The 114170-nt window shown below is 55.4% G+C and overlaps 4 protein-coding genes across 6 annotated transcripts; 3 read left to right on the forward strand and 1 right to left on the reverse strand.

The window, feature by feature from the left end:
• Positions 1–2736: 2736 nt before the first annotated feature.
• On the reverse strand, positions 2737–8328 carry ZNF574 (zinc finger protein 574). The gene is made up of 2 exons (XM_082370096.1): positions 8155–8328; positions 2737–5709 (listed from the first exon to the last, which is right to left on the reverse strand). Exon 2 carries the CDS (start codon positions 5687–5689, stop codon positions 3002–3004), a length of 2688 nt encoding a protein of 895 aa, XP_082226222.1. The 5' UTR covers positions 5690–5709; positions 8155–8328; the 3' UTR covers positions 2737–3001.
• A 6623-nt stretch (positions 8329–14951) lies between these two features.
• On the forward strand, positions 14952–64796 carry GRIK5 (glutamate ionotropic receptor kainate type subunit 5). 2 transcript variants are annotated; one of them, XM_082369672.1, is made up of 20 exons: positions 14952–15079; positions 18585–18713; positions 19020–19184; positions 21514–21611; positions 21710–21875; positions 24588–24766; positions 26561–26614; positions 26714–26875; positions 28468–28620; positions 28985–29089; positions 29217–29324; positions 38693–38896; positions 51387–51503; positions 51682–51791; positions 52199–52372; positions 56812–56977; positions 57527–57752; positions 59577–59705; positions 59800–59921; positions 63793–64796. In XM_082369672.1, exons 2-20 carry the CDS (start codon positions 18635–18637, stop codon positions 64219–64221), a joined length of 2946 nt encoding a protein of 981 aa, XP_082225798.1. In that variant the 5' UTR covers positions 14952–15079; positions 18585–18634; the 3' UTR covers positions 64222–64796. The 2 variants fall into 2 exon arrangements, with proteins under 2 accessions (XP_082225798.1, XP_082225799.1); XM_082369673.1 differs by having other exon boundaries at positions 51390–51503.
• A 4231-nt stretch (positions 64797–69027) lies between these two features.
• On the forward strand, positions 69028–89735 carry ATP1A3 (ATPase Na+/K+ transporting subunit alpha 3). Of its 2 annotated transcripts, none has more exons than XM_082369667.1 (23): positions 69028–69190; positions 73478–73606; positions 73702–73761; positions 73904–74107; positions 75563–75676; positions 75791–75925; positions 76301–76418; positions 76552–76820; positions 78099–78297; positions 78375–78484; positions 78567–78701; positions 81325–81517; positions 81810–81985; positions 82071–82207; positions 82861–83011; positions 83132–83300; positions 86055–86209; positions 86287–86410; positions 87188–87333; positions 87894–88024; positions 88550–88651; positions 88934–89025; positions 89347–89735. In XM_082369667.1, the coding sequence occupies exons 1-23, from the start codon at positions 69185–69187 to the stop codon at positions 89373–89375; spliced, it is 3084 nt and encodes a 1027-aa protein (XP_082225793.1). In that variant the 5' UTR covers positions 69028–69184; the 3' UTR covers positions 89376–89735. The 2 variants fall into 2 exon arrangements, with proteins under 2 accessions (XP_082225793.1, XP_082225794.1); XM_082369668.1 differs by having other exon boundaries at positions 73517–73606.
• Positions 89736–94178: 4443 nt separating this feature from the next.
• Positions 94179–97129, forward strand: RABAC1 (Rab acceptor 1). The gene is made up of 5 exons (XM_082369701.1): positions 94179–94345; positions 94638–94850; positions 95165–95262; positions 96695–96796; positions 96879–97129. Exons 1-5 carry the CDS (start codon positions 94290–94292, stop codon positions 96965–96967), a joined length of 558 nt encoding a protein of 185 aa, XP_082225827.1. The 5' UTR covers positions 94179–94289; the 3' UTR covers positions 96968–97129.
• Positions 97130–114170: the final 17041 nt, after the last annotated feature.

Consider the following 114170-nt stretch of genomic DNA (forward strand, 5'->3'; position numbering starts at 1 on the left):
CTTTAAAAACAGAGTTCACTTTGAAGTCGTCTGGTGGTACAAGATACACACCTGACTTCTTTTTCAGAACATTAGGTCTCTCATTCACTCAAATTTTTGTGCTCATCTTGACTAAGTCATTTGGCAGGAACAACCGTTTCACAGGCCAGACCACGGGCTGATCCCCAGGACCCCACTGCTGAAGATCTGAAATGGTGTCAATAACTGTGTTTTCTCACTGCCGTCAGGTCTTCTTTTCACTGTTCCATCCTCTAACGTATGCCTGGCACACAGGTGCTGGGATTCTGCAAATTCAATAGTGAGGGATAGGGGAACAGGAGAAAGGGAACGAGTAGGAGAGGGTTTGATCATTTCGAAAGAGAAAATGTATTAGTACTGCACCGTTTTGGCAAGGGAGAAAAAAAGTACTTCTCCAACTCTCAAGCCAAGTCAGTAGGGATGGGGCAGTGGGATGTTGGGCTGGAGGTTCAGAATAGTACCCCGAGAAAGGTCATTTGTTCCAGCCCCCTGACTGTAGGGGGTGCAGTCAGAACCATATAGACCCAAAAGGTCTTTGTCACCCAGGCCAGCCTGTGACAACCACAGATGCCACACCTGAGAGCCCTCTGGAGCTGAACTAGGCATCCACCTGTAGCCTCATAAATGTGCTCAACTGCTCCACATCGTCTCCCCTGTACAGTCATACTTGGGCCTCATATCGTCAAGAACGTGTTGTCACTAGAGGACCACTGTTCTGTCCCCTTGACAGTTCTGCTTAAGCAGCTTCCATATCCAACTAAAACCAAGCAATGCAAGGTTCTTTTTAGTGGGGTCTGCAAGTCACCTGCATCAGAATTGGTGTGTTCAAAACAGATTCCTAGGTCTCACCAAGACATGCTTGCTGGATCCAAATCTCTGGGGAAATTGCCTAACACACATTAAAGTTCAAGAACATTTGCCTGTCCAACTCAAAGCCCAGCATTCAAGAAGGGTTTGATTAGTGCGATCTTTTTTAGGAGAGGGGTCCAACTGAGGACCACAGAAGTTTCAGTAGGGTGATGGTGAACAATGACTCTTGTTCATAAACATGTTTGCACACATAAACTTTTCTCAGGGTGGGAGTCTAAAGTTTTCACTAGAGGCTCTAAAAAGGAACCACAATAGAGGAAGGGTGATCCCCTCCACTGTCACCCAGCTGCTTCTCTGCTGAAAGCATCTTTATCTTGGGGTCAACCAGAACCCTCAGGGTTTTTTCCTCCATTCCTGTCCCTTGATTCAGCCTGATTTTTATCTGGTTTTGCAAAGATAAATCCTCCAATTGTTCTAAGCATTTATTTGATACGACTTTCTGGATGTTACAGCTCTTCCTGAAAGGAGGCAGTTTGAGAATGAGTCTTTACCTGTGGATTTAGGGGCTCTGGCATGCTGGGCTAAGATGGCTCAAGTCCTTTCTGCAGGGTGAGGTTACTGAAAGATTGTGCCCATGATCAACACACTCTGGTCAAAAACAACTGCTTAACAGATTAAGTGCTCTACTTCATTAGGAGCTGTCGAGATATCAAAAGGCTGAGTGCTTTACCTTTTTAAAAAGGGAGAAGCATAAGCTCCAGTGCCCACAGAGGGCTACAGGATTGCTGAAGGGAGTCGAGAGTAATGGAGAGGCTGAGTGGGCAGTTCTCAGGCCTCCCTTTCCCCTCGTTTCAATGCAAACAGCTTCCCTTTACCTCTCATTTACTAGGGTTCCAATAAGGATTCTAACAAAAAGACTACAGTAACCTTCGGTGGGGGGGGGGTGTGCTTATTTTTCTTGGAGTGTGGCTCTTAGAGACAAGACTAGCATAGGAGCCGAGCATTTCCACCAGTCACACACTCACCATCTCCTCTCTCCACCGCCCTCCCCCAAGTATGGAGAAGGCAGAAGAGTGTAGAGGAATGCGTATAGGTGATTAAACCAAATCAAACTACACTGAAATTCAAGCTCTGCCCTATCTGGTTTGAATGACCTTGGGCAAGTCACTTCACCGCTTTTGACTTCAGATTCCTCTCCTACAAAACGTTCTCTTCACGGGATCAGCGTGAAGATCATTCCCCCAAATGCAGGAAAATGCTTGAGACAAATTAGGCATTCAAACAGCAGTCAGCCACCCCAACCACCCCTCTCCCCACAACAAACATCTGTGGGCTGAGCCGGAGTCCAACCCCAGGTGGGTGTCAGAGCACCTCCCCTTGTGAGGCTTCCTACCCCCAGAGGCTGTTACTCAGAATCTTCTCCAATCCCACAGCTGGATCTTGTCTCAGAAGCCACCTCCTCTACTGCCCTGGAGATCGTGCCTTTCCGAGACCAGCGTTTGCCTTCAGGGATGCAAGGTGAGAAAATCAGATGGCCTTGGAGGAGACGGCTCACGTCAGGCCAGAGAGAAGGGGACAGGGGTGGTGAGAACAACCTGAAGATTTTCCTAAATGTTTCTGCCACCAGCAGAAACAGCTTCAGGCTCTTCTATGGGGCTGTGGGGACCTCTAGTGGCATGAGAACCGTGCTGCCCCCATCTACTACCAGAGTGAAGTCCCTGCTCCCTGAAAGCCATGCCCAGGGACTCTAGGTCCTCCTCTTTAGTTTCCCTTTACTGAGCTCCACTACTTGCCAGGCCCTGTTCTAGGCACTGGGAATGCAGCCATGAAAAGTCAGACCCAAGAACCTGGGGCTCACAGCTCCCAAATTCCACCACCCCACACGGCTGGGCCAGACAAAAGCACATAAATGTCCCAACTCAGTCTTTATTGACCATTTCACCTTGGGGCCACCAGAGCTAACAGGTGTGTGTGTAGGGGGGGGGACCTTTATGCACGTCAAGGACCCCAGAGCACCCCCCCTCAGAAGAGAGAATAAATCCAGTTACAGAACTTACATGGCAGTTGAAAGGGGTAGAAAAGGGGCACAGTATGTACAGAGACTTAAGGGGATGGTAGAGAAAGTTCTTCAGCAAGAGGGCATGGTGGTGCTGAAGAGGGACATGAGGCAGGGTCAGCCACTGATCTGGACCCCCTCAGCCTCAGCCAGAGGGTAGATCTCAATGGCCTCCACCAGGGGCAGAGCCTCCACTGCAGTCTCCATCACAGCCAGGCCGACGGCAGCCTCTGCCTCTGCCAGCTGCTGCCGCACAGCTGCCTGATGCTGCTGCTGGTGGGTCTTGCGGTGCTTCCACAGGTTGGAGAAGGAGCGGTAGCTCTTGCCACAATCGGGGCAGGAGTAGGGCCGCTCGCCCGTGTGAATGCGGCGATGTTCTGCCAGGCGCATCGAGATGGCAAAGGCTTTACCACACACTTCACAGGCGAACGGCCGCTCACCGGTGTGCAGGCGGCGGTGGTCCTTCAGGTGGGTACTCTGACGGAAGGCCTTGCCACAGTCCGGACACGGGTATGGCCGCTCGCCTGTGTGGATGCGCCGGTGTACCTGCAGTGACGTTTCCGTGCTGAACAGCTTCTTGCACTCGCTGCACTCCAGGCCACGGCGCCGGGCAGGGGCCGCAGGGGCCGCAGGGGCCATGCCTCCAAGGGTCGTTGGGGAGGGCACTGGTGTGCGAGCAGCCCGTGGGGCCCGAGGGGCCGGAGGCTCCTTAGCCAGGACCTCCCCAGGCCCAGCGGCTGCATGGGCTGCCTCGTGGGCCTGCAGCCGAGCAGCTGAGCCCACTTTCTTGCCGCAGGTGCCACACTCGAAGCGCCGCGGGGCCTGGGCAGCGGCAGCTGCACAGCGGTGCTCATGCAGCCGCAGCGAGGAAGGGAAGGCAGCACCACAGGACGAGCAGCGGTGGGGCTGGCGCCCGGCATGGGCCACGAGCTGGTGAACCTCCAGCAGCCGGCGCAGCAAGAAGGAGCGGGGGCACTCGCGACACTTGTAGGGGTACTCGCCCGTGTGGTGGTAGCGGTGCATGAGCAGGCGGTAGGGGCGGTGAAAGCGCACTCCGCACTCCTGGCAGCGGTAGGGGAAGTGCTGGGCATGCACCAGGCGGTGCTGCCTCAGGGTGGAGCTCTGTGTGAAGGCCTTGCCGCAGTCCCCACACCGGTAGGGCCGCTCCCCTGTGTGCGTGAGCCGGTGGCGGGCCAGGTTGGCGGGCGAGTTGAAGGGCTTGGAGCAGTCTGGGCAGGGGAAGGGCCGTTCACCTGTGTGTGTGCGCAGGTGGTTACGCACATGAGACTTCTTCTTGAACATCTTGCCACAGATGCTACACTTATGGCGCCGTTCCAGCCGGTGCACAAAACGCTGGTGCCGTGTCAGTTGCAACGCCTTGCCAAATTCGCGGCTGCACAGGAGGCAGCGGTAGGTGCCTGGGGCAGCGGGCCCTGCTGGGGTCTCCTCAGCAGCGGGGGGCTCCGGGGCCTCTGGCTCTCCAGTCTCTGCTGGGGCCGGCTCAGGGAAGCCAATGACAGGCTCCTCTGGTGGGACTGGTGTTGTGGGCAGAGGGACACCCCCAACCCCATGGGTACGCCGGTGATAAAGGAACTTGGTGAGGTTGACAAAGGTCTTTCCACATGGACACGAATGCAGAGGATTTGGGGTGTGGGCTCGCCGGTGGGCCAGGAGGAGGGCCTCTGTGCCAAAGGCCAGGCCACAGTCCACGCACAGGAAATGAGACTCGCTGCTGTGGTCTCCGAGGTGCTGGTCCAGACTGGAAGGGCTGGGGAAGACACGACTGCACAGGGGGCACTTAAAGACACCCTCCCGGTGACTCCGCAGGTGCTGCTGTAGCTGGTGAGGTGAGAGAAAGAGCTGGTCACAGGCTGAGCAGAAGAGCTCCTGGGTGGCTGCCCCGCCTGGCTCTCCACTGTTGTTCCTCCGTGCCCTGCGCCCCCGGCGATCGCGTCCAATGGCTTCACCGTTGCGCAGCTCGTAACTGTGGTCAGAGGATGGCAGGGGGTCAGGCTGAGACACAGGCACCTCTGCAGGTGATGGGGTCAGAGTCTCCTGCTGCAAGGCAGGCTCCTCAGACTCTGGGGTGGGAGCCGGGAAGTGGGTGGCCTGATGCTCCAGAAAGTCGCCTGGCAGCTGGAAGAGCTGCGAGCACTCAGAACACTTGTAGAGGAGCAGCTCCACCTCAGTCACCACCTCGGTGGTGGCCGCGGCAGAGGGGACAGCTGCCCCTTCCCCACCCTCTTCCGCCTTGCGGTATGAGTGCTCCACAGCCACGCGGGCCTGGCCCACGGGGGACCCCAAGACAACTGGGGATCCCAGGACAACTGGAGCTGGAGGCTTGGTGGGAGTGGCCCTGAGGTGCGTCTGCCGGTGGTTCAGCCAGAGCTCCTGGCTGGCGAAGAGAGCCTTGCAATCCACACACTCATAGTGGATGGTACTGGCGCTCAGGGGGGGCGCCTTGGGTGTTGGCTCAGCTGGCGCTGCCTCCTGGGGCGCCATCATCTTCAGGTGCAGCTCCTGGTGTTCCAAGAGCTGGCTGGGTGACATCAGCAGCTGTCCACACTCCAGGCACTGGTACTGGCTCTCCTGCACTAGGGTCTGATAGAGGCCTGTGCCAGAAGCTGCCTCTGTGGCCACAGTGACTCCAGGGTCGGCCACACCCACCAGCTCAAAGTGCTGCTGGGGCACGTGGGAGTTCTGATGCATGAGCACCTCCTCCAGGGATCCATACAGCTGGTTGCACTCAGAGCAGACATAGCGGTGCTCAATGTATAGGACTGTTTCCTCTGACTCCTCAGTCATGACGGCGGCAAGACCCTGGGCTGGGAGAGGTGGGGACAAATTGTATCTAAGCCACTGCTTCCTCAGTCCTTCCTAGGGAAAATTCTTTCCCTTTATCATTCCCCTACCAAAATCCTAGATCAATTTCCCCATCTAACTTCTTGCTTCCATATTTCCACTCCTTAACAATCTTTCCTCTCCTGAACACACAAGAGCACCAAGCACAAAACCTTCCCCGCAGTCCGTTCCCAGTGAATCTGCCCAAATCTCACCTCTGAATCAGCTAGCATTAAACTCCACCTACCAGATCCTTGCAACCTGTCCAATCTCTCATTCTCATGCCTCACAGCTGGCCCAAAGCCCCAACCCATCACACAGGACCCTCTCCAGTCAGATTTCCTTCCACTGACTCTTCTTACCAACACACTACCCCATCCCTACCCCCAGCTGCCGGGGAGAGTCCTCACACAGGCCCAAACCACCCACTATTCACAGCTTCACTCCTCCTCTGCTTCCACCCCCAGCTTCTCGATCTCTTTTTACACCCCGGCCACTCAAACTGCCCCAGGGCCCTGCCACTTTCGGCACCCTCTCATGGTGCAACCCTCCTCCTTTGTACACAACCTGTCACCCACTAACTTTCTCCCTTTGGTGCCCAGGTTCCTCACATCAATAAACTTTTCTCACATTGGCCTAACCCGCCTCCACACGCAGACCTTTTCCAAACCTTAACCACTTCCCCGTGATCCCCAGATCCCCCTCTTCAAATGATTTAACTCCCTCTACAAATCAAGGCCCTCTCCCACAACCCTAAGGGCCTATCCAGAACACCCAGACCCATCTTCACAAAAGCCTAATCCTTTCTTCACATTCAGACCCTTCCCACCACCCTAACTCATGTTTCCAGGGCACCCAGACACCCTTCACATTAATCACCTACCTCTTCTGTGCACTGAGACCTCATCTACAATTCTAATTCTCTCTGGGGTACCCAGACCCCCTCTTCATACTGATTTAAACCCTCCTTCTTTATAGACAACCACCCTAGACCATTCACGGATTCCCAGAACCTCTCTTCACGTACTCTTCTTTGCAAAAAAGACCCCTCCCACCCTAACCCATTCTTGGGATACCCAGACCCCTCTTCTTTACAAAAAGACCCACCCTCACCCTAACCCATTCCAGGGACAGACCCCCCCCCCCTCACATTATTAGCCTAACCTTTTCTTCTTTGCAAAAAGACCCCTTTCCTCCCCACCCCAACCCATTCTAGGGATGCCCAGACACCATTCTTCGCATCAACCTAAGCCCCTCTTATTTGCAAAAAGACCCAACCCCCCCCCCCTAACGCATTCCAGGGATGCTCAGACCCCCCTCTTCATATCAAAATTTCTCTTTTCCACAAAAAGATCCCACATATACTCTATTCCCATCCAAGGATATACAGACTACACTTCATAATGGCTTAAACTCCTTTCCCACATACCCCTCCCACTGTCCAAATCTCATTAAGAATACCCTGAAACCCCCTCTTCGGCAGAACCCCTCCTACCACCACCCTAACCCTGACAGATAGCTAGACCCCTCTTCCTCACACCCAGGCCCCTCTGACCAGCCTACTACCCTGCGGCTACCCAGACCTCCCCGCCTTAACACACAGATCTCTCTCACCACCCTAACCCCCTCCAGGGACCCCCAATTCCTACTCTTCACCTTGACCTAATTCCTAGTACTTTTCAGAAAGACCATTTCTCCTCAAGTTATTCTAGGGACACCCAGACGCCAGTTTCACATAACATAACATAAAACATAACCCTTCTTTGCACAGAGACCCCTCTCAACCCATGCCAAGGGTACCCAACGCGCCCTCTCAACACTGTGGTTTAACTCTTCACATTAATGTAACCCCATTCTTCACACCGGGACCTCTCCCTCTCCCTCAGCTCTAAATCTCCCCTCTAGGCACATCCATTTCCTGATATCTTTTCACACCATAGACCCCTCTCATTGGCCTAACTCTCCAGGAATAACTAGACTTTCTCTTTACGTTAACCACTTCTGTTCTCACGGCCTAAACCCCTCCCTGGGCACCCTACTGCCGTCTAATCGTCCACCCTCCTTCGGTCCTGGACTGTCCCAGCGCCCAGCCCTTTGCCGCGTACTCCCAGGAGGCTTGGAGACCCTCCCGGGCGCAGCTCTAACGCCTCCCTTCCCACCCAGGTCCCTGCCAGCCCCCAGCCCGAGCCCCGTCCCACCTCACTCGCCCTTCCCAGGACTCTGGCCCCTTTCCCACCCGCCACCCCGGCCCGGCCCCCGCCCAGCCTCCCGCGCGTCCCGCGGGCCGTTGGTACCGCTCCGCCCTCACCTCCCGGCGCGCACCCCCCTCCGGCCCTCAGTGCGCAGGCGAGGTGACGAGAGGAGGCCGCGGGGGGAGGGTGGGGAGCCGGGCCGGCCGGCCGGCCCTTCACACGCCCGCCCGCACTTACCCGCCTCAGCCGTCTCGCACGCCCCGGGCTCGGGCCCGGGCCGCACCTCCCCTCGTGCGGCCACCCTAGCGCTGCGCCCCCTCTAGCTCCCGCCGTCTCCTCTCGCCAGCTCCGCAACCTCGCTCTCGCCCCCAATCACCCTCAGGAACGCCCCTCCCACCTTCCTCGTCGGCCGCCGCGCCGATGGCGAATGAGCCCAATCATCGCCCGTCTGGCCCCTGCCGTTCTGCCAATCGACGCTCACGTCTCCGAGCCCTGGGCCAATAGTGTGTGACGTTGGGATCCCCCACAGCGCCCAACCAATCCTCCAGCGACGTTCTCTCACCGGCCGGCCCCCGGGTTGATAGTGCCCGCCCCCTTACGCCCCCTGAAGGATGTTCCTCCTCCACCTCCTCAGCGATTCCGTTTGAAGGCTCTAGAGGGGCGGACAGCGCGGTGACGTCAGACGGCGGAGCGCTGCTTCGGGCGCCATGTTGGGGGTGCCGGTCGGGAGGTGCCTCGGGGTCGAGGGGGAAAGTGGGGGAAATTGAGGCATCCGACACTCGAAGGGCGGAGGCGGCGGACTCGAGGTGCAGGAGTCCCAGAGGAAAGAAAGGAGAGAGTGAAGCACAGTCAGCGCGAAGGGGAGACGGGAAACTATAGCACTAATTGCAGGGAGAGAGAAAAAGGGGAAATCAAGGCTCCAGACTCACTTTATTAGAAAGAAAGGAGTAGGGACTTCCCTGGTGGCGCAGTGGTTAAGAATCTGCCGGCCAATACAGGGGACACAGGTTCGAGCCCTGGACGGGGAAGGTTCCACATTGCCGCCGAGCAACTAAACCCATGCGCCACAACTACCGAGCCTGCGCTCTAGAGCCCGTGAGCCACAACTGCTGAAGCCCGGGCGCCTAGAACCTGTGCTCTACAACAAGGGAAGCCACTGCAATGAGAAGCCCGCGCACCGCCACGAAGAGTAGCCCCCGCTCTCTGCAACTAGAGAAAGCCCGGGAGCGGCAACAACAACAAAAAAACCAACACAGCCAAAAATAAATAAATTAAATAATTAAAAAAAAATTGGAATAAAGGCAGCAAGAAGGAAGGGAAGAAAAACCGAGGGACTCTTGAGGGAGGGGGAGAAGAAATGTCGGAGGAAAAGCAAGGAGAGAAGGAATCTGAGGGAACAAGGAAAACCTGAAGGATAAGGGAGGAAATGGGAAATGGAGGGGAAAACATAAAATCGGGGACGGGCAGTTTCATTTGTTTTGTTTTCTATTCATGATTATTTAATAACTGGCTACGATATGCCAGGTCAAGGTTAATCTTCTTTGTAGGGATAGAGAAGGAACAAGAAAAGTCTGTGCCCTCGTGGAGTTTACATTTTAGTGAGGAGTGAGGGTAGACAATATCAGGTACAAAAATAAATGTAGGGGCTTCCCTGGTGGTGCAGTGGTTGAGAATCCGCCTACCTAATGCAGGGGACACGGGTTCGAGCCCTGGTCTGGGAAGATCCCACATGCCGCGGAGCAACTGGGCCCGTGAGCCACAACTACTGAGCCTGCGTGTCTGGAGCCTGTGCTCCGCAACAAGAGAGGCCGCGACAGTGAGAGGCCCGCGCACCGCGATGAAGAGTGGCCCCCGTTCGCCGCAACTGGAGAAGGCCCTCACAGAGAAACGAAAACCCAACACAGCCATAAATAAATAAATAAAATTTAAAAATAAATAAATAAATAAACAAATAAATAAATGTAGGCAGCCAGTGACTGTTGTAAAGAAAATACAGCAGGTGGGCAGAGGGCGTGGAATGAACTTGGTGGCAGGGAGGGCCTCTCTCTGAGGTCACTGAAAAATGGCAGGAAGGAGCTAGCCAGTAAACTACTATCCAGATGGATCATCATTTTTCCCCAAGCTCCCCTCAACCCAGGCCCTGGTCCAAGAGAATCTCAAAGGAAACCAAGTCCAGGACAGTGTCTCTCCCGCCTTTATTATCAAGGCTTTCAGAGCCAGGACAGACAGGACAGAGGAAGTTGCAATGGGGATCTCGAGGGCCCCTTCTCTCCCTGCCATGGTACCCACAGGCTTCCTCTAGCCAAGGGCAGAGGTCTGAATCCCTGCCTTTTGGGAAACCTGGCCCCTGTCCCACCTCCCTTACTCAAGTGTCACTAAGGTCTCAGGCCAGTCCCGACCCCAGGGCTGAGCCAGTGGGTGTGACAGTGCCCAGTCCTGACAGCTCAGGCAGTTTCACTTGAAGAAACAGGAAATGTAGGGGGTAGATGACCTGAAGGACAACCAGGGTGAGAACCTGAAGAAAGTGACCCTGTAATGTCTGGACTATATTCTCCTTTCTTCTAGGGTGCCCTCCTTCCAGGCTGATGCCCCCAAAGCTCAGGGAAGCTGGAGTACCTATATGTTCAAGGAGCTCTGGCCATTCCTACTCAACGTCCCCTTCTGGCCCTCAGAGCCTTGCGAGCAAGTTGCCCCAGCACTGTTATGTTTCCAGTGCTACTTCCCAAGGACAGGAGCTGCAGGAGATTCACTTGTTCTAACCACCCCCCCATTTCTCAGATGAGTAAACTGAGTCTAGAGGAATTGGTCATTTACTTTCCTAAGGCCAAAAGCTACTAGGGGACCCCAAACACTGAGTCAGACCTAGGTCTGACTCTTCAGCCACTCTTCTTGCTATGTCCTTCGATTGGATTCTAACTGGGTGTCCTAACTTTCTACTAGATTAAACTCTAACTCCAGACCCATGTAATTAAACCAGGCTGCCTGGATTGGAATCCTGGCCCTGCCACTTCTTAGCTGTTGCCTTGGGCAAGTCAACTCCTCTGTGCCTCAGTTTCCTCACTTGCAGGATAATAGCCCCTGTCTTGTGTGGTTGTGAGGCACAGAGTAAAAGCTATGTAAGAGTTAAATGCTGGAGGGGGTGTGGAGAAAAGGGAAACCTCCTACACTGTTGGTGGGAATGTAAATTGGTGTAGCCACTATGGAAAACAGTATGGAGGTTCCTCAAAAAACAAAATAGAGTTGCTTTATGATCCAGCAATCCCACTCCTGGGCATATATCCAGACAAAACTATAATTTGGAAATATACACGCACCCCTATGTTCATAGCAACACTATGTACAGTAGCCAAGACATGGGAGCAACCTAAATGTCCATCCATAGACGAATGGATAAAGAAGATGTGGTATATATATACAATGGAATAGTACTCAGCCATAAAGAAGAATGAAATAATGCCATTTGCAGCAACACGGATGGACCTTGAGATTATCATACTAAGTGAAGTAAGTCAGAAAGAGAAAGCCAAATACCATATAATATCGCTTATATGTGGAATCTAAAAAACGACACAAATGAAGATACCTACGAAACAGACTCACTGCTATAGACAACAGACTTGTTGTTGCCAAGGAGGTGAGGTGGGGGAGGGAAGGATTGAGAGTTTGGGATTAGCAGATGAAAACTATTATATGTATGATGGATTAAACAAAGTGCTACTATATAGCACAGGGAACTATATTCAATATCCCGTGATAAACCATAATGAAAAAGAATATATATGTATAACTGAATCACTTTGCTGTACAGCAGAAATGAACACATTGTAAATCAACTATACTTCAGTAAGATTTTTTTAATTAAAGAAATTTTTTTAAAATCTATGTAAGAGTTATTTTTATTAGGATCTCAAGGAGCCTAGTAATAATAGCTAATGTGTCTTGAGTGTGTTATGACTTCCTAAGTATTATGCTCAGTGCTTTCCATGCATCATCCAGTTTAATCCTCTCAATAACCCTGGGAGGGAGGAACTATTGCTCTCACTTTGCAAAGAAACTGAGGCTCAGAGAAATTAAATAACTTGTCCATCATTAGGAAGAGACAGAGCCAGGATTGTAACCCAGGAGTTGACTCCAAGGTCTATACTCTTGGCTCCCAGGCTCTACTGCCTGGCAGGTGGGACGTCCAGAGTGGCATGCTAAATGGATGAATGCAAGAAGTAAAGGAAAGAAGTTGGTGGTAACCAGTGAGCTCTAAAGCTAGTAATCTGGATTTGCCCTCAGGATGAAATCACCAGGGGCAGGAACCAGAGAACCTGGAAGCTAGACTCAGCCTTTGACAGGCTCCATGCCCTGGGGCAGAGTCTCACTCCTGCCCACTGGAAAATGGAAGGGTCAGGCTTGATTTATCAGGCCCCTTTCTGCTGCGACCTTCTGCTTGTATTTCCCAATTTATCTGGATTGACTAGGTCCCTTCACTTCAGATGATACAGGAGTAAGCTGAGGCCTGCGTCAGTTTTTCTGGAGGAGGTGGCACAGGACTAGGACTTCTGGGACAGGTTCAATCTAGGATAGGCATTCTACGCTGGGGTCCCTGCATAAGCAAAGGCCTAGAGGCCAGGGCGAGTCTGGGCTTTCAGAGCGAGCTGGAGCTGAGGGTGGGTGTTGGGGGCCCCTTAAGTAGGGCAAGGAGGTGTATGTAAAGTCGGTGGTCCTTCAGGGTCAGATGTATGTATCAGAAGCATGTGGGGGATGCAGGGGGCCTCCCATGCCAGGCCGATGTGAGAGTTGCCACGTGCAGAGTGTATGCGCGCGAGGCATGCGGTCACGTGTGCTGGGGGCTGCACGTGAGTGTCTCAGTGTCTCCTCCCCATCACGAGCATTGGGGGTGGTGGTGAGTCATGGACTCAGCCTTCAGCACCAACTGTCATGTTCCTTCCCCCAAAATTTCACCCCCCACCCAGCCGTGCACCACCCACCCCCACTCCAAGATCTGTGTCTCTGCTTCTCTCTTCCATCTCCCTGCCCCGCTCAGCTCTCTCCAAGAGGGAGGGAGTCTTCCACTTCTGCTGACTCTGCCCTCCAGCTCCCTGCCCTTTCCCACTGCCTCTATGCTTGGGTGAATCTTCTCCCCACCCACTCAGGTCCCCAGGATTTCTTTCTGCATGATGGAGAATTCCCATACTCACCACCCATCCCTTCACCTCCATGGGGGCTATTTCTATTTCTGGGGGCTTCTCCCTTTTCTCCATGGGCCGGCTGCTCCTGCCTCAGTGGGCCTTTTGTGTCCACATTCTGCCTTTGTGGGTTTTCTGGTGTCTGTGGGCCTCCCTCCATTTCCGTGACCCTCCCCCACTTTTCTTGGCCCTCCTCCTTGTCTCTGTAATATGCGTCCTTGTTCCAGTTTCTGTGGTCCTTTCCTCCTGTCCATGGTCTTCTCCTGTCACCATGGACCACTCCCCATGCCTGAGGAGTGCTTTCTGCTCCTGTGGGCCTCTCTCCATCTTCCTGGGGGCTCTCTGAGTCCATGAGCTGCCCCCTGCCCCCATCTTCATGGGGGGCTCTCTGAGTCCATGAGCTGCCCCCTGCCCCCATCTTCATGGGGGGCTCTCTGAGTCCATGAGCTGCCCTTGTCTCCGAGGTCCTTAGCTTGTCTCTGTGGTCTGCTCCCTGGTCTAGATGGCCCTTTCTTTGCTCTGGGCTTTTCCCTGTCCTTGTCCTTGTGGGGTTTGTGGACCTTGGTCCACCTCTGTGGCTCTTGATGGCTGTCTTGCTGTTTCTCTGCATTTTTCTTCATCTCTGTAGCCCTCTCCCCCAGCTCCATGGCCTTCTCCCCAGGTCTCCCTGCCTCTCGGCTGTGTCTCCGTGGACTCCCGTGCCCAAGGGCTGCCTGGGCAGGGCGGTGGCATGGTGTGGTGGAGGAGGTGGCCGGGGGTGGGCCCTCTGTCCAATGCAGCGCCTTCCCCTCATCAGCATTCTCCTCGCGGGGGGCCCCCCAGCTCGGACCAATACGGTCTCCCCCTCCCCCGACTCCCCTCCCTCGATCTCTCTCTCTCTCTCTCTCTCTCTCTCTCTGCCTGCCTGCCTCCCTTCCTCCTGCCCGCCCTCCTCCCCGTCTCCCTCCCTCCCTCCCTTCTTTCCTCCCTCCCTCATCTCTCTCCCCCCCGCCCCCCTGCGCTCCAGGACCCAGCGCGGGCGGCAGGCGGGCAGGCAGGCGGCGGCCTCGGAGGGGAGAAGGAGAAGTGGTGGTGGTGGCGGCGGCGGTGGTGGCAGCCAGCAGCTGGAAGGCAGGCCCAGCTGGGGACCCGGAGCCAGCGGCTGCTCCTCACAGGGAACCAGGGGTCCATGGCCAGGCCCTCCTGCTGAGGCCCTGCGCTGGGTGCCCCCGGGACACCCCACCCTCCTCCGCCTCCCTCTTCCACCTGCTTCTCTCCATCCTCCCCTCCCTCCTCCTCTCCCTCCTCCCTATCTCTCCACCTCTCCGGCCCTCTCATCGCTCTCTGGGTCTCCCGGCACTCCGTCCTCCCCAGCCCCTCCACTCCTCCACCTCTCCCCGCCCCCAGCATGCTTTCCCGCGGGGGCTGAGGGCTTGAGGTCCCCAGGCCCTAGCCTCTTCCAGGGCAGGGCCGGGGCTCCAGGGGGGAGGGGGGAAGGGGTGGCCCCCTCCCCCCCACCAAGCCCTCCCCTCCCCCACTTCTCCCGATGGCCGGCTTCCTTGTCTCCACCCAGTCCTCGCCCCCCGTGGCCCCCCCAGGCCGGCCCGGCTAGGGGAGGGGGCGGGGGCCCTTGCCTGGGCCGGCTTCCCCCTCCCCCGGCTCTGCCTGTGCCCCCTCCCTTGCGTTTTCACCTTCCTCCCTCCTTTCCTCCCTCCTTCCCCTCCATTTGCTCCTTCCCCCTCTCCTCTCTCCCCTTCCCTCCTCCATTTTCTCCTTTCCCCTTCCTCCCCTCCCCGGCCCGCCCTCTCCTCTTCCACCTGTCCTTCCTCCCTGCGCCCCGGGAGCACCCCCATTTTGGGTTAGTTGGGGGCCACTGCCAGAGGTGGGGGAGGGGGCCCTGTGGACTGCCCTCTCCCCCCGCCCCAGCCACACCGCCCAGCGTCACAGCGTCTCCCCCTTGTCGTTCCTCGGGCCTCGAGGGAGCCCAGCCCTCCGTCCCACCAGGATCCGTGAGTGTCTGCAGGATGGGGGTTGGGCTGGGGCCGGGCCTGGGTCCTGGAAGGCTGGGCTCACTGCGGCCTGGTGGGGGGCCCCCGCATTCCCCTGCTCCCCGGAACGGCAAATACCCTCCCCCACCAGGGGCCTGCCCTGCGCCCTCCATCTCCCAGCCTCCTTTCCCCTTGGCCTTTCCTCACCCCTTCCTCTGGGTACCCAGCTCATCTCGCCTCCCAGCCCCCAGCTGCTGGGCTCCTGAGGGGCTGGCTGGCTCTTACTTGCGGTCTCACTCCCTCTCCGGGACTCCTGGCTGGTCTCCGCCCGTGCTTGCTCCGGCCTCGGCCCGCGGTGACCGGCTCTGCTCTCTCAGTCTGTTTCAGTCGCTCTTCTTTCCTCTGAACCTCATCCTCTCTGCCTGCCATGCGTCCCATCCCAGCCGGTCTCTATCTCCTGGAAATGTCTCTCCGTTTTGGAATCTCCGTTTCATGTGTCTCTTGGGCCTCTCTCTGGCTCTGTCCAACTTGTTTCTCCTTGCTGTTAGCCCAGCCCTTTCTTGGTGTGTCTCTGCTGATCTCTGTCTCCGTCTCCCTCTCCTCCCTCTGTCTCTCAAAACTCCCCTGTCTCTCCTCTCTCTTTTGGGAGGATCCCATGCCTGGTCTAGCCCTCTCTCCACTGCCCTCTGTCCCCTGTTTGCTTTGCCTGTGCCTCTGCTGCCCTGTCTGCCTCTCTAACTCTGGGCTCGGAGGCCGTCTTCCTTCTCTTACTTTTCTGCTTTCTTCCCCCGGATCCACTCCTCGTCCTGTCTCCTCCATCCCTCACTCCTTAGCCACTGCCCCCCTCCATGGTTCACTTTGTCTTTTCTATGGTGATCTCCCCCCCACCCCCATTCTCTCTTCCCACTTCTCCATTCCCCTGCCAGGCCTTTGGTTCCCATTCCTTCCCTCCCTTTGGGGCTTGCAGGCTCTGGAAATGACCGCCCCTTCCAAGGTGCTCTGAGTGATGCACCTCTGTGTGGACTTGCCTCCCTTATGTGGGCGCTTGTCCTGTCTCCTGCCTGTGCCCCTCCAGGTCACTCACTCTTCCTCCCTCAGTTTCCCTCCCTGACTCTCACTTCTCCTCTCTCCTTGTTTGGGAGTCTGTCTCTCTATCTTGTGTCTGTCCCACTTGCCCCTTCCTCTTCTCGAGAGAAACTGTGTGGCTCACATACCTTTTCTCTCTGTCTCTTTCCGACTAGCCCTCCTTCTTTTCAGAGTTTTGTAATTTCTCTTCTCCCCACGGTTCCTGTACCTGTTAGCTGTTTTGCCTCACCTCATTTGCCCTCTCCCCTTTGCGATATCTCTCACTTGCCCACTTGTCTGTCTTCCTGCCCTGGCAGGGCCCTTTCCGCTCACTCAGCTGCTGTGTTTCCATCTTTATCTGGCTTTGCCTAAGTACCTGGGCCTGTGAGGCTCGGGCCTGATTCCCTGCCCCTCCTCTCTCACGCTCTCTGTGTTGTCTCTGTCCCCTTTGGTGTCCCACTTGTAGGTGATGTCTGTGTGTCCTTCTCTCTCATTTAGCCCCAGTTACTTACTTTTGGTCTGTCTGTTTTTCTGTCTGTGCCTTCCTGTGCCTCTGTGTCCATCTGCTGCCCCCAGCCCTGTCCCTGGACTGTCTCTTTGGGCTCCCACCTGTGTCTGCCACCTGTGGGTCCCTGCCCTTCTGGCCCCTGTCTCATTCTCGGTCTTTCTATGTATCCTCTAGTCTCTGCTCCCTGATTTGCCCCCAGAAGCCCCTGGTGTCTCAGGATGACCCCCTCACTCCCGCCTCTCTCCTAGCCCCGCCGTCCACATCCCTCCCCCTGTGAATTCTCCTTCCAGCTTTTCCCTGCTTCCCTTGCTCCTCCACCCTTGACAGGCCTTCACCTTAGATGTCGATTACAGTCCACAGGCCCCAGGCTGTCCAGCAGGCCCTCCCATCCCCAGCCTGTCTTTCCCAGAGGTCCTGAGAGAGAGGGATCTGCTCGAGGTCACCTGGGAGTCGGTGGCAGAGCAGGGACTGAGGGGGGTCTCTTGTGGCCCTGGCCTAGGTTTTCTGGCTTCAAGGGACGATCTGAATTTTGCACTGTGCCTCTGTCTCCATTAGCAAGTTCCATTCTACCATCTCACCAGCTTGAGCCCTCCTTCCATGGGCATGAGTGGGGTGCAGGGAGCCCCCCAGGCTCACCTCACAGCACTCTAGGCCTCTCAGTAACTCCCTCCCATGGAAACCCAAGTGTCCCTTCCCTTGGGGGCATGGCCCTTGGCCAGGGAGCACCATGCATCTGGCCAAACTCATCCCTGCCCAGTGGTCACCCTGCGGAAGCCCAGGGCACCTGGAGCAGTTGTGGGGAGCAGAGACTCACTGTCTGCCCCTAGTCTTCAGCTCCCTGGTGCAGGGTGTGGGGGCACAGTTTGGCACCCGCTTCTGCAGACAGTGTACCCCTTGCTTTACTCAGTCTTCCCATCCAGGTCTCTGGTGGCATCTCGAGTGGGTTTGTGTCCTCTCTCCATTCTGTCTTCCTGTTCTGTTCTGTGTCCCTCCTCTGTCTTGATTTCCCTCTCTTCTGCCTGCCTGCTCTCTTCCTCTCCCTGCCCTGCCCTTTCTCTCTCCATCTCTGTGTCTCACTGTCTTCCTCTCTCTTCCCTCTTTCTCTTTCCTAGTCCTGTCCTCATCTTCCTGTAACTCTCCTCTGTTTCTCTCCATTGCTCTCCCCATTCTCTTGTCTTCATATCATCTTTCTGTTCCCTTATATTTTGGCCTATTTTCCCTTTCTCCTTTCCTGAGTCTCTTGGTATCCCTCCCACCTCCGGCCTCTCCTCTTTCTGTCTCTCTGCTTCCCCCCTTCCCTCTCTTTACCCTTCTTTTTTCCTTTTTTCTTTTTTAGTCCCTTAGGTGCCTGGGGTCTGACCATCTGACTCCATCTGTGTGTCTCCATGTGTCTTTCTCTTCCCAAGTTTCCTAACTCCTGGATACTCTCCCCTCCAGACCCCGGATGTCCAGGCCTCTCTCCCTGTGGGATTGTGGGAACCAGGGACGTCAGGAAGGTGGCAAGTGAGGCCTGGGATGGGGTTGCCTAGCAACCACTGCATCCTCTCCAGCCGGTTTCTGTTGCCTAGTAACAGCTGTCTGCCCAGAGACAGGGGCGGAACTGGGTGGGGGGGGTGGCACTTCCTGGTCTCCTCCTGGGGTGGAGATGGTTCCTGGAATTCGCTCTTACCTGAGATCCTTTTCATGCCTGCCTCCCATTTTGGTGGCTCTAGCAGTGTCTCTCCCACTCAGTGCCTGTGTGCTGTGGGGTTCTCCCTGCTAGTGCTCCTCTGAGTCTCAGCTCCCCCTACAGCGATGCCTTCAGTATCGCCAGCTCTAATGAGGGCAGGGCCCTTCAGAGCTCGGCAACAGTGTCCCAGGCTCTGTGGTCACCACCCCATCCAGCAGTCCCCAAAGGGGCTCAGAGGCCCCCATATCAGCGATCTCCCCGTGGGCTGGGGGGTCTCCCTGCAGGTGGCGAGTGGGGGCCGCGGCAGCTGCGTCCCCATGAGGAGGGGAGGAAGATGCCGGCTGAGCTTCTGCTGCTGCTGATTGTTGCCTTCGCCAGCCCCAGCTGCCAGGTGCTCTCCTCACTGCGCATGGGTGAGGCCCTACAGCGCCCCCGCTGGCCCTGCCTCCTCACACACCCTCCCAGAGCCCTCCCTGGGGCTCTTTCCTGGGCCTGCCAGCCCCTCAGGACCCAGGGATCTGGGCCTCGGCCCAGCAGCCCCCGGCTCCTTCCTCCCCCGGACCTAGGAGTCCGGATCCCGGCTCTTTCCAACCTCAGATCCGGGAGTCTGGAGCCCTGACCCCACCTCCAACCCTCCCTCAGAGCCAAGGAATCCAGGAGCCCAGCCTTTCCTCCCTCAGGACCCAGGAGTATGGTCCCCAACACCTGTGTCCCCTCAGCTGCCATCCTGGACGACCAGACAGTGTGTGGCCGCGGTGAACGTCTGGCCCTGGCCCTGGCCCGGGAGCAGATCAACGGGATCATCGAGGTCCCAGCCAAGGCCCGCGTGGAAGTAGACATCTTTGAGCTGCAGCGGGACAGCCAGTACGAGACCACGGACACCAGTGAGCAGGGCCACAGGGGCCGTGGGGTGAGGCAGGGCAGGCTGGTGGCCCTCCATCTGTTCCTCGGCCCTGGCCGCCTCAGCTTGCCGTGTTCTCTTCTAGCTCCATCTGCCCCTTCCTTCCTGTCTGCACTGCCTTCTCCTTCCCAGAGATGGTGCTGCTGGGCCGGGGGCGGTGGGGAGAGCATCAGCCCCCGTGCTGCCCTGGGGGAGCTGAGGGCCTCGTTTGAAAGACAAGCTTCACAGCTGGCTGGGGACACTTAACCCCCCAGAGCTAAGTAAGGAGGGGCCCAGGCAGCGAGGCCAGGGTGCCTCAGGGGCAGGGACAGCGAAGGTCTTCTGGAGAAGACAACACTGAAGCTGAGCTCTGAAAGATGAGCAGGATATAGAGGGAGAGGTGTTGCTCAAGGTACGCCCCGTGGAACACAGCCAGCCCTATAGTAGGGGTGCGTGAGTCTGCTGAACGCTCACAGACTGCGCGAATGTCCCTTGAACAGACGTGCTGGGGACATAGACCTTCGGGAGATGCTGCCTTCAAAGGTGTTTTAGACAGATTTCTTTCCTGCAGGCCTTTATCAGAGCCTTTGTTATGCTCATGTGTGTTTGAGATCACTGAGAGGGAGAATGGGGTCCAGTGTTTCCTGGACTTTTTTGACTGGTATAGCACAGAACACAATGAGAGACCGGGTTGGAGGGTATGGAGGGAGATGGTATTCCAGGCATGTGCCTGTAGTCTGGAGCTGGGGCGGAGGGGAGGGCTGAGTATTTGGAGCCAAGGAACTTGATGTGGGGTTGCACCCATCCTGAACACCTGGACTCAGGACGTATTTGGGGGGATCGTGAGAGACTTCTGGACTGGAGTGTGACTCGGCAGTGGGAGGTGAGGCTGGGCAGATTGACAGGCCAGCTCGAGGAGGTCTACAGGTCAGGCTGAAAGACGCTACCTTCACCTGCAGGCAGTGGGGAGTCGTTGATGGGTTTGGAACAGGGAGCTGGTGAAAGTGGAATCTGGAAGCTAGATTTGGGTAGCTGGCGAGGAGACTGGTGCGTGCCTGAGTTGACAGCCCTAAAGTAGGACAGGGGAGGAGGGGTCGAAGAGAAGCGGACAGATATGAGAAAATTGGGGGACAAAAAAGAGACAGGATTTGGTGACTAATTGGCCATTAGGAGGAAGACTGAAGGCAAGGACCATTTCCAGGTATTTGGTGTGTGTAAATGGTGGGACCCTCACCAACATGGAAGGCACAGAAGGAATAAGTTTGGAGGAAGATGAGACGTTTAGTTACGATGCTCTTAGTTGGGTGGCAGAAACCCAACTCAGGCTGCCTTAAGGAAAAGGCATGTCAGCTCATGTCACTAAAAGGCCTAAAGATTAATTTCAGGCTTGGTTGAATCCAGGTACCCAAATGATATCCCAGGATTGTTTCAGGCATGGCTTAATACAGGCACTCAAATGACGTTCCAGGAACCTCTGTGTCTTCATCTCTGGGTCCTACTTTCCTCTAAATTGGCTTCATTTTCAGGAATACCCTCCCCAGCTGGTGGCAAGATGGCCTCAACTGCTCAAAACTTTGCATCTCACCAGTTTAGCAAACCCAGTGATAATTTTAGCAGGGGACCTGGGGAAGGCTCTCAGTGGCCTAGTTTGAGCCTGTCCCCATCTCTGAACCGATCCCTGTGGCCAGCACAATGTGGTCCTTTGATCCTGGGTCAAGTATCAATCAATTCTGGGAACCATGTGATTCCCTCAGGAAAAGTTAGGGTTCTGCCACGGGGATGGGCACTGGACAGGTAAAAACCAAGGCTTCCGCCCACCTCCCAGTCTTGAGATGCACACATGTTTAAGGAGAAAGAAAATGGAAGAAAGAGGAGCAAGTAAATGCAACAGAGGAATGGTGTTTGGGGTGTAGAGTGTAGAGGGGACCTTGGCTGTGGGTTCAGGGTAGAGGGGGTGTTGGATGCACCTTAGGCTGTGCGTGGTTAAAAAGCTTAAGAGAGACAAAGGCTGAGAAACCAGACACTGGATTTGCAGCCAGAAGGAGGTCCTTGGTGTATCCTCTTCATTTCTTCCTTTGTTTCTCTCTTGGTCTGAGCCGGCCCTCTGTTGCCATGTCTCCCTGTCTCCTTCTGTCTTGTGCCCCCCCCCCTTTTGTCTCCTGCGGTGGGCTGGGTCAGGGACGGGGCTTCTGGGTCCCCAGGTGGTGGGGCAACATCAGGCAGCTCCATGTGGAGTGTCGGGTTCTCTCCTGGGCCAAGGCAGTTCCCTGAGGGCGGGGACAGAGAGGAGGAAGAGGGTCCCTGAATCTGCGGTCTCTTCCCACCCCTCACAGTGTGTCAGATCCTGCCCAAGGGGGTCGTGTCTGTCCTGGGGCCCTCCTCCAGCCCTGCGTCGGCCTCCACCGTGAGCCATATCTGTGGGGAGAAGGAGGTGAGGCGGGAGCGCGGGGTTGGGGTGGGGGGCGGTCCCTGGAGGCGAGGGCTGGGGAGGGGGGAGCAGGATGGAAGCAAAGGTCCTTCTCTGTTCAGATCCCCCACGTCAAGGTGGGTCCCGAGGAGATGCCCCGCCTTCAGTACCTTCGCTTCGCGTCTGTCAGCCTGTACCCGAGTAACGAGGACGTCAGCCTGGCGGTCTCCCGGATCCTCAAGTCCTTCAACTACCCCTCGGCCAGCCTCATCTGCGCCAAGGCCGAGTGTGAGGGAGGAGAACTGTTTTTTATTTTATTTTATCTTTTTTGGACGCGCCGCCCGGCCTGTGGGATCCTAGGTTCCCCGACCAGGGACTGAACCCAGGCCCTTGGCAGTGAGAGTGCAGAGTCCTAACCACCGGACCGCCAGGGAAGTCCCATGAGGGAGGAGAACTGGATGCCTTGTTTTCTATTTCCCCAAACTCCCCTTCCCAAGACATCTAGTCTCCCACAGTCATGAATGGCCCCCTGATTTTAAGGCCTGGGGGATCCAGACACAGGCTCTCCTAGTTCCCACCATCCCTTCCCCTTTAGGAACCCAGACCTCTGGTTCCACAGACCACCCCCCCTCCCCACCCACTCCCGCCCCCAAAGAGACTCTTTAGTCCGCAGATAGTGACTGAGCACGTGCTCGGAGCAGGGCCCCTGCTAGGTCCCGGTGGTTTAGCAGTGAACAACGCTAGGTGTGGTCCCCGGCTTCCCGGAGCTCGGGGACCACTGGGGGACACCGTGGTGAGCAGCTGTGATGCGGAGTGTTGCGAGCTCTCAGGAGTTAAGCGGGGGTGATCCAACCCTAGTCTGGGAGGTTCAGAGCCTGCCTCCCAGAGAAAGGGACCTCTAAGCTGGACCTGAAGGGTAGGGAGGAGTTGAGGTGCGAGAGGAGAGAGGGAGCATGTACCAAGCAGAGGGCAGGGCAGGGCAGAGGCGAGGCCCCGGGAGGCTCAGAGATGCTCCCAGTGTGGGAGTAATGAAGCAGGACCCGGGAACGGGGCATGCTCACTGAGGGCCTTATGTTTTTTCCTGAAGACGATGGGGGCCATAGAAAGTACCCACACCGGGCAGGTACGAGTGTGTTGCAGGAAGAGCTCTTTGGCTGCACCATAGAGAGCAGACTTGGAGACTCCATGACACAAGATGTGGCATGGAGAGCGGCTAGAGGTGGGGAGGGATGGTCCTGGTTAAGGCTCAGGTGGTGGCACGGGGACCGAGGGGCCAGAATGGATTTGAGGAGAGTTGTGAGGGAAGGGAGAGGGTGGGGTCATGGATGGTGACCAGGTCCTGCCCGAGGAGGAAGGGACAGTCAGTTCAGGGGCACACGTTGGGTTTGAGGTGTCTTTGAGACATTCAAGTGGAGACGTCTGGGAGGCTGATGGGCTTGTGGGTGCCGCTGGAGAGAGAGAGGACCGTGCTTAGTCACCTCCAGGAGGGAGTCCTCTTTCAAAAGGTATTCACTGCACACCTGCCATGGTCCAGACATTTTTTTTTTTTTTTTTTTTTTACTTTTTACTTATTTATTTTATTTATTTATTTTTGGCTGTGTTGGGTCTTCGTTGCTGTGTGCAGGCTTTCTCTAGTTGTGGCCAACGGGGGCCACTCGTGTGGTGCGCAGGCTTCTCATTGCGGTGGCTTCTCTTGTTGCGGAGCACGGGCTCTAGGCACGCGGGCTTCAGTAGTTGTGGCGCATGGGCTCAGTAGTTGTGGCTCATGGGCTCTAGAGCGCAGGCTCAGTAGTTGTGGTGCACGGGCTTAGTTGCTCCGAGGCATGTGAGATCTTCCCGGACCAGGGCTCGAACCCGTGCATTGGCAGGTGGATTCTTAACCACTGAGCCACCAGGGAAGTCCCCAGACATTGTTCTTGGTATTAGGGATGTGGCAGCGCATGAGCCAGGCCCTCGTCAAACCTAATGAGAAGAGCCAGGCAGTGGACATAGAGAAGACGTGGTCTGGTCAGGAGTAGTGAGTCCTGTGGACAAATAGAGGAGGATGACGGGAATTGGGAGAGCTGGAGTAAGGGGGTGCAATTTGAAATAGAATGGTTGGCGTGGGCCTCACTGAGGAGGTGATATCGGAGTAAAGGTCTGGAACGTGGGGATCTGGAGAGGAGCGTTCCAGGCAGAGGGAACAGCCAGCGCAGAGGCCATGGGGCACGTGTGTGTGTGCGTGTGCGTGTGTGTGTGTGTGACAAGAAGGAGGCCGGCGTGGCCGGAGCCAAGCGAGTGAGAGAGGAGGAGATGAGGTCAGGGACATAATGAGGTGAGTGGGCAGATGGAGTAGGGCCTTGGAGGCTGTGAGGACTTTGGCCTTCACTCTGACCCAACGAGAAGCCGTTGGAGGGTTTGGGACAGAGGAGGACACATCTGCTTTCCAGCAGCAGTTCTGGCTGCTGTGTAGGGAACAGACCCTCCGGGGGCAGGCGTGGCCGATGTCACAGGCGGGAGATGGCAGCGGCTCGGACGGGGACGTGGTGCCACGGGGGGGGTGTGTTTTGAAAGTAGAGCCTGGGTGGATTGGCCGTGGGCGTGAGAGACAGACAGGGGCCGGGCTGCCGTCAAGGGCTCTGGCCTGAGCGCCTGGCCAGCTGGAGGCTGTTCACTGACCCGGCGAGGTGTGGTGGTTTGGTGAGGAGAGCAGATTGCGGCTATGCACACGTGAAGCGTGCGACGCTTGTCACGCAGCCCAGTGGGGGCAGAAAGGTGACAGGAGACAGCGTTCTGGAGATCGGGGGAGGTCTCGGTTGGGACTTCAATTTGAGAGGACCCGAGCATCAGGCCCCTGGGCCCAGCACCCCAAGAGAGCCAGCTGCACTCCGAACTGCCACCCCACATCCTGAGCGAGCCCCGGTCCTCTCCCCAGCTACCCCGTGCCAGAGAGGAGGGAGCGGCCGCCCCGTCTCCAGGCACACGGAGGGGCTCTAACCCAGGGCCCCACCCCTCCCTCAGGCCTGCTGCGATTGGAGGAACTGGTGCGCGGCTTCCTCATCTCCAAGGAGACACTGTCGGTGAGGATGCTGGACGACAGCCGGGACCCCACGCCGCTGCTCAAGGAGATCCGAGATGACAAAGTGTCCACCATCATCATCGACGCCAACGCATCCATTTCCCACCTCATTCTCCGTAAGGTGGGTCCCCACCCCCCTCTCTGATTTCCCTACAGGGTCAGGAGCAGAAACATGGGGTGACAGAACGAGTCAACCAAGGCCCACGGGCCTCAGTTGTCACGTGGCGGTCCGGAGCCCCGCTTCCTACGTGCAAACGCTAAATAGGAAGTTTTGTCTCTCAGCTCAGCTGCTTGCCGGCTGCACCCTTGGTTGGACCCTGGACAGTCGCCTTCCCTCTCTGTGCATACTTGCTACCTCAGTGGGGTGCCGTGAGGGTTAATGAGTGAAAGGTGGGGAAGCGCTGGGACAGCCCCTGGCCCAGAATAAACGCGGGTGTAGTGGGAGCGCCCTGTCATCTTTACTGAGTGCCTCTCCTACTCTGTGTCGGGGTGTTTGCGTGCCTTCTCTAATTTGGCTCTCGGGACTTCCCTGGCGGTCCAATGGTTAGGACTCCAGGCTTCCACTGCAGGGGGCCCTGGTTCTATCCCTGGTCGGGGAACTAGGAGCCCACAAGCCGTGCAGTGTGGCCAAAAAAAAAAAAAAAGGTAATTTGGCTCTCACCCCAACCTGCAGGGCAGGGCAGGTATGATACCATTTTTTGGTTGAAGAAGCAGGGGTTCTGGGCCGGCAGGGAATGGACTGGCTCAAGGGCACCACCCAGGAAGGGCCAGCGCAGGACCTTTCCCCATGGGCCCTCCTCATGCCATCCAATGGTGACCCACATTCATTAATTCATTGTTCCCTGCTCTTAATTTTTCCTCATAATCTAATCTGTATTATTTATTTTTCTCCAGTTTTTAAAAAATTAAAACCATATATCATTGCCGATCGTAGCTAACAGGAAGGAGTGTGGACAGAATCCACAGGGCTCTTGAGGCTTAGAGCAAAGATTTCGGGCTCTGGAGGCAGACAATGCAGGCCTGGGCCGGGGTCCCAGCCCCTCTTGTGTGAGCCAAGTGACCTGTGGTCACTTTCCTCTCGAGCCTGCGTTTTTCTGTCCTGGAATGGGCTGTAACCCATGTGATAACAGCTCCTGCCACACAGGCAATGCAATCTGGTGCCATTTCATGTTCTAATGATGGTAGCGGGACAGAACTGGGCACTCCTAGCATGGAGACGTCTTCTAGCTTTGTTTTCCTTGAGGACTGTGAGAAAGGGGCCTCACAACACGAATCTTGAGATTTATTTATTTTTATTTATTTATTATTTATTTATTTTTTTTGGCCGCGCTGCATGGCTTGCGAGATCTTAGTTCCCCGACCCGAGATTGAACCCGTGCCCCGTGCAGTGGAAGCGTGGAGTCCCAACCGCTGGACCGCCAGGGAATTCCCGAATCTTGAGATTTAAATTGGCTGCCTTTCATTGCAAAGTGCTTTTAAAGATTGCAGGGGGTAGTTTTTCTGACCTGTGACCAGGCTGAGCCCTGCACATTAGCAGCCCAGACTTGGCTTTGGGGCAACCTGGGGGTTAAGGTTAAGGTTAAGGTTAAGATTACCCTCCCCCGCCCTGTTTCTGAGGTGTCCCTTTGCCTGTCTCCAGAAGGTAGTCTTCTAAGTGACCTAAAGAGGGAGGCGGGCACTTGAGAGTGTCATTCTCTCCTCCAACAAAATCTTCATCCCCCCTGGGGCACTAGTCACCCTGCGGGACATGAGCGACCAAGGTCTCCCTCTGCCCCCACTGGTCTCCTTTTCCCTGTCTCTCTCTGTCTCTGGGTGTCTCTTACTGTTCCTCATGGGGTGTTTCCTTGCAAGGCCTGTCTCTAAATCTCTCTTGCTCTCTCGTCTTCTCCCCGTGTCTGCCTCCTGTGTTCTCCAGGCCTCGGAGTTGGGAATGACCTCAGCGTTTTACAAGTACATCCTCACCACCATGGTACGTACCCCCTGCAGCCCCCGAAGCCCCCATCTCCCTCTGCAGCATCTGCCCTGACGCGGGCCCAGCCCCTCCCTCACCCCCTCTTCTCGGTCCCAGGACTTCCCCATCCTGCACCTGGACGGGATCGTGGAGGACTCCTCCAACATCCTGGGCTTCTCCATGTTCAACACCTCTCACCCCTTCTATCCTGAGTTTGTGCGCAGCCTCAACATGTCCTGGAGGGAGAACTGCGAAGCCAGCACCTACCCCGGCCCCGCGGTGAGCTCACACCCTTTCCCCCGGCACACGGGCACACAGACACTTCCGGGGCCCCTTCAGGCCTTGGCCGGTTGTGCTCAGAACCCTCCGGTGCCCCACTCGCTGTCTGAGAACATCCACGAGGCCTCGCAGCGTGGCCCGGAGCTAAGTCTGACCCCTTTCTTCCTCTCCACCTCCCAAGCCACTCCAGCCACTTGGGTCTCCTCCAGGTGCCTCTGCTGCCCCAGCACATGCGCACCTCAGGGCCTTTGCACTTGCTCTTCCTGCTGCTTTGCGTGCACTTCCCCAGGGAACTAGCAATTCGCTCCCTCCTCTCCAAGTTACTGCTCAAATGTCCCCCTGTTTACAAAATGGCAAACTACCCACTATTTAGCCGCCTTCCCTGCCAGATTTTTCTCCATAACATCTATCTTTGCTTATCTAATCACCATGTGGCTTGCTCTATGTTTTGCTTAGAGGTATGTACAGATATTTAGGTTGTAAGTTCCATGAGGGCGGGCGTTTCTGTTTTGTTCACCATTGTATCCCCAGCATCTAAAACCACCTGCTCAGGGTAGGTATCTGATAACATATGTTGAATAAATGCAAACATACAAAAGATGCATATTTACGTGTATTTGTTCACAAACATCTAGCCATACACCAAGGTACCGAGACACTCCTACGTGCACAGAAACTCACACAGACACTGAGCCTTGCAGTCAGACACGTGCGTGCAGGGCCATCGCACACGTACACGGACAGGGGAGCATCCATCCGCACCCCGCACCTACCTACCCAACATGGATATTCAGACCTTCACCCCACCCAGCCAAGACACGCTCTCCCACACACACGTCCCACGTTGGCCGTCACCGCTCGGTGGCCAGTTTGTGTCGAGCCCTCACTGTGTGCCAGGCGCTATTTTGAGCACTTTGCATGCATTGTCTCGCTTGAGCCCCACATGAGCACTCGGAGGCAGAGATAACGATCACCCTTCCTTTACAAGGGAGGAAACTGAGATTCCGAGAGAGGTGTGGACTTGGCTCTCTACAGGAAACAGTAGGGCCGGGCCTCCAGCTCACAGCCTCCCAAGCCCTGGACTCATAACCGTTACGCTCTCCTGCTTCCTGCACATCAGGCCCACCCTGTGTATAGACAAATAGGCACGTTTGTCCAGCCCCACCCACATAAATGTGTCCCCAGACACACTCAGACAGGGGCTGTGGCTGTCTCCACCCACCCTCCATGACCCTACATCAGCCAAAGACACGCGGATCCCTGCGCCCACCAACATCCCCCCTGAGGGTGACAGCTGGCCGTCCCGGCAAACCCTCTCAGACGTGCCCTTCCCCAAACAGACACGGGCCGCACGCGGTCAGGAAGAGCTGCCCCCCTGGCGGCGCGGGCAGCATGCACGTCTTGCCCACTGTCATCTCCGATCCCCTGGAAGACCCTCCTCGCTCCTGACCTGCGTGGTTTTATGTTCCTGGAGAGAGGAGAGTTGTCTCAGGGCTTGGGGGTAGCACCACGGGGCTTTGGGGCTCCCCTGGCTGAACTGCATCTTTCCCATCCCTCCCCATCTCTGCCCCCCTCAAAACCCCACACCCCAGCTGTCAGCTGCCCTGATGTTCGACGCCGTGCACGTGGTGGTGAGCGCCGTCCGGGAGCTGAACCGCAGCCAGGAGATCGGTGTGAAGCCGCTGGCCTGTACGTCGGCCAACATTTGGCCCCACGGGACCAGCCTCATGAACTACCTGCGCATGGTGAGCCGGGAGCGGGGAGGGCCGAGGGGGTGTGGCAACCTGCCTCCGGGGGGGCGGTGCTCACTGTGTCCACCCTGCGGGCCCCCCTGCCTTGTCCCCCCACCTCCAACCCCGGCCCCCGCCTCCTGCTCTCCCTGGGCCTCACTCTCCCGTCTGTCTCTCCTCTCCCGGCCTTCCTCTGCCTGTCTGCGCTTCTCTTGCCCCGCTTCTTTGTTCCATCTCCTCTCGTTTGCTGGCACGTTGTCTTACTCGTTTAACTGTGGTCCTTCCTGGTCCCTCTCCCTCTCTCTCGTCTCCTCCATCTCTGTCTCTTCCCCTCTGGGCCCCTGCCACCCTTCCCTCTGCCCTCCTCCCGCCCTGCTAGGTAGAGTATGACGGGCTGACTGGGCGGGTCGAGTTCAACAGCAAAGGGCAGAGGACCAACTACACCCTGCGCATCCTGGAGAAGTCTCGGCAGGGCCACCGTGAGGTGAGCATTCCCCAGGACGATGCCAGAGCCTGGATGGGGCTGGGGGCCGGGGCAGGGCGGGGCGGGGCCCAGAGGGCTGAGGCCTCCTCAGGCAGGGTCTGTGCTGACCGTGCCCTCTCTGCCTCAGATCGGGGTGTGGTACTCCAACCGGACCCTGGCAATGAACGCCACCACCCTGGACATCAACCTGTCGCAGACACTGGCCAATAAGACGCTGGTGGTTACGACCATCCTGGTGAGTGGCCCTTGTGGGGACAGGCGGTAGATGAAGGTGCCTTTCCTGAGCGGTGCCCCAGGCCAGTCCTAGTGAGGAGGAGGGATGCCTGGGCTGGCACGGCACACAGGCCAGTGGGGACGTGACCCAGGCACCCAACAACTCCTGATCGTGGCCGCGACGTCACCAACCTAATTGCTGCTGGAGCAGCGGTGGGCACAGACTCTGTCATCAGAGCCAGGTCCAGCCCTGGGTGCTGCCAGCCCGCCGATGCACGGCAGAGATGGGAACGACTGACATCATGATTCCACGAGGCGGTACAGGCGGGGCGCCTCTCGCGGCGCCTGGCCCAGGGTAGGCCCCTGTAAATCACCATTGCTAGAGCAGTCGTTTTGTCACGTTTGCCCACCGAGTGTGTTGACACATGCCAACTTATTTAATATCCATCTTGAAGAGGCTCAGAGAGGTGAAGCGACTTGCCCAGGTCACACAGCAAGTATAAGACATAGCCAGGACGAATGCCATGTCTCTTATAAGGCATAGCCAGGATGGATGCCACGTCTCTGAGTCTCCAGAGCCCGAGTCTTAACCACTGTGCTCTGAATGTCCAGTCCTCTCCTTCCTGAGCACCAGCCGTGGAGATGGTCCTGTAGCCCCTGGGGTGTCACTCCTGCATTTTACCAGACCAGAGACCGAGGCGCCTGCGTGTGTCAGCGAGGATATATGGAGCACCTGTTCTGCACCAGGCACTGTGCTAGGCCCTTGCAGGTGTCACTCATTAAACCTCTCAGCTAGTCGGTGAGGTTTGTCCTATCTTCCTCGTTTTGAAGGTAAGGAAACAGGTCACAGGGCGAGTCCCTGCTGGAGCTGAGTGACGTGCTCGGAGCCCTTGCCCTCTCCCCTGCACCCTGCTGCTTCCTGCCAGGAGGTCAGGGAGGGGAGACGCGCGGGACCTGGGGAGCAGGAGGCTTCCTCGAGCAGCTGGGCTTCGTGGCAGCTGGGTCCCTGGCCTGCTGGCATCCGTTGTCTGGGGGAAGCCCCTCGGTAACTGTGAGGTGGGCCGGCTGATAGCTGTGGATGCCGAGGTTGAGAGGATTACACAGGTTCCGCAGGACGTCGGAGGCCCCCTAAAGCAGCGCCGTCACAGAGCTATTTCCTCTGTCCCTAGGGAGCTCCTGACCTAATGTGGACCTCCCCCTGGGGAGGGCCAGATGGCTTACAGACGGGAAACCAAACGCTTCGTAACAGCCTCACTCAGGGGCCCTGAGGACCAGGCCAGGCTGGCTGGGAGAGGGAGCACCTCTGCACGTGCGGGAGTGGAGTCAACCCCAGAGGCTTCCTGGGGTTCTCGGTGGGGAGCGGGGCAGAGGTCGGGGAGCGGATATCAGGAGAGCTGTGACGCCGAGGGGGGGGGGCTTCCAGTCTTTTCCCACACTTGTCTCCCGTTCTCCCCAGGGCCCCTGAGCCAGTGTTGCCCTCTTCCTGACCTTCATTCTTCTCTTGATGGAGTCATTCATTTGCTCATTCATTCCACAAATATTTACTGAAGCTGCCCTGCGCCAGACCTCACACAAATTCTGGAGGCGGAGGAATGAGTCCCAGGTGGTCCCGTGGTCTCCCTGTCCTTGAGTGGCCCCGGAGTGGGGGGATCCCAGTCTGATGGAGACAGACCTGGACACAGTCATTTCCACACAGGGTAATAAGGGACCCCCACAGAAAGGAGGGGCTGCCTCAGCCTTCAAAGGCCTGAAGAAGGCTTCACAGAGAAGGTGGTGTTAGACGGGGCTTTAGAAGCTGTGTAGGAGTTGGGTGCACAGAGAAGGAGGGGCCTGGCCTTCCAGGCAGCGGGAACCACAGGAGCAGGGGCCTCAGGAAGCGTTCGCCAGATCGGATGCGGAGGCAGCGGCCTCAGTGTGCACAGCCGGACCTGCCCGTTCGTTCACTAACATTTTCAGACTTGTGTTTCTGGGCTGGGCCTGCTCCAGGCACTTGGGGATTCAGAAGTGAGTCAACCTGGGCACCGGGGACAAGAAGCTCTCAGGGCTTGTCTTATTCCCTCCTCTGTCCCTCGGGCCTGGGGTGGTGCCTGGCGCCTAACAAACATGGAGGGGTGGTGAGTGCTGTGACAGAGGTGGGGAAGGGTCTCTGGAGAACTTAGTTATGCTTATCCTGGTCGTTAGAGACCATTAAGCAGGAAGGGGCAGGGCCAGATCTGGGTGTCAGAACAGCTGGGCCCTGAGGGAGGCTGCAGGAGAGAGAGACGCCCCAGGTGGGGGAGGGTGAGGCCTGAGCTGTCTGGGGCTGTAGGCAGGGAGGGGATCTGATGTGGGGTGTTGATGGGCTGGGCTTGGGGAGGGAGCAGGAGGAGGTCCTCGGTGGGGTGGAGGCTGGGGCTGTCCCTGGGGTGGTGCCCACACATCTGGAGCTGAGAGAGGGCGGGCTGGTGCCAAGACCGAGAGAGGTCCCTCAGGGAAGCTGGGGGTGCAGGACAGGCCCCAGGGGATGAGGCTTTGCAGGGCCCTTCTCCCAGACCCAGGCCCCGCCCCTCCCAGGGAGGTCTCCCTTCATCAAGCTGTGACATCTAATCCTGCTCCTCGGTGCCTCTGGGGTCAGACAGACCTCACTTGCATTCCTGGCTTTGCCTGGACCTCAGGCCATCCAACTCTCTAGGCTCCATACCTTCATCTGTAAAATGGGTCTAATAGTCCCACCTTGAAGGGCTGTGGGAGGATGGCATGAGATCAGCAGGCCCCCCTGGCAGTGTCCTGCTAGGAAGATGTGCTGAGCACATGTGAATCCCTTTTCTCTCCCCATCTGGCATCATCAGTAAGAATAACAGTCGGGAATTCCCTGGCCGTCCAGTGGTTAGGACTCTGCGCTTTCACGGCGAAGGGCCGGGGTTCAATCCCCGGTCGGGGAACTAAGATCCCACAAGCCGCGTAGTTGGGCCAAAAAAAGTAAAGAATAGCACTCATCGTGGCCAGAGTCTTTGATCTGTATGCTGAGCTCTTTGCTGGTGTTACTCGGCGGCGTTCATGGCAGCCCTGAGGCAGGTACCGTTGTGAACTCCGATTTTCAGACAAAACTAAGGCGCAGGAGGGTTAGGTGACGTGAATCGCGCAACTAGAGGATGGCAGAGCCCACGTGCTTCTACCTTGCGCCACACCACGTCGATTTCTGCTTCTTTCCAAGCCCTCGCTTCTGCGTTCTAAGCCTGGCCCTGCCGTCCGTACACTTTGTGACCTGGATGGGTCTCTTCTGTCTGTCCTCAGCTTCCTCCTGTAAAACGAGGGAACTAAAATATTCATAATAAACTGAAGGGGGTAAACTAGATCGGGGTCCTTTAAATTGCCCTCCAGGAAGTATTGGATATGGAATTGGGTCCTGGCTTCATAAAAGGGTCCAGGCAAGCAGCTTGTGAGGAATGTTCTAGAACCCACCCTACTTGAACATTTCTTAGTTTCAAGGGATTTTTATAGAAGTGCAACATGCATACAGAAACTTGCACAAATCATTAAGTGTACCACTCACTGAATTTTCAATAACTGAACACACCTGTGGGACCGGCTCTCCCACCCCCAGCTCTCCATATGCCCCTTCTGGTCTCTAACCGCCCCCCAGGTTAGCTTTGCCTGCTTTGAACTTCACATAAATGGCATCGTATTCTATGTTCTCTCTCTCGTCTGCCTTCTTGGGCACAACATGTGTTTGTGAGATTCACCCACGTTGCTACAAATAGTTTAGTCTCGTTATATGTCCTGTTATATGAAGGAACCACGATTAACTTACCCACCAAACTGATGCGCATTGGAGTTGTTTCTAGTTCTTTTGCTATTGTGAATAGTCCTGCTGTGAACACCCTACCACACGCCTTTCGGTGAACATGTATAGGCATTTCTGTCGAGTGTATTTGCAGGAGTGGAATTGCTGGAGTTTTCCAGCCTCGGTAGATACTGCCAAAGCATTTTCCAAAGTGGCGGTACCACTCCCCATTCCCACCGGTAGTGTGTGAAGGAGAATTCCAGTTGCTCCTCAGTTTTGCCGGTGCTGAGTATAGGAAGTTGCCACCTCTATTGTAGTTTTAACTTACATTTCTTTAACGACCATGGAAGGTGACCACTTTTTCATTTAGTGCCTATTTGGAACCTTCTTTTGGGAAGTCCCTGCTCAAATCTTTCTCTATTTTTAGAAAATTGGAATATCTGATCTTTTTATTGATTTGTAATCTATTCATATGTTCTGGATATAAGTTCTTTGTTGGAATATGCATTGCAGAGAACTTCTCCCACTTTGTGGCTTGCCTTTTCACTCTTGGTGGTATTTTTTTTGGCTGTGCCGTGCAGCTTGTGGGATCTTAGTTCCCCAACCAGGGATTGAACCTGAGCCCTCAGCAGTGAAAGTGAGGAGTCTTAACCACTGGATGGCCAGAGAATTACCCCCAATGGTATCTTTTTTTTTTTTTTAATATTTATTTATTTATTTGGCTTATTTATTTATTTGGCCGCGCCAGGTCTTAGTTGCGGCATGCGGGATCTTCGTTGCTGAGTGCAGGATCTTCGTTGCGGCGTGCGGGATCTTTAGTTGCAGCTTGTGAACTCTTTATTTGCAGCATGCGGGATCTAGTTCCCTGACCAGGGATTGAACCCGGGACCCCTGCATTGGGAGCGCAGAGTCTTAGTCACTGGACCACTAGGAAAGTCCCCCGAGTGGTATCTTTTGATGAAAAGATTTTTAATTTTCCTAAAGTCCATTTTATCCTTTTCTCCCTGCTTTACGGTTAATGCTTTTATTTATTTATTTATTTACTTATTTATTTATTTTTGGCTGTGTTGGGTCTTCGTTGCTGCGTGCGGGCTTTCTCTAGTTGTGGCGAGCAGGGGCTACTCTTCATTGCGGTACGCAGGCTTCTCATTGTGGTGGCTTCTCTTGTTGCAGAGCACGAGCCCTAGAGTGTGTGGGCTTCAGTAGTTGTGGTGAGTGGGCTCAGTAGTTGTGGCGCACGGGCTTAGTTGCTCCACGACATGTGGGATCTTCCCAGACGAGGGCTCGAACCCATGTCCCCTGCATTGGCAGGTGGATTCTTAACCACTGCACCACCAGAGAAGTCCAGTTAATGCTTTTAGAATTTAAGAATTCTTGGGATTTCCCTGGCGGTCCTGTGGTTAAGACCCCACGTTTCCACGGCAGAGGGCATGGGTTCGATCCCTGGTCGGGGAACTAAGATCCAACATGCCACACAGCACGGCCAAAAAAAAGAATTCTCTGCCTACCCCAAGTTCATAAAGCTAGTCTCCTATATGTTTCTTGAAAACATAATAATTTTGCCTTTTACATTTAGATCTACAATCCACCTAGAATTGATTTTTATGTATTATGTGAGGTAGGGGGGATCAGAATACATATTTTCCATATGGATGTTTTATTGAATGGCACCATTTATTAAAATGTTCATTCTTTCCCCCTTCAGCACAGTCTTACCCTTGTCATAAATCAAGTATCCATTTATGTGTGGGTTTCCAAACTCTCCATTCTATTGTCTGTCTGTCTTTGCTCTAATACCACATCGTCTTAAACACCACAGTTTTAAATTGTCGTAATACCCAGTAGGGTAAATCCTCCAGTTTTCATGTTCTTCTTTAGGATTGCTTTGGTTCTTTTGATCTTCTACATTTCCATATGCATTTAAATATCATCTCTAAAATTTAAAAAATATTTTAATATTAAAATTTTAAACTGGGGGTGGGACAGAAGTTAATTAAATAGAAGTAAGTAGCTTTCAGTTTAATTCTACATTAAATAGAATTCAAAGCGTGTGGGGAGGGGAGGAGTGAAAAAATCCATCCCCTTCCCTCTCCCGTCCCCCATTTTTTTCCCCATCCTCCCAGATATGTCTGAGCATGTACAAGCCCATACCCACTTTTTCCTTCACAAAGAATAGCATATTGTACACGTTGTTCTGTAGCTTGTTTTTTTCCTCTGAATATATCTTATAGAACTTGTTATTTTAGTAGTTGCCTGGGATTCTTTGATGACATCAATAATCTTTTTAACCTGTTCCAAATTAGGCTGTTTCAGTCTTTGTTCCTGATACAAGAAATGGTGCCATGACTCTCCTGGACCTACATTTTTGTGTACAGGTGCATAGCCATTCGTAGGATGAGTTCTTAGAATCAGACTTAGCAACATCCCACTGTCCGTCTGTAATGCTGGGCTTCTGCAGAAGATTCTTTTTGAAGAAATCTGAAAACCTTGGATTAGAGGCTTCTTAAAACCCTTGGATCTGATGGTCTGGGACTGCAGGTTGAGTGCTAGATCATTGTTTTCTGACCTTGAGTTCTGTTCACAGGCCTCAGTCCCTGTTTTTGGCTCTATCAGCTCCCACCCGATCCTGAGGCCTCGAACCCAAATCCACAACCCAGGTGCCTCAGTCTTGAATTTGAAGATCAGCTTGGCCTGGTGGAAGGAACAAGGACTTTGGAGAGCAGAGCAACTGAGTCTTGAATCCCAGCTCTGCCCAATCTCCCCTTCCTACTGCCCTGCTTCAGCTGTGTGACCTTGGGCAAGACACCTGACCTCTCTGAACTTCGGTTTCCTCCTGTGTACATCAACAGGACTGTATGAGCGCCTGCCAGCTCTAACACTGGGTGTTTGTCTAGAGAATTCCTGATTTCTGATTCTCTAGCTTTGATACCCGGCCAGACACCCCCGTCTCTGTGTCTAGCTTCTCCCAGGTCCGCTCTTGTTTAGTCTGGCATAGGGCTTAAGAGCAGAGCTTTGGACTCAGCCTGACTTGTCCATCTCAGCCACTCACTACTTCACTTCTCGGGACCTGTGTCCTCATCTCTCAAATAGAGGTAATAATACTGACCTCCTACGCTGACAGAATAGCTGTCACACAGCAAGCCCACAAGAAATGCTAGCTGCTGCTGCTATTATTAGTATTATCTCATTCCTACTCCCGGTTCCACAGTTTTGGATTTGAAAATGTGGCTTGGGAGAGAGAGAAAAGCACTGACTTCTCTCCATCCCATCTCCCCTCAGCTCTGGGACTTTGTTGGGGTCCTGGTATCTAGTCTATAGGTACCTTATAGTACCTATCGCTGTATAACAAACCGCCCCAAAACCTGGAGGCTTCCAACAATAACGATTATTATTTCTCACAATTCTGTGGGCCAACTAAGCAGTTCTGCTGAGCTCACTGTGGTTGCGTTCAGCTGGTGTCTAGGCTGGGCTGTTGGCCGGCACGTCTCGGTTCACCCATTCTCCCTCATCCTTCAGCAGGCTGGCCTGGGCTTCCTTTTTTTTTTTTTTAATTATTTATTTATTTGGCTGCATCGGGTCTTAGTTGCAGCACGTGGGATCTTTCGTTGTGGCACGTGGGCTCCAGAGTGCGCAGGCTCAGTAGTTGCAGTGCGTGGGCTTAGTTGCCCCGCGGCATGTGGGATCTTAGTTCCCTGACCAGGGATCAAACCCACGTCCCCTGCATTGGAAGGCGGATTCTTAACCACTGGACTACCGGGGAAGTCCCTGGCCCGGGCTTCCTTACACTGGGGTCCCAAGAGATCTCTCTGAGGGCCCAGGCTCTGAAAGTCACACAGCACTACTTCCAACGCATTCTGTTGTCCAAAGCAAGTCTCGAGGGCCGCTCAGACCCAAGGAGTGGAGAAATCCGCTCTATCTCTTGACGGGAGGAGCTGCAAAATACTGGGCATCTACCTCGGAGCTCAGTAATTATGTGCTGAATGAATGAGAGGTGGCAGAGGTCACTTGACCTCTGTGAGCCTCAGTTTCCACATGTGTAAAGTGAGTCTAAGGATACCTCCCGTGTAAGGTCACTGTGAGGAATTTTTTTTTTTTTTTTTTTTTAATGGCCACGCCACACAGCTTGCGGGATCTTAGTTTCCCCACCAGGGATTGAACCTGCGCCCTCGGCAGTGAAAGCATGGAGTCCTAACCACTGGACCGCCAGGGAATTCCCATTGTGAGGAATTAAATTGATAAAATCCAGAGAACACACACAGCACAAGGGCTGGTACTTCACAGGTGTTCAGTCCACATGGTAACCATATGGATATTATTGCCAAAGCTCTTCTGGCTGATTCCTAAATCCTAACTCCTTTTATTCCTAAGTCCAAAGTGACACTGTACAAACAACCATTTAGACAATAACTATGTAAGATAAGTATCCCTTTTGTTACCATCATCTTCATATGCCTCGTCTTACTAGCACTTGGAATATTCTCTCTGCTTTTGTCCTTATTTGGCACAAAAAGGGTCAGTAAGGTTTGCTCAAACCCCTCAGAAATAAGCATCAACATAGCAAAACAGCTGTAGGCCAGAGATTGCAAACTGTCCGGTGTTTGTTTAGCCTGCAAAGCATTAAAAAAAAAAATTGGTATTAGAATTTGAACTATTGCTAACCTTTAAAATCAGGAGATTTTACAAAACAACCTGGGTTTCCAAATTCTCTTGACATTGGACCATCTGGCATCTCAGGCCTGCTTCCCTTGTGGCAGCATTGGGCTGGAGCTAAATCCTGGTGGGGCAGATTCTCTTTGATCCCTTGGTGGCTCATGAAGTCAGTTTAATGGGTCGTTATTGGTTGTGTGGAAAAATGAAGTAGAGCAGGACGGAAAATAGCAGGGTATTCTGCCATAGTCATAAGGGAAAGGACTGCTTTGTGGAACTAAGTCTGGTTACATGTGTGCAACTGTGAGCACATAGACATATGTGTATGACTTGGATTACAAGTAAAATATATATCTTACTGCGGGTTTTAGCCAAAAGTTTGAAAGTTTGGCACGATCTCCATCCAGTCTGATTCACTCAAGTTACCTGCCTCCCTTGTAGCCATTTGAGCTTGAGATGAGGTTGTCTGGTGGAGATCAAACCAGTTTCCTGCAATCTGCTGGGGCCTGGCAGGGTCCCTGTGCTTTTTCCCTGGCTCTGAGTATTTGTTTTTGTTTTGGTAGTTATTTTTAGTTTTACTTTTTAAATTGAAGTATAGTTGATTTACAGTGTTTTTAGTTTCAGGTTATACATATATATGTATGTATATATACATATATTCTTTTTCAGATTCTTTTCCCTTATAGGTTATTACAAAATATGAGTAGAGTTCCCTGTGCCATACAGTAGGCCCTTGTTGGTTATCTATTTTATATGCAGCAGTGTGTATATGTTAATCCCAGCCTCCTAATTTACATGCCCCGCCCCCCCGCCGCCGACTCTGAGCATTTGTAAGCAGGGGATGAAGGCAAGGACTCCATCATCTCCACTCTGCGAGCAGGTTCCTGATCTGGCTGCAGCCTGGGCCCTGGGACCCACGACCCAGACCCCAGATGCCCCAGTCTCTGACCACCACCCCCCCTTCTCTCCTGCTTCCCCAGGAGAACCCGTACGTCATGCGCCGGCCCAACTTCCAGGCCCTGTCCGGGAACGAACGCTTTGAGGGCTTCTGCGTGGACATGCTGCGGGAGCTGGCCGAGCTGCTGCGCTTCCGCTACCGCCTGCGGTTGGTGGAAGACGGGCTGTACGGGGCGCCCGAGCCCAACGGCTCCTGGACGGGCATGGTCGGCGAGCTCATCAACCGGGTACGGCGGGGCTGGGGCTGAGGAAGGGGCCGTGGGTCGGGTGAGCAAGGGCGGGCGGGCAGCCAATGGTGCCTCAGAACCAGCCTGGTGCATACAAGGGGCAGGAGCCGATGGTGCGCTGTGTCCCTGTGGCTGGTGAGCACCACGGGGCGGGCACAGTGGGGAAGAAGGGCAACGCATCCCTTCCCGTGTTCCGCTTTCAAATGCTTCCCTCACGCCACCTTGGCTTAGTCGGTGCTCGAAGATGTGTTGAGTGAATGAAAGAGACGTGGAGTGGGAATTGGACAGACGTGGAGGAGGTGGAGAAGGCTTCCTGTGAGAGGCAGGGATAGGGCTAGGCGGCCGGGATGGCGCCTCACGTGCGCTGTGCCCAGCACCTGCCAGGAGGTGGACGTGGAGGCTGCCTATTGCGCTCACAAGGTCACGCATTCCGTAGGTGTTTATTGAGCACCTAGTGTGTGCCTTGCACCACGCTGGCGCGGGATATAGTGGTGAGCACAGGGGACCTGGACCCTGCTCCCAGCAACTTAGGGTCCCATTGAGATGCAGAAAAGCAAATGACCACAAGACAGAGCCATGGGCTGATGGGGAAAACTCAGAGGAGGGACCCAGAGGCTCCTGACCCAGCCAGGCATCCAGGGAGGGCTTCCCAGAAGAGGTGACGCCCAAGCAGATTCCCAAAGAGTGTGAAGGAGTCAGCAGGGTGAAGGGGGGTATGGGAGAAGGGCAAAGTGTTTGATGGCATTTACAAACAGCGGGGGCTGGGGTGGGAACATGAGTAAGAACGAGTTGGGTGTGGGGCATTTTAGAAGAGCAGCCGGGCCCTGAGTGTGGGCAGGATTTGAATGTAGGTGAGGAGGGCAAGAGGCAGTGGTGTGGGGGGTGGTAGGCAGGGGTGCAGCGGAAAAAATATTTTGGAGTCAGACCAACCTGGGTTTGAGTGCTGGGGTGAGTCATTTCTTTCCTCGGAAGCTCAGTTTCCCCTCCCTAGGATGGGGATAATGATACCTGACAGGTCTGTAGTAAGGTTACAGACACGCTGCACACGTTGCTTGTCATAGGTGCTTCTTCTTTTTATTCCAGTCATGAGAAGCCATGTGGGCGAATGCCCAAAAAAGACAAACAGGCCCCCAGCTTAGGGGCACGTCCAGGGCAGGTGTGTGGAGCAGGGACCTGTGGCCACAAACGGTCAGGGTGGCCTTGACATTGGACTTAGCTGACAGCGTCAGAGACTGTCACCCTTCTGAGCCCCTGAATGTCACCAGGAGAGACTCAAAAAGGCCACTTTGCTTGACAAGGATGTTTATCCCGTAAGGCACTGATTTTCAAAAGTTGTTTTGACTTCAGAGCCTTTTTTCCATTTGAAAGCGCCCTCAGGGCCCTGGACAAAGCAGAGCTGCTCTGGGGGAGACAGAGGTCGGGATGTCCCCCCCGGATTCTGGTGGCTCGGTCTCCCTCACCCCACCCAGCTGGCAGGCCCGAGGCACTGCCCTACAGGCAGCCAGCTGGTTGAAAGCTTCTGCCCTGGGTGGGTTCAAGAGTCTGAAGCCAGGGCCTGAGGAGACAGGAGGCAGGAGCTGGTGGCCGGACGCCCACCTCGCTGGCAGGCTTCCCTGTGACCTCATTGCCATAGCTTGGTCCCCAGTCTCGTAAGCTCAGAACTTCTGTTCATCAGGGCCCCCAGAAATAAGACTCCAGGAGAGCAGCCCTCCCCAACCAAAGTCACTGTCAACTGGACATCTGTTTATTCAACTGGACATCTGTTTATTCATCAACAAAGAAGTCCTATTTACAGCTGTATGACCTTGGGCAAGAGTCTTAACTCCCTGTGCCTCGAGCCTTCCCTTAGGACTTGGTGTGAAGGTGCCTGGGGTGAGCATAGCAGGGCTGGGAGCTTTTCTCATTGGTTACTGCTCTTGTGGTCCTGAGTCCCGTTTGAATCTCTGCTGAGCATTTGCTGTGTGACCTTGGGTGAGTTACGTAACCTCCCTGTAAAACTGGGGAAATAACAAATGCTAGCGCATAGGGCTGTTGTGAGCATGAAATGAGTTAATCCATGTGGGGGCTTGGAACAGGGCCGGGCAGGTAGTGGGTGCTGTGTGCCTGTGCTCTCTTTCGATCATTGTTAGTGTTATTCCTGCCAGCACGTACATACATTCATGCGTTCGTCCGTCCTCCAGCCAGCTAGTATTTATTGAGTGCCTACTGTATACCAGGCCCTGTGATACACCCTGGGGATTCAGTGGCCTGGCCTGGCCTTGCTCTTAGGGTTAAAGACTTTGGCCCGCAGCCAGAGGTCCATGGGATGCACCTCCTGCACACAAAGGGCTGAGCTGGCTCAAATGAGGAAACAGAATCATCGGGGGCTGCTGGATGGCCTGCGGGAAGGTCAGGGGAGGCTGGAGAGGGCCAGGACTTGGTGACCGCCTGTGGCGGGGGCGGAGGAGAGAGGACGTGAGCGTTCCTTCTGTTTCTGGCTTGGGCAGCTGGGCGATGGCGATGACATTTAGGGAGAGAACACTGGAGGAGGAGCAGACTCAGAGTGCAAAGGATGGGTGGAGTTTGGCCCCTCCAAGGCTCAGCTGCCTGCTGTGGGATGGCCAAGTACACTGAGCTTCGCACAGATACTCAGCACCGTCCTCACGGCAGCAGCAGCTGACGTTTGTGGACTTCACGCCACGTGCCAGGAACTTTTCAAGTGTTCCTTAATTCTTCTAACAATCCTTCCTGGCCCAGAGGACCACTGCCCTCCTACCGATGTGAGATCAGGGGCTCAGTAGTGAAGGGACTTGCCCCCAACACGCAGGGCTGCAGCCAGGTGTGACGGACCCAAGGCCTGTGTCCTTTCCAGACACCCAGCAGGTACTTGGGAAGCCTAGAGTGGTCAAGGTGATGCCCACGCCGTGCCAGGCTCTTGTCCGAACTGTATGAACTTGTGTTAACTCCTTGACTCCCCACGGGCACCCCCTGAGGAAGGCCTGGGGTTTGCCCAGTTTTCTCTAATGGACAGAGTAAGGCACCAAGATACTGTCCAGGCCGCACGGCTAGTGACAGGCAGAGCCAGGGCTGGCACCCCAGCAGGCTGGCCCAGAGCTGACAAGTGACTTCCAGATGGAAGACAGCCCAGGGCACCAGCATCCCCCCAGCCACCCCGACCCCAGGGCCAGGCTCAGGGCTTGTAGGCCAGTCTGGAATTATGGTCCGTTTATTCCACCCAGTGGCCACTGCTGGAATTACCTTTCTCCCTGCCATCACTGCTGCACTGTGATTTCAGGCCCCGCCCCTCTCACCAGCCTCCTCATGGGCCTCCTGGCCTCCCATCTCTCTCCATTCCAGTTTGTCCTCCAGTAGGATCTTTGTACAAGGCAAGTCCGACCTATCGCTCACAGGCTTTAGCTGTCACCCCCGGGGGCCCTCCGGTCTGGCCCTTAAGGACAGGGCAGATATCTTAGGTCGGGTTTCCGGGAAGCAGATTCCGCGGTGGAGATTAGCAGGCAGGAGGTGTGTGGGGTGCCCTCGGAAAGCAGGGAGTAGAGGAGCAGGCTTGGGCAGAGGGAGGAGTTGAGCTGTGCTGCAGTCATGGCTGGGCCTCAGCCGTCCCATGTCCCACGGGCAGCTCTGGAGCTGGGATGGCCATCAAAGACATCCCCCTGAGGTAAGGGGGAAGGCTTTTATGCCCCCCACCGACACGTCATTGGATGAGGGCTGTCCTCGGGGAGGGTCAGGACCTGGGGCAAAGGCGTTCTTCCACCTACAGAGCAATCAGCCACCAACAACTGGGACCATGAGTGCCTGATCCGGAAGGAGGGTCTGGGCGGCCACCACGGTGTCCACTACAGCTGTGAGCTGGTTAGACGCCAGACAGAGCCAGCTTCAGGTTGCCTGCTTTCCCGTGTGGTCCCTGGCGAGCCACTTCATCTCTCTGAACTAGCTTCCCCTCTTGAAGTGGGAACGATGTTCCCTCCCTCACAGAGTTTTGTGGGGAGTGGGTGAGGGGGAAGCTGGAGGTCCTAGAACAGAGTCTGAGTCACCCGGGTCTTGCAGGTAAGGAGTTTGGATGTTCTTGTTGTTGTTTTCTTTTTGGCCAAGCCAAGTGGCTTGCAGGATCCTAGTTCCCCGACCTGGGATTGAAGCCGGGCCCCAGAATTGAAAGCACCGAGTCCCAACTACTGGATAGCCAGGGAATCAAGCCCCCCTTTTTTTCTCCTTTTTTGTTTTTATTTATTTATTTATTTATTTATTTATTTATTTATTTATTTATTTATGGCTGCGTTAGGTCCTCGTTGCTGCGCGTGGGCTTTCTCTAGTTGCAGAGAGCGGGGGCTACTCTTCGTTGCGGTGCCTGGTCTTCTTACTGTGGTGGTGTCTCTTGTTGCAGAGCACGGGCTCTAGGCGCGCGGGCTTCAGTAGTTGTGGCATGCCGGCTCAGTAGTTGTGGCTCTCGGGCTCTAGAGCGCAAGCTCAGTAGTTGTGGCGCATGGGCTTAGTTGCTCCACAGCATGTGGGATCTTCCCGGACCAGGGCTTGAACCTGTGTCCCCTGCACTGGCAGGCAGATTCTAAACCACTGTGCCATCAGGGAAGTCCCTTTTCTCCTTCTTGGATGTTATTTTTATTGTGTTATGAAGTCACTGGAAGGTTTTAAGCAGGGAACGTGCCATGATCTAATTTGTTTATTCTTTTTTTTTATTGAGGTGAAATTCATATAACATAAAATTAACCAAATTCAGTGGCATTTAGTATATTCGCAGTATTGTGCAACCATCACCTCTATCTAGTTCCAAGACATTTTCATGACCCCCAAAGAAAACCCGAACCCACCAAGCAGTCACTCCCAATTCCCCCCTTCCCCAGCTCCTGGCAACCACCACTCTGCTCTCTGTCTCCATGGATTTACTTATTCTAGGCATTTCATATAAATGGAATCAGCCAATATGTGGCCTTTTGTGTCTGGCTTCTCACACAGCATGACATGCTTGAGGTTCATCCACATTGTAAAATGATGAGTACTGCCTTTTTAGGGCTGACTAACATTCCATTGTATGGATATAGGACCTTGATTTAATTTCAAAATCATTTAAAAATGATTACTCTGGCTGCTGAGAAATAACTGTAGTGGACCAAGAGTAGAGACAAGGTGGTCCATTTCAGAGGCCATTGGAAAGTGTGGAAGAGAGAAGATGCTGGCTTGTGCTCCAGTGGTAGCTGTGTCAGGTGTACCACCAGGTGGGATGTGTGCCAGAGCATGAGAGGAATCAAGAGTGACTCAGGGTTTGGCTAAGCAGCTGGGCCAATGGCAAGGCCAGGTTCCACCATGGGGAGGACATAGGAGGAGCAGCTTGGTGGGGTCGGGGGTCAGGGGGATAAGAGTTATCTCTGGGTGTGGGTCGTTTGAGATGCCTATTTGAAATTCAAGGGGGAGACAAAAGGATTTCCTTGTGTGACTGAACATGAATTATTTATTTAACTTGTCCACTATTGATGGATATTTGGGTGGTTTCCAGTTTTTGCAGGCATAGACAATGCTACCATCAATTGGATTGGTGGGGGTATTCCTGAGGGTAAGTTCCAAGTGGTGGAGGTTCAAAGGGTATGAATGTTTTTTAAGTATATACTGCCAAATGGCCCTTCAAAAAGGTTCCACCAATTTATATTCCCACCAAAAGTGCACGAGAATGTCAAATTTTCCACACTCTTGCCAACAATGGGTATTATCAATCTTTTAAAAAAAACTTTGCCAATCTGAAAGGCTAAAAATATCTCATTGTTTTAACCTAAACAGAATGTCACACGGCTGCATATTAACTCCCATGTGGATGTACTGTAATTTATTGAAGCATTTTTTATATTTAGTTGTTTCCAGGTATTTTTAGATGTTTGTTTGTGCTGCTATAAACAACCATAAGCAAACATCTTTATGCACGAAAGCTTGGCTTGCATTGTAGCTGATTAGGATTGAATCTCAATAGAATTACCCGGTGAAAGGGGAAAACCCTTCGTATGGCTTTTGTTATATACTGTTGAACTGCTTTCCAGAAAGACTACATCAGTTTCTTTTTTTTTTTCTTTTTTAACACCAGTTTCTATACAGGCTCCTTCTTGGCACTGAGGCTTTTGATGGATTTTTAGATATTCAGACAACCTCCTGTCATTTTCATAGATGGCAAGTCATTTTGATTTTTCCTGCTTTGACTGGTGGACCACAGTAGGGCTTATGTGGCCAAGTGATAAATGGAGTCTGAGCCCAAGTTCCACTCAGAGTGGGCCTGATAGGCCCTTGGACTCACTCTGTGTTTTTCCAGGTCCTGGTTGTATAATTGGAATAAGCTTTCTGACCCGTGGAGTCAGGGTCATTATGGTAGAAAGAGCCAGTGGAAGCCCCTAGAACTCCCCCTGTTTCCCAGGATAGTAATCCAAAAGCAATTCTACATCCTTCGGAGGAATTGCAGAGATTGGTGCCGCCATTAATGGCTTGAAAGAAGCAGGGGTAGTGATCTCATCCCTGTTCAACTGGCCTGTTTGGCCTGTGCAGAAGGCAGATGGATCTTGGAGAATGACTGTGGATTCTTGTAAATGCAATCAGGTGGTGACTCCAATCGCAGATGCTGGCCCAAATGAAGTATCTTTCCTGGAGCAAGTCAACACAGCCGTTGGTAGCTGGTGTGAGCTACTGACCTAGCAAATGCTTTTTTCTCCAACCACTTTCCAAGGACCACCAGAAGCCAGGAGTATAAACCTTCAGTCTTGCCTCAGGCTGACATCAACTCTCTTGCTTTCTGCCATCATATAGACCAGCAGTCCCCAACCTTTTTGGCACCAGGGACTGGTTTCGTGGAAGACAATTTTTCCACAGACTGGCGGGGGGCGGGTCAGGGGGATGGTTCAGGAGATAATGCTAGCGGTGGGGAGCCATGGGCAGCGGCAGATGAAGCTTTGCTCGTTTGCTCGCCGCTCACCTCCTGCTGTGCAGCTCGGTTCCTAACAGGCTGTGGACCGGTACCGGTCCACGGCCTGGGGGTTGGGGACCCCAATATAGAACACGGAGAACTTGGTCTCTTGACGCTGGTCCATCACACTGGCAACATTTTGCTGATCAGATCTTATGAGCCTGAAATAGCATTTAGTGAGGAGGTTGGCAATAAACCCACAGCTGATATCAGTCAGTTAGTGTCCAATCTGGAGACAAAACAGCACCAGTTACTTGAACAGAATCATATCAGCTATTTTTGTTTGTTTGTTTGTTTTGTTTTGTTTTTTTGTTTTTTTTCGCTGCACCTCGAGGCATGTGGGATCTTAGTTCCCTGACCAGGGATCGAACCGTGCCCCCTGCAGTGGAAGTTCGGAGTCTTAACCACTGGACCGCCAGGGATTTCCCCTCTTTTTTTTTTTTTTTATGGAAAATCTGTATTTTTAATTGCTACTCTTTTTTTTTAAATTAATTAATTAATTTATTTATTTATTTTTGGCTGTGTTGGGTCTTCGTTTCTGTGCGAGGGCTTTCTCTAGTTGCGGCGAGTGGGGGCCACTCTTCTCGCGGTGCGCGGGCCTCTCACTATCGCGGCCTCTCTTGTTGCGGAGCACAGGCTCCAGACACGCAGGCTCAGTAGTTGTGGCTCACGGGCTCTGTTGCTCCGCGGCATGTGGGATCTTCCCAGCCCAGGACTCGAACCCATGTCCCCTCAATTGGCAGGCAGACTCTCAACCACTGCGCCACCAGGGAAGCCCCGGGATTTCCCCTCTTATCAGCTATTTGAACAGAGAGAATTTAATACAAAGGATTGTTAACTAGGGATTCCCTGGCGGTCCAGTGGTTAGGACTTCATGCTTTCACTGCTGAGGTCCCGGGTTCAGCCCCTGATCAGGGAACTAAGATTCCGCAAGCCACGCAGCGTTAACCCACTAACTGAAAGAGTAAAAATAAAGCTAATGGATCCTGAAGGTAGCAGCTGGAGGAAGCAGCCACTACCCCGAGGGCTCAGGGGAAAGGGGAAGAAGTTGGAAAGATTAAACCTTAGAAACTCAGACGAGGGTCCCAATAGAGCTGAAACTCAGACCTTTGCTGTTTGTCTGGTATTGCGGACATTTGGTGGGTTTTTTGGCTTTGAGCAACAACTTATACCTGGGTATAACTTGTGTGTGCTGCTTTAATCCCTTTACCAAACAACCTGTAAGGCTTTTCATTTTGAGGGAGGCCCAGAGCATGCAAAAGCTCTGCAGCAGGTCCTGGCTTCATGCAAGCTGATCTGCCACCTGGGCCTGATGAGCCGGCAGATCCCGGGAAGTGTAGCGTGCTGGTGGCAAATAGGGAAGCAGGCACCAAGAGGTGACTCGCATGCAGACCTCTAGAGTTTTGAAGCAAATCATGCTGTTTTCTGCAGATACTATTCTCCTTTTGAGAAACCGCTCATTACCAGGCCCTGCTAGACGCTGAACACCCGCCCATGGACATTGAGTGACCCTGTGACCTGAGCGCTCATGTGACCTGGGTATTGTCATTTTTGCATCAGTCAGGGGTCTACCAGGAAACTAATCACTCCAGATATTTGTGGGGTTTTAAAAAATATTTATTAATTTATTTAATTTTGGCTGCGTCGGGTCTTAGTTGCAGCATGCGGGATCTTTGTTGCGGCATGCAGGATTCTCCGCTGCAGCGTGTAGGCTCCTCGTTGCGGCCCGTGGGCTTCTCTCTAGTTGTGGCGCACAGCCTCAGTAGTTGTGGCACGTGGGCTTAGTTGCCCCGTGGCACGTGGGATCTTAGTTCCCTGCCCAGGGATCAAACCCGCATCCCCTGCATTGGAAGGCAGATTCTTAACCACTGGACCACCGGGGAAGTCCCCAGATATTTGAATGAAGAGAATTATTTACTAGGAATAAAGTTGCTAACTAGTTAACTGAGAGGGTAAAAGTTGAAGTCCAAGGCAGGAATCAGCAGTTTTTCTGCAAGGGGCCAGATGTAAATATTTCCGTCTTCCAGGTCATCGTGTCACTACTCAACTCTTCCATTGTATGGAAAGCAGTTGTAGACAATACCTAAACAAGTGCGTCTGGCTGTGTTCCAATAAAACTTTATTTACAAAATCGGGCAGATGGTCTAGACTCGGCCTGAGGGCCATAGTTTACACACCCTTGCTCTCTCTCAGGCATCAAGGAGGTAGCAAGGCAGGAAATGGCTCTGTCTCAAGTTCTGAAGGAGCAGAGAAGAGCTGAAACTCGGAAACTTAGAGGAAGGGCTCTGTGGGGCGGAAACTCAGACCCCGAGGAGGGGGCACTCTCCAGCTGGTGCTGGTGCCCCAAGAAAGGCTCAGCAAAGCTGGTTCTGCAAGTGCTGGGAAGCTGCAGACTGAATGTGTCTGCTGCCCTGTGGAAGAAATGCTGCTGCCTTTGGTGCAGAAAGGCTGGGGACCTGAGAGTAGACCAGAAGGAGCAGGTAACTCTCCTTCCTCCAGCCTTGCAGCCTTCCTCTAGTGCCCCCTATTGGCAGAGCCTGTCAGGGAGCTGATAGCACCGCACAGATGGTTTGCACAGAGCTGGTGTACAGGGCGGGCTGGGGCAGAGGGCCAGTCACCAGTGCTTTGGTTGGTTTTTAGGCATTTAGACAATCCCCCTGTCATTTCTACAGGTGGCTTATCATTTGGATTCTTCCTGATTTCATCCCAGAGATTAAACTGTCAGGGTTCCCTTGGGGAGGGAAGTCTTCTCTAAGGAACAGGTGTCCCTTTTGGGAAATGAAGGGGGAGGAGGAGGAGGTGGAAAGGGGGCAGGGGTTCCAAAGACTCTGAGAGGAGTCTAGAAGAACTTGCAGCATTTAAGGATCTGTCTGTCCTCCATTCGGAATTCATCTCAAATCGGACCACCTCCTCTCCACCTCCACTTAGCCCCGCCCCCAGCATCTCCGTGGACATCTTTAGTCGGCTTCCACTCTTGCCCCTGTGGTCTGTTCTCAGGGCGGCCAGATCACGTTACCCCCTGCTGCTCACACCCTCTGATGTGATGTCCTCTGTTGCCCTTGGGGTAGAATCCGGCCCCCTTCCCCTGGCCTGCAAGGCCCTGCAGGGCTCTGGTTCCCACTCTGCTGCATTTCCCACCACCTACCCGCCCCCCACCCCGCGCTTTCTGCTCCAGCCACCCTGGACACTGCCTTAGGTGCAGTGGGAAAGCCACCCAAGAGTTTTTAAACAGGTGACTATCATTTTGGATGGGGGGGTGTTATGAGCAGAGGCAGGGGGCCAGTGAGGAGGCTGATGGGTTATCGTGGGGGGCCTTTGCCAGGACAGACCTCCTGTGGGTGCATAAAAATAAAGATTCCTGTATTAGCTAACATTGTTCCCAATGATTCACATATTAGTCATGAGAGTGGCAAGTGCACAAGAAAGGAGAAAACCGGGAATTCCCTGGCGGTCCAGTGGTTGGGACTCCGCTCTTTCACTGCCGAGGGCGCGGGTTCGATCCCTGGTTGGGGAACTAAGATCCCACAAGCCGTGGGGTGTGGCCAAAAAAAAAGGGGGGAAAACCCACTCCTTACTCTCAACACACAGGAATTCCCAGGGGTAAGCTCTGAATCCGGTGTGTTCTGGGCCCTTGCCACACATGGCCGCCTCTGGATTCTGCCTTGGGGACGTGCCGTCTCTCTCTCACCCTGCCGTAGTTGTTTCACCTGTGCCGTCTCTCTCTACTCTTGGTTAATCTTCTGGGTCTGTCCTCTTTCCCTGACATCGAATTGTCTTTCAGATCTCTTCTCTCCTAGAGCCTGGATTTCATTTTGGGTCCACGTGATCTCTCCCTGACCTTGGTTTTGTTTTCAGCCTGTGCCACCTCTCTTTGCAGTATCTTTGGGGCCCGTGCCCTCTCTCCCCACCCCAGTTCTGTCCCAGTCTGTATTACCTCATGTGCTCTCAGTCTCAGCCCCTTGGGGGGTGCGTGTGTCCCTCCTCCCAGGCCAGTGATCCGGGACCTTGACTCTTATTTCAGCCCCAGGGGGAGGACTCTACTTGAATTTGGAGTCGGTGCTGGGGCCCGGCTGAGCCCTGGGCGATGGAACCAGTATGCCTGGAAGGAGCATCCTCGGAGCCGGGTCCCAAACCCAGGAGACCTCTCGCTCACCCCCCACCCAATTTTACAGAGGACCAAAGTGAGGCCCAGAGACATGGAAGCCCCTGTCCCTGGTCACCCAGTGAGCTTGGGGCAGAGCCAGGGCTCCCTACTCCCACCCCCGGCCCTCTCCAGCGCCCTGCCACCTCTGTCATGTATGTGCACACGTGAGGCCACGTGTTCGGGTGTGGGCACTGTGCCTCTAGGGAATGCCCCCCACGATGTCATCGCTCCTCCCTACACTCGTGTACAGGGCACGTGTTTGTCTGCCTGAGTCCACGTGGACAGTATGTCACTGGGTCAGCCTGTGTCTGGGCACGCGTGTGTGGATATGGCATGGTGTGCACATGTTGGTGGTGTAGACCTGACCGTGTACAGTGCTCACGTGTGCAGTGTGTGTGTGTGTGTGTGTGTGTGTGTGTGTGTGAAGTGCCAGGTTTTTTCCCAGCCTGTTGTCCTGCCCACAGCTAACGACTGCCTGATATCCACTTGGGCAAGAGCGAGATGGCCCCTTTGCATCAGGCATTCCAGCGTGTCAGCAAGACCCCAACACACACCCCTTTGTCCGCCATACCCCACCCACTACCCACCCTTCACCACTTCAGACCCGGACCCCAGCCACCCCTCCCCAACTCAAGACCACATGCAGCTTCTCCTGAGGTCATTATCTCAACTGAGCCGGGCGTGGTCCTGTGTGTCAGGGGTGGCTTCATGATGCACACATCTAGGTCCCTGGTGTCTGCCAGGGGCAGGAGAGTGGAGGTCATGTCTCTGCTTTATGGTCCCCAGCCCCTGCCTTTACTCTCTAGTGCCTTTGCCTCTCTGAGCCTCAGTTTCCCCTTCTATAAAATGGGCCTAGTAGTGGCCCTCAGGGAGCTGTTAAGAGGATTATACAAGATAATCTATATAAAGTGGCATCTAGCATGGAGCCTGGCACATAGTAAGCGCTTGATAAGTGTTACCTGTTAATTGTTCATACAGAAGAGAAAACCAAGGCTCCAAGAGGGTCCTGAGTGGGTCAGCGTCCAGGCATCTCAACTCCAATCTCAGGCTCTCTCTTTAAGACGCCGGCATGGTGGGAGTGGTGGGGGTCAGTGGTAGGTTTTATAAAGCAGGGTCTTAATGATGAACTTGACTGGGGAGCGGGAGAGATTGGATGAGGCAGGGCAGCCGGGCAGGAAGGAGGCCACAGGAGCCGCTTACAGCAGACGTGAGATGACAAGGGTCCGACTGGAGGCCCGAGGTGCGCTCTTGGAGCCGGTCCCCTGGCTCCTTCTGCTGCCCTCTCTCTTTGCCTCTCTCTCAGCTTCTGATATTCTAAGTCGCTCCCTCAGTGCGTTCTCTCTAACTGCCCATCTGTCTCCCTGGCCCGCCCATCTGCCCCCGCCCCGCTTCCCCTCCAGCAGAAGGCAGACCTGGCTGTGGCTGCGTTCACCATCACAGCTGAGCGGGAGAAGGTCATCGACTTTTCCAAACCCTTCATGACCCTGGGAATCAGCATCCTCTACCGCGTGCACATGGTACGGTTCCCCCTGGAGACATGGAGGCGGGGGTGGGGGCTGGCGCTGGGGCCGGACACCCAAGGGAGGTAGAGGCTGTGGGCTGGACCTCAGAGGGGCCGGTGGGGCTCATGGGCCCCGGGGCTGGGGGAGGGGCTCAGGTCTGTGTGGCTCCGGCTCTCACTCCCTCTCCCACCAGGGCCGCAAGCCTGGCTACTTCTCCTTCCTGGACCCCTTCTCCCCTGCTGTGTGGCTCTTCATGCTTCTTGCCTACCTGGCTGTCAGCTGCGTCCTGTTCCTGGCCGCCAGGTGAGTCCACTACCTGCTGCCTGGGAAGGAGAGGGCGGGGAGGAAGCACGAGCTGGGGTCTCCATGCCTGACCTTTCTGTCATCTGTCTGGACCATCCTCGGCCTCCACTTGGGGCCTTGGATTCCCTGCACCCTCCCTTCTCCCTTTCTGGCCCTGTCTCTGTATTTCCTTCTGGTGGTTCTGACTTTTGCTCCGTGGTTCTCTCTGGGCCTCTCCCCTTCCCGTTCTTTCTGTCCCCCTCCCCTTTTGCCCGCACTGTCTCTGTTTCTCTGTGTGTGTGTGTGTCTCTCTATGTCCATCTCTGTCTTCCCCTCCGTTTTCGTCCCCCCATCTCTTCTGATCACGGTGGCTCTCTCTTTCCTCTGTTCCTCTCCTTTTTCTCCCCATTCCCCGTGTCTCTCCACAGGCTGAGCCCCTACGAGTGGTATAACCCGCACCCGTGCCTGCGGGCACGTCCCCACATCCTGGAGAATCAGTACACGCTGGGCAACAGCCTCTGGTTCCCTGTGGGGGGCTTCATGCAGCAGGGCTCGGAGATCATGCCCCGGGCGCTGTCCACACGCTGCGTCAGCGGAGTCTGGTGAGAGGCTGCCTGTCTGCCCCAACTGGGGTTGGCGGGGGGTGGGGTGGGGGGGCTTCTGAGGCCTGGGCCCATTCCCGTTACCCACGCCAGCTGTGTGACAGGGAATGGGGTGGGGGCAGCTGAGCCCCAGCTCTGCCACTCACTGGCTGTGTGACCTTGGGTCTCCATGCCTCAGTCTCCTCATCTGAAAAATGGGGATAAAAATGCCCATGTCTCAGGTTGTAAGGATTCAGTGTGGCTAAGGGATGGGAAAGTGCTTCTGCTGACCTGAGGGGTTATAATCAGGACAGTATTGGCATTGTTACTGCTGTCTCGGACATTGCCTGGGCAGTCACAGAGACACTGGAATCCTTGAGCCAGGACAGCCTTCACTGTCCAGAGGCTGAGGCTGAGGCCCAGACAGGGACACCTGCTCCCTCAAAGTCCCACGCGGATCTCGAAACATTTTTTCTTTTTTTTTTTTTGGCCACACCTCGCGTGGCTTGTGGGATCTTAGTTCCTTGACCAGGGATTGAACTCAGACCCTCAGCAGTGAAAGCACCACATCCCAACCACTGGACCCCCAGGGAATTACCCAGACCCAGTAACTTATTTTGAACGGAACTTATTTTGCCTCCAAGACAAGCTCCAAGAACCTATGTGTCAGAGAGCAGACACTGACAACTGGTGATGTCTGGCCCATAGTTTAAAATTTTTTGAATTAGTTGGCATTTAAAAATTGGGTAAATTCACTTACAAATTCAGATGTCTCTTTTTGTTTTGTTTTGTTTTGGCCACGCTGTGCGGCTTGCGGGATCTTTGTTCCGGGCCACAGCAGTGAAAGCCCGGAATCCTAACCACTAGGCCACCAGGGAACTCCCCAAATTCAGATTAATCACTTTTCTCGAAGATTTGGGAGATCTGATAGTGCTCGGCTGGCATTCCCACCTGGCGTTGATGCCTGTTCCACTGGCCTCAGTCCTCTCTCCCTCCTTCAGTCACTTTAAAAAAAAAAATTTTTTTTTTTGTCTGCATTAGCTCTTTGTTGCTGTGCACGAGCTTTTCTCTAGTTGAGGCAAGCGGGGGCTACTCTTCACTGCGGTGCACAGGCTTCTCATCGCGGTGGCTTCTCTTTTTGCGGAGCACAGGCTCTAGGCGCGCGGGCTTCAGTAGTTGTGGCGCACGGGCTCAGTAGTTGTGGCTCGAGGGCTCTAGAGTGCAGGCTCAGTAGTTGTGGCGCATGGGCTTAGTTGCTCCGCGGCCTGTGGGATCTTCCCCGACCAGGGCTCGAACCCGTGTCCCCTGCATTGGCAGGAGGATTCTTAACCACTGCGCCACCAGGGAAGTCCCCCTTCAGTCACTTTCCGGCCTGGCTTCCATAAGCACTCACATTTGCCACCCTACCTTTGAAATAGCAGCTGGGCTTGGCTGCAGTTCATATAACTCTTCTCAGCTCCTTTTCCTCATTAGAACCACAGAAAGCCAAGGAGCATGCTTAGGACAAGGAATATTCTCTGGTTTTATGGATTAGAAGACCGAGACCCAGAGAGAGGAAGTGGTTTGCTAAAGAGCGTGCATTTGGCTAGAGGCAGGGCTGGGCCGAGCCAGCCTCCCGCCCCAGTGCCACCCACCCCATAGGCCCTGGGTACCTCTCCAGGGCAAACCGAGGCATTGGGCTTCCTCCCCATCAGTCAGAATCCATGCTCAGTAGTCATTCAGCAAGAGGTGCTTCTCAGGCCCTTCCATGTGCCAGGCACTCAGGTGGAAAACCAGTCCTCAAGAGGCAAAGGAACTGAGAATAAACAGATAAATCAACACAAGGACATCATATTTTATGCCAAGAATATGTCCCGAAGATATTGTTTGATTCAAAACTTGTTTGTTCAAGACTAACCATAATGGTGGCAGGTTTTTCTCTTTCCCAGCTAAGCGAGGCTAACTACCATCTGGCAGTTGTTTGCAATTTGCTTGGTCCATTAGCTTTGAAACTTTGTTTTGTTTTGGTTGCACCAGGTCTTAGTTGTACCAGGCAGGCTCCTTAGTTGCGGCTCCAGGGCTCCTTAGTTGCAGCTCCAGAGCTCCTTAGTTGCAGCACGTGGGCTCCTTAGTTGCAGCAGGGCTTTGAAACTTTTTTTTTCTTTAATTTTTAAAATTTTCTGGATGCGCCGCATGGCATGTGGGATCTTAGTTCCCTGACCAGGGATTGAAACCGTGCCCCCTGCAGTGGAAGCTCGGAGTCCTAACCACTGGACCACCAGGGAAATCCCTAAACTTTTGAATCTTGATGATTTTTTTTTTTTTTTAACATTTTGGAATTGGCATCATGTCAGGAGTTATACCCTGTATTCATTTCCTGTTGCTGCTGCAACAAATTACCACAAACTTCATGGCTTAAAAACAACATAAATTTATTCTCTTATAGTTCTGGAGGTCAGAAGTGCAAAGTAGATATGACTGTGCTAAAATCAAGGTGTTGGCAGGGCCAGTTCTTCTGGAGGCTTTGGGGAAGAATCCATTTCCTTGCTTTTTCCAGCTTTTAGAAGCTGCCTGCGTTCCTGGGCTTGTGGCCCCTTCCTCCATCTTCAAAGCCAAGAGCATAACGTCTTCAAATCTCTCTCTCTGACTCTGACCTCCTTCTTCCGCATAAGGACCCTTGTGATTCCATGGGCCCAACAGGATAATCCAGGCTAATCTCCCCATCTCAAGACTCTTAACTTAATCATATCTGCAAAGACCCTTTTACCCTGTGAGGGAACATACGCACAAGTTCCAGGGGTGAGCATGTAGACATCTTTGGGGGGCAAGCCTTTCTTCTGCCTACCACACACCCCGACTGAACTTTATTAACATTTTTTTAAAAATAAATTTATTTATTTATTTGTTTTTATTTTTGGCTGTGTTGGGTCTTCATTGCTGTGCGAGGGCTTTCTCTAGCCTCAGAGAGCGGGGGCTACTCTTCGTTGCGGTGCGCGGGCTTCTCATTGCGGTGGCTTCTCTTGTTGAGGAGCACGGGCTCTAGGCATGCGGGCTCAGTAGCTGTGGCTCGCAGGCTCCAGAGCACAGGCTCAGTAGTTGTGGCGCACGGGCATAGTTGCTCCACGGCCTGTGGAATCTTTCCAGACCAGGGATTGAACCCGTGTCCCCTGCATTGGCAGGCGGACTCTCAACCACTGCGCCACCAGGGAAGCCCAACATTTTTAATATAATGATGTATCAGATGTATGTAAACTGTGCTATTGAAGAACCAAACAGGGTGCAGTGAAAGAGAACAGTAGAGAATGAGGGTGCTCAGGAAGGGCCCCTCTGAGGAGGTGACATCTGGGCTGTTTCATCTGAAGGTGCAAACAGAGGCATGCCTGCCAAAGAGAGGGAGGCGCATTCCAGCCAGGCACGAGAGGGAGGCACGTGTGAGGAGGCGGCTGAGAGGGCATGAAGGGACCCGCTGTGACAAATCTGGCTGAGTCCCCCAGTCAGGTGGGGGACCAGTGACCAACTCTCTACAGCCCATCCCTTCTGCTGCTCAGTCAGGGACCCTCTTCCCCAGCTGGGTGTTCTCTGCCCCTTCCCATCGCTGTCACCCAGGAAGCCCCCAGTCACGCCCCCTCTCTCACTGGTGCCTTTGACCCCAGGCTCACTCTTGTCTCCACCCCGAGTCTTCCCCCACATTCAGTCATTCAACAGATGTTTCTTCATCTCCAGATGTGACCTCGGCCTGGTGATTCAGCAAGCCAGGGCCGGTGGTAGGGCGGTGGGGGTGGGTGCCAGTGCCCTAGGGACTTGGCCGCCACCTGAATAGCAGCAGCTTGGCCAGAACTCCCCTCCTGGGCCCCTCATCTCATGTCCACACGGGCCATAGCTTCCTGCCGCCACACCCAAGGGCTCGTCATGGTTCAGGACAGCTCTGCCTTGGAAATCAACGTTTCTTTTTTTTTTTCTTTTAATTAATTTATTTATTTATTTATTTATTTTTGGCTGCGTTGGGTCTTCGTTGCTGCGCGTGGGCTTTCCCTAGTTGCGGCGAGCGGGGGCTACTCTTTGTTGCGGTGCACGGGCTTCTCATCGCGGTGGCTTCTCTTGTTGCGGAGCACGGGCTCTAGGCGCGCGGGCTTCAGTAGTTGTGGCTCACGAGGTCTAGAGCCCAGGCTCAGTAGTTGTGGCGCACGGGCTTAGTTGCTCCGCGGCATGTGGAATCTTTCCAGACCAGGGCTCGAACCCGTGTCCCCTGCATTGGCAGGCGGATTCTTAACCACTGCGCCACCAGGGAAGCCCTCTGGAAGCAATTTTTAAACCCAGGGAGTCTGGCTCCAGATTCCATTCTCCCAGCCCCTCCACTAGTCAGCAGTCAGCCTTCTAGATGCTGGGGTCACTGAGGGGGGCACCACCAATGGGGCACATGGCCACAGGGGCAGGGTGGCAGGGGTGGCTCCAACCTGTAGCTCACCCCTCCCACCCCTCAGGTGGGCCTTCACCTTGATCATCATCTCCTCCTACACGGCCAACCTGGCTGCCTTCCTCACCGTGCAGCGCATGGAGGTGCCTGTGGAGTCGGCCGACGACCTGGCGGACCAGACCAACATTGAGTATGGCACCATCCACGCTGGCTCCACCATGACCTTCTTTCAGGTGGGGTCCCTGGAGCCACCCAGGCTTGGTTTCGGGGTCCCCGCCGTGCACAGCGGCTCAGGGTGGGGCAGTGCATTCCTCAGAAGGTTCCTGCGGGGCCTGTAGGAAGTCAGCTGTCCTGTTTGGCTTGGACGCAGGTCTCCCGGCAGCAGGCTGGGCCCTGGGTAGATATGGTTGAGCATCTGCTCCCAGCTTCTCTGAATAAGGCCTGGGAACACCGGGAAGACAGGGCTGGGTGTCAAGCCGAGCCGAGGCCCAGGGGTGGAAGAGAGAAAAAGGGTTGAAAAACAGGCTGCGGCCCCTTCTTCCCAAGCCTTCGGTCCTCAGGATCCTCGCTGGGCTGGTGGGTGTGGGGTTGGCTTGGATCTGGCCTTGAGCAGTCTGTCTGTCTTGCGTCTCTCCTCTGTCTTTGGCTCTTCCTGTCTTCCTCTGGTCTCCCCGCTCTCTCGGGTTGAGGGAGACTTTCTAGAGGGCAGGGGACAGGGCTCAGGGGAAAGGCAGGAGTGGAAAGACCCTCACCCGTCTTCCCCTCATGCGCCCTCTGCCCAGAATTCACGGTACCAGACGTACCAGCGTATGTGGAACTACATGCAGTCGAAGCAGCCCAGCGTGTTTGTCAAGAGCACAGAGGAGGGCATCGCCCGCGTGCTCAACTCCCGCTATGCCTTCCTGCTCGAGTCCACCATGAATGAGTACCACCGGCGCCTCAACTGCAACCTCACCCAGATCGGGGGCCTCCTGGACACCAAGGGCTACGGCATCGGCATGCCGCTGGGTATGGCGGCAGTGGGGCGGGGTGGGAGGCCGTGGGTCCCCAGGCAGCTGAAACCAGGCTGTGTGAGCAGGCCAGGGAGTAGGCCAGGCCCTTCCCGAGCAGGCTGGGAGTGCTGTGTGTGGCCTCCTAGCTGTGTGGCCTTGGGAAGGTGATGCCACCTCCCTGAGCCTCTGCACCTTCCACCTGCATATAAACAGGCCTAGGAGCAATCAGCTCCAGCCCTGGAGGGCTGTTGCGAGAACCCGGTGAGACTGTGCCCAAGTCAGTGCATGTGAGCCGTGAGGCTTGCTGCCTTCCCCCATTGGTCCGAGGGCCCCTCGAGGGTGAGGACCTGGTTTTATTTACTTCATATCCTCTGCACCAAACCCACAGCCTGGCTCAGAGCAGGTGCTCCAGCAACATAATGGATGTTGCTGGATGGGTGGAAAGGAGGGAGAGAGGGAAGGAGGGAGGGAGGAAGAATGATGGATGGATCTGCTAGGGGGACTTGGACATGCTTTTTCAGGGCTTGGTGCTGGAAACTCACCAACGATTTTGCCACCAAATTTTGGCATTTTGGCTTTTAAACCCACCTATATTCTGATGACCACTGCATTTCTTAGCTATGACTACATAACAAATTACCCCAAATCTTAGCAGTTTTGTGGTAGGGTCAGTGCTGTATCAGGTGGGCAGTGTAGCCTGGTGCTTTGAGGGACAGGCTCTGGAGTCACAACAACCTGGATTCAAATCCCAGCTTCCTCCCTGACTCAGGCAAGAGTGTCACCTGCTTCATGCAGATAATGAGGGTGGTAGGTAACACGTGCCTCACAGGATTATCGTGAGACTTAAATACACTTCTGTAGACAAAGGGTCTGGCACATAGTAAGTGCCTGATAAATACCAATCACCCCACTTGCCTGTATCCCTAGTTCCTGGCACCTGATAGATGCTCAAGAATTATAGTAGTGAATGAAGAAATGAGTAGAGGGTAGGATATGGGTGGGGTGTTTGGGGCCCAAGGATGGTTTAAGGGGAGGATCTGAGGGTAGAGAGGAGAGAGGTGGTCCAGGGTTGGGGCCACACAGAGGAGAGGTGTGGCTGGGGATTCGTTCACTTGGCAGATCTGATGCCCTACTGTGTGCCAGGACTGCTCTGGGTGCTGGGATGCCACAGCGGGGAGCTAGCTGCCCAGCCCCCACCTCCAGCCGCCTACTAGGGGTGCAGACAGACAATAAACACATAGCTTTATAATGTGATGTCAAGTAGTGTCAGCTGCTCTGAAGTAAATAAGGGGAAGAGATGGACAGGGAGGGGGATGCTTGCTGTCATTTTAAATAGAGAAGAGCCCCTGAGGCACCCTGTGAGCAGAGCCCTGAGTGAAGTGAGGGAAGGAACATTCCAGGCAGAGGCAAAGGTCCTAAGGGAGCCCCAGGTGGTGGGACCAGTGAATGCAGAATCTTGTTGAACATTTGAACATTTTTTTTTCTAGCTGCAAACAGAGCCATTGGAGAGTTTTAAGCACCAGAGAGGCATGATCTATGTCTATGTTTCTGAAATTGTCCCTCTGGCTGCTGTGTTGAGAAGAGCCTGGCGGGAGGAGATTGAGGGGGGGCCACAGGGAGAGGGGAACGGTGACAAATGTGGCAAGTGGGGGCTCGGCCCGGGGGTGGTGACAGGGGAGGTGGCGGGCAGTAGTCAGATTTGAAGGTGGGCCGGGAAGATGCTGGGGATGCGGCAGAGCTGGGAGGAGACGAGCTGCGGAGGGGAGGGAACCTCTGGGGTCTGGGCAGGCAGGGATCCAGGGTCCCGATGACCGCCCACCCCACCGTGTGCCCGGTCCAGGCTCCCCGTTCCGGGATGAGATCACACTGGCCATTCTGCAGCTTCAGGAGAACAACCGGCTGGAGATCCTAAAGCGCAAGTGGTGGGAGGGGAGCCGGTGCCCCAAGGAGGAGGACCATCGAGCTAAAGGTCAGCCATCCCTGCACGCCGTGCCCTTCCCAAAGGCCCCTTGCCGCCCCTGGCCCACACAGCCCGACCCCTGGCTCTCCCCCTCCACCCCCAGGCTTGGGCATGGAGAACATCGGCGGCATTTTTGTCGTGCTCATCTGTGGCCTCATCATTGCTGTCTTCGTGGCAGTCATGGAATTCGTATGGTCCACGCGGAGGTCGGCAGAGTCAGAAGAGGTGAGGGGGCTGGCGAAGGGTGTGCGGGGAGAAGTGGGACCCCAGGGGCAGGGGGTGTGAAGACTATGGCATTGGGAGCCGTTACTGGAGGAATGCGTGGGTTGGGGGGCTGGGAGCTGGGGACGTGAGAGGATCGGAGCGACTCCATGGGTCCAGGAGGTCCATGAAGAGGTGAGAGCAGGGAACTCCCTGACGGTCCAGCGGTTAGGACTCTGTGCCGTCACTGTAGAGGGCCCAGGTTCGATCGCTGGTGGGGGGAACTAAGATCCCACAAGCCACGGTGCGGCCAGAAAAAAAAGGTGAGAGCAGACGGAAGACGGGAAAGAGGGTCCATGGACATGAGGAAGGACAGAGGGGGAAGAGGGCGCAGGCAGAGATGAGGATGCAGGGGAAGGAGTGTGGAGGGGCAGAGAGAGAAGGATATGGGGAAAGAATGAGGTGGTAAAGCAAGAAGAAATAGGAGGAGAGACAGGGGCAAGGAGAATGCAGCTGAATGCGACAGCAGGAAGACAGACTTGCTGGCTGGTCTCAGCCCATACGCGGGCATGGTGGTACCCAGCCATACTGCTCCAGTGCTAACCCCGCGGGCCCCCGTGCTCCTCCACGATTCCAACCTTTCCCTCTCTCCGCCAGCCTCCAGCCCCTCCTTCCCCTCCTTGCTTTGAGCCCATGACCTTGCTTCTACTGGCCTGAGAAAAGCAGAGGAGTCAGAAAGCATGCCGAGCCCCACCTCTACACCCAGCTACCCTCATGCTTTCTCCACTCGCCCCTTAGTGACTCCAGATGAACATACACGCTCCTCGCTAAGGCTTCTCCACACGCGCCCCGTCTCCTCCTCTCTTGCCTTCCCAAGGACATTCCTCAGCTGTTCTCTCCTTCCCTCCCGCATCATCTGCTTTTCTCCCTCTACTGGATCAAGCCCGGCAGCATACAGACGTGCTGTCATTTCTCCCGTCTTCAAGGAACCCTCTCTGGACCCCGTTTCCCCTCCTAGTCACCGCCCCATTTCTCCCCTTCTGTTGTAGCCTTGACAGGGTGTGTCCCTCTGCTGTTTCCAGTTTCTGTCTTCCCATTCAGTCTTGGACACACTCCCATCCAGCTTCTGTCCCCACCTGTCTTCTGAAGCCAGTCTTGCCACCAGTGACCTCTGCATCTGAAATCCAGCGCCTGAGTCTCTGGCCTCATCATCATGAGGCAGCCATGGGCTTCAGCACAGCCGATCACTCTCTCCTCACGACCCTCTCTTCCCTGCTCCTGCCTCATTTTCCTCCTACCCCTCTGGCACTGTTTTGTTGGGGCGCCCTAGGGCTCGATCCTTGGACTTCTTCTCTTCTCTTTCTCCATTCCCTTGGTGATCCCATCCAGCCAAATGGTTTGTAAGACCATCTGTATGCTGATGACTCCTGTATTATTTATCTTCTGCCGTGTAACAAATTATCCCCCAATTTAGCAACTTAAAACAGCAAACTTCTATCAGTTCACAGTGTCCATAGGTCAGGAATCTGGGAGCAGCTTAGCTGGGTGGTTCTGGCTGCTCAGTGTCTCTGGTAAGGTCATGGTCATGACGTTGGCTGGGGCTGCTGTTGTCTGGAGGCTCGACTGGGGCTGGAGGATCCACTTCCAGGATGGCTCACTGTCTCAAAATGTACCTGTGGGGTTTGAATTTATGGAAGTGACTGAGCAGAAGAGGCCAATGCCAGTGAAAGAAGAGTTTATTACTTACATTACCTGACAGGAGGGGGCCTACCATGCCACATAGGGCCACAAGGAAAGCACCAGATTTGGTCAGGAGGCAGAAGAAGGGAGAGAGAAACCTAGGGCAGGGCCTTTATTGGGGTTTCCATGAGAAAGGCAAGGCAGCTAAGGAAACGGCTTAGGACTGGGCAGTGTGAATAATGTCAGCAGGCTCTAGACTAGAGGGGTGGTCTCTAATTGTCTGGTACCTGGCCCTGGGTTGATTTAGGGCAGGGGAAATATTGGCTTGGTGTGTGAGAGTCAGAAAAAGGGAGTGTATAGACTCAGGATTGGTTGGTTTTCATGTGAAAGGCAGGTTCCCAGCCCTTTGCTATCCCTAACAATTGGCTAGCTCTGGGAGGGCAGTCTCTCCCTGGCTAGCAAGATGTTTCAGATGTCAAAACATCCTAAGATAGAGAGAATAAAAATACACTCATTCACATAGCAGTTGGCAGGAGGCCTCAGTTCCTCACACAGGGACTTCTCCATAGGGCCGCTTGAGTGTCCTCACGCCGTGGCAGCTGAGTTTCCCCAGAGTGAGTGATGCAAGAGAGAGCCAGGAGGAAGCCAAAATGTCAGCTGACCTAGCCTTATTCTGTTGGTCACACAGTGAACCTCGTACAAAGGCAAAGGGGAGTACACAAGGGTGTGAACACCCCAGGGGCAGGATCTTGGAGGCTGCCTACCGTAACCCTCAAATGTGTATCCCTTACAGGGACCTCTCCCTGAACCCACGGTTTGTAAATTCAGCTCCATACTTGACATCTCCACGTGGATGTCCACCACGTAGTGCGTGACGTCATGTGGCCAACACAGAGCTCCTGCCCACCCATCAGGCAATGCCATCATTCCAGTTGCTCAGGCCAAAATACGTGGAGTCACCCTTCACTCCTCCCTCTTTCTCACACCCTCTATCTGATCTCTTAGCAAAAACTATTGGCTCCACCTTTGAAATATACCCAGAAATCAACCCCTTCTCACCTCCTTGGCCACCACCACTGTGGTCCAGCCACCGCCATATCCTGTCTGGTGATCGTAGCAGCTTCCTAGTGGGCCCCCTGCTCTTGCCCTTGACCTCCCTGCAGTCTGTTCTCAACACAGCTCCAGAGTGATCCTGTGAAAGCACAGCAGTCCTATGCTTAAAACTCTCCAGTGGCTCCTATCTGGCTCAGAGTAAAAGCCAAACCCTTACAGTGGCCTCTGGGCCTTACACAAGCCAGCCCGCATTGCTCCTCTGACCTCATCTCCTCCCTCTCCCCTTTGCCCACCACACCTTGGCCACCCTGACCTGCTCCACATTCCTCCAGCACCTCACACCTGTATTCAGCTGAATTGTCTGCCTTCCCTCCTGCCAGGCCCCACGCAGCTCATTCCGCCCTGCCTTTGTCTACTTGCAGGTCCTCTTCTCAATGAGTCTCCCCTAAGGACCCATCTCAAAATTCAGCATCACTCCCCACCCACACCCCCACCTATTTTCCCAATTTAATTTTTCTCCAAAGCACTCATCACCATCTAACATACTACTTATATTTACATATTTATGTTTTGTCTCTGCACACTGGAATATAACCTCCATGAGGGCAGGGACTTCTGTCTGTTTTGTTCTCTGCTGTATCCCCAGTGCCCGAAACAGTGCCCGGAACACAGTAGGCGGTCAGCAAATACATCTGGCAATAGTGCGTGCATGAATCAGTGGCCGAGGATGGAGAACGAGTACAAGGGAAGGACTAGAAGCAGTTAGAAACTTTCGAGTGAAAAGGCAAGAGGAAAGAGTAGGAAGAGAGGAGCGTGGATCGGAGGTGAAGGGCAGATTTAAGAACAAATCCAAAGAAGAAGGGAGACGGGAGCGAGAAGTGGAGGAGAGACAGGAGTTGAGAGGTGGAGAGACGAGACAGGAAGAGCATGGGGAAATAAGGGAACTGTGAGGGAAGAGAACGGGAAATGAGGAAAGGGTGGAAGGAAGAGAGGAGGTGAAAGGGCATGCAGGAAAGAGAAAGAGAGGTGAACACAGAGGTGGGGCAGGGAGAGCAGGAGGGTGTGGAGAAGGTTGCCGAGAGGACCAGAGGGGAAAGGAGGGGGGCGGGGCGGCGGCAAGGAGGTCGCAGACAGTGACCACCGCGCCCCGCGCCGCCCCCAGGTGTCGGTGTGCCAGGAGATGCTGCAGGAGCTGCGGCACGCGGTGTCCTGCCGCAAGACGTCGCGTTCTCGCCGGCGCCGGCGCCCGGGAGGCCCAAGCCGGGCCCTGCTGTCGCTACGCGCCGTCCGCGAGATGCGCCTCAGCAACGGCAAGCTCTACTCCGCCGGCGCGGGCGGGGATGCGGGCAGCGCGCACGGGGGCCCCCAGCGCCTCCTGGACGATCCGGGGCCGCCCGGCGGGGCCCGGCCCGCCGCCCCCACCCCTTGCACCCACGTGCGTGTCTGTCAGGAGTGCCGACGCATCCAGGCGCTGCGGGCCTCCGGAGCCGTCGCGCCCCCGCGTGGCCTGGGCGCCCCCGCTGAAGCCACCAGCCCGCCCCGGGCCCGGCCCGGCCCCGCCGGCCCCCGCGAGCTGGCCGAGCACGAGTGATCACGGGCGGGGCCGGGCGGGCGCCCGGACTGACCGCAGGGACTGGGCTCGCCCCAGGCCCCGGCCGCCCTCGCTTCCCTAGTGGGCGAGGGACGGGACTTGTGCCCCCGCGCGCCGGACGCCGCGATTTTGCCTTCGGTTCCCGGTGAAGTCTGAGGCTCGGCTCCGGAACCTGCCTGCGCCCCCTAGTGGACTCGCCAGAGGGTGCCGCGGACGCCCGCACTCCGTCCCCCACTGCGAACAAGAGGAGCGCAGGAACGGAGGACTCCAGGGGCCGAGGACTGCAGGGGCTGTTCCCGGAAGCGGAACGCAATTCACGGGGAGAACCCCATCCTGGGACTGCTCGGGCTCCCCAAGACTTAACGCAGCCCTCCCCACTTCTGGAGAAGTGGGAGGCCTCTGGACAGATGGGTGTCCCCTGGTGCCCCTCGACTCTTCTCTTTCTCTCTTTTTTTTGGGGAGAAACCTCGGAATTTCTATGAGACCCCCACAGGGAGGGGGTCAGTTGGGCCCCCATCCCTCCCCCTGCCACACCCCAGTCCCCGTTGGAATAAAAAAAGAACAAAACCCCAAAACTGGGGATACCCGGGTCTCATTTCCTAGGGGTGCGAGGGCACTGAAGGCTTGGGCTCCCCCCTCCAGGGAGCCTGCTGAGAACCGCAGACTGGATGGTCACTCCTGCACTCTCTCGATTCTCCGCCCTGCCCACAGACAGCAGGTCAGCCCAGGTCCGGGCAGCTGGCCCTTCTCCACTGACCTTCTCTCAGGACAAAAGGAGGCTGCGACAGAGACCCTGAGACAGATGGAGAGAGATACAGGGATCTGGAGAGGCGGAGACACCAGGAAAAGGAGACATAGAAAGACAGAAACCAGATGGGGCTGGGGGAGGGGAGGGTGAGTGAACAGTTCAGTGTGGTGGTGCCTGGGTGGCCCGTATGGTGGCAAGTGTGTGCCTGGGCCAGGGTAATTTGTCATGACTTTGTAGTCATGTGCATGTGTGTGTGTACATCCGTCAACCCATCTTCAGCTGTGTGACTGTGACCCTGTGTTTCTGCAGAAAACGTACCTCCCCAGCCCCCAAGAGAGGAAGTGAGAAATCCCAGTCGGGGGGAGGGAGGAGGTGGGGCGGGGTAGGCTGAGGGCTGGTTGAGCAGGGAGAAGAGTGGGTCTGCTTTCTGTCCACGCCCTCCCCCCCCCCCCGCTGGAGGTTTCTGTGGAAACTGCAGCTGAGAAAGGACAAGTGAAGGTCACACAGCCAGAGCCAAACCGAGGCCGAATGGAAGGGGGAGAGATGGGGAGGTGGAGAGAAAGAAAGAGATGGGGCGAGGATGGCGGAGAGACAGAAAAGGAAGAGACAGAGATGGGGTAGAGATGGGGAGAGACTATGGGGGGGTGCAGAGAGAGATGGGGAAATAGGGCAAAGGGGGAGACACAGAGAGACATACCATGATGAGGTGGGAGAAGGGTGAGACAGAATGGAGAAGGGGACGAGGTGGAGACAGAGAAAACAGGGAAATTAATAAGAGACCCGGGGAGTTTGGGCTGAGAGAAGCAGAGACTGAGGTGGAACAGAGACAGGTGAGACAAGAAGCTGTAGAAAACTATATGAAGACGGTAGGGGGCCCGAGCAGTGAGGAACGCTAGACAGAGAGAGGGACCACCAAGCGAGGGAAAGGAGCGAGGCTGGGCCCCGCCCCTCGGGCAGGGGGCCCAGAGCTCGGGAGCTGTCCGTTCAGCACCGGCCTGCTGGGCCTGGCGGACCTGGCGCGCAGCACTGCCCTGTCTCACTTGCAGGACCTGCCTGCCTTCTCAGCGTTTGGGCAGGCCACACCCCGGGGGACCCCGCCTGGCACACAGCGCCCCCAGTCTCCATCTGGCCTCTTCTGTGTCTCAGACCCTTGCCGTGTGTGTGCCCCTCAGAGACAGGTGTGGGGACGAGCTTGTGTCTCAGGGTCTCTCGTTTCCACATCTCTCACAGACTAATTGATGTCTCTGCCCTTGGGCGGGACTGTCAGTCTGTCAAGGTGACCAGAATATGATTGCAGACATTTCTGGTCTGTCTCCCTCTCTGTTCCAATACCAAGCAGATCTCCTCTGGGGTCTTTCCCCTTTTCTGAGTCTCCCCCACCCCCATTTCTGCTCTGTCTCCCCAGTCTTTATCTCTAAGTCTCCCCAGTGTGCCAAACGTGTCTGCCTGGCTTTCTATGTCCCTGTGTCTCTCTGTCATCTTCACTAAGTAATTCTGTTGATCTGCCTCTTACGTCTGTTTTCTCATTTCTGTCTTTGCCCATCTCTCTGTCTTTGTTGGTCTTTCTGTTTTTCTGTTCCTATTTGCCTCTCTCTGGCTCTGAACTCTGTGTGTCCATTTCTTCTCTTAGTCTCTCCCTCCATCTCTCTTGCCGAGTTCTCTTGTCCCCATCCATCCCTGTGACCTTCGTAAATCTTCCCTCCCCCCCCCCAACTTCCGCAAAGCCTCGCGCTGGGAACACGGTGCACAGTCATCAGTCTCACCAGGCTGAGGAGTGCATGAGGGGGGGACACGAGCCTGTGTCTGGGATGTGGTGTGGGGGACCGGGGTCTCCCCCAGTCCAGCTGGAAAGCAGGAGGAGAGAAAGCCGAGAATCTCCTGGGATCCTGACATCCCCAGGCTTCTCTGTCACCCCAATCTCCCTCCCATGGTCCAAGCCCATTCCTGTAGGACAAGGTGGAGGGGGAAAAGATAATATGTTGACAGGTTCTCCCTCCTTCCCTCCCTCCCCCTGGAAGGGGGCAGAGTTGTAGGGGGGCAACTACCAGGGCTAGAAGATGTGCCTCCCCCCCTTCCCCAGTCTCCATGGAGACAGGCCAGGTCTGCAAGCCCAGCCTCCTTTGCTGCATATGCGGCCTCCCTGTTACCACGGCAACAAGGGACAGCGGGGAGGGATGGGGATGGGTCAGAGTACAGGATTGGGCTGAGGCTCTGGGTGCTGGGGGAAGCCAAGGAACCCACCTCCCTGCCCCCTTTTACTCTCTGGCCCAGTTTCCCTGTCCATGCCCATCTTTCTGTGGCTTTGAATCTCTGACTCTTGTCTTTCTCAGTTTGTGTGTCTCACTCTGGCCTTCACCCTTTCACACATTTCGGTGACCAGGTCCTTAACCTTCCCCTCTCACCTGCTATACACCAGGCTTACTCTTGCCCCTTGCCTGTCCCCCACATGTCCACTCCCATAGGTGGGGAGGATAGCCACATTCTGAGAAAGATACAGGGACAGGCTCTTGTCTGCTCTCTGCCCCTTCTGCCATTCCCAGGGAGAGCCCGGGAGTGTTCCTCATAGAGCAGAGGGGTGGGGGTAGGAGGCTGTAACTCCTCAGGCTCCAGTGGGTGGCTGACGGGGTGTTGTGTGTATGTGACAGGCCTGGGGTGTGGTTGCTGGCTGTGCATCTGTGTGTGTATACACATACCGAGATGGGATGTGCATGGTGCGTGGGTGTGGGCATTGGGGGTGTGTTTGGCGCTACGACAGAGGGGTATGAGATAGCACTGCAATACATGATGTGTGTAGTGTGTGAGGTGTGTGGGGTGGTGTTGTGTGATCTGTGTCGGTGAATTATTGTGCTGTGTGTGAGTCCGTGTGCAGCTTTTGTCTGTCGTTCACAATTAGCAACGCTTTGGCAATTCTGCACTGTGGGCCTTTGCTTATGCCCGGATATTTGGGGACGGGTGTGTGTGATGTTGCGTGACTGTGAAACAGTGTTCACAAAGCCTCAAGTGGCGTCTGGGGCAGTGTGAGGCCTGTGGGTGTGCTATGGTGCTGAGTGTAGATGTGTACTGGTGTGTGGGTCCATGGATTTTATGGTTATGGCTCGTGAGGTGGTTTAAGGCCAGCTCTGATGGAGTGTGTGATGTGCGTATCTGTGAGGTTGTGTTTTGAGGGTGTGTGTTAATCTACACGGCATTTTATGACTCTGATTCTATGATGTGATGGGGTGTGCAGGGTGTGTGTGCTATGTGTGTTTCATTTCTACATGTTTGTGAGTCCCTGGGGTTGTTTGATGGGGTAGTGTAGGGTGTGTGGTGGAATGTGGTTGTGAAACTGGTGGTGAGTGGTGGGGTGGTGTCCGTGTGTGTCCACAGCGTCTGTGCTTGTCTGGGTGATGGTCATGTGCGAGTATGATGCTTGGTGATCCTCTGGCTGTGATGTGTCTTTTGTGTACCTGTGCAGTTGTGGCTCGTTGGATAACTGCCATACCATAGTGTGTGTGTTGGGGGGAGGTCACACAGTGAGGGGAGCCTCAGGGCTCCTACCCCCTCTGCAGCTTCCCCGCTCACTGTGGGGTCTTCCTTGCCCCTTGTGCCCCCTCCATCTCCCCCTCTTGAACAGCACCCCACAGTCTCCAGGGTTCCCCCCTGCCTCACTGCAGAAGAAGGTGCTCTGGCCCTCCTGCCTTATTGCTGCGATTTGCGGGGCTTTCCCCCCACCCGGTGGTGTCCACCTTCCACAGCGCACTCCTCCCTCTGGTGGCACACAATGAGGGGGATTACGGGGCTATCCCCCCCCCTCGGCGCCCCTTCCTCGGAGCCGACACCCCACACTGCGGGGGTTTCCAGGTCCCTCATTTCGGGGGTCTCCGGGTTCTCCGCCTCCCGCAGCGCTCCCCCTTCGCCGCCTCGCCGCCGCTTTGCGGAGGGTGGGGGGCGGGGAGGACAGCTGCAGTACCGGGGGCGGGGCCGCGGGCCGTCCATCAGAGCGGCGGCGCCCCTGATTGGCCAGCGCCGGCCCCCCGGCGGGCGCGGGCATATGAGGAGGCGGAGGCGGCGACCGCCGCAGACTGTGTGCAGTGGGGCTGACCGCCGAACGGACGCGCGGACCGAGGCGCGGGCGCTGCAGAGGCCCCCAGCGCGAGCCCGCGCCTGAGCCCACCCTGAGGCCGCTGCCCCGGCCCCTGCCCCGCCCGCCTGCCCCTGTCCCCCGGAGCCGCCAAGATGGGGGTAGGTGCTCGGGCCGGGCGGGCGAAGCGTGTGTGTGTGTGTGTGTGTGTGTGTGTGTGTGTGTGTGTTTGTGACATTGTGGGTCCTGTGAGACTGGGTGTCTGCGGGGGCCGGGGACTCTGGGACCCCTGCTCTCCGGGACCCGGGTTCAGGAACCTGTGAGCCGGCGGACCCAGCCCGTCCGTGTGGTTCTGTCTCTGGTTGAGTGTGTGCGTGGGGCCACCTGGCTTGGCGGGGGTCTGTGGCGCATGTTGGTGTGTCCTTTGTGTGCGGGGCCCGCGGGGCACGGACCCGCCCTCAGCATCTCTGCCTGACCTGGTGCGGTTGCCTGCTCAGCCGTATGTGTGCGTGTGCATGTGTGCGTGTGTGTGCTCCTGGCTCTGTCAGGCCCTGCAGCACCGTCCGCCTGCGACTGTGTGGCCCGGGTTTGTGTCTGAATGTCTGCAACCGTGTCTGGGTGTGTCTGAAAGCTGGTGTTTGTGTCTGGGGGTGTTGAAGCCCGTCTGCTTCCCTGGCCAGGCGGGGACAGGTCCAGACTATGGGATGAACACCAGATGACCTCTCTTTCTCCTTCCAGGCCTGGATGGGGGTGCTCCGCAATGCGGAGTGGCCTGGGGCTGCAGTGTGTGTCTAGCTCCTAATCTGGGGGAGCAGACACAGGGGCTGGGGGGAGCAGGAGAGCCATGGCGGGGAGGCTGAGAGCCTGGCTGAGGGCGTATGTATGCAAATGAGTACGTGTGTGTATGGGGGGAGGGGTTGTGCATGCCTGGCTATGCCCTTTCCTCCGTGTCCGTGTGTCCTTGTCTGTCTGTGAGTCTCTCCAGCAGATGCTGCCTCCTCCCCTGGCTGACCACCTGACCCCCGCTGCAGCCCTGGATTCCTCCCTGCGTGTCGGACGGGGCCGTGGGGGGTTGGGAGGCGGGTGGGCTGGGATGGGTGGGATGAAGAGAGAGAGAGGGTCGGGATGGGAGAGGCTAATGGAGAGGGAGTATGAAGGATGAGGAGAAAGATGGTGGATGAGGGCTGATGGGCCCAGGGATGGAGCTGGGGAATGGGGCTGCAGATCTGTGGCTTGGGGTGGGCGAGGGGAGAAGGAGAGAAGAACTGGGTGGGGAGGGGACTGGGAGACAGAAGGGGGATGTGGGAGTCAGTGATGGCTTCCAGGTAAGTGGAAATGGAGGGGAAGCCGAGGGCAGATTGGAGGAGAGGACTGGGGCTAAGTGCCTTAGAGAAAAAAGGAGCGGGAGGGTCTTAGGAAAAGACGTGAGAACAGGAGGAGAAGTGAGACTCTTTAAACATGGGAGGCAGAGACATGGGAGGCAGAGAGAAATGGGCAGAGACTGAGAGAGGTGCTCCGAAAGAGACAGAGAAAAAGAGACATAGAGACAAAGAGACAGTCACAGGCAGAGAGACATGGAAAGATGAAGAGAGACATGAGTGGGACATAGACAAGGAGAGACAAAGAGAGAAACTGAGGCTGAGATGAGGAGACCCAAGGACAGACATTTCCTATCCAGAGACAAGCAGAGGCAGCCTGAATGATAGGAGGAGGGGACAGAGGGCAAAAGGGGAGGTCGAGGGAGAGACGCTGAGATGAGGCCTCAGACACCTTGAAAGGGGGAGGGAGAGGCAGGCTGAGGGGCAGAGGCTGCGTGAGCTGGGCAGGTGTCAGGGGAGGCGGACGGCATGGAAAATGGCGAGGAGCCGCAGAGGCAGGCTGCAGCGAGGCAGGCGTGTCCCCCACCCTCAGAGGTGCTCCCGCCCTGCAGCGCGCCCATCTGGGCCTCCTGCCTTGACTGGGAAAGCCTCGGCTCCCCCTCGAACAGATGGAAGCCCGCCCCCAAGGGAGTCTGGTCATGGCAAGGGCAAGGAGGAGCCAAGGCTTGTCTGCCAGGGACTGGGGTATCCCAACCCCTCCTCCCTCAGCCCCAGGAGTCCAGGCCCCCAGACCCTCCTCCCTCAGACCCAGGATCCAGGCCCCCAGCCCCTCTTCCCTTAGACCCAGGAGTCCAGGGCCCCCAGCCCCTCCTCCCTCAGCCCCAGGAGTCCAGGCCCCCAGACCCTCCTCCCTCAGACCCAGGATCCAGGCCCCCAGCCCCTCCTCCCTCAGACCCAGGATCCAGGCCCCCAGCCCGTCTTCCCTCAGACCCAGGATCCAGGCCCCCAGCCCCTCTTCCCTCAGACCCAGGAGTCCAGGCCCCCAGCCCCTCTTCCCTCAGACCCAGGAGTCCAGGCCCCCAGCCCCTCCTCCCTCAGACCCAGGAGTCCAGGAACCCACCCCTAGGCCTCAGAGGGACCCAAGCATCAGCTCCCCAGCCTTCCCTGAGGTTTCAGGGGTGGGCAGCTGGTTTTCTTCCCAACTTCTCCTCTCCTGCCTTCCAGGCCTCCATCTCCTTCCTCTCCTGCCTTCCTCTTATTTCTCTAACTTGTGCCCATGACCTTATATCTCCACTCTCTCCATCCTTGGGTCTGCCCCTCCGTGGAGGCTGAGACCCCTCCTGAAGCTGTGGGTGGAAGAGTGTCCTCCCTGTCCCCCAAGCCTCCATGTTCCATGTCAGACGCAGTGCTGCTGCAGGGCTGGCCCAGGGCCAAGCCTCCCTCCCACCCCCTGAAACCCAGGCTCCCAGGCCTCCAGGCTGCAGTAGCCTCCCAGGCTCAGCCTCCCAGTCTGGGGGCAGACAGCAGGCAGCTCAACCCTCTACAAGGTCACGAGGGGATTAGCGCTGAGCTGCACTGAGCCTGGGATCCCAGCTTGGCCCTGAACCCGTAGGATCTGTCAGCGCTCCTCTACCAGCACCCGGTCTCACCCCACCCCTCCTGCCAGCCTCCAAGGACACTGCCTTCCCTATCAGCCCAGGTCCCCAAACTGGAACCTCAGCCACTCCCCCTCACGCTACATCCAGTTCAAGCCAAGCCTGGGGGCTTTTGCCTCTTGCTGTTCTGCACCCCAAATCCCAGCCAGCTCCTAGTCTGTCCTCCAGAGGCCTAACCACGCCAACCCCTTGTCCAAACCTATCCATGGCTCCCACCAGCCCCCAGGAGAGAGTCTAGGCCCACAGCTTGTCAGTCAAGGGCCTCAGGACTGGCTGCATGTCCAGCCAGGCCACCATCCCCGTGCACAGTAGGCTGCCTCCCAGGCGTTGGTCCCAGCTGTGACTTTCCTCCCCCTTCCTGCCAGGCCTGTGGGGTCTCCCAAGATTTGCTGGGTCCTTTGAGAGACAGAGACATCCACGGGGTTGGGGAGAGAGGCCCAGAAAAAGAGCCAGGCAGAAAAGACAGAGAGAGTGATATATGGGGAGACCTTCAGCTGGAAGGACAGAGATGCCGAGATGGACTCGGAGAGCGAGAGATGCAGGGATAGAGAGGAAGATGGCAGAGCGAGATCGTGAGAGCTAGACAAACAAGATTGTTGAAACAGTAGAGACGGTTAGGGAGAGACACACCAAGCATTACAGAAAAGGAGGTACCTCGAGAGATGAAATCAGAGAGAAGCAGAGATAAGGATGGAGAAAGATACAGACAGAAAATACGGACACTCGGAGACAGTCTGAGATCCCCGCACACCAACTTGGAAAGAGATAGGAACCCAGAGAGAACCCAGAGAGACAGTCTCAGCCAGACTCAGGGAGAGAGAGTTCAAGAGATAGAAACAGATATTGTATGAGATGGAAAACATAAAGAGCCAGAGATCAGAGAGAGACCAAAATCAAAGAGAGACACGCACAGACGCAGAGACAGAGAGAGAGAGAGAGAGAGACGGACAATATGAAGTGATGAGGGAGAGAGAGATCAGAGAAACAGCCACAGAGAGACAGAGATACACACACATGAAGAGAAGGAGAGATAAAGAGGTACAAGGAGACAGAGATAAAACAGAATAAGACAGAGAGGCACAAACAGAGACCTGGAGAGACAGATCGAGAGAGAGAGAGACAGAGGTAGCGAGAGACAGACAGACCTAGCAAGAGACAGACTAAGTGCCCAGGGAGAGGGAGAAAAAGACACAAAGAGATAAAAAGACACATGGAGACTGAAAGGGAGAGACCTACAGAGAGAGAGAGAGAGGCACAGACAGACCCAGATGGAGACTGTCAGGGACAAAGACCCAGAGATACATGGAGCCAGAGACGGAGAGGCCAGTAGGAAGAGATGAGACCCAGGGGTTCTCAGAGATACCCAGAGCCGCAGGGCAGAGACAGACTGAGCCCCCAGAGCCAGCCCCTGCCCAGAGACGCAGCTGCACAGACGCAGGGCTGGTGTCCCCTTGTAACCCCTTCTCGCCCGCAGTCTGGTGGCTCTGACAGCTATCGTGTCGCCACCTCGCAGGACAAGAAAGATGACAAGGGCTCGCCCAAGAAGAGCAAGGGCACCAAAGACCGCCGGGACCTGGATGACCTCAAAAAGGAGGTGGCTATGGTAAGTCCCACCCTCTGCACCCACGCAGGGCAGGCCCCACCCGCCCCTGCCAGGCCTCCTCGCTCACCCGATCCCCCCAAACTCCTGTTCCTCAGACAGAGCACAAGATGTCAGTGGAAGAGGTCTGCCGGAAATACAACACCGACTGTGTGCAGGTGGGGCCGGGCCGGAGGGAGAAGGGTTCGAGGTGGGAGGGGATGGGAAGCCCTGACCCTTGGGTGCCTGGGGGCACTCGGGAAGTGTTGGGGGTGCCAGGGTTGCTCCGGGAGGGTTCTGTGTGAGTCCTGTGTCCCCTAGGGTCTGACCCACAGCAAAGCCCAGGAGATCCTGGCCCGCGATGGGCCTAACGCGCTCACGCCGCCGCCCACCACCCCAGAGTGGGTCAAGTTCTGCCGCCAGCTCTTTGGGGGCTTCTCAATCCTGCTGTGGATCGGGGCCATCCTCTGCTTCCTGGCCTACGGCATCCAGGCAGGCACCGAGGACGATCCTTCTGGCGACAACGTGAGTGCCCTCCACCCTGCCGTGCCCAAGGGCTCATACACGTAGGGACACATATGCACACCCCACTTCTCCCTTTAGACTTTTCAAAGCCCAGCCTCCAACTTTTTCTCATCTAACTTTCACAATCACCCAGTGAGAGAACCAGAGAAGCTATGAGGAAAACTGGGACTCAGAAAGGCAAAGTTTGGGACTTCCCTGGTGGTCCAATGGTTAGGACTCCATGCTTCCACTGCAGTGGGCACGGGTTCGATTCCTGGCCAGGGAACTAAGATTCCACAAGCTTCATGGCTTGACCAAAAAAAAAAAAAAAAAAAAAAGGCCAAGTAACTTGCCCAAGGTCACACAGTTATAAGTGTGAGTTGGGGGTCCATCCCAAAGCTGTGTGGCCTCAGCGGCCTTGAGGATAGACACCAGCAGGGGGTCATGGCCTGAAAGATGCTCAAACAGTGAGAGAGCTCACATAGAGACCCAGGCACAAGCACCTGCTGATTTGTCAGGACCCATCCTCTCAACACACGGGACCACACAGTCTCAACAGACACGATGCCCATAAACACAGACCCACATTCTGACTACATGGAGATCCTCACACACACACGTGCACACGTGCACACGTGCACAACAGTGCAGAGAGTCAGTGCAGACAGTCACACTTGTACACAGATTCAAACACGGCCACCTAGTTCAGACACATAGGCACAGACAGACACAGACATTTACTGACAGACAGATATAGGAAATCAAACACACACAGAGTTTCAGGCATAACCTGGTGACAGAGAGATGTGAGAATCAAGTATAGACAGTATTCTCAGAAATTAAAACCTAAACAGGCAAACAGACAGACTCAGAGTCTCAGACCTACCCAGACCAACAGAGAGAGACAGAGACAGAGATCCACATACAGAGACTCAAACACAAACAGTCTCGTACATTTAAAGCCAGGCACGCAGGCAGACAGACACATTGACCTTAACACAGACAGACACATGGACAGAGAATAGCGTACACTCAGATTCTCTGACACAGGCAGAAAGACAGACAAACCCACAAAATAGAGAGATGGACAGACCCAGAGGCTCAAACACACCTATGTTCAGAAAGAGGGACTCAGGGGAATTCCCTGGCGGTCCAGTGGTTAGGACTCCGTGCTTTCACTGCCGAGGGCCCGGGTTCGATCCCTGGTCAGGGAACGGCCAATAAATAAACAAATAGATAGACAGAGAGATAAATAAATACATAAACAACAAACATTTAAAAAAAAGAAAGAAAGAGGGACTCAAACATGGACAGGCAGACAGAGACACAGACCCTCAAATGGATACAACCTGAGGTCAGACATACAAATACAGACCCCCAGTGACTCAAAGCTCTCTTCCCAGGTTCCACAAACCTCGGGATGGGGATGGTGGGGAGTTGCTCCAGGGCGGGCTGTGACCCTGCATCTCCCCACAGCTGTACCTGGGCATCGTGCTGGCGGCTGTGGTCATCATCACCGGCTGCTTCTCCTACTACCAAGAAGCCAAGAGCTCCAAGATCATGGAATCCTTCAAGAACATGGTTCCCCAGGTAAGGGTTACCCAGGAAGGAGCCAGATGGGGGTGAACAGGGGGGGCAAGGCTATGCCGAGTGACCCCAGGTAGAGGGAGTCAAGGAGGTGACTCTTCTCCATTCTACCCCCAGCAAGCCCTGGTGATCCGGGAAGGTGAGAAGATGCAGGTAAATGCTGAGGAGGTGGTGGTCGGGGACCTGGTGGAGATCAAGGGCGGAGACCGAGTCCCAGCCGACCTGCGCATCATCTCAGCCCACGGCTGCAAGGTGGGCTGGGGCCCAGCTCTGCCCTTCCTGGAGTGGCCCAGGGGTCCAGGCCCCCATCCCTTCCTCCCCCAGGACCTAGGAGTCCAGGCCCCCGGCCCCCTCCTCCCCCAGGACCCTGCAGTCCAGGCCCCCTCCTCCCTCAGACCTACAGGTACCTTAGGCCCTGGCAAGAAGCCGTGTACCGTCCCCAGCTTCAAGAGCCCAACCTCTGTCCTCCCAGACACAGGCACCCAGACTTCTAGCTGTGACTTCCAGGGACACAGCCTTCAGCCTCATTAACAAAACAAACGAACAAACAAAAATCTTGACATCTCCTCTGGACAAATGCCCCTTGACCCCAGGCCCGGGGCTGACACCTGTCTCCTGTGTCCCCAGGTGGACAACTCTTCCCTGACCGGCGAATCAGAGCCCCAGACCCGCTCCCCCGACTGCACTCACGACAACCCCTTGGAGACTCGGAACATCACCTTCTTTTCCACCAACTGCGTGGAAGGTGAGGCAGGGGGGAGGGGCGGTTCGGGCACCCAGGTGGGGCCGGGCTCGTCCAGATAGATGGACGTGCCTCAGGGGCTCGGGGTCCCTCTGAAGCTCGCTGAGTCTCAGCCCAGTCCCCTCTGACCCCACAGGCACAGCTCGGGGCGTGGTGGTGGCCACGGGTGACCGCACCGTCATGGGCCGCATCGCCACTCTGGCTTCCGGGCTGGAGGTGGGCAAGACGCCCATCGCCATTGAGATCGAGCACTTTATCCAACTCATCACTGGCGTGGCTGTCTTCCTGGGCGTCTCCTTCTTCATCCTCTCCCTCATTCTCGGATACACCTGGCTCGAGGCTGTCATCTTCCTCATCGGCATCATCGTGGCCAATGTCCCAGAGGGCCTGCTGGCCACTGTCACTGTAAGGCCCGGACCCTCGGGTCTGAGGGAGGAGGGGGCTGGGGCCCGATGGCAACAGTCTTGATTGCAACTTGGACATCAAGGGCCAAGCCTGCCAGATGTTGAATGAGGAGGGTCCTGGGGCTCAGAGGGCCTCACTGACAAAACCAACCAACAGGGAATCCCCTGGCGGTCCAGTGGTTAGGACTCCGCGCTTTCACTGCTGAGGGCCCCCAGGTTCAATACCTGGTGGAGAACTAAGATCCCACAAGCTGAGAGGCATGACCCAAAAAAAAAAAAAAAAAAAATCAACAAAGACTCTTGAGAAACACTGCCAGTCAGAAAGGGCTAACAACCCTATCATTTTTGAAGTTAACTTACAAAATTAAGAAGCACAACCTCATGGTAAAAAGTCTAAAGAATACATTAAAATAGTTAAAAATTAAAATAACAGTCCCGACCCACTGCCCAGCCATCAGCCCCCCTCCAGAAGCAGGCTCTCTGCCCTGTTCCCAGCAACAGTGGGCATATTGCCACGTGTGTAGTAATTGTTTTCAGGGTACACAGAAGGGACCATTCCTAGGAATACTATTCTTCTCCTTGATGCTTTTACTTAATAGATCCTGCAAAGTTTTCCATATTAGCATATTCAAAGCTACTCTAAGTCAAAGGCCTTTTATTGACCTACACTATACAAACAAGAGTTGCACATATGAAGGTACTGCCTGATGAGCTGGAGGCAACTGAACACACCCCAGTTCAGCTGCACCCAGATCTAGTTCCCCAGAAGCCCCCTCAAGACCTGTTCAGCCCCTCCCCTCCAACCCCAGGATTACCCCTAGGATAGACTGGCTTCAAACAGTGTAGCTTTTGTACTTCACATCAGTGGAATCATTCAGCAGGAGCTCTTGTTTCTGGCTCGTTTTTCGCTGAACACTATGTTTTTGAATTTCACCCATGCAGTTGTAGGCAGCGGTTGCTTGTTCTTTTTCACCGCTGTATAGTATTCCCATCTTTTATTCCCCAATTTATTTGTCCCTACTGCTGTTAGTGGACATTTGGGTTGTTTGCAGTTTGGGACTATTATGTTGCTGCTATGAACATTCTAGTATATTTCTTTGGGGTGCATCTGAGCCCATTTTTGTGGGTCTATACCTTGGGTGGAGTGGCTGGGCGACACCCGATTCGTTGCCCAGGATTCTCTCTGGGCTGGGCAGTTGGGTTGTTGGCAGTCGTGTTGCTGGCCCAACTGCACCGCCTGACTCTACCTGTAACTCCCCTGCCCTTGCACACACCCCAGGTGTGTCTGACCCTGACCGCCAAGCGCATGGCTCGGAAGAACTGCCTTGTGAAAAACCTAGAGGCTGTAGAGACCCTGGGCTCCACATCCACCATCTGCTCGGACAAGACAGGGACCCTCACCCAGAACCGCATGACGGTCGCCCACATGTGGTTCGACAACCAGATCCACGAGGCCGACACCACTGAGGACCAGTCAGGTGAGGGTGGGGCCCAGGCAGGACCGAGGGCGCCTGGCTCCCGGACACCCCCCAGCCCTGACTCGTACCTTTCTCAGGGACTTCATTTGACAAGAGCTCGCACACCTGGGTGGCCCTGTCTCACATTGCTGGACTCTGCAACCGTGCCGTCTTCAAGGGAGGTCAGGATAACATCCCTGTGCTCAAGGTGGGTCTGGCCTCCCGCTCGCCTCAGCTTGGCCCCTGCCCGCCCCGCGCTGCTCTGCTCTGACAGCCCCCTCTCCCCACAGAGGGATGTGGCCGGCGATGCCTCCGAGTCTGCCCTGCTCAAGTGCATCGAGTTGTCCTCCGGCTCCGTGAAGCTGATGCGCGAACGCAATAAGAAAGTGGCTGAGATCCCCTTCAACTCCACCAACAAATACCAGGTACCCTGGGCTCTCCGGGAGAGTCGGCCTGGATCTCACTTTCTTTTTTTTTTTTAATTTATTTAATTAATTAATTTATTTTTTATTTTTGGCTGTGTTGGGTCTTCGTTTCTGTGCGAGGGCTTTCTCTAGTTGCGGCGAGCGGGGGCCACTCTTCATCGCGGTGCGCGGGCCTCTCACTGTCGCGGCCTCTCTTGTTGCGGAGCACAGGCTCCAGACGCGCAGGCTCAGTAGTTGTGGCTCACGGGCCTAGTTGCTCCGCGGCATGTGGGATCTTCCCAAACCAGGGCTCGAACCCGTGTCCCCTGCATTGGCAGGCAGATTCTCAACCACTGCACCACCAGGGAAGCCCCGTGGATCTCACTTTCTCTACGACGCCCGAAAAGCAGTCAGCTCTGCCCCGCTGCCCTCCTGCTTTGGGCAAGTTATTAACTTTCCCAGAGCCTTGGTTTCCCCGTCTGTAAAATAAGCCCAAGAGTACCCACCCAGTGGGGAGAGGAACACACACCCGGGAGTGAGAGCAATATCTCTGTTGGAGTGAGCGGCAGGGGAGTAAACGTCTTCCTGCAGCAGAGCGGGAACCAGCCGGAGATCTCATTCATCCATTCAACAAATATTTTTTTGAGCAGCAACTACGTGTCAGAGGCACTTGTGTTAGGTGCTAGGGATACAGACGGCAGGGAAGTCCCTCCTCTCACGGAACTTATGCTCTAGTGCCAGGAGACAGACAATGACAAAGGATGAGAACATTAGGGAATTTGGAATATGTCAGCCAGTCACCATGCTGAGGGAGGGAGCCCTGCAGGCGTCTGGGGGCAGCGGGCACAGCGTGTGCAAAGGTCTTGACGAAGGAGTGTGTTGATGTACTGAATAGCCAGGCAATGTCAAGCCAGGAAACGTGGTGGGAGGGGAGGGCAGTGGGTGCTGGGTCAGGTCCCGTAGGGCCTTGTGGACACGACTTGGGTGTGACCCTCAGGGGGACATGAGCCACCGAGCAGAGGCAAGATGGGACCTGACTCACATTTATAAAAACTGCTTTATTGAGAGATACAGTTCACACACCATAGCTCACCCACTTAATGTGCATAATTCAATAGTTTTAGTATATTCACCGATACGTGCTATCATCTGCCCAGTCAGGTTTTTAAAAAATATTTATTTATTTATTCATTTATTTTGGCTGCTCCGGGTCTTAGTTGTGGCATGCGGGATCTTTAGTTGCTGCATGCACGTGGGATCTAGTTCCCTGACCAGGGATCGAACCCGGGCCCCCTGCATTGGGAGCTCAGAGTCTTACCCACTGGACCACCAGGGAAGTCCCTACCCAGTCAGTTTTAGAGCATTTCCGTCACCTCAAAAAGCAACCTCACACTCCTCGGCTTTATCCCCCTACCTCCCCCCGTCTCCCCGAGCCCTAAGCAACCACTAATCTACGTTCCGTCTCTATGCACTTGCCTATTCTGGACACTTCATATAAACAGAATCATATGATATGTGTTTTTTGATGTCTGGCTTCTTTCACTTAGCATAATGTTTTCAAGGTTCCTCCATGTTGTAGCATATATCAGTGCTTCATTCCTTTTTATGGCTGAATAATTTTGCATTGTATGGATAGACCACATTTTGTCTGTCCATTCATCTGCCAATGGACATTTGGGTTATTTGCACCCTTTGGCTACTATGAATAATGCTGCTATGAACGTTCGCCTCCAAGTTTTTGTGTGGACATCGTTTGCATGTCTCTTGGATATATATCTGGGAATTGCTGGCTTATGTGGTAACTCTGTTTAACCTTGTGGGGGACTGCCAGAGACTATTTTCCAAAGTGGCTGCACCATTTTTCACTGACTCTAATATTGTTTTTTAAATATTCATTTATTTGGCTGTGCCGGGTCTTAGCTGCGGCACACAGGATCTTCGTTGCCTCGTGAGGGATCTTTAGTTGCGGCATGCGAACTCTTAGTTGCAACATGTGGGATCTAGTTCCCTGATCAGGGATCGAACCCAGGCCCCCTGCATTGGGAGCGCGGAGTCTTAGCCGCCGGGCCACCAATGAAGTCCCGTGACTCTCATATTTTAAAGGCTCCTTCTGGCTGCCATGGGGAGGAAATATTATGGGGAGGGGAGGGCAGAAACAGGGACTCAGTGTGGACGCTGCTGTGATATTTCATGACACACGGTGGTGGCTGGATGGGAGGGCAGGGGAGGTGAGAAGAGGTCAGAATCCGGGTACTTCAGAGGTGAGCTGACCAGATTCGGTGATGGGTCAGGTGCGGGATGAGAGGTTGTCGGGCAAGGCAGAGAGAGAAGCACGTATCCTAAGGACCCCTGAGATTTCTGCGAGAGAGACACAGAGGGGAAGAAATATCTGCGAGACAGAGAGACAGAAACGGGCAGGGATGAGCAGAGGTCTCTGTGAGAGAGCCTGAGAAACAGATGAAGATCTCTCGGGTAGAGAGATTTGGGCAGTGCCCTCTGGGGGAGCCTGGCGGTGGTCTGTCCTGGCACCCGTGGCTCTGGACGGGGCGGCGGGGGGGGGTCCTCTTCCCCAGCTGGGTGCAGGGCAGCCTCCGGGTCCCTCCCTGTGAGGCTCAGGCGCGGCCGCCCTCTGCTCTGTCCACAGCTCTCCATCCACGAGACCGAGGACCCCAATGACAACCGGTACCTGCTGGTGATGAAGGGCGCCCCCGAGCGCATCCTGGACCGCTGCTCCACCATCCTGCTGCAGGGCAAGGAGCAGCCGCTGGACGAGGAGATGAAGGAGGCCTTCCAGAACGCCTACCTCGAGCTCGGGGGCCTGGGCGAGCGCGTGCTTGGTGCGCACCAAGGGTGGGGCCGAGTTGGGGCAGGGGCTGGGCCAGCTCTGGGGGCCCCTTGAGGGTAAGGAGGGATGTGAGGCTGCCCAGAGCCTGGCTCAGAATAGGGCCTCCCAGAATGCACCATGAATGAATGAATGAATGAATGAATGAGACCGGAAGGCGTCTTTCAGACATGCGTGTTGGCTGACTGTCTGGCCAACTAGGGAGCCTGACTGCCGGGACCGGGAGCTGTGGGCAGGAGGCAGGGGGGACCGAGGCTGGAGCCCCTGTGCCCCTCTCCCCGCACCAGGTTTCTGCCATTACTACCTGCCCGAGGAGCAGTTCCCTAAGGGCTTTGCCTTCGACTGTGACGATGTGAACTTCACCACCGACAACCTCTGCTTCGTGGGTCTCATGTCCATGATCGACCCTCCCCGGGCAGCCGTCCCTGACGCGGTGGGCAAGTGCCGCAGCGCGGGCATCAAGGTGTGGCCCGGGGCAGCAGGGGAGGCAGGGCCAGGGCCCCAGCGGCCAGCGGTGAGGCTGGACCGTTTGCACCTGATGCCCGCAGGTCATCATGGTCACGGGCGATCACCCCATCACAGCAAAGGCCATTGCCAAGGGCGTGGGCATCATCTCCGAGGGCAACGAGACCGTGGAGGACATCGCCGCCCGGCTTAACATTCCCGTCAGCCAGGTCAACCCCCGGTGAGCCCCGCCCTGCCCAGCTCAGGTCCCTCTGGGACTGCGGGTCCCCCTCCTCCTGGGCCTCCTCTGTTGACTCAGCATCTGGGTCCTGTTCCTCTTCCATCGTGAGGATGGGCAGCCTGGTGTTGCAGCTGCGTGGGGTTAGCAAGGGGTAGGGTCACATCCCAGCTTTGCCACACATGAGCTGTGTGACCTTGGGCAAGTCACGTAGCCTCTCTGTGCCTCAGTTTCCTCCTCTCTAAAATGGGCTGCTAGTAATTCACATCTGAGAGGATTCTATGAGACCCCTTATTTCTGCGTCCGTCATTCTCTCTTCCCATCTCTCTTTTATGTCTTTGTCTCTGTCTCTCTCTGTCTCTCATCTCTGTTCTGACTTCCTTAGCTTTCCCACCCTCATGTCTCTCTGTGTCTGTCTCTATTTCCTAGTTGCCTGCATATCTCTGTTCCTCTAAGTCCAGTGTCCCAAGGTTCTTCCTGAGGTCTGCCCTCCATCCCTCCTACTGCAGCCCCCTCCTCCCCTGTTTCCCTTTCATCTCTGATCCCCAGAGCCCTTGTCCCTCTCTCAGAGCCTGGTCCTCTGTCTCTCCTGTCTGTGAGTCTGTCCAACAGGTGTCACTGCCCCACATGTCCTGAACACTCTCTGCTCTTCCCAGGGATGCCAAGGCCTGTGTGATCCATGGCACCGACCTCAAGGACTTCACCTCTGAGCAAATCGACGAGATCCTGCAGAACCACACTGAGATCGTCTTCGCCCGCACTTCCCCCCAGCAGAAGCTCATCATTGTGGAGGGCTGTCAGAGACAGGTGGGCTCGGGCTGGGGTCCCTCGGAGGAGGGGGCCGGGGGTCTGGACTCCGGGGTCCTTGCTGAGAAGAGGGTTTGGGGCCAGGCCTCTGGGCGTCATCCTCACCCTCTCTCCCTCCAGGGAGCCATCGTGGCTGTGACTGGGGATGGCGTGAACGACTCCCCCGCCCTGAAGAAGGCTGACATCGGGGTGGCCATGGGCATTGCCGGCTCTGACGTCTCCAAACAGGCAGCAGACATGATTCTGCTGGATGACAACTTTGCCTCCATTGTCACGGGTGTGGAGGAGGGTGAGTGAGTTGGCCCAGGTGGCCCTGGAGACTGGGGTCCCTGCATGAAGCCCGAGAAGGGGGAGGGGACAGGCCAGGGCTGCAGCAGATGCACGGCAGGAGACCACAGAATCCCACCAGGCCCCTGGCAGAGCCTGAGCTTGTCCTTTTCAGTTTTCTTCCCCTGCGGAGTTGGGGGCTCCCTGGGGGCAGGACTCAGCCAACGCATTTCTGGGTCCCAGTGTCGCCCAGCACAGGCCCAGTCTGGTGGGCAAGGCACATTCGGAAGCATTAAAAAACAATACTCATGGGGATTTCCCTGGCAGTCCAGTGGTTAAGACTTCGCCTTCCAATGCAGGAGGTGCAGGTTCGATCCCTGGTTGGGGGGCTGGGATCCCACATGCCTCAGGGCCAAAACACCAAAACAGAAAACAGAAGCAATACTGTAATAAATTCAATAAAGACTTTAAAAATGGTCCACATCAAAAAAGTCTTTAAAAAAAATACTCATAAGTACAACCTCAGGGAAGCAGAGTGTCCTGAGGGAGCCCTGAAGAGGCCCCTCACCCAGCCTGGAGTCAGGGGCCAAGGAAGCCTCCCCAAGTGGACGGGGATGGCCTGTGCCAAGTCTCTAGGGCCATGTGGGAATTTTCACGTAGAGAAGTGCCAGCGAAGGGAGTTGCAGACAGAGGCAAGGCCTCAAGGTCTCAGGCGGGGCCGCCGGGCATCACCTCCTGACGGGCCTGGATGTGGCCACAGATGGGGCTTGTTCACATTCAGTTTTATTCTGATTATCAAAGTAATTCATGATAATTATAGAAAATGTAGAAAAGCATTAAGAAGCAAATTGGAATCACCCATAATCTTACCATCCAGAAATAATCACTGTTCATGCTGTGCTGCATTTTCTTCCAGTCTCTCTCTCCTGTTTGAAATGTCCCCAGTGTAAAAAATAACTCATGATAAGAGAGAATTCAAACGGTAAAAGCTGAGCCTACAGTGTCAGGTTCAATGCCCTTATCCCTTGTCTCCTGTGGCCCAGAGGACACATGGTTAACCCTTTCTCATCCCCAAGACATCCTCCGTGCACCTGCAGAGCACACACTCACGGAGGCGTTCACGCCGCCCAGACATTTATTGGGCCCCTTACCTTGTGTATGGTGCCGGGGGCTGGAGATACACCTGTGAGCAGAGCAGACATGGGTCCTTGCCCTCAAGGAGCTGGGAGAGACAGCCTTCTGCAAGTTAACAAACAAATTGTAGCATAACAAACATAATTACATATTGTGACAAGTGCTAAGAAGAAAACCAGCAGGGTGCTGTGATAGATGGGGTCCTACCTATTTATTTATTTATTTTTTGGCCGCGCCGCACAGTTTGCGGGATCTGAGTTCCCTGACCAGGGATCAAACCCGCGCCCCCTGCAGTGGAAGTGTGGAGTCTTAACCACTGGACCGCCAGGGAAGTCCTCTGTGCCTTCTTAGTGACACACCTTGTTGCTCATCTCAGCACACGGGGGAAGGTGGAGGGAGGGGCTGGCTGGGTTCATCTTTAGTTTCTTTTTACTTTATACACACTGTACTGCTGGAATCTTTATTGGGATATGGCATTCACACAAAGTCAGGCAGCTCCGTGACTTTTTATGCACGCACACACCCACACAACCACCGGACCCCCATCAAGATAGAGAACACTTCCAGCCTCCCGTTAGGGTTCTATCAGGTCCCCTCCAGTCTATATCCCCCCTCCCAGAAATAACCACTATCCTGACTTTCAGCACCATGGGTTCGTTTCCAACCTCTTCCAAATGGAATCGTGATATGAATGCTTCTGTGTCTGGCTTTTTTTTTTTTTTAATATTTTATTTATTTATTTATTTATTTATTTTTGGCTGTGTTGGGTCTTCGTTTCTGTGCGAGGGCTTCCTCCAGTTGGGGCAAGCGGGGCCACTCTTCATCGCAGTGCGCGGGCCTCTCACTATCGCGGCCTCTCTTGTTGCGGAGCACAGGCTCCAGACGCGCAGGCTCAGTAGTTGTGGCTCACGGGCCCAGTTGCTCCGCGGCATGTGGGATCTTCCCCGACCAGGGCTCGAACCCGTGTCCCCTGCGTCGGCAGGCAGACCCCCAACCACTGCGCCACCAGGGAAGCCCTGGCTTTTTTTCACTCAACATAACATCAGTGAGATTCATCCATGGAGTTGGGGGTGTCAGTAGCTCGTTCCTTTTTCTCGCCGGGTGGTATTCCTTTGTATGCACGGACCACGGTTTACTTATCCACTCACCTACTGATGGCCAGCGGGTCAGTTCTGGTTTTGGGCTGTTATAACTAATGCCATGGTGAACATTCTTGTACTTGCTTTTTGGTGGACATAAACACTCATTTCTCTTGCGTATAAACCTAAGGTGAGGATTGCTGGGTCAATAAGGCAGGGATGTTTAACTTGTAACAGAAACTGCTGGTGGTCCAGTGGTTAGGACTCCATGCTTTCGCTGCCAAGGGTGCTGGTTTGATCCCCGGTTGGGGAACTAAGATCCCGCTAGCCACACTGTGCGGCCAAAAAAAGAAAAAAAAAAGAAAAGAAACTACCAAGCAGTCTTCCGAAGTGGTTGTATTTTGAGAATGTTTGAACAGGGGCAACATGGTTGGGCATCTGTATGGAAAGGCAGGCGGTGGGGGGATGGATTAGAAAGGATGCGTGGACCGGGCAGGGAAGGGGCGGAGGGACTAGGGTGCCCTGGCGTGGGTGCCGAGGTCTGAGCCTGCCCCTGCCAACAGGCCGCCTGATCTTCGACAACCTGAAGAAGTCCATCGCCTACACCCTGACCAGCAACATCCCCGAGATCACGCCCTTCCTGCTGTTCATCATGGCCAACATCCCACTGCCTCTGGGCACCATCACCATCCTCTGCATCGACCTGGGCACTGACATGGTGAGGCCCCGGCCACCCCCAGGCTCCGGGAGGGTAGGATCCCCCCCGTCCCCGACTTACTGGCCTCTCCTGCCCAGGTCCCTGCCATCTCGCTGGCGTACGAGGCTGCCGAGAGTGACATCATGAAGAGACAGCCCAGGAACCCACGCACTGACAAGCTGGTCAATGAGAGACTCATCAGCATGGCCTACGGACAGATCGGTGAGGACCTGGGGACCCCGCCTCACTTATGGCTGGACGCCCAGTGCCTGGCCCACCGTGGGTGCTCAGAAACCTTGTGCTGAATGAGTGGAGTGAAAAGTAGGACCTGGTGCTGGAGGTTTGGAAGGAGTGACTTACAGGTGGGTGGTGGTCACCAAGGTGGGGCTGGCGCAGGTGGAGGAAAGGCCCGGGGCTGCACCCGGGGAGCACAAGGGATACTGAGTGGCAGATCAGGGCTGGCCCCAGGATGGGCACTCCACTGCTCCACCCGCCACCATGATGGGAAGGACCAGTCAGCCTGTGAGCTCTCTGAGGGCGGGAGTGAGCCCCACGCCCCCCTGCCTTCTCCTCCATCTTTGCTGGAGGTGAGGTGTGCAGTCTTACAGGTGCTGAGCACCCTGTAGCTGGGAGTGTCCCAGGAAGCAGAGGCTTGGTGGCGGTGGTCAGAGGTCTAGGGAGGTCATTCCTGCCTAGGGGGTCCTCAGGGGTTTCCTGACGTCCAGGTGGCCTGGCTCAGGTGGGAGGGAGCCTCCAGGTTCTCCCCTCAGAAGAGCCCCGTCTCCAAGGTTCCTGCTCCAGGGGGCCAATCTCAGGGGCTCACCACCAGGGGGCACCCTCAGATGGCCCTCTGGGAGCTCAGCCCCGGATGATGTCAGGCAAGAGGACCGGGTAGCTCACCATCCTCGCGGTGTGGGTCTCAAGGGGCCTCAGAGGTGCCCTGGGCTGGCTGCCTGCCCCACCTGAGCCTCTCCTCATCTCCCTTCTCTCCTCCCCCAGGAATGATCCAGGCTCTTGGTGGCTTCTTCTCCTACTTTGTGATCCTGGCAGAAAATGGCTTCTTGCCTGGCAACCTGGTGGGCATCCGGCTGAACTGGGATGACCGCACCGTCAACGACCTGGAGGACAGTTACGGGCAGCAGTGGGTGCGTAGCGCTGGGTCCCACAGCATGGCCTGGGACCTCCCAGGTGGGGTCCCTGCCCACAGCATCCTGGGCTGGGGCGAGCCGTCCCAACCATGCAGGGGCAGCTTCCTGTGATGGTCCCTCTGCCCCAGGGGCGGCATCAAGATCCTCGCCGGACACAAGGGGCCTCCTGGCGCTCTTGCCCCAGCCCATCATGGTCCTGGCCACCGGCCATGCTCTCTGCCCCACCAGGCGAGATGCCTTTGCTGCTCTCTTCCCCATCTCTGTCTGTGCCTTCAAAGCCCAGCCGGTGTCCCCTCAGGAGACCCCCAGGATCTCTGGTCCACAACCGAGGTCACCATTACCCTCTCTCATTCCTTGTACATTTCCTGACTCTTCCCGCCAGGCTCTGAGCTACAGAGGGAAGACACGCCCCTTAGGGGATCCCATCTGGACAGAGTCCCCGCTTTGCCCTGGGGTCCCACGCAGGGGCACAGACAAGGAGCACGTGGGCCTGGGGTGGGGCCTGGGGCTGCGGCCACACTGACCGCCGACCGGCACACGCGTCATTGCCCTTGCAGACCTACGAGCAGAGGAAAGTGGTGGAGTTCACGTGCCACACGGCCTTCTTCGTGAGCATAGTGGTCGTGCAGTGGGCTGACCTGATCATCTGCAAGACCAGGAGGAACTCCGTCTTCCAGCAGGGCATGAAGTGAGGGCCGCGGGCACCGGGCCTGCTCTCTGTCACGCCCCATGTCTGTCTGTCTGTCTGTCTGTTTCAGTTTTGCCTCTGAGTTGATTTTCTCTCCAGTGGTCACATCTGTCTTGGATTCTCTGTCTCTCTCTCTCTACGTGTGTGTGTGCACACTGCTGGGGTGTCCCTGGTCCCTCTCCAGATCTGCTTTATCTTTTTTTTTGGCCGCACGGCATGTGGGATCTTAGTTCCCCCACCAGAGATGGAACCCTGCAGTGGAAGTGCAGAGTCCTAGCCACTGGACCGCCAGGGAATTCCCTGCTTTATCTTTTCATACCCCTGCCTGTGTGTCACTGTCTCTGTCTTTATACTTCAGTGTCACCATCTCCCTGGACCCGTCTGTGGCTCTCTCCCTCTTTCGGTCTCCATCTCTGTGTGTCTCCGTGTCTGTCTCTGTGCGTCTGCCCTTGGCAGAGCCTCTGTCTCGGTGGGATGGGGGTGCCTGCTCGAGTTCTCTGGGTCCAGCCCTGCCTGTGCCTCCAGGAACAAGATCCTGATCTTCGGGTTGTTTGAGGAGACGGCCCTGGCTGCCTTCCTGTCCTACTGCCCCGGCATGGACGTGGCCCTTCGCATGTACCCTCTCAAGTGAGTGCCCCCTCCCCTGCCATGTACCACCTGCTCCAGGATCCTCCAGGGAGACTTCCCCGCGGGACGCCCTCACGGTGGGGGGGGGGGTGCTGTGCAGACCCCAGCCCACAGCCGTGGCCCGGGCACCCCTCACCTTGGGCACGAAGGACCAGGGGAGCATCCTCGCAGTGTGGCCCCGCCTGTCCTCTGGGACCCTGCCTCTGTGTGTCCCCTCTCCCCCTGTCCCCCGCCCCGGTCTCCGCCCCACACTGACGCCCTCCTGCTCTTCCGTCTCCGCAGGCCCAGCTGGTGGTTCTGTGCCTTCCCCTACAGTTTTCTCATCTTCGTCTATGATGAAATCCGCAAACTCATCCTGCGCAGGAACCCCGGGGGTGAGGGGCTAACTGGGTACAGGGGGGAGGCTGGGGGGATGGGACGGGGCAGCTGGAAGGGGAGGCGAGAGAGTGCTGTGTGACTGATACTAACCTTGCTCTCTGTTTCCCCCCAACCCCCTCCCTCCTGCATCGTCTCTCCACCCTGTTTGCAACTCTTCTCTCTTCCTGGCTCTCTGGGCCTCCTCCTTTCTGTGTCTTTCCCTGTGTCTCTGCCCCTTTTCGTTTCTTTCTGTGCCGCTGTCTGTCTGTCTCTGCTTGTGCTTCTCTCTGTGCCCGTCTCCCTCTCATCTCTGTTTCTTTCCTCCTTTGTCTCTCCAGGTTGGGTGGAGAAGGAAACCTACTACTGACCTCAACCCCACCACATCGCCCGTCTCTTCCCTGCCCCCCAAGCCCAGGACAGCCCACTCCGGTCCCCCTCATTTTGTATTCTGGGGGGAGAGGCCCTCTCTCCCCTTGGCCCCGCCCCCTCAAGTTATCTCCCGCCTCCCTCCCCCTCTTCCCCCTCTGGCTGGCTTCTCTCCCCGCCCCCGCCCCGCCCCGCCCCTTGCCTCTCTCCTCTCTCTCTTTTGTGTGTGTCTGTTCCTCTCCCTCTCCTCATCCCTGCCACCCAGCCCCCTCCCTGGGCTCTTTTTTACTCCCCGTCACCCCCTGGCTGACGCCGTCTCTGGTTCTGGACAATTATCAAATATATCAGTGGGGACAGAGAAGCCGCGTGTGTGTCGTGCTTGCTTTGTGGACCCGGGGTGTGGGCAGGACGGTGTTCCCTGTGCTGGCACCCGTGGCTGGGTGATTCACAGAACCCCAGGAATTTAGCCTGGCATGAGCTTGGGAGCTATGGAATCTCAAAGTCATCAAATCATGGAGTTGTAGCCCCACAAGGGTTAGAGTGAGAGCACCTTGAATTCGCCAGGAGATGGGATCATGGGATCAGAACAGGGGAGAGGAAGTGAATCAGACTCTGGATCCTCTCGTATTGGAGAGGTCCCCGGGGAGGCGATGATGCTAATGGTTCATTGAACTCCCACCCTGTGCTCTGCCCTCTCCTAAGCACTCTACATGTATTAGCTCACTCAATCGTCACAAGGCACAGAGAGGGAAAGTGACCTGCCCAAGGTCACACAGCTGAGAGGTGACAAATCTGGGATTTGAACCTAGGCTGTCCAAGCTGTAAGTCACTATGCTCTTCTCTCTCTTTCTGTTGAGATAAACTTTCATACAGTGATGTGCACAAGTCTCAAGGGCACAGCTCAGCAATTTAAAAAATTACTTCCTTGCAGCCACTAGCCGTAAAGTTCTCTCATGCCCCTTTCCAGTCAGCCCCCCTCCAGAGGTAACTGCTGATCTGCTTTCTGTCACCATCGTTTAGTTGTACCAGTTCTTGGCCTTTGTAGAAATGCAGTCTTACAGCATGCCGTCTCGTGTGTCTGGCTTCCTGTCCTCCACACCACGTCTATGAGAGTCATCCACAGTGTTCCATGTATCAGTAGCCTGCTCTTTCATTGCTGCGGAGTTTTCCACTGTGTGACTGTTACACGATTTGTTGATCCATTTTCTTGTTGATGGACATTTGCTGTTTCCACTTTGGAAGGCTCTAGGAAGGGGAACATTCTAGTAATATCCTCTGATGACACATGTGTGCATCTCTGTTGGGTACATGCCTAGGAATGGAATTGCTGATTGGGGGAGTCCACATGAGTGTGAGTGTGTGCACATGCCCACTGCATGAGACCATGCTGAGGAGGAGTGCCTGAATCTGAGGGGGAAGGCAGTCAGAAGGCAGCGGCCATGTGTGCCAGAAACCGCCTGTGATGCCCAGGGCAGAGCCCAGTCCGGTAAGCGTTACATAAGCCTGGACCTCTCCTGGGGAGGCCAGAGAAACTACTTTATTCATCAGGTACAGGGTAAGAAATACTCCCATAGACAGGTGGGCAATCTGAGGCCCAGAGAGGGCAGGGACTTCCTTGAGGTCACACAGCAGAAAAATAACCCAGGTTTCTGATTGCCTATGCTAATGTCCTCTTACCCTCCCAGCTCCACTTCCTCCAGGGATCCAAGAGGCAGGAAGGAGGCCTCAGGTGGAAGGACCACAGGGCCAGGGCCCATATCTCATTATCTTTTCAGGCACCCCCTTATCTCCCACCGTCCCCCTAATTCAGGGCCCACTTGCCATAGGTCCCTTCTCCCCCCATCTCCCCTCATCCCCCTGTCTCACGGATCTTCCCATCTCTCGCAGTATCTCCGTCTTAGGGCCCCTTCTCCCACAATCTCTGTTTCAAGGGGCTCCTCCCCCACATTGCCCCTATGCCAAGGCCCCTCAGAATCCCCTGATTCAAAGTTCCCGTCGTGCCCCACTCAGAGGGTTCCTCTCCAACAATGTCCTTGCCTCTGGACTCCACCATCCATGGCCCATGCCTTTTTTAAAAAAATTATTTATTTTTAATTATTTATTTATTTATTTATGACTGTGTTGGGTCTTCGTTTCTGTGCGAGGGCTTTCTCCAGTTGCGGCAAGCAGGGGCCACTCTTCATCGCGGTGCGCGGGCCTCTCACTATCGCGGCCTCTCTTGTTGCGGAGCACAGGCTCCAGACGCGCAGGCTCAGTAGTTGTGGCGCACGGGCTTAGTTGCTCCGCGGCATGTGGGATCCTCCCAGACCAGGGCTCGAACCCGTGTCCCCTGCATTGGCAGGCAGATTCTCAACCACTGCACCAACAGGGAAGCCCGGCTCATGCCTTTTGACACCTCCAGGACTTTGCCTGTTACGTCTTCTGCTCAGAGCACGTACTGGCGGGTTATGAGTGAAATCACTTTTATTCGTGTTCCTATGAGGAAACTCCAAAGCCCTCATAACAAAAGTCAAACCCCAATTTCCCCAGGTCGGCCCTGGAAGAAGGCAGCTGGACCTCTGCTTCCAACTCTCTGCTCCCCAAGATTCATCTTCCTCTTGGGGGCTCTTCTGGTTACCCCTGCTGCTCCCATCACTTTGAACTCAGGTGCTGTCCCCCCATTAATGCTCTGGGCTAACTGTGGACTCACAGGCCCCCCCTTGATTTCCTGAAGCCCAGCTCGACCCAAGTGGGAAACCTGAACAAGCTTCTACTAAAAGCCTGGGGCTGACAAAGAGGAAGTAAACGGTAACTAGCCAACCTGATCTTCAAAGTATGGCTCATTCGGTTTCAGCTTGGGACCCCCCCTGCCACGCGCACACAGGTGGTCTCCCTGCCTATTGCGCCACCAGCCCCTTCGACAGGGTCATCTTCCCCACCTTGTGGGGATGCCCTCCAGCAGGCCTCAAAGCCCAAAACCGAAAGGAATGTGATCCTTGGAAGACAGAGTTGGAATTAAGAGTCACCTGGATATCCCAAGTGAGTATTCTCCTTCAGGCCCACCCAACCTTGGAAAATGAGGTCCTCAGTCTGTGTAAGGGAGCCCAGGCTTCCCAATACTTCCACATGCATTTCTTGAGGCATGCTGGTGCACCCTTCTTTCCCACAACTCACTCAGGGGCAGGGGCAAAGACTGAGAGAACTATGGCTGTGAGAGCTAGGGGAAAGAAAGGTCCATGTCTCAGATGCCAGCCACTCTTTGGGACATCCAAGGGGCCAGCAGCCCCTAGTAAGTTACTGTTAAGTTTGAGAAGACTGAACGCTAGAAATAATCATAACAGTCATGATAATGTAGTGGCAATAATATGGACTACCATTTACTGAGCAGTTATAAAATATCAAGACCCTTTCAAGCACTTTCCATGGACCATTCAACCCCATCTCAACCCCATGAGTGTGGTACAATTACAGGGACGAACAAAATCGGACTACAGGTTGGATCTGTTTCTTTTACTTTAACCTTTGCTTCTCATTGCTTTTGTTCACTAAAAGGATACTGTCTATACATAATGGCCTGCCTCGGGAACCCTGCCCCTCTGCCTGAATGTTAAACCAAAGTGCCTTTGTTCAGGGAAACATCCTGACCCTGTCCACCTGTGAATGGCTGCAAGAAAGAAGAAATTAACACATCCCCTCCCTGAGGCTGGCCATTCCAGGAGATATTTGCAAGACTTACGGCCTTTTTACTTCACTTCCTCACCTCCTCCCATTCTCTGTTCTATAAAAGAAACTGGCATCCAGACCCCAATCAGATGGTCTTTTTGAGATACTAGTCCGCCATCTTCTCAGTCTGCCGGCTTTCCGAATAAAGTCGCTATTCCTTGCCTCACCACCTCATCTCCTGATTTATTGGCCTGTCCTGCGGCAAGCAGAGCGAGCTTGGACTTGGTAACAGTACCACCAGGATCTTCACTGTCCAGTTGAGGACACCGAGGTTCAGGGAGGTGATGAAGTCAACACAGCCTGAATTTTGACCTCTGACCCCAGAATCCCAGCTCTTTGCGTTATAACAACTCCGTCTTTTTAAAAATTCTCACCCCTTCAATAAAACTAGAAGAAAAGAAAGTGATAAAATGAAAATAAATCTCAACCCTTTCCTTTCCCCCACTTCCCTCCGTCCTATCCAAAGCAGGGGTTATCCCTAGGTCCCTAACCCTAACCCATTCATCCTTGGGAGCCCAAGGGTTGTGGGGGGAGCTTTGCCCCCTACCTTAGATGCCCCCGCTCCAGCAACCATGGCCCCATCACTAGCCTCTTGAAGAAGGAAGAAATAGGTTCCCACAGATTCTCTACAGTCTCGCTATTCAAAATGTGGGCCATGGACCAGAAGCATCAACATCACCTAGAAACTTGTTAGAAATGCAAATGAATGGTCTCACCCTAGATCTGCTGAATCAGAACACCTGCGTGTTTTAGCACGTGTTTTCTTTTATACCTTCTAGAGTCAGAATGACAGCTCTACACGGTCTCCATCGTACCCTGCACGGGGAGTACACAACGTTTTCTGACTTTAGAGCTCCGGCTTCTGACTTTAGAGCTTGCATAACGCCCTGACTCCTGACAACCCACCTTCCCCGACTCCACGCGTCCTGCTTCTGAAACTACAACTCCCACAATGCCCAGAGGCGTCACTTTACGCGACTACATCTCCCAAGGTGTTTCGCGAGCCATACCACCATCATGGCACCCACTCTCTCCGACATCATCGGGACTACAACTCCCACAACGCTCGGCGGCAAAACTACCGCCCCCAGAGGCTCCAGACCCGCTACACGTCAGCTCCCGCTCCGCTGGGTGAGGCCAGGCTCGGGCGGGTCCCGCGGGGTGTGCAGGGCCCCGGGCTCGTTACAGCCGTTCTTCCCCTCATAGCACAGACATGGCGGCCGAGAAGGACCAGCAGAAGGATGCCGAGGTGGAAGGGCTGAGCGCCACGTGAGCAAGCTGGATCTAGCCCCCCTGACCGAGACCCGGGTGTCCTGGTCCCCCGCCCCTTCCTCCCTGGGGTCCTAGGAATCCCGGCCTCCAGACGCATGAGTCTGGGCCCCTGGTGTCCTCTTCGAGGACTCTGGAGTCTGGGCCCTCAGCCCCTTTCTCCCCGGGGATCCAGGAGTCTGGGACCATATCTTCCCCAGAACCCCGGAGTCCGGCCCCCCTCGGTCCTCTTCTTGCTCGAGGGTCCGGGTTCCATCCCGGTCTATCGCTGACCTGGCCCCGCACCCACCAGGACCCTGCTGCCGAAACTGATTCCGTCCGGCGCGGGCCGTGAGTGGCTGGAGCGGCGCCGTGCGACCATCCGGCCCTGGGGCTCCTTCGTGGACCAGCGGCGCTTCTCGCGGCCCCGCAACCTGGGCGAGCTGTGCCAGCGCCTCGTACGCAACGTGGAGTACTACCAGAGCAACTATGTGTTCGTGTTCCTGGGCCTCATCCTGTACTGTGTGTGAGTGCCTCTCCGGCCTGGCCCCGCGCCCACCAGGCTGCCAGACCCGCACTGGCCGGCCCCGCCCTCAGCATCCGGCCCCTCCTCTCACTGGCCAGGCCCCGTCCCCATGGGGTAGCTCTGCCGGACCTTTTGACCCAAGGGCCAGGTCCCTACTCCCGCATCAGCCTGGCCAGGATTCAGTGTAACCAAATGTGACCTAGACTTCCCCGGCCCCAAGGACGTAGCCTGTCATCCGCCAGTGTAGAAGGTCCGGGCCTCCGTGTCTGGCCCAGTCCCAGCTGCCTGACGCATGCCTCCCTGCCCTCTTCCAGGGCGACATCCCCCATGCTGCTGGTGGCTCTGGCTGTCTTCTTTGGCGCCTGTTACATCCTCTATCTGCGCACGTTGCAGTCCAAGTTTGTGCTGATGGGTGAGAAATCCCCTGCCCTCCTCAAATCCTGGTCTCTTGGAATGCAAGCCTTTGACTCCAAACCTCAGTCCTTGTGAACCCAAGTCTGCCCAAGCCTAGATCTACACTAGATCCCCCAAACTCAATCCCTTAAAGTCTCAGACACACCGGATTCTTCCACCCGCTCTCAGCCCCACAAATTGCTATTCCCCAAGCCCAGAAAATATCCCAGAACCCACCTCCACCTGCTCCTGTCCCTTAAACCTCCTCCTTCCCTCTCCCTCCTCCCTAACCTCCTGCCAAAGGCATCAGCTGCAGGTACCCACATTGGACACCAGGTGGCGACCTTACACTGGCCTATATCTGTGCTCCCCTTTCCTGCTTCCTGGGGTGGAAGTGGAAAAATCTTGGGACTTCTCAGAGAGGGAAGCTGAGGCCTGTGGCTCATGTGGTCCCAGACTGACACCAAGCACCACTGAGAAGAAAGAGGGGCCTGAGTTCCCAAGTAGGGGAAGCTCAAGGTTTGGAGTGGGGATAAGGGGGAATTGCGATCAGACAAACAGGTAGACCTAAGGCAGAATCCTTCAGAAGCCTGCCAGTTTTGTACATGACAAAGATGGTATGGGTGGAGGGGCATGTCGGGCAAGCCCAGGGCATGGAGGGCGCGCCTGGAGCATAGACATGACGTGGCTTCAGCCACTGCTGCCACCAGGACCTGCAGACCCGACCTTCCAGTCTGCCTTGAGAAGGCAGACATCTGTACAGCCCTCCCTCAGTGTCCACAGGGGATTGTTCCAGGAGCCCCCGTGGATGCCAGAATCCACAGATGCTCAAGTCCTTTGTAAAAAATGACGAAGAACAATGATCCATGGGTTTCCAACCGAGGATACAGAGGACTGACTGTATTGTTTTGTGAAATCATCCAGGGACTTCCCTGGCGGTCCAGTAGTTAAGACTACGTGCTTCCACTGCAGGGGGCCCAGGTTCCATCCCTCGTCAGGGAACTAAGATCCCGCGTGCCGCACAACACGGCCCCCCCCCAAAAAAAAAAACGAAAGAAAGAAAAATCATCCAGTTTCTCGGTCAGCCACAAATCAAATCAAATTCTTGTGGAATAATATGCAGACTCAAAAGACACATCCACGGGTCAGACTTGGCCCTTGGGCCACCAGTTGGAGACTAGGTCTACGGGAGTGCAGGTTGGAGCAGGAGAGCTGTAGTTTAGAGGGTGGCGAGGGGGCTGAGGAAGGCCCCTTGTATTCCCACGGACAGTGGGTGGGGACATTGGAGACATGGGTGGGGCCCATGGACTTGGAGGGCCTCGGCACGAGGAGTTTAGATCCTGAGGCTCCCGGAGCTTGTGACACCAGATTGGTGAGGTGGGGGTCTCAGGGGTTACTCTGGGAGAGGGCACGAGTATCGGAACAGCTGCCCCAATGCCGTCTGCCCCCAGGCCGAGAGGTGACCCCAGCCCATCAGTATGCTCTGGCTGGGACCGTCTCCTTTCCCTTCTTCTGGCTGGCTGGCGCGGGCTCCGCCGTCTTCTGGGTCCTGGGTGAGTACAGGATCTGGGTAGCGCTGTGGGCAGTGGGGGCCAGGTGAGGCAGTCAGGCCCTGAACTGCCCGTTTTCCTGCAGGAGCCACCCTCGTGGTCATCGGCTCCCACGCCGCCTTCCATCAGGTGGAGGCCGTGGACGGGGAGGAGCTGCAAATGGAACCTGTGTGAGGTGGCTTCACGGACCTGCCAGCCTCCCGAGCCAGCTGCCCTGTCCCCGTTCACCCCCGTCCTGCTCGGCTCTGCAGGTCTGGCCAAAGGCCCCCTTCCCATTACAAGCCCAGGGAGGGACTCCAACTTTGGAAATAAAACTGTTAACAGTTGTTCAGCAAATATTCTCCCAGGGTCTTCTGTGGGTCTGTGCCGGTGATGCTGGGATCCTGCAGAGGCCAAGAAGGTGGGGAGCGAGTGGGCCGCGGGCGTGGTGGGAGGAGGGTGGTGGAGAATAAGCAAGATGGATAACAAATATGATAGGACAGCCAGCGATGACAGGTTCTTAGGAGGAGAAACGAGTATGCCGGGGGCCCCCGAGACCACCCCCATATCCGGTGATTTGCTAGGAGGACTCAGGACTCAGTATCTAGTTGTACTCACAGATGTGCTTTTTTTTTTAAGCTAATGAATTGCCACTTACTGGGGCTTTATTTTATTTTATTTTATTTTTAATTAATTTATTTTTGGCCACGTTGAGTCTTCGTTGCTGTGCGCGGGCTTTCTCTAGTTGCGGCGAGCGGGGGCTACTCTTCGTTGCGGTGCGCGGGTTTCTCATTGCAGTGTTTTCTCTTGTTGCGGAGTACAGGCTCTAGGCGCGCAGGCTTCAGTAGTTGTGGCACGCGGGCTCAGTAGTTGTGGCGCGTGGGCTTAGTTGCTCGGCAGCATGTGGGATCTTCTCGGACCAGGTATCGAACCCCTGTCCCCTGCATATGCAGGCGGATTCTTAACCACTGCACCACCAGGGAAGTCCCCAGATGTGATTTATTATCATGAAAGACTATGAAGCAAAATCAGCAAAGGAAAAAGGCACATGGGGCGAAGTCCAGAGGAAACCAGGCACAAGCTGCCCAGAGTCCTCTCCCAGTGGAGCCACCTGGGTTGAGTGTAATACCCCCAGCAGTGAAATGTTGTCTTCGGGGAAGCTCATCAGAGACTTAGTACCCAGAAGGAAAGCAGTTGTTCAGCATAAACAACATCATTTGCACAAACAGTTTAGACACGAAAGCCACTCTTTCAGGGAGAGGTGAGAACCTTGCTGAAACCCAGGTTCCCAGATGCCAGCCAAGGGCCACTATGCAAGCAGGCCTCTCTAAGGACAGCAGTCTTGGGCCTACTGTGTTAACTCTTCCTCATAGAGAAAGTTCTGGAGATGAGTTATAGTTTAAAGAAGACCTCCCTGAGACGATGTTGAATGAAGACTTAAATTGAGTGAGGGAGCCGCCGCAGATCTTTTGGAGGAAGAATGTTCTGGACAGAGGAAGCAGCAGGTGCAAAGGCCCAGAGACAGCACTGTGCCCGGAGGTTTGAGGAACAGCGAGGAGGCCGGTATGGCTGGTGCAGATCGCGGGGTGGGGGGGGTGCTTTGGTTTTCCTGAGTGAGGTGAGAGTGACACAATTTGCTTTTCACTGTAACGTGAAGGCCGCTGTGTGGGACCGCTGACAAAAGAGAAATGCACGTGGTAGGGAAAGCACTTGGCAGGTGTGGCAGCAAAGTGAGGTGACAGATAGGGTCTGAAAAGCTACTTCAGATGGGGCTGGTCTGGGAGCCCTCTCCAGGGAGGTGGCATTTCAGTGAGCTCTGAGGGAAGCGGAGCCAGCCACAGGAAGAGCTGCGGGCCGAGCGGCCTAAGCAGAGGTACAGCCAGTGCCCAGGCCTGGCAGTGCCATCCCCCGGCCTCCCCAGCTTCGTGTCTCATCACCAAAACTCACCGGTTCATCGTTCATTCAGGGCCCGCTGAGTGCTCCACATTGTTCTGGAATCCTGTCACATATGGAGGCCACCAGCCACATGTGGCTATTGAGCACTTGAAGCATGGCTGGTCCAGATTGAGATGTGCTGTGAGTGTAAAATACCCACCAGATTTCAAACAGTTATTAGGAAAAGGGTGTAAGATATCTTGTTAATAATTTTGTATATTGGTTATGTGTTGGAAGGATAATTTGTTGGATATGCCAGGGTAAATTATTATGTTCACCTTTTTCTTTTACTTTTTAAAATGTAATTAGGTAGAAAACACAGGGGACTTCCCTGGCGGTCCAGTGGTTAGGACTCCGCGCTTCCACGGCAGGGGGCACAGGTTTGATCCCTGGTCAGGGAACTAAGATCCCGCATACCACGCGGCACGGCCAGAAAAAAACAAAAAAAGAAAATACAACATTACATCTGTAGCTCATATCCTGTTTCTACTGGACACACTGGCTTAGATGCTGGGGAACCAGCAGCGCCACAAAGAGACGAGGCCCACATTCATGAGCCAAGCAACAACAAGCAGGAAGCTCTCAGCGAAGCCAGTGAAACAGGTGAGGCTGGTGGGTAGCTGGGGAAGGAGGGACTCGCTTAGAGGGGAGGCTGGAGGGGCAGGGCCTTGCTGGGCAATGAGGAGGAGATTGCCTCTCAGAGGTCTGGGGGAAGGGTATTCCAGCCAGAGGGAACTGCAAGTGCAAAGGCCCTGAGGTAGGACCTGCCCAGTGACAAGGCAACGCTGTGGCTGGGGTGATGGGAGTGACGTAGGAGATGATGGTGGGGAGGATGTCGGGGACCAGATGAGGCCGGACCTGCAAGCCACGGGAGATCTTTGGATTTTAGCTTAAGGTAATGTGGAACCGTGGAAGGCTTTTGAGCAGGGGAGGGACAGGGTCAGGTGTGAACGTTAGAAATATCTCTCCGAGGGACTTCCCCGGCGGTCCAGTGATTGGGACTCCACGCTTCCACGGCAGGGGGCACGGGTTCAGTCCCTCATCGGGGAACTAAGACCCTGCAAGCCGTGCAGCACGGGCAAGAGGAAAAAAAGAAGAAGAAGAAAAAGAAATATCCCTTCGGTGTCGTGTGGGGGATGGGCTGGGAGACCAGGGAGGATGAGCCAAGTTGGGGAAGATGAGGCAGGGACGTGGAACGGAAAGGACGGACAGGGAGGCAGATTCAGGAAGACAAGGGTGGGCGCTTGGCGACTGACCTGCGTCGGAGCTGAGTGGGAGAGAGCAGGCAAGGGTGACCCCCGCACTGCTGGCAAAATGGGAAGGTTAGGGGGCTTGGGTGTCTGGGACCACTCTGTTCCCAGTCACCAGGGCCGCACTTCCAGTGGCTGCCACCAGAGGGCAGAAAAGGGCTTCCTCCAGACCTTCTCCAGGGAGGGAGCCAGGGGTGGACTTGTCCTGGCCGAGGAGACCTGGGGTGCCTGAGGAGGAGAGTCTACTCAGAGGCCAGGGTCCCAATCCCAACTTGGGGGTGGCAGAAGGCGTTTAGTTGGTTAATCCAGCTGCCAGTATTCCCAGGGGAGACTGCCCTTCGGGGTGGGTGGTCACTCCGTCCAGTTTCCATTGCAGGGCCTGGAGTCAATGTGGTCAGGCTGACTTGTTTGGAGGTGACAGAGGCGGGGGACCCAAGGACCTGGGACTGAGCTCCCTGGGGCAAGGGGTCAGCAGCCTGGGTCTGGGGGTTGGTGGTGGGAGGCTGAGACTCAGGCCAGAGGCCTAATCTGGAGGTGACTAACTCCAGGTCCCTAACTGATGTTGAGACCAGAAGCTTCCATGGGGGTGGGCAGAACTGGGGGGCCACTTCCCCCTCTATCTCTTCCTGAATGACCTTGGGGTTGAGAGTTTTGGTTTTGGGAAAGAGAAACTGGGGGCTTGGTGTCTCGTAAAGGGACCAAAAGTCTGGTTGTCTATTTTGGTGATAGAGACTGGGGGTCCAGTTAGCTGGTTGGAGTGACAGATTGGGGCTCTGGCTGTCAACTTCATGATTAAAGAGCCCGTGGGCCCAGGTTTGGGGTGACAGGGACAAGGGATCTACTTGTCCAGTGTAGAGTGACAGTCAGGGAGTGCCTGCACCTCATTCGGGGTGTCAGACTGGCCATCTGATTGTCTTGTTTGGGGTGACAGCTTGGAGTCCAGTCTCTGGTTTGGGGTAATAGAAATTGGGGATCTTTTATCAACTTTGAGGTCATTTATCTAACTTGGGGTGACAGACTGGGATGCCTGAGGACATTGGGAGTCCAGGGCCCTAGTTTAGGATGACAAGGTAGTGCGTCCCCTGGGCTGGAAGCAACCTGATCGGGGTCTGATTGTTTCTTTTTTTTTTTTTTTTAATTTTATTTATTTATTTATTTATGTTTGGCTGTGTTGGGTCTTCGTTTCTGTGCGAGGGCTTTCTCTAGTTGCGGCAAGTGGGGGCCACTCTTCATCGCTGTGCGAGGGCCTCTCTTGTTGCAGAGCACAGGCTCCAGACGCACAGGCTCAGTAGTTGTGGCGCACGGGCTTAGTTGCTCCGCGGCATGTGGGATCTTCCCAGACCAGGGCTCGAACCTGTGTCCCCTGCATTGGCAGGCAGATTCTCAACCACTGCGCCACCAGGGAAGCCCCTGATTGTTTCTTGAGGTGGCAGAGACAGGCAACACTGGTTGGTGGTGACAGAGCCTGGGGACCCTGTTGTGTAATTTGGGCCACCAGAGATTGGGGGTTTCTCTGCCCAGTGTGAAGTGACAGCAACTAGGAGATTTTTTTTTTTTTTTTTTGACAACATTTGCTTTTCTTTTTTGGCTGTGCCACGCGGCTCGTGGGATCTCAGTTCCCCAACCAGGGATTGAACCCCTGGGCCATGGCAGTGAAAGCGCCGAATCCTAACCACTAGACCACCAGAGAACTCCCTAGGAGATCATTTTTTTTAGTTTGGAGAATGTCTGCTTGTCCTGTTTGAGGCTGAAAACACTGGGTCTAGTCCTCTAATTTTAAGTGACAGATTTAGGCTCTTTTATCTGGTTGGGAGTGACAGAGACCAGAGTTGGAGGTGTCAGATACTGGGGTTCTTGTCAAGGTTGGGGTGATGGGGACTAGTCTAGTCTGGGGTGACAGACTGGGGGTCTTAATTGTCTAGTTTTCGGTGACCAAGACTGGGCCCTGGAGTTTCCTTAGGGGTATCAGAGTTGGCGTCTAATCTTTTTTGGGGTGACAGAATGATAGTCTAGTTGTTAGGTTAAGATATCAAAATCCTGAGGTTTGGGATATCAGATTGAAGTTTCAGTTTCTAGTTTGGAGCAACAGAAATCCGGGGTCTGGTGAACTCCATTGGGGTGTCTGAGACTTGTGGTCTGGTTATTCCTTTTGGAGTGCCAGAAACACAAGGCCGATTGTCTAGCTTGGGGTTATGGAGACCAAGGGACTGGTTATCTAGTTTAGGGTGATGACACTGGGGTTGGGGTGCTGGTCTGGGGTGAAAGACATTGGGGTGACCATTTGGCTAGTGTGAAGAAGCAGACAGTACAGGTCCAGTTGCCTGGTTTGGGTGACAGACTGACTGGGCTCCTTCTGGTTGGCTTGGGAAGCAGAGACCAGGGATGCCCCTGTCATGAGATTTCAGAGGACCGTGGGGTATCTTTGTCTAGTGTGAAGTGCCAGAGCCTGGGCGTCCAGATGTCTAGTTTGGGACATCAGAAGTGAGGGTTCATGTGTCTAGATTGAAGTGGCAGAGACCAGAGGTTCTGGGATTCAGGACCCGGCTTGGGGTGACAGAGACTAGGAGGTTAGTTTGTGATGACAGAGATTAGGAATCAGTTGTCCAGTTTGGGATGAAATGACTAGAGCTCTGGGGTCTCATTTAGGGTGACGTAGAATGGGAGTTTGCTCGTCTAGTCTGGCATGAGTGGGACCAGGGGTCTGGTGGTCCAGTTTAGGAGGACAGACCGGAGTTTGATTGACAAGGTGAAGGCTACACGGGCTGTGGGGTCAGGTCTCTAGTTTGAGGTGACATTTATGTACCCAGGTGCCCAAAGTGGAGTGACAGAGCCTAGAGGTACCGTTGTCTTGTTTTGGGGGGGAGGGGCAAAGACTGGGTCCCAGGGCATACTTGGGGTGTCAGAGACTGAGGGTTTGGTTGTATCCTTTTGTGGGGAAAAAACTGGGTCCCAGGGACATTCAGTTGACACACTCTGGGGGTCTGGTTGCCTAGTTTTGTGGGACAGAGATTAGGGTTCTGGGTGTATTTGGAGTGACAGACTGGGATCTGGCTGTTGAGTGGCAACTTGGGGGTACTAAGGAGTATTTGGGGGTTTGGCTGTGGGCCTGTTATCTAGTTTTGTGGATCACAAACTGGGGTCCCAGGGTGCATTTGGGGTGACAGACCAGGGACATGGTTGTCTGGTTTTCAGAGGACAGATGCCATGGTTCCAGGGTGTATTGGGGGTGACAGAATGGGGGTCTGGTGGTCTAGTTTTGGAGATCAGAGACTGGGGTCCCAGGGTATATTTGGGGAGACAGAGACCATGGTCTAGTTGTCTAGTTTGCTCGGATATTGACTAGGATCTCAGAGAGTATTTGGGGTGGCAGAGATTGAAGTCTGTCTAGTTTTGTGGAACAAGGACTCAGGTCCCAGAGCATACCTGGGGTGACAGAGCTTGGGGTCTGGTTCTAATTTCGTGTGACAGAGACTGAGGTCCCAGGGAGCATTTGGGATGACAAAGCCGGCTACGTGGTTGTCTATTTTGTAGGACTGAGAGACTGGCATCCCAGGATGTTTTGGGGGTGACAGACTGGTTAAGACCAGAGGTTGGTGGTATGGTCTGGGTGGGGGATTGGGTGCTCAGCTTGTTAACTGGTGGAGAGAGTTTGAGTGCTGGTTGTCTAGTTTGATGTTGCAGACTTTTTAAAAATTATTTATTTATTTATGTATTTATTTTGGCTGCGCTGGGTCTTTGTTGCAGCGCGAGGGCTCTTCGTTGCGGTGCGCGGGCTCTAGAGCGCGTGGGCTCAGTAGTTGCAGTGCTCGGGCTTAGCTGTGGCATGTGGGATCTTAGCCCCCGGACCGGGGATCGAACCCGTGCCGCCTGCACTGGGAGCACGGAGTCTTAACCACTGGACCACTAGGGAAGTCCCTCATGTTGTAGACTTTATTCATCCATTGTCATGTTTGGGGTGACAGAGACTATAGGTCTAGTTGCCCAGATCGGGTGACAGAAACTGTTGATCTTGTTTTATAATTGGGGGTGATAAGGACTGGAGTCTTTTGTCCAGTTTGGGTTGACATTAATTGGGGTTCAATTGTCCATTTGGGGGAGACAGGTCCTGGGATCAATTGTCTAGTTTGAGGTGATAAGACCAGGTGTCCAAGGTGACGTAGGTGGGGGGATACCATCTCTCAGTTCCAGGTGACAGAGACTACCTGTCCCTGGGTCTGGAGCCAATTCATGTGAACGATGGTTCAGTTTAGGGTGACAGAAACTGTGTGAGGCCAATCATCTACTTTGGAATGATAGAGTTGGAGTTTCACAATCTATTTGGGGATGATGGGATGGGGTAACCGAGATTGGGGGTGTTGGTGAATAGTTGGAAAGAATTTTTTTTTTGTCTTTACTGAGTTTGTTACAATATTGCTTCTGTTTTAATTTTTTGGCCCTGAGGCATGTGGGATCTTAGCTCCCCGACCAGGGATCGAACCCGCACCCCCTGCATTGGAAGGCGAAGTCTTAACCACTGGATCACCACGGAAGTCCCCCTATTGGAAAGAATTGAGATGGGGGACTATCTTGCCTCCTTTGGATGACAGAGACCAAGGGTACCTTGTTGGGGTGTCAGAGACTAGAGTTCTGCTAGTCTACTTTGGGATTACAGATGGGGACCTAGTTGTCTACTCTGGGGAGACACAAACTGGGGATCCAATGGCCCAATTTGAGATGACACATGGCATCGTGGAGATTGGTTATATTTTCATACCAAGGGTCTGGTGCTCTGTTTGCGGTGGTGTGACCAGGGGTGTGGGGACCTAGTTTCCCATGTCAGAGATTAGGGTCCAGGGCCTAGTTTGGGGCGTTAGGCCAGGAATCCGACTGTGTAGAGGGTGGCAACATTGAGGCCAGCTGTGTAGCTTGGGGCACAGAGACTGGGGTTGTGGCTTTGCCCTTTGGTAAGACGGAAGATCACCAGTTTTAGTCTGAGGAGGCAGGAACTGTCATTCCAGTTCTCTAGTTTGGGGTGCAGAGCCTGGGGACATGGTGCCTTCCAAATGCTGAGTCTGTGCTGGCACCTGAGTGTTCCTGGGGTGACTGAGTCAGGGGTCTCCTGCGCCCAGGTGTGGGGTCCCTGGACAAGTGTGGATTTCTGAGTAAGCGTGGCCTGGGTGTGGAGCCCCGTTTGGGGGTTACAGAAGCTGGGAGTCTGGGCATTTGGAACCTGAGAGGTCAGGACCCCAGGGCCCAGGATCCACTTGAGGGGTGCTTGATTGGGTTTGGGGACGTCTGTGACACAAAAGGCCAAGGGCTTTCAAGGCTGGGATATCTCAACACGTGGGCATGGAGGTGATGGACACTGGGGCAGAGACACCCAGCGTGGGGAGGATTGAGGACAGGGCCCGAATGCAGGTCTGAGGCGGGGGGTGGGGTCTCTGAGGCTGGGGCACAGTGGGCTATGGGGCTTTCTGGCTCGGGGGGTTCAGCTGCCTTAGTCAAACACAACAGGGTCCTGTGGGTCAAAGTCTAGATTGGGGCACATGGTTATGGTGGTCAAGATGCATTGCTGCAGGTGATGAAAACTGGGGACCCAGATCCCTACTTGGGGGGGATACTGAATTTGGGGTGACCGGAGTCCCTCCTGCCGAGTTCTGGTGCTTGTGAGCCCACGTTCCTGATTTGGGTGCCTAAAGCCAGGCTCTAGATCTGCGACAGTGCAGACTTACGTGGGGGCTGGAGGGGGCCACGGAGGCCTGCATTAGTGCTGACAGCAGGGGCCTAGCTGGTGACACAGGAGGGGCCTCCTGGGCTGCTTCCCCTGTCAAGCCTGGCTGAGTCTGGAGACTCAGCTGTCCAGTTGAGAGTGACTGGTCTGGGGTTGAGTTGTGACCACACTTGGCAGCCCATATGCTCATTTTGGGGTCCTGTTGATTACTTTAGAGCTGACTGCAGTTTGGGGCTCGCTGAGCCTGGGCATCCCACACCCTGGTTTGGGGGTATCTGACACTGGGAGGCCAGATGCCGAGCTTGTGGGTGACTAGCCGTGGGGTTCAGATGCTATTCTGAGAGAGACTCGCTGTGGCTTTACCGACTGTGGGGCCCTGAAGGTAAACTTAGGGGTGAGACTGTGGTCTGCATTCTAATTTGAGGATTAAGGCTGGGGCCCTAAATGCTAAATTAGAGGTGACTTACCCTGGTGTCCAGATGGGAGGTTCTGGGGCTGGGGGACCCAGAGCCCTAGTCTGGGGATAGCTGAGGCAAGCTACTCAGATGTCTAGTTTAGCGGGGGCCTCATATGGGCTGCCCAGATGCTGAGGTTGAGATGACCAATGGGGAGCCCTAATGCCAGTTTGGGATGACGGCTGGAGCCCAGGTGTCAAGTTTGGCAGTGACCCCCTCAGTCACCTGCAGTTGACTGTGTCTTCATATGCCTCCCTGGGGGGTGCGGGGCTGTCATTCTTGTGTATCAGAAGCCTTGGACTTCCCTGGCGGTCCAGTGGTTAAGACTCTGCACTTCTACCGCAGGGGGCGTGGGTTTGATTCCTGGTGGGAACTAGGATCCTGCATGCCACTCGGCGCGGTCCAAAAAAAAAAAAGGAAGCCTAGTTTTGGGGGGCATTTAAGAGGGGGGACTAGCTGCCTAGTTGGGGATTATTAAGAGTTCCTAATACTTACATACAATTTGGGGTTCACTGAGCCTCAAGGCCTAGTTGCCAAGGTTTGAGGTGACTGTCACTGGGCTTCCTTGTACCTGGTTTAGGAGTGATGGAGTTTGGAGTTGCCTAGTATGGGGGTGTCTGAGGCTAATCACCCAGGTACCTAGTTAAGGGTTGACTGACATGGCGGCTTAGACCTTGGAGGGCCTAGATGCCTGGTTTAGGGGTGGCTTATGGGGGTGGGTCTCAATACCTAGTTCGGGGTGAACTAACCTCGGGGCCCAGATGCTGAGTTTAGGGTTTGCCACCTAGAGGGGCTCTAATGCGTATTTCATTTGGGAGGTACTGAGACCAGGGGCCCAGCTGCCTATTTTTGAGGTGTCTCAAAGTCAGGTGTCTGTGAGACTGTGGCGATGAAGAGGTTGGAGGTTACTGCCCATTGGGGGTTCCTGCTACTTATTTTAATGGTGACAGTGGCTGTGAATCCATGTACACGTTTTGGGGCTGAATGAGCCTCGGGGCCTAGTTAACAAATTTGGGGGTGACTGTGGGTCCCTGGTGTCGCGATGGTGGGTCATTGGGCTGAGATCCAGAAGTTTGATCTGGGGAATAGAGGCTAGTTTGGGGCACCTGACTGTGGGTTCACATCCCTAGTTTGGGGGGGTCACTGAGTTGAGGGATACAGAGGCTTGGCTTTGGGGGGGTTGAATTAGTCTCCTGTGGCTGGTAACAAACCAAGTGGCTTAAAACAGGAGAAATTTATTCCCTCGCAGTTCTGGAGGCCAAAAGTCCAAAATGAAGGTGTCAGCAGGGCCGCCATCCCTGCAAAGGCTCTAGGGGAGGATCCTTCCTTGCCTCTTCCTGGCTCCATCTTCACATGGCCTTCTCCTCTGAGGCTTCTCTTCAGTCTCAGTCTCTTATAAGGACATCACCATCGTCATTGGATTTAGGGCCACCCCAGGTAATGCAGGGTGGGCTCATCTGGAGATCTGTCACTTAATGACATCTTCAAAGACTCTTTACCAAATAATGTCACATTAGCAGGTTAGGACATGGACATCTTTTGGGAGGCCATCACAACCCACTACAGGGCACCCTAAAATTCTTTCTGATTATGGGGTTCCCAGAGTTTATTTTAGGATGACTGACCTCGAGGGTCAGCTCCAGATGCCTGACTAGGGGGTGTTTGGCTTGATTTGCCTACTTTTAGGGTAACAGCCTATGAGATACTAATGGTTAGTGTAGGGGTAACTGAAGGTTGGGGCCAGAGGTATAGTCTGGGGATCACTAAGCTTCAGTGTCAGAGTCCTGTCTTTGGGGATGTCTGAGGTTGGGAGGCTAGCTGCCTAGTTTGTGGGTTAACTTATTAAGTTCCTAACTCTTAGGGGAGGTGATGTGAGGGGAGCTCAGATGTACATTTTAAGGGCAACTGATGACGGGGTTCCAGATGGCAAGTTGGAGAGCTAGTAAAGCTGCTTGTTCAAATGCCTGGGTTAGGGTTACCAATGATTGGGTCCAGATGCACGGTTTGGGGGTGATGGTAGAGACCTAGATGACTAGTGTCAAGGTGACTTGCTGGGGGGTTCCTGACCTTGTCTTAGTGGAAACTGAGTCTGGAGCCAACTGTCTAGTTTGGGGGAGTCTTAAGCTGGGTGGGGCCCAGATCCCAAGTTTGGATTGATTGAGTCTGGGGCTCCAGTTGTCAAGATTGCAGTTACTCAGTTTACGGGCGACTGAATTTCAGTCCCATTTCCTAGTTTGTGTTGAGAACAGCATTCATGCCCTGAGTGGGGTGACAGCAGCTGGGGGCCCATTTGTCTAGCTCATGGGTGAATTATCTCAAAGTCCTGATGTTTGTTTAGGGTTCAATGAGGAAAGTCTAGGTGTGCCAACTTTAGGGCCTCTGATGCTTAACTCTGGGGTGACTGAGTCTGAGGGAATAAATGTCTACTTTAGGGGTGACTTGTGGAGTTACTTATTTGGGGGTGACTGATCTAAGGCCCAATCTCCCTTATCCCATCAGTGTCTTGGGCTGGAGGTTTGGGGTGAATGGGGCTGGGGCCCAGAACTCTCATTTGGGGGTGTCTGGGGCTGGGCTGTGGGTAGAATACGTTTCTGAGTCTGGGTAACTTTATATGGCCTGGGGTGACTCAGCTCAAGGTATGGATCTGATCCTAGGGGTCTCCAGTCTGCTTGGGGGTTTCTGAGAGCCGGTGGGGACTCACGTGCCTGGTTCTTGGTTTCTAGCCCCCTCCTTTGGGGGAATCTGAGACTGGGGCCCAGAAGTGCTATAGACCCCATCCCCAGGTCTGGGGACCCCGGCTCCATTGCTGCCCCCAAGGTCGGGCCCCTCCTGTGGATCTTTTGGGAGGGGTGATCCATTTCGGGGGTGACCGATTTGGGGGTCACACGCCTGGCCTACGTAGTTCTGGAGGGGACTGAGGGGGCCCGGGCGGGGCGGGAGTGGGGGCCCTGAGGCGCAGAGCCGGGCTGCGGTCCCCGGGGCTGGCTGCGGCGGGGGTTCCCGCGGGAAGCAGAGCGCGGCGGGGCAGCCGGCGGCGGGAGGGCGAGAGCCGGAGTGACAGGAGAGGAAGAAAAATGGGCCGAGAAATCAGAGTGGACGCGCGGGGGGCGCGAGTCCGGGAGCGGGCGGCGGCGGCGGCGGGCGGGGGCCGCGCCTCTGCCTCGAGGGACACCGCCCGCGCGCCTTCCCGGGGCCCCCGCCCTGGAGGCCGGGACCGATGATCCTTCCCCTCCCCTAATTCCAACCCCGCGCCCCTCCCGCTCCCCGCCGAGTTCCCGTCCCACCCCTCCCGCGGTCCAGGTCCCCTCTCGCGTTCTACGTGCCCCTCCCGAGCTCTTCCTTCCTCCAGGGAGTTCTATTTACTATGTCCACGTTCTCACCCCCCCGCGCAGTTATCTTCCCCTCCCCCCCGCCTGCTTTCTATCTGAGTCGCCCACGTTCTAAACTCTGCCTCTGCTGCCTAACTGCCTTCCCCTCCGCCTCCGACGCCCCCTCCTTCTTTTCTAAGTCTGTTCCCGCAATCCAACTCCCTCCTTCTTCAATCCCACCCCCCAGATTCTCCGCGCCCCCATCTCTTCCAAAGGTTCGAAGCGGAAATGGGGCGCGCGGCGGCGGCGGCGGCGGCGGCGGCGGCGGCGGCGGGGGAGGGGCGGCGGCGGCGGGGGAGGGGCGGGGCGGGGGCGGCGGCCAATGGAGCGGGAAGCAGGACAAATGAGGCCCGGCCCGCGCGGCCGACAGGCCCCTCCATCTTCCCATTAGCGCCTAATGGCCCCCCCGCCGCCGCCTGATGAAGATTTATCGGCCCCGGAACCCCCGCCCCCTCCGCCCCGGGCCTCCCCCTTCGCCCGGCCCGGCGTCCCCCGCCCCCGCCGCCCGGACACCTGATGAAGCCGTCCGCGGGGCGGGAGGGGCTGCGGGAGCCCGACCGAGACGGCCCTCGCAGAGACCAAACGAGACAGCCAGACAGAGACGCCCAGACGACGAAGAGAAAGTTCCGGGGACGCGGGAGTCAGGGACTGTGGGAGGGAGTTGAGGGAAGGGTCTGATCGGCAGCCCAGGAAGCCCCGCAACAGCGAATCGGTCCTTAATTCTCTGCCCAAGAGCCCGGGAAGGGAGCGGGCGTGGGGATGGGGAGGGTCCCACCGAGGCTGGAGGAGTCAAGGCCTTCAGGGGCCCGAGGGGGAAGATAAAGCCGGGGTTCCGGAAACCTGGATCTGGGAGAGTGGTGGACTCGGGACCCGAACTCGGGGAACCTGGGAGGCCGAGGGCGCCAGGAACCCGAACTCCTGGGCCCTGAGCTGGGAGCTTGGCAGTGGGGGGCTGGGTTGGGAGGCCCCTGATTGATTTCTGTTTACCGGCTGTCCCCGGCGGGCGGAAGAGCGAATCGCGCCCCATCCATCAACAGGCTCGCAGCCTCCCTAATAAAAACATTTTACTCCTAAATGATCTCGAACTAATTAACTCAAAGTGTTAATTAAAGTTTGCGCAGACAGCATTGTCATCAGGGAGGGCGGTGGATCCATCTTCCTGAGAGAGAGACAGGGTTGGGGGGGCCGCATCCAGAGAGGAAGGGAGAGTTCCCCATCCCCCTCCCACACTGACCCCACATCCCTGCTCCCCTAGCTCTTCTCACGACCTCCCCTGGTTTTCTCTGTCGCTTCTTTTACCTGCCTGTGTCTCTTCCATCTCTGTCACCATGTCAGTCTCTGTGTCTGAGTTTCTGCGTCTCTCTGTCTCTTTATGATCTCTTGCTGGAAGGCTGTCTCCCCACATTGCTCCCACTTCCCATTAATGGGGAGCCTTTATCCATGTGTCTGTGTGAGTCTTGGGGTTATGTGCGCAGACACATACGTGTGTCAGAATGTGTATGTGGACATGTGTGTATGTCAGAGGATACATGTGTGTCAGAGTTAGTGTGTGCGAATGTGTGTTTGAGTCCAGGGGCAAGTGTGTGGACACCTGACTGTTGGGGTTTGTGTGTGGACATGTGTGTCAGGGCTTGTATGCACACAGGTATGTGTGAGTGCAGTAGCATGTGTGTGTGCACGTGTGTGTCTAGATGTGTGTGACCAGTGCTGACAGGAGGGCTGTGGGACTCTGGCACGGTGTCCCTGAGACCTCTGGGAGTCCCTAGGGACAGAGCCAGGGTCCCCTTCCTGTCTCCCTCCGGCACAGGCAAGCTGGAGCAGGTCTGCAGGTCCGCTGGGTAAGTGAGTGACCAGCCGTGAACTCAACCGTGAACTCAGGTGAACTTGTGCACACATGGGTGTGCAGCCCCTCCCTCTGCCCCTGGACGGGGCCTCCTCCTCCGCAGCCCCACTCTCCCCTTCCCCCTCGTCCACAGCAGGCAGCCAGCCGGGCAGGGGAGCTGGGGCCAGGATAGGCCACCAGGCCATGGGCATCCGTGGGGTGGCTGGCTGGGCGGCCCCGGTGTGAGCTCATACATCAGGGCTGACAGGCTCCGAAAGCCCCGGAATTAAAACCTAAATCGAATATTGATCACCCGCTCCAGCCGTGGCGCCCACTACGGCCCCCCCAGCTCCCTCGCGCTTGCTCCCTGCTCCCCTGCTCTCAGACGTCACCGTCACTGCTGTCCTGTCTTTCTCTTTCTTGCCTCCTCTCTCCCCTGCTTCTCCCTACCCTGGCCCCACTTGTTCTGGTGACTTGTCTCTGGCCCCAGCAGGTGCTCTCTCAGCCAGAGACAGAGAAAGGAACACCCGGAGACAGATTGAGAGACACACGGTCACAGAGACACGGGGATGCACAAAACAGACCCAGACACGAAATAGTTAAATGCAGACCCTCAGACCCAGAGCAAGCAGCGCATAGACACAAACCCAGGAAGACAGACAGACAGACACACAGGCACCCACAGAGGAACACACAGGAAGTCACATATAGTCACACCCTGAAAGTCACATAGACACAGACACACAAAGATACTACACACAAGATGCAGATGGAGAAAGTTACACTCAGACACCCACAGGCCGACAGACAGACATGCACAGGCCCACAGAGTTACAACTACACACACAGGATCACACAGGCATGGGGGTAGTGACACACAAAGACAGGCACAGTCACACAGCAAGTTACAACAACATAGGCAGAGGGAGACAAAGTATGGTCATCCCTGCAAAGCAGACGGACAGACAGACTGAACTCCAGAATGACAGGAAACACACACACATTCCCTGTCCTCCCATCTCCACTCATTCTGACATAACCCGCCCCCCCCCCGACTCACTCCCAGGTGCCACCCCTCACTGCTGCATCCAGAAGCCAGAAAGTCCCCTTCACAGAGAGGAGGCTCTCAGACCTCATCCCCCTGCTCCAGGCCAACTGAGCAGCACCTTCCACGCCCCAGGGTCCTGGGCTGGTCCAGGAAGGGAGCTAGAGAAGTAGACTCCAGAGGGGGGCAAAAGGGCTTCTCCTCCCACAGGGGCAGGGCCAAGGTCATATTGCCCTGGCTGATCCAGGGATCTGGGGTCTCGGTCTCTGAGACCACCTGTGGGATGGAGGCCAGACAGTGAGAAGAACTTCCCTGGGCCATGACGGCGGGGGGGGACCCCACAGAGTGGGCAGGGGCACCGCCCCGGCCCCCCCCACCCCCAGCCCCTGGTTTCCCGGCTGGGGCGGGCGGCGGTGGAGGCGGGCGGTGGCGGCTGCTGGGGAGAAGATGAATCTTTCATGAGTGATTTGCGGCCGCCTCTTCTCGTCCCGTGTTGTTTAATGTTTCAATTTGGGCGAAAGCAAAACATTCAATCAGGCGGATTAAGAGCGTAATGCGTCTCATCGCTCAATCTGTCGCCTCCGCCGGGCAGCCCGCCGGGTCGGGGGGGGGGGGTTGGGGATTAGGAGGGGGTGGCGGGCAGAGACCCCGACCAGGGGAGCCCCGTCCCCAGCTCCACTCCAAAGCTGTGCCTCGGGAAGCCCCTCAGCCTGGATCCCCTGTGAGGCCAAAGTCTCCCCCAGTCCTGGATCCAGCCTCACCCCTACGTACCACTTTCTGCTCCATCCTGGGGTGTCCACTTGGCTTTGGGGGCCCTGGCTTCTCCATACCCCTCTGTCCACCTGTCTTTCTCTGTCCACCTCTTTCTTGTCTTTCTGGGTTTGCCTGCCAGTTTCTGTCAATTTGTCTGTCTATGAGTGTCTGCCCATCTCTTTCTCTTTCCTTTTCTCTATGTCAGCCTGTACTTCCTTCATCTCTCTCTGTCCATCTGATTTCTCTCTGCCTCCTTACTGGGTTTTCTCTTCTTCTTTACATCTCCCTTCTCCCTTCTTTAGATCTACCCGCCATCCCTCTGTCACACTGTCCTGTCCACATGGCTTCTGTCTCTGTCTCTCGTGCTATCTGTACGGGAGTCTTCCCACTAGCCCAGCCTCTCTCTGTCCAACAGCAGTCTTTCTGTCTCCCTTACTCTGTGCCCACTGTCTATGGGCAGACCCCCCTCTGTCCCCCATCTTCCCCCATCCCTCCCTAATTTGGCCCCTGTGCCAAGTCCTTTCCTTCTCTCTCGCTTTTGACCAGGATCTCAATCCTATCTGCCTGACCCTTGCCCCTTTATCTGCTTAATTCTCTGTCCTCTCTTCATCTCTGTTCCCGTGTCCACCTGTTTCTTTGTCCCATCTCTCAGTTTCTGTCTCTCTGTCTCTGCTCCCATTTGGGTCTGTCTCTCTGCCTTCCCTTCCTGGGGTTCCTTGACCTGTCAGCTCCCTGTCCCTTGGCTGGCCCAATCTCCATGTCCACTAGGGGGCAGCAGGTACAGGCTTTTCTGGTGGGGAGGCTGGCCCGATGGCTGAGGAGGTTCCCAGCTGTCCCACTGCCTGTCTGCAGACCATCCCAGTTCAGGAGCGTCCAGGCCAACCAGCCCCCTCCTCCCTCAGACCCAGAAGTCTGGGTCTCCACGCCCTCCTCCCTCAAACCTAGGACCCCAGCCCCCCAGCCTCCTCCTCCCTCAGACCCAAGCATTAGAATCCCCAGTCACCTTCTGTCTCAGAACCCAGGGGTCCTTCCTCCCACCCCCTCATTCCTCCCTTCCAGG

This window comes from Balaenoptera borealis (assembly GCF_965194805.1).
Source record: "Balaenoptera borealis genome assembly, chromosome: 19".
NCBI lineage: Eukaryota > Metazoa > Chordata > Mammalia > Artiodactyla > Balaenopteridae > Balaenoptera > Balaenoptera borealis.

Bases quoted from the DNA above. Each gene is read 5' to 3' on its own strand.
- ZNF574 (XM_082370096.1), bottom strand. From the start codon at position 5,689: ATGACTGAGGAGTCAGAGGAAACAGTCCTATACATTGAGCACCGCTAT.
- GRIK5 (XM_082369672.1), top strand. From the start codon at position 18,635: ATGCCGGCTGAGCTTCTGCTGCTGCTGATTGTTGCCTTCGCCAGCCCC. The intron at 21,612-21,709 runs GTGAGGCGGGAG...TTCTCTGTTCAG, and splicing joins ATATCTGTGGGGAGAAGGAG to ATCCCCCACGTCAAGGTGGG. The intron at 26,876-28,467 runs GTGAGCTCACAC...CCCACACCCCAG, and splicing joins GCACCTACCCCGGCCCCGCG to CTGTCAGCTGCCCTGATGTT.
- ATP1A3 (XM_082369667.1), top strand. The intron at 76,821-78,098 runs GTAAGGCCCGGA...CACACACCCCAG, and splicing joins GCCTGCTGGCCACTGTCACT to GTGTGTCTGACCCTGACCGC. The intron at 88,652-88,933 runs GTGAGTGCCCCC...CCGTCTCCGCAG, and splicing joins CTTCGCATGTACCCTCTCAA to GCCCAGCTGGTGGTTCTGTG.
- RABAC1 (XM_082369701.1), top strand. From the start codon at position 94,290: ATGGCGGCCGAGAAGGACCAGCAGAAGGATGCCGAGGTGGAAGGGCTG. The intron at 94,851-95,164 runs GTGAGTGCCTCT...GCCCTCTTCCAG, and splicing joins GGCCTCATCCTGTACTGTGT to GGCGACATCCCCCATGCTGC. The intron at 96,797-96,878 runs GTGAGTACAGGA...GTTTTCCTGCAG, and splicing joins CGCCGTCTTCTGGGTCCTGG to GAGCCACCCTCGTGGTCATC.